Source organism: Anguilla anguilla, chromosome 7, assembly GCF_013347855.1.
Source record: "Anguilla anguilla isolate fAngAng1 chromosome 7, fAngAng1.pri, whole genome shotgun sequence".
Taxonomy (NCBI): Eukaryota; Metazoa; Chordata; class Actinopteri; order Anguilliformes; family Anguillidae; genus Anguilla; species Anguilla anguilla.
In genome coordinates, this window is record NC_049207.1 from 35,202,836 (window position 1) to 35,322,352 (window position 119,517).

Sequence of the window (119,517 nt, forward strand, 5' to 3'; positions counted from 1 at the left end):
TTTTATAGATGTTATGTGTGTACCCTTTCACAGTCAAACAAAACAGTAACATCTTTTTTAAAACTTTTGGCAACGTACAATAAGTGCATACCGAAGGTCATTGCAAGAACTACAGAACACTGGTCTGATAAGGTACAATTCTCAAAGTATCAGTGATAGTTCACACAAGAGCCAAAAAAAAGAAGAAAAGATTTAAAACATTTTGGATAACACAGGAGTACTCCTAAAATTAATGTAATACATACGTTTTATGGAATGCATAAAACATTCTGAAAGTATAAAAATCTGCAATTTCCAAATGTGGCCAAAGGCAACATTTGGTCCCAAACCTTCACATTTGTGGTTTACTGAACACCACACCAGTGTCACTACCCACATCTGAAGCACCTCAAGCACGGCGTTGCCCCACATATAATCCTGGCAGTTTAGAGCTTTTTCAAGTTCCTGAGTCATTCCTAGGAGCATATTAAGGCCAACCAGAAAAAAAAAATATATATATATATATATCATTATGGCACATGGAAATCACTCTTTACAAATTAACATAAATTTGATACATTTACCACCCCCCCGCAAACACTGCCACACCTTCCCGACAGAGTACACTCCAGGGACCCCGTAAGCAGGGTGAACAAAAGGAGGGCGGCAAAGCCAATGTGTGACGGCCCACCCAGCAGGCCTGACATATGGAGGGGCCAGGCGACAGGAAGCAGCAATCTCTCTAAGCTCCAGAACACGGGCCTCAAACAGAGAGATAAATCCCATTAGTCAGGGCTCCAGAGGGGCAGAACTGAGTGGAGAGGGGGAACAGCGTGAGACACTGGGAACTTCTTCCTCAGCCCCCCTCCTGCCTCCCTGCCATAATTCCTCCATGCTTCTACGGGCACCGATTATTATGCAAATAATCAAGTGCACATCCTGCAATTAAAACCCTTAACGATAATCGGGCGGATTTAGAACTGGTCTGAGAGGACCCAATGTGGATGGGGATCACAGCTGGCACAGTGCAGTTTCGCCACATAACTGCTACAGATGGCACCTGCCAGCCCTCTGCAGCACACACACACACTAATCATAGCTCATCAAAAAGAGTGAGATGCCCATATTTTTAAGGATCTGTACACAACGGACCAGAGGTTGCAATAGTCACAGTCCATCAAACTGCTACCTTATTGTCATATGCTGTATATGTGGTTCCTAATGGCCTGGTTTGGCCTGGCCTGGATTCCTTTGATCTATCTCACTTCAGCCTTAGTCTTTTGCGCCTCCTGTGGGTTTTGTCCAACCTAGCTATCTCATGTCATATTTTGATGTTATTATGTAAGATTGCTCCCCAAATGCAATCTTATACAGTTGCATGTACTGCACAAGGGTGCATATGGATTATTGCCTATGTTCAGTTATGTAAATGTATAGTGAACTCACTGGTTTTGAGAAATTCTGAGTTAGGATTCAACAAGCAGGAAAGAAAACCCTAAGTTCTGGAGTAGACCCATGTGCTTGAAATGAATTGGTGAGACATTGAAGGAGGACTGAAAAAGTAAGGTAGAATGAGTGGAAAGGTCCAAGGCAGTTATCTGGGGAAAACACAGTTACCAGTCGATCCTCCACAAACTTCCTCTACAGTATACCTAACCTGCAGAGATTTCTCCTACATTACATAGTGTCACCACACAGTCCTGTGCAAAGTGAGAACTCAAGCCATGCTATGCAGATGCATATTTGCAGTTGTAGCTGCATATTATGTGGACTAGCTGATTTGAGGAAGATGCATGCGCATGTATACAGATCTATTTAAATGATGAATCGACACAGTGTTGACCTTAAAAATATGTCGATGTTCTGTTGAATGCAGGTAAAGGCTGGAGATCCTGAGATTGACATGGGGGCTCAGCAGAAACAATCCAATACTCCACGTGACACATCTATGCAAATCCATGTAATGCTCAGAGAGAAAAAGCAACAAGATCTATTTCTGTGCATCTCAAACCAGCCTACTGTGAAAAAGCAGGAAAATTCTGATAACTTTATCACAAAATACATTCTCATTGTACATGATAGCTAGATATTTTTTTATAGATGTTAAGTGTATACCCTTTCACAGTCAAACAAAACAGTAACATCTTTTTTTTTTTTTTTTACTTTCGGCAGCGTTCAATATGTGCGTACCGAAGGTCATTGGAACAACTACAGAACACTGGTCTGATAAGGTACAGTTCTCAAAGTATCAGTCATAGTTCACACAAGAGCCAAAAAAAAAAGATTCAAAACATTTTGGGTAACACCAGATCTATTTCTGTGTGTCTCATACCAGCCTACTGTGAAAAAGCAGGAAGATTCTGCTCGTCAGCATGAATTGTTTTACACAAAAAATAAGACGCTGAATTCAACATGATTACCATGCATCTTCTCTGAATCTACAAAACAGGAATAGGTGATTAGTGATTGTGTGGGTGTTCACTAGATCTCTTGATGCTTTGCAGGGGAATTACGCCCATGCTAATGCTTGCAGCCTGCTGGAGGTTCAGGATGGGTATATCAACAATCCCAGGACAGCAAGACATCTTCAAGTTTCATCCAGTCCAGACACACACACAGATTTTTCACTGGTCAATCCATGTTTGGTGCCATGGATACATTGCATTGGATATTGTTTGACAATAATCTATGTTTAAATGTATCTGTCCGTATCAAATAAACATTAAAATGAAATAAAAATAAAAAACAATATGGGGTCAGTATGAGGTACAGAATGACAGTGGGGACACAGTAGGACAAGAGGAGTCATGTGACCGAAGGCCTGGCTCATGGACCACTACTCACCAGAGGAAGGCACAACACTTAGCTGCAGTGTTCCTTCTGCATTATGGGTGACAAAATGATGACCAGAAGCATAACTGGCCAATTCAAATTTAGGAGCAAAGGACTGGCATGATGTTAGTATGACATTTAATGGAATTATGTAAAAATCGGTTTTAATTAATTTTTGATTCTGTGTTAAACCCATCACAGTAACAGATTTGTAAATATATTTGATTAAGAGAAAATAAAAAGAATTCTGATGCATTCCAAAAACAAAAAATCCTCCAAGCAAAGGACAATAAAGAGAAACTTTTGTGGGGGATTTTTGGTCAGCCCCTCTTTTGCCCTTTTTTCAAACAATGGAAGTGCAAAGTGGGTTGTACTCGTCTGTGATGACTCAGAGGGCAGATCAGACGACAAGCCTTGAAATGTCACACAGATGCTCATTCATTCAGAGCCTGGCAAGTGAGGCTACTCACACATCAATTCCACTTACCCACCAACACCCAGCCAAAATTACCTTTATAGTACAAGATGGCATTATGTCATGGGGCAACCTGTTATTACAGAATCCAACCCAATTAGTAAGAATAGGAAAGATACAGCATGCATTTTAGGACCAAAATCATTGGATTAATCATACATACAGTATGTCACTTTTTTTTTTTTTTTTGTTTACATACATTTGGTTGTATTTGTAATTTCATCACTAAAGTTGTTCTATTAAATGCCATTACAAGGGGAAAAAATGTAATAATACATGTGGGATTAAATTCAACATGAATATAAGATATATAGAGACAAGAAATGGAGGAATGACTTTCTAAAAAGGTACCTCTCTAAGATCAGGCACGTTTTTTGAAAGTGTACAGTGGGAACACAGATGTGGAAATTAAATTTACCATTCAAATTGTTTTTCAATGTGGGTGTTTCAAATTGGGCAATATTTGGTAACTAGTACTATGAAAGAGATGGGGAGCTGGGGTCCGACTGAGCCTCAGGGCAGTGGACTTTGGAACAGAACCTGAATAATTAATTCACATACTTAAAAACCCATTTACTTGAGGTAATTTAATCCTACTGACCTACCAATGAGCAATGACAGATGATGGTGAATAGAGCTCTGGAATCTGGTGAAAGGTGGAGAAATCTGACTCACCACAGTAGGAGAAAAATGGCTATTGATGGACATGGAGGCATTCACATGGTTCTTCATAGCCGCACAGTCATGAGGGTAGGGTGGTCCCCCCCCACCTCATTACGCACCCAGTTTTTCAATTTGAGTATTGAGGGCATGTTTCAACTACTTGCTGGAAGACATGACAATGTTGTGCATAACAAAACAATGATTTGGGTATAATGTTTTACTCACACGATAAGCCTGGCGTTCCACTGGGTACAGATGACTCTTTCAGGCTGGACATCCGTTTCCTCACCCCACCCAGGAAAAGGGAAACTTCTGCCAAATCCGATTGGGAAGAAGGAAAACGTGGTGCCACGAGGACACAACTAACTGAACAACACAACTTTCCTGTTTGTTTCCTAACAGTGTTTGATTAGCAGGGATGCCATTCTCAGCCAAGGCGCACAACAGCAATTAAACCAATGCACATAGCATGTTATTCAGACAACTATATTCCTGGGAGAGGTGAAATAGTCCTACAGTTTACATACAATAGATCCACTGTTAATTTAAAGGGCACTCTGCATTTTGATAAATCTTAATGGAACTAACAATCTGTGTATTTATAAGACTGCTGTATTAGCTGTCAAACAAAAATAAAATTATTTTCACTGCATAGATTGATGAAGCTTATCTCTCAACTCACCACATATCTGGGCTTTTCTGCTTGCCCTGTTGCCACCGTGACCCTGACTTGGACTAAGCAGTTAGAAAATGGACAGATGGTTTAACTGAACACATTCCTGTTTATATTTGAACAGCACAATCTTACAATATCTAATGATTTCCTCTAGGGTTTTGTATTTTTTTCAGACCTTACAGGATTATTAAAAATAAGACATCCCAAGATCAACGTCTCCAGTGGTAATTTAGAACGCTGTGTCCATCGTATGGAGTTTAGCAACATTATGCAGTCTACCATAATTGACACTAAGAAAACAACCACCCACAAGTTCACCCATTTTCTTCAACAAAACTTTTTTGGGTGAAAACAGCATAGAAGTGTTTTCCCATCTAATTTTTCCACCAGGGTGATGCAGATCAAGTTGCACTGTAATTTACTCATGGGATTTATTCTGAATGAATTACCTACCCTATTCTTGAATTTTGAAAAATGCTGAACAGTATTTCACCCCCGATTACACCCTATCCCTGTCATGAAATTAAACTCAAACCAGCTGCCTTTGCGTCCATCAAATTCAGGTTGAGAACTCAGTCCTCAAGAAGCCTTGATTTAAAAATAAAAAAGCATTGTTACCTTGTTTATCTTGTGGGACAAGCTAATAATACTGTTAATCTGTCATACAATCTGCATTTGCTTAACACAACACATGAATAAATCTAAACAATTTTTATATAATAAAATTAAAATGGCCACCGCAGTTATCCAAAATATAGATCCCAACTACCCTTCCATCCCTTCTCTGCCCATTCAAATTCTCTTCCTGTACTATTTTCTGTTGACCTCTCCCACACGCTGGATTTAAGAGAGATTGTATTCTTATGGCCTCTTCAATATTGTATTTTTTGTGAAAATACACGCAGGATTTTCAAACCTACAGTCCGCAATTCTAACATTCATGTCATCCCCATTACTGAATAACTGACTTGAATTCAAATGTTCTGCATAGTTCAGTACTGTAGACACGTCTACATTGTCATTTGTGAATGCAATCACACACTGCCTTATAACTGGACTAATTGCTACCCCTACTGTATGTTGTTAAAAAGGGCATGTTCCTAGGAATAAAACCACTTTTAAAGTAAACTCCTTTTTAGGGCCTTCTGTTCTATGTTCTTCTATGCACTTTCCAAAAAACATATTTTTGTAGGTTGTAAAACCGCAAATATACCTTAGCTGTTGAAGGTTAAATTGGTTAAATAAAGGCTCAAAGTAGTGAAAACCCATTCGGGACATCCTAGGAACCATGTTGAGAAGCCAGAGTTGCAGATTGCAAACAAGGTATAATTTGTCCCTGAAAACCTACATCACGAAAGAACTAGCAAGTCTTCACTATATTTCCAATGTGCATGCAAAGTAACCAATGACCTTCACATCCTCACTGACAGTGACGGCCCTATGACTGCTGCATTCTCACAGACTGGGACCATCACGACATTCATCTCTTCAAGTGACCATCTTATGAAAGACTACGAACTACTGATGACCAAAAAGACCCTAATCATAAACTGAAAACCTCTAAATAAAGTTTGTTACAAAGCTTTGTTTTTCAAACAATGTTTTTGGAAATTTGTTAGATGCTGTTTGATGCCACATTTAAAACACTAACCCCTCTGGTTAAAAGCCTGTAGTTTGATCAACATGTTGGGAAACTAGTTGTCTTAGTTCTTCACCATCTTGTGCTTGGGTCTTTGAACACAGCATACAAACTGAAAAGGTTGACACATTTCTTAAACAAGTCACCATAATAAAACCAGAACACCACAAATGCAAAGCAGAAGATCCACTTTATTGATACTGACAACTCATTGGCCCTCAGGGCAGTGTGATTTCCTGCCCAGGGTACTGACCGCACGCATGTCCAGTTACACAGCTTGGGCTGTGGAGCCTGTCCACAAGGGCTGTTGCAAATGACCATGCCCATGGGTTCATAGACCCAGAATTAATTTCATCCTTTAAATTTGAGTGCAAAAAAGGGAAAATGAAAATGAAGAGGCAGGCAATGAGCCCAGTCACACTCCTAAAGAAATGTGGAAAACAGGGTCACAGCCATAAGTTTTAAATTGCTTGTGAAACGGACAAGAAAGGAGGTCCGATAGGTATAGTAACAGAACAGCCTCAAAGGCACTTTAGAAAAGACAGTCCTCTACCAGTTGGGAAACGTAGGCAGGGGTGGTAGCAGGGCAGTTTGCCAAGGGGTGGGAATGGGAGGGGAAAACTAGCAGCATTGAGGGGGAAATATACTGCAACCCCTACCCCAAGTGCTCATCAGGCAATCCCTCAAATACCACCAGGTGCTGCCCAGTCAATACAGCTGACACAAAAATAAAAAACACAGGAAGAGGTACAAACAAAGGTAATGTATTAAATCTCCTGGAGACTGCAATCGAGAGGCTTTACCTACAGCCGTTTTTTGCGGTTTTTTTCAATTGTGGATCACAAAGGTTACTGCACCTTGATCTTAAATCATTGCCCATGTGATATTTTAAAGCTTCCCTTCAATGACCAGGCAGGTTTGCGTGCGGTCAGGAACACCCATTGGTCTTTTGACACACAATGACATTGCCTCAGACAGTGAAAAGTCACCATTTTGGTTGGTTGTCAACTCCAATCTTCTTCTTTATACAGAATACTGACTCAACAAGTAGCAATTCTACTCAGACTGGCACCAAGTAAGATCGACAAATGCCCTTTAAAATAGATCTTGCGTTAACAAGCCAGTCATTTTGTTCCATAACTAAGCTGTAATATACAACGTAAATTGTCTGTTTTTCACTCTTTTCCATTTTCTTCACCTTTAAAATTTTTTTTTGTAGCCCAAAATATTCTGTCCTCAAAATTCTGCATTCAATTAAGATCAGAATGTACAGGCAAATAACAGTCTCTTCTGTACTAAAACCTCCTAAACAGGCCAACACGTCTCCACCAATGGCTGGGGGGGAAGGTCTGAAGTTCGGTTTTGTGGAAAAGGGAATGGGGTAGGGTTGCATTTTCCATGTAGATCAACACAACGTGAGAGTCACCTGTCCCTAGTTGCAATAATAGGGACGCAGTATATGTGTGCAGTATCTGGAAGGCCAGGGTTCTGTCAGTTGTTCTCAATCTGCTCCAGGTCCAAGTCGGCGCAGTCGAGTGGGAAGAGGGTGTCCTCTGCGCTTTCACAGTCGCTGGCATCTGCGTCCTCGTCGCTCTCGCTGACGGCTGCAGCACTACTGAGGGTTCGCAGGTGGGGGTGGGGCGGTCCAGGCCGCAGTCCCAGCCGCAACAGTACTGGCGCCCGCCCTGCAGGCTCCGCCCCCGCATCTGACAGGAGATCCTCTGAGTCGCAAGGCGATGACACTATGGTCTGGCCTTGGGGGTCTTCGTCATCCTCATAGTCCAGGGAGCAGAGGCTTTTGGAGTTTTTTAACGTCTGTAGGGAGAGAGAGGGGGGCGATGAAGAGAGCTGGAATTAGAAATGGACTTCCTAAGAATACCACAATGATGGATGCAACACAGGCTGCTTTAATCTCATGTTCATCATGAACTGAAATCAAACCATTGTTTCTCAGGAAATAATTGTGCTTCTCTTCCTTAAAATTACAAAAAGGGGGCCATTTTGTTTGAGAACAGAATGACCTGATGGAAAGAATTTTAGTCACATGCTTGAAAACCTGGTCTTACAGAAGCCTGGGGGATGCAAGACTCATTAAGAACTTAGTAACTTTGAACATACTATGGGTTTTTTTCCATAGTACTAAATGATTTAATCTGCATGGGTTGTAAGAAATGGACAACAAATAGAAAGTAGACATTTCTTGCCATAATAGTACTCTATGCTTTGGTGTACAATAATTCTGTTGCTAGTGTAAAAACGTCTTCACACCTTCTCTGGTGGTACAAAAATGGAAAAATCAATCACAAAATCCCTTAGACCACAGCTAGCAATTAGGTCACAGATCTCCCTTTACAAAGCTGCCAACTTTACCAATTATAAGGCGAAACGAGTTAAGAACAATATCAGAATAAGAAAAGTGCCCCACATTTTCACAAACGTGCTCTGGATGCAGTCGTCCCCCCCCCCGCCTGCCTGCGTGGTCTCCTCTTTGACTGGCCAGAGTGCGAGGGGTTCAGACCACAGAGAGGGAGGGGAGGAGAAAAAAAAAAATCACTTCATTAAATGCCATTCCCGGCCTAATTTTCCCATTGTGTTTGTGCGAGTGCAGCCGAAAGAGAAGCGGGGCGACAGATGCTCTAGCGGGCCGCCTCCCTTGCCAAGCGTCTTTACAGAGCGGGGAGAAAAGCTCTGGGCTCTTTTATTCGGAGAGAGTGCGCCCCTGGCCTGCTCTCCGGGCCTGGGGGTTGGGGGGGTGGGGGGGGGGGCAGACGGACAAAGGGCCGACTTGTCTGCGGCTCTGCTCCCGGTGGTTGATTATCATCTCCTGCCCCGGCCCCTCCGCTATCGCATTCCCGTCGTCCCAGGCCGTCTGGAATCTACACTTTAAATGGCCGTGCTCCCAGTGCACAATGGATAAAAAGGGGCCCTTTGACTGTTCATGCGTCGGTGAGAAGAAAGGCAACCGAGGGACCCACTCCCCCGTGCCCCTTTCCCAGTCTCACTCACCATAGGATGGCGTAAGCTTCGTACTCGCCCCTTTTTAGGCAGCGGGGGTCTACATTTCCATAAACCCCTGTCAAACTTTTAAAAAAACCTCCACTTCATTCAACAGGTTTCTTGTGTTAAAAGAAAACTGACATCTTTCTTTGCAGATGTTAGGAGGAGTTGATGTACACCGAGTAGCTGAAGAGCTTCTTTCAGCTGCTTAGCCTGCTTTGCCATGCCAGCTTTCTCTTTTAGAAAACTGCTGAGGGGGTCTAACAATTGAATAAGCTTGTCTGGAGCAAGCTCCCAATTTGGCTCAGGGTACTCCGTTGAAAAAAAGGAGGAGAGCACAGTTTTTGGGCTGATCCTGGAACAGTGATGAGTGCTCTCTCAGAAACAGACTCAAGGCTTATGGTTTACACACTGCACCATGGACAGCCATTACAATGGCCTGTATCTGGGAATACTTGTTTATATCTTGGTGAATGTAAAATGTTTTAGATGTGAAGTCGCAAGCACAGCCTTCAGCTGTTATTCAGTTTCATTAAGAATCAAAATGTTAAATCAGGTTACCCATGTAAACCATCCCAGGGTGCTTTACAACACGATTACAGTATCTGGAATCAGAATATGAACGACTAGGCTATGTCTTAGAATATAATTAATTATATCATAACTAGATTTTTATTATAGCTGCACCTCTGGTATGACTCAGGATTATGAGTAATAGGGATGAGCGTGGTTAAACAAACTTTTATACGTTATACATGATATTAATATACAAAGGATATTAAAGAGAGCACTAACATATTAATCGTTTTCAAAAAATTATAATTAGATTATGTTTTAGGGGCAAGATCGTGGAGTTTATAAGGATCCTCTCAAGCCCATATATGAAACCCCCATGCGGCTGGGGGTTACTGATCCCATCTCTGTATGCAACACTCAGCAAGGAGGGTGGACAGCCCCTGCTCCTTTAAAAAATAATAAATAAACAGAAAGTTCAGAATCATGTTCACATTGCTAAAAAGACGTTCTCACAGCAAAGACACAGCAAACTAGCTACAACAAGGTTTGACTACTTCTATCTAGTTCTGAGCCTTCTGTGTGAGTGTTCTTAAATGTACACCAGCTTCAAAGGACCAGCTAATGAATGGAAATGTCTACATGCTACGGTTCCTAAAGGCCAAAAATACATCCAGACATCTCAGCTCAGCTGACATGAAGAGCAGATAAAATAGACTAGACAATATTTTTATTTTGGTTTTTCTTGTTCAGTTTCCTTCTTATGTTTAGGTTTAGGTAGGCTGACAGTTTGGTGCCCGACAGTGCACATTTATTTATTTCTGAATGCATATCAGAGTGCTATTGCCATGTTTGGCATTGATGATTTCAGATTTGTGCTAAAGGCTTAATAATGCACATTATTTTGGCTATTGGCTTTCCGAATATTCAGTGGTATATCTACTGTATGAACTATAAGTTTATATACAGTATCTATATATAAACTTACTACAAGCTGTAGTAGTTAGCAGTGCCTATGACTGACTATAACCAGCAGTGGAGAGGGCATAGTCAGTTCCAGGCACTGGTTACAACTACAGTAAGTTCATATATATATATATATATATATATATATATATATATATATATATATATATATATATATATATATAAACTTACAGTTAAAGAAAGAAATCCTATCGCTAAGCCATCAAATGGCTACTCCATACCTTGACACTGCAGTAGCCTTAACCAGGGACACACAAAGGGGAACCAAGGCCTCAGTGAAGTGGCAATCGCTTGGCTTCAAGCAGGGATACTCAAATCTGGCCAGTAGTACTGCTGGTTTTCATTCTTGCTCTCTCATCAGGACTGACTTAAACCTGAGACACCAGCAGAGTTAAATCTCTGGCCAATCACTGACATTAATAGATCAATTAACTATCAGGTAGAAAAGAAAACCAGCAGTACTACTGGCCTGGAAGTCCAGATTTGCATATCCCTATCTTAGTCAGAGAAACTACGAGTACAGCACAGCGGGTACCTTATTACTATACTATATTGAGCCATGCCACAGTAATGTGCTCACTGAACTTCGCCCCGCGCAGTACTCACTAACACACAGAGAGCACTCTCTAAACAACATTGACACAGAGCAACTCTAAATCACATTGATACAGAGCTCTCAATAAACCACAGACACAGAGCTCTCACTAAACTACACTGACACAGAGCTCTCACTAAACCACACTGACACAGAGCTCTCACTAAACCACACTGACACAGAGGTCTCAATAAACCACACTGACACAGAGCTCTCACTAAACCACACTGACACAGAGCTCTCACTAAACCACACTGACACAGAACTCTCACTAAACTACGCTGACACAGAGCTCTAAATAAACCACACTAGTAGTAGTAGTATTTTTTATTCAGTCATTACACACAATACAATAAATATAAACAGTCTAGACAGTATAAACAAGTCAACAATCTATGTATTAGGCTAGGTAGTGACTGAAAAGGCACCGGCAGAAGCATAATGCTTATATAGCTATGCCTATCCTACATTCTTATCAATTTAAGCTACCCTCCAAAAATAAAACATAATAATAAAATAAAAATCATTCACAATTGTAACCCTCACAAATAGCATTATAAACCATTCTTCTGAAAACCAAAAGCGAGTTACACATTCTTACATTTATATTAGCATTATTCCATAATTTAACCCCAACAATAGAAATAGGCTACATCTCCTTTTAATCCCTTTTTTAGCTTTTTGTACAGTAAACTTACAAACATCTCTCAAATCATATTTGCACTCCTGTATTGAAGAAAACCTTTGTATACAATCTGGGAGGGACTTTGTTTTAGCTCTAAACATAATTTGCATTATTTTATAATACACCAAATCATTAAATTTCATAACATGGGATTTTATAAACATTGGATTAGTGTGATCATAGTAACCAGCCTTATTAATAATACGTATGGCTCGTTTTTGTAGTAAGACTATTGAATTTATAGTCGTTTTAAAGGTCGACCCCCACAATTCCACACAGTAAGATATATAAGAAAGTATAAGTGAGCGATAAATTGTATACAAGGCCTTATAATTTAATATATCCCTAGATTTATACAGGATTGCTATTGACTTTGAAATCTTTCCTTTAATATAGTCAATATGTTGTTTCCATGTTAATTTATGATCAATCACAACCCCTAAGAATTTTGTCTCAAAAACTCTTTCAATTTCAACATCACAGATTTTTAATTCACAATCCTCATCAATTTCCTTTTGATTACCAAAAACCATAAATTTAGTTTTCTTAATATTGAGAGACAATTTATTAACATCAAACCAAGTTTTGAGAATTTCCAGCTCCCTTTCAATAGCATACAAAAGTTCCTTTAAATTTTTCCCAGAGCAAAATAGATTTGTATCGTCTGCAAAAATGACAAATTTTTACATTTCAGTAACATTGCAAACATCATTAATGTTTGCAACGCTGACACAGAGCACTCACTAAACCACACTGACACAGGGCTCTCACGAAACCACACTGACACAGGGCTCTCAATAAACCACACTGACACAGGGCTCTCAATAAACCATACTGACAGAGCTCTCAAAAACCACACTGACACAGCTCTCACTAAACCACACTGACACAGAGCTCTCACTAAACCACACTGACACAGAGCTCTCACTAAACCATACTGACAGAGCTCTCAAAACCCACATTGACACAGAGCTCTCACTAAACCACACTGACACAGATCTCTCACTAAACCACAGATACATAGCTCTCACTAAACCACACTGACACAGATCTCTCACTAAACCACACTGACACAGAGCTCTCACTAAACCATACTGACAGAGCTCTCAAAACCCACACTGACACAGAGCTCTCACTAAACCACACTGACACAGATCTCTCACTAAACCACAGATACATAGCTCTCACTAAACCACACTGACACAGATCTCTCACTAAACCACACTGACACAGAGCTCTCACTAAACCACACTGACACAGAGCTCTCAATACACCACACTGACACAGAGCTCTCAATACACCACACAGACACAGAGCTCTCAATACACCACACAGACACAGAGCACTCTAAACCACAGACAGTAATCAGTTAAAAGTAATATTTCGATTAAGCTTCTACAGGGTCCGGAATAACGCGATTTCTCTAATACCTGGGTTTACATGGATTTGTTCAATAAAAGGTCTGCGGAACTGAATTATTAACACTCACTACAAATTCGATTAAACTTGAAGAGTTTCTTCATCTATCCAAAAATGACTTTTATTCACAATTACACCGCTGCTCCTCACGCCACTCAGCACGCTGCTGCTCATCAGGTTTGTTTGAGTTTTGTTGGTGATCTGTAGAAGCAACAACCGGATCACTGACCTTTCGCATGCATAGTATAAGAAAGCCAAAAGAAATCAGACTAAGATTACATGCACCAAAGAAACATCTGATGATTTAGGCTATATGCTCAAGATTAAAATCAAACAGCGGGGACCAGTGTAAAATATAGGCTAATGCATGCAGTGTAAAGAGTGAAACTACTGCCACAGTGATGATAGAGGTCTGTTCCATAAAGAAAAGGGAAGTAAAACCTGCTGCCTGTAATTCTCTCATATGTGGCCATGTGACACACAAAAATATGTTTTTAAAGTACACCCAAGAGAAAACTTATTTTAGTGCCATAAATACATCTTTCAGCAATTGATGTGAAGGAAAATTGTGGAATGGAAATTAAATGGATATGTTTGACCTTTTCACATAGGCCAACTGTGAGGAAAGTGAGCATGTCAAACCTGAACACATTTTTGGCATTTCTTTTGAACCAATAATATATAAAAAGCAACACAGTGACAGTTGGGAGTTAGCCAATATGCCAAATGGATTAGGGCATATTAATGTCAGCTAAAATCAAATGCATAGGATTGTTTAATCCCAGTATTTCTGTGAATTTCACTGGCAAAAACATTTAATCCACACTGTTTAGTACTGAACAACTAGTAGCTAATTCTGTAATTACAGCTGTAACGACTTTGTGTCTAATATTGTTTTTTTTTAAATTGTAGTTACAGAAGCCGGCCAGTGTGTGGGGTGCCCCTTTTTCTAATTGAGAGCACCTGGGGGGAAACCCTATAATAAGGAAGCCCCAGTGCTTTCTGCCCTGTTCTCTCTCTCTTTCTCACTCAATTCTAGGTAAGCCTGCACCAAGTCAGGCGGTTGGAGGGCCCGCAGGTTTTTTCCTTCACCCTCCTTTTTTCACTGGTTTTGCGTTGTACATTCACATCCCACTGTTGCACACACACATCCACACACATTTAATATAAATACCCTACATTTCACTCATACGTGCATCATTGTCTTCTTCTTAATAAATCATTCCTTTGATTAAAAATATACCTCGTTGTGTTGTCTCCCTTTTTGTCATGACTATAGCTTGAGTCGTAACACAGCTTTCCAGTCTTTTATTCTGCAGAAGCAGAACGTTGCAAGCAAACGTTGGCCACACGAGAACAGTCAAGCGAATATCAAGACTGGCCAGGGACCCCCAGCAGTACCTTCAAGGACCACCAGGGGTTTTTGCCCCTGTTGAAATCACAGAGGATAAAGGACTCAGGCTAACCTTACTACAAATCGCCTGAACTAGGTCGGGCTCAAATACAGTACAGACATACAAATTTCCCCTAATAAGTGCCGTACAAAATAGTGGACTTTGGCTGTGGAGCCTGATGTTTAACTTGAGTTTACCTTGTTTGCAATCTACATGAGCTATGACCTTCTGGCCAGTGCAAAGTGTTGCTAATGAATGATATCAGCAATCAGCAATAGATTAAAGCCAGACTTATATAGGAGATGGCACAACTGCGCACAAGTCAACGGTCAGTGTTTTAACAGGACACTGCCCTCCTGGAATATAGGGACCAATGCCTCCGATTCTGTGAGGTTGCACAATATCATCAGAGGAAAATGGTAGCAAAGAATATATAGCCAGTACTTCATTAGAAGGTCAGTAAGATCCTTTGAAATCGACATAGTGAGAATTTCGGTTTCATTTCCAAAAAGTTACATAACTGTCAAAGTCAGCTGAAATCATTTGACATCATGAAGAGATGTTCCCCATTACTGATGGTTGGGTAACTAGTGAATGTACCACCCTGTACTTCTTTCCTGTCCCACCCAGCCACAGGTTGTGCAGCCCTCGGCCAACTGCAGCGGTAAGGAGTCCCATGGTTACACACCAACACATGCTTCCGCACACACTCTGCCACTCTACCACCCTTCGTCACTTCCCGTTAATGACCAGACAATCACGAGAAGCTTGTTGATTAGAAACTGATGCGATGGAACAAGGCCAGCTTATCAGATGCTAGATGTGGATGTGTGCCTTGCTGCGCTGAGGGGAAATGACTCATTGTGGAGCTTCAGGGCGTTTACCTGACAGTCTGTCCCCTATCAACTGGCAGGGGAAGCACAGTGAGCAACGCTCTCACCTGCAACCACATCCTTACAAGTCTGAAACAGTCCCTCAAACAGTCATTTAACACTTGCCTGATGCAGCTGTCTAAAGTGCCAAGTCCTGGCTTTTCCTGGCTGGAAAAAAAAGGTTTTAAGAGGCTGGTGTCAGTCACTGAAAAGTGTAGTATGGTCCACATGTTAAACCAAGCACTACTAAATGACTACTAGGTCTGGTGTACTTTCTTGTGGAGGTCTCAATTTGTTTTCAACAGTTAGAGGAGTTCTAGGTTTATAAGTATCCCATTTATGTTCCAGAAATGCAACCTGAATGAAATGAAATGATAGGGAAAAATAAACTCTGCATTTCTATGGACTACTATTACCATAACAACTTTTTTTCTTAAATATAATTCATTCTCAACAGAAAACAGTCACTGTGAAGTGAAAATCTTGTAAATGGCACAATACCCAATTGTTTGATTACCATGTCAATTGTCAACTGGTTAAGAAACAGTCCTCCTTTACCATAGCCCTCAAAAACACAGGACCCCCAAATATTGTGCACAGCCTGGAAAAATGACCTGCCCAAGTGCTACACAAAGAATAAAAGCAGTTTTTAAAAGTTTCAGAACAAGTAAGAGTATGTCAGGTTCCAGCCACAGATACATTTTTGGAAGCTTCTGCAGTTTGTGGCATACTGTAGGGCCATTTGATCATTGCCTTCAACAAAGAGGCCCTTCTCTGCAGGCTATGTGGTGTCCAAGGACAAGCCACGGGCAAACTTTCAACAAAGGCAGTCATTTTCAAAACTTTCCACAAGAGAAAAAACACAAAATGACGTTTCCTGCCATCCCACAACCGGAGTGGCCACCCACATATGGTCACTGGCACACTTGTTTGCACACGCGCACATGCACTAAAGTGCACAGACAAATCTGAGGATTCTGTTTGATGCAGCTTCACTGTGATCTGAGATAATTAGAGAGGAAATAAAGGAGAATTCTGAGCAATGCCTGTCCATCCCCACTCACTGGCACGAAGCACAGCCAAGCACAGGTTTAGAGAACCACAGCTGCAGAGAGCTCAGGTAGAGGTAGAGTCATAACCAAAAGTGTATATTGCTCACCTGAGCAGAACCTTAATGCTGCACTACCTGGACAAGCTACTGATATTCTGACCGCAGAGCCCTCCATGGGTAACCCAGACAGCAACCTCTGCACCGAGAAAAAGACAACCGAGATACAGTAAATCTAGCTGAAGGTTGAGGAAAACTGAACTAGTGCTGGTGCTTTAAAAACACAGCATGCTTTAAAAAGCATGCTTCAAAAACACACTTTAAAATGTTACAAAGCTTTCTCTGGTAAAATTGCTCTGAACAGTGAATTTTTAGTGTGTGGAGCACAGCTTTAGTGCAGTCACTTACAAAATAAAATGCATGTACTTCGCATATAAACTGGTGACTTTTTTTGTTAAAACACAATGAGGTCCAGTTCACATATGACAACTTATAATTTAGCATATACATCCATGAGCGGATTGCAGATGGGCAGCAACATGAGGTATTTAATCCACTGGCATCACACCCATGGCGTGAATGACCCGAGCCAGACAGGCTCTTCACATCCTGACAGCAGCGTTGCTGCCATTATGTATCTGTAGCTCGTCATTCCTCAATGGCTGTGCGTTGTTGCCAGGAGAAAAGGGGAATTGTGGGTGGGGGTGCTACAACCACTCAATGGGGTCATGATTTTCACCCCACCTCTCCCGCCCCTCCTTTTCCGTTCCGGGTGTCCAACAGCCAGCGGGGTTTATGATTTGGGAGGGCAGGACAAGGGGCCATCTTCACTGACCCTTCCTTTCTCAAGACCCCCCTCTCCCCTCACCCGCCCCACCACCACCACCACCACTGTCTACAGCTAGGAATGAGGAGAGGGAGACGGACTGTCAGATCATCCTATTGTTAACCGCGGGGCTCAGCGCCCGACCTCCCGCTGAGCTGGACACAGAGGCCACCTTCTCTACTTAGACTGGGGGCAGGGGGGCACAGAGTTCACAACCACTAAGTATATACCACAAACAAATGAATCTGAAGGGCTGGTGTGCACGTACCCTGTGCATTTCTGAACAATTGCTCCACAGTACCCAATATACAAAACATTTGCAGGCCTCGAGTCAGTGATCAGAAGGTCAGAAACTTTGTCAATGCCAAGGCCTGTTAAAATGTTTGCAAATAGGCTACATTATATGGGAATCCCATCCATATTCATTCACTGTCACTATAGATTAGTTACTGTAAGATATTCATTAAATGCAATTAATGTAAGATATTAATTTATTTATTTACATCTTAGGATCACACAATTCTTATATAGGTGTTTTACTACTGTACCATGGGGAGGCCACCAGAGCTACTAAATGGAGATTTTCAGAGTATCTTGCAAACATCAAACTAGATCAACTTTGCTTGCCATTGTCACCAAATTATAAATGTCAATGACTATTAAGGAATTGTAAGAAAAAAGCGGTAATGAGTGTTCTGCAGCTCTCCATCTGTGATGCATTAAGACTGGATGCAACAAAAGATAAATAGCATTCCAATTCCAGTGCAACTGATGGAGTAGCATGTTGTGATAAAAAGACACATTTTGTAATAAATGTGTTTAAGCATGATAAAACTTAGTTAAGGCTGAACATGGCTTGCAGCATAGCTTGTAAGTTAAACCTCAAATATATTCAAAGTTGGTCCAAAAAGACTATTACTTTCCAATGTGAAACAATACCCTCTCCCTGTAAGGGAAATAAGAAATAAAAAGGCACAGTGCAACAGCAACACTACACTGCTATCCTTATCTCACTCTACTGGTAAATAATCATTACTGTCATTACCCTGGTGGGGAGCTGCAAAGTGCAGAATCTGCAACTGTTCACAGGTCAGTTTCTCCAGTCACAACAATGAATCAACAGACACAGATTCAAAGTAAACATACAAATACATGTTTAAACTTCCCACTGTGGATTTATTTTCCTCAGGATGGTTTTCTTTTTACTTCCCACTAGGGAGTTTTTTTTCGACCTCACTTGGAGGGCTTTTTGTGTATTCAGGCTTTGGGTATTTGTCTTTTTCCTGTTTTCCAGTAAAGCATCTTTATGACACTGACTATAAAAAGCACTACACAAATAAAACAGAAGTGACTTGAACTGAAATGTAAATCAGATTGGAGGAATCTCATCTTAAGTGAAGGAGATTCATGTCACGTCATAGCCAAACAGTTAAAAACTCACCATCATGGCCAAATTTTTCAAAACACACCATTATAGCCACAAGATTAAAAACTCATAAAACAGTTCAAATGTTCACAGACCATACCATAAAAATACCAGTCTCATGCGGGCCCTCCCTCTTCATGAGAGGAATCCTCAAGCATTCTGGGAAGAGCCACTTCAGCTGAACATGAGAGGAAGCACTGCATGAAGTCAATTAGGAGGTAGGGACAGTAGAAACTGGGACGGGCTTGTTTAGCACTACAAACAAACCACACAAGACAATAGGAACGCATTCCCCCAGGGTCAGACACCCTCACCAACACAGGGAGTGGAACAAAACCCTCCTCTCACTCTGAACTTCACACATATCCACACACCCAACACCCCTGCCTCAAAGACTTCAATTCAATATATTCAACACGTTCAGTTGTAGAAACACAGGAGTTTCACACTTGTGACAGTCTTTACATACTGTCTATGGAAGGTTGACTGCCTTGGTAATCCTTTCCTCCCAGGAATCCACCATTGTAGGTCTTCTGCCAGTCACAAGATGTTTTGTGATGTCAACAAGGCCTGTCAGTCTGAATGGTTCTTTTCTGGTGAGTTGCCAAAAAGGGGGGGGGGGGGGGGGGGGGGTTGGGTTCCACGGTATAGTGGACTTGAGCTTTTTTGAAATAAGTCTTAATTCCCCTGCGTTTCCTCTCCAATGTTGAATTAAGCATTACGACACAAGACGTGCCGTAATGTGAATACAGTCACAGCTACAGGGGTTTTGTCAGGCATAAAGAAAAGCGAAGCTCTACTATAGTTCCAGCTCTACTATATAAATGAAGAATAATTAGGCAGCCTGGTTTCAGCTCTACTATGTAAATGAAGCAAAATGAGCTAGCCTGGTTCCAGCTCTACTAAGCAAATTAGCATAATTAGGGAGCCTGGTTCCAGCTCTACTATGGAAATGAAGTAAAATGAGCTAGCCTGGTTCCAGCTCTACTATGTAAATGAAGCATAATTAGGCAGCCTGGTTCCAGCTCTACTATGGAAATTAAGCTAAATGAGCTAGCCTGGTTCCAGCTCTACTATGGAAATGAAGCATAATTAGGGAGCCTGGTTCCAGCTCCACTATGGAAATGAAGCAAAATAAGCTAGCCTGGTTCTAGGTATACTATGCTACATGACTCACTCAGAGGAGGAATTGCCATAGCATGTAGAGGATACTGAAGGACTATGCCTTCTCTGGCTTGTCTTACAGCCCTGTTTGACCAAGTGTAAAAACACCCTCAAAGCACTAATCTGACCTTTTTGGAGACTAACAAGGAGATAAAGTGTGCAATCAGTTTCAAATCAGTTTGTTCTGAGATTTCAGTGCAGACACACCTACAGCTGAACCAAGGAGAAACTTGGGCAACTGAGAAACCAGAGCACAGTTGATGGGTGGAAATGCATCCAAATCTTCCAAAGTCATACTGAAGCATACGACAGCTGTTCCTGCTCACTGGGCAGTTTATCACCATTCCAACAAAGCTCGACCCAGTTCCTAAATATCTGTAACCACCCTCCGTTAACACCATGCAGACCACTAAGTACAAACCCCTTCACACTGACCACCTCCAAAACAAACTAGAGAGCAGAGTTGTCAAAGTCAGCACAAGCCCGTCAGGACCCAAACCTGACGCAGATCGGTTTTGGGCAGAGAATTTACTAGTAGCAATTTACGCATTGCTACTTTTTGAGTCAATCACTGGTTAAACACTCAACTTTTTGAGTCTTTGAATACTTTTTCTGTTTGTTAAAATGTATCTATTTACAACAACTCCCGTTTGCAGTAATTAACTACATGGTGAATACAGCTTTAAAAATGTACTGTAATTATTTATTTGGCAAAACTAGTTTACTCTGGCTTTACTATGAGGCTGCTCAGTTTTAAATAAGCAGAAAACAGACAAATAATGACATCATTAATATAGGTCATGTAGATGTTTTAATATAAGCCTAAAGGATTTTGTTTAATTTAGGGCATACTCCAGAGTTTTTCACCACAGAAGCGTGTTTCTAGTCAACCTCATGGTGTTCCTGCTCTCCTGTCTCTCTCCTCGTTACGCAGTGTGCGTGTGTGGGCTGAGCCACCATCCAAGTTGCACAGCCGTTTTTGGTCAGGCTCAGGCTTAGTAAAATGAGTGTGATCTCGGGCCGGGTCAAGCTCAGGCTTAAACTCACTCAGGTCAGGTCAGGCTTGAATTTTCAGGTTGTAAACTGTACAAGAGAGTATGAGCACAAACAAGCATCTCCCACAATGCAATCAGAGTGAAGGGCAGAGCTGGGTCTCTCCCACAATGCAGTGCAGGCAGCGCAGTCATGTCCACAATGCATTGCAGGCAGAGTGCAGTCTCTCCCACAATGCAGTGCAAGCAGACTGCAGTCTCTCCCACAATGCAGTGCAGGTAGAGAGCAGTGTCTCCCACAGCACAAGATGAGCATAAGGTCTCTCCCACAATGTACTATCTGAATCTATACTACCCAATCTACACTAAATTTCAGTCGTATTCTGCTTATTCTCAGTGACACAAATGAAATATTTACAAGTTGAGTGGATGGAGTAGGGGCATCCATCTGTATAAGGTATTCTCTACGCAAATGAATTTGTACAGCATAGCTGTGCCTGGCTCATGAAACTCAGATCCAACAGTCAACCTAGGCATTGCAGATCAAATATGAATCAAGATTCTGCAATTTCATGGCCAATTCATCAGCTCAGATGTCATCATAAACATATTTTAGTGGACTCTTTAGGTGGAATATCACAGTTTAGGAGCGCATGACACAAAGGCCAATGAAGGTGTGACCAAAATTTAAGACTGACATAAATAAAAGGTTTCTTTAAACTTATAATATTACAGGGGAGGATCGCCATAAATGTGACGCTTGATAAATGTAACACTGTCAATAACTGGCTACTGTAGCCATTTCAGGTTTGTACATGTGCAGTTCACATCTCTACCACCTCCCAAAGGAACGGAGCAATGTGATAACCTTTGCAGGAAATAATTCCGAAAAACAGTTTTTGAGCAAACCAAGTAATGACTGTTCCAAAAGTAATTTCCGGGTATAAGGCTTCATTTTTACTTACAATAAATCAAATCATACATCATTAGTGGGCTTGCTTCCGGTCACTGACTCTCGGACGTTTAGTAGGATGCATGCGCAGGTGGTCACTGACTTACTCATGGACGTTTAGTAGGACGCACTTCCAACGGCACAAGATTTTTAAGCACAGCTTTATTGCCTAACGTTACTTTAGCTAACCCTAACATGTTCGCGTTTCACCCACTTTAGTTAACCTAGTTAGCGCGTACGGATGCTATCCTGCACACATGAGTAGGAGCTACGGACACACAGCTACAACCGGCGTATGGATGCTATCCTGCACGCATGAGTAGGAGCTAATGACACACAGCTACAACCACCGATACAGATGTATGGACACACAGACACTACAACCACCGATACAGATGTATGGACACACAGAGGACAACAAATAACGTTACAGAGGTGAGGACATGCCATAGCTAGATAGCTATATAGTTAGTCAAATTTTACTCATGACACTTTGACTTATGACTATTCCCTGGAACATAATCGCTACTTGCTGATCCTCAGCTGTACGTGTAGCGCTACAGTGCGCCGTGGGTCTGGACGGTTTCGTGCTTCTTTTGAGCTATGTAAAAATGGTTTATAAAACGTACGGTTTATTTTAAGTTCTAAATGGTATAGCGCCTGGCTGATAAGGGCACAAGGTTGGTAAATCTTCTTCTAAATATACTGTATATATATTTTTAATATGTTAACACTTGTAGAATGAATAGTTCGTTTTGTAAACTTGGTGAACTAACATGTGTTACCTGCTATGTTAATTGCCATAGTCTATTATCTGTAATTAAATCAGCATTTTTTGCGCCTCGTTAAGAAGCTGTTTTCAGGCATTTCGTATTGTTTATTTTGGTTTTAAACTATTTAGATGTGTTTGATGTGCAGAACATGTGTTATCCATGGGTCCCCAAATATGATTTAGAATGAGCTATCACAGCAATCTGACTGACAGTAGGGAGGGAAAAACGGAGCTTGAGAATGTCACCAGCAGTGTATGCGCGTGAGCTCAACAGTAGTTTGTTGCCTTTTTTTAGTTCATTACAGGGGTGATAGAAATAAACGGTGCTGTGCTGTTAGCCTTTACTGATCGCCGTTCAAAGGTTAATGTGAAGTAGCTAGCACAATCGGACAGCACTAACCCATAAAAATGTACTTTGAATGATACTTGCTCAATTGAACGGTAAATCTGAAAAACATTCGATTATAGTCAGTGGCACCAAAATTTTCTTTCACACCCTCAATAAACGGCTAAAGTCCCAGTAGAAGATTGAATTAAACCTTTTAAAGTTATATATTTTCTGAAACGTTATGGATTCCGCTTGGCCACAGTGAGTGAAACTAGGCGATTTGAGCGTATAGTTTCTATGTAGGCTAAATTACGTCAGAAGGATTCAGCCTTGTTGTTTGCTACCTAAACTTCACTGCACACTTGTAACAGGGTGTCCGGTCAGATTTCTTTACGGGGCATGGAAAGGGGAGTGGTTATCCTCGTGTGACGCACTACGAGGAGAACATTCTCAACCGGCTGAAAATCGGACGATAAATTTAAAAAGCATATTTCTCCAAAAATAAAGAACGGACATATTTAATACTTTACTCATCGTGCTTCTTCAATGCCTCTTGTGCAAATAGCACATAAATCCGAGAAAGTGTGAAAACCACTCCTTTAAGAAGTTAGTGCTCTTGTTTGTGGTTAAGCGCATTTTGGGTTAACATACATTGGTGGTTGTCCGCTGCATTAAAGACATGCCGTGTACTATATTCTGTCGAGAGACCAGTGTTACAGGACCGAGCAACGCTAACTGTGCCTTTCAGAATATACACACAAATATAAATGAAATTAAAGCCGCAAGCGGCGTTGGGAGGGGTCCAAGCATTGGCACCATCGCGCCCCCTATGGAGCGATTTTAAAATGGCTTTGTCCTCATGATCATATGCCTTCACCCAACATATCTACTGAATATCATGATGATCGTATAAAATATTGATGACTTATGGCCAATTTTGTGCTAAGAGACGCTGTCGGATGACTTAGTTACATCGCCATGGATATGTCCTGGCCGCTTCCCGTAAAGGCCTTTACTATGTCGTAACACTTAGATGGCATGTCGTAACACTTAGATGGTCCGGCGTGTATGCACAGCTGCAGTGTTTCTGCGCCGCAAGTAAAAAAGGCGTCACACTAGTGTTGTCACGATACCAAAATTTTGACTTTGATACTGATACCAGGTTTAGTATTACGATACTCAATACTGAAATGATACTTGAAACTTAAACGATGCTAATTCGATACTCGGTACCTAACGATACTGAAATTACCTTAATAGATCAGAAACGTAATGTCCACAAGGGTTGACCTCATTTTCTAATTCATGGTTTATGAACAACCTGGTTCATTAACAACCTTTAAGTTGAAGCCTCTTCAACATATTAATATGTATAGGCCTATAGTGTTACAACACTGAACAATAGAAAAATATGTTAAATATATTTCAAAAATTAAACAGTTGTAAACTAAATAATCTTTAAAACAGGTCTTTCACCTTTAAATAGATTTAAAAACAGCATATTTTAATAACAATACAGCATCTATCTATAATAAAATATTTCCAAATTGGAACACCTATTGCTACTGAAGTGAACTGAGTCAAAGCTTGCGCTGTATCAAGGAGCTGAGTGCACAAGCGCAAGTCACCTCACTTGGCAACCTTAGTTGCTACTGCCTTCTAGCGAAGATTCTGACAAATTACACTTTTCATCCTCTCAATCAGTAATGCGGGAGACAATTTTCCCTGGCTTTTACATTTGACTCAAAACTACCGAACGTCGGAATATTCTAATACCGAAACACTTCTTTTTTTTTTTTTTAAGTACCGAGAAAGTGCTGAAGTTTTGGTATACCGTGCAACACTACGTCAGACACATATTCCAATCCATTGCTCAGCTTAGCAGAGAATGCACATTTCAGAGCGCCACAGAGAGAGATAGAATAATAACACATAAATACGCATTTCAAATAATAAATACGACATTGAGAAAAAACGAAAAAAGAGGAAATATCAACTCGCGATCTGCGTGCTCCGCGCAAAGTAGCCTACCGTTTTATTTAGGCTATTTAGACATTGGCAGATAAGAAAATTGTCGGTTACGCTGACCTATAAAACGCTATTCCAACAGCAAAATCAGACATGTTATACATCGTTAGAAAGCTTATACTCTCACCAAATGAATAAACGAATTGTCAATCAAGCCATATTGTACTAAAAAGGGCGACAACGCCGTAAGCAACAGGTGTGGTATTAAGCACAGCTATTTTTGAAGGTAGCCGACATTTCACAAACGGATTGTTTGACAAGACAATATATGACCACTCATTCGCAAAAGGGACATCTACGCATAAAACCAATGGTAAGATTGTACATTTATTCAATGTTAAGTCCCAGATATTGACTGTAGAATGACATGGTATAACTTTTTTTTTTTAAATGTCTCGTTTATTTCATTATTCAGTGAGCAGCGTTTTCACTGCTGTATTGGCATATATTAGGGCTAATGTCGGGTTTATCTTGTTGCTATGGAATATTACATTACATTACAGGCATTTGGCAGACGCTCTTATCCAGAGCGCCGTACAACAAAGTGTATAATCATAATCAGGAACAAGTGTGTCGAGAACCCTAGAGAGAAGTACCGTTCCAAGTGCAGGGAACAACTGCATAGTTCAACTTGGACCCTGTAGGTTAAACTGATTAACACTAACACAAACAAGAACAGCAACAACGCAGTCTATGCAAAAATACAAGTAATAGTTAAGACGAGTGCATTAACTAAGTCACCTACGAAACAACTACCTGCCATTGTCCCAATGGCAAAGTTGTAGAGCACATTCAGATGCAACGGCTGATGAGGTTTTGTGTTGATCTGACGTACGGTGTGGGAGTTATGACCTTTTAAACATGACCCTTTGTTATAGCGCCACCATCTGGCCGACATAGGTGATTTTTAGTGCCTGAGTAGTGGGGGGCCATAGGAACCCACCTACCAAATTGGGTTGGTCTACATCTTATGGTTGCTGAGCCTCAGACATTTTAGCGGAGAAAGTTTCCACGCCCAAACGAAAAAGTTAAAATGGCGGGCAAACAATATGGCGGACATAGGTGGTGCCAATGGCAAAGTTGTAGAGCACCTTCAGATGCATCGGCCGATGAAGTTTTGTGTTGATCTAACGTATGGTGTGGGAGTTATGGCCTTTTACGCAATACCCTTTGTAATAGCGTCACCATCTGGCAGACATACGTGATTTGTTGTGCCTGAGTAGTGGGGGGCCATAGGAACCCACCTGCCAAATTTGGTTGCTGTAGGACTTATGGTTGCTGAGCCTCAGATACTTTTAGCGGAGAAAAATAATAAGAATAATCCTAACAAAAACAATAGGGTTCCACCAGCTTCGCTGCTTGGACCCCTAATGAAACCGCAAAAAGCTAATAATACATTAGAAGAATAGTTGAGACTATTGTGATGTATGGATGCACATTATATGAATACATGTTCATGGAAGTACATTTTAATTCGGTAAATGTTTGAAGCTATACATTTAATATGCACTTTTGTTGGCTTAAACTCAGTAGCAAAATAAAGGGATACTTAAGAGACTCTGGGATTAGTACAGCCATGTGCATAAAGGTTGCTTTCTGTCATTTAAAGTAAATATTCATGCATTTTGTATTTGTTTTTCCTTTAGCTTTTACGGTGTGTTTATGATTAACAACATTAAAGGACTTCAAAAACCATCATTCAGCCGGGGACGCTACATCCTCATTGAAATGCATTGAGGACAGTTCCAGTTGGAATTTGACACAATTCCTTCAGGAATTGTAACCTTTCTAGTCTAAAAAGTTATCTGTCCTTGAAAAGTTGGTTTTCGGAGTGTATGCTAGAAGGCAATTGGATGGTAGATGATCAAAAAAAACATTAAGTCCCCATCTGCATAAATGTAACAGCTGTTACAGTTATGCCGCCTCTGAGTTGCTATAACAAACAACATGCATTTTTGCTGTTAAATGTTTACAGAATGCGATATAAATAGAAGAGGGCTTCAGATTTGGAGACTAGAGACACTAGATGTTGAAAACCATCTACATGTAGTGTCCTATTGGGGAGACCTTATGCATTTTAAAATGTGTTTAAAATTCATTTTAAAAAAGCTTTTTTTTTTTTAGTTTATTTTATTAAAAAATAGCCATTTGAAGACTAAATAAAAATAGATTTTTTTTTCCAATGCACCTAGCCTATGGTAAGCCCTCAGCTGAACTGCCTTTTATGGTGGATTCTGCATTTAAAAAGGCCCATACAAAATTGGCAAACCACAGTAAAAAAATATTATTTTTGTTAAATAGCAGTACTAGACCTGCCATATGATCACAGGTGTAAGAAGGACAATATGACCACACAATAACCACAACCAAAGTGGTTGTAACGTTACAACCAAGCGGCTTTTAAGCAAGAGCCCACTAAGCAGGCTCCTTTGCAACACCCTTTTCCCCCTCCTCTACAGGGCTCTACACTGACATTTTTTCCAAGAAGCACACAAAGTACTAGTTGAAAAATTTAGGAGCACACCAACACATCCCAGTTAGCACACATCAATTTTCAGGAGCAAATGCTCCAAAAATGGGAGCACTGTAGAGTCCTGACTTACCCGAGTCATTTTGAGGAAGTCGAGGGAGGGCCGGCTCCATCGTACGTCCTCCTCGCGGCGGCGCTTGAGGCCGCTCTTGCGCTCCTGCAGGACACAGGGCTGGGAGCGGCAGCGGAGGAGACCCTGCCTCCGGCACAGCTCCGGTGTGGAGGAGGGCGTACTGCTGGCAGAAGGCAGGAGGGCGCCCATGCACCCACCCACGTCCGCGATGTGCTCCTGGGAGAGCGACAGGCGTCGGGTGTGGTCCCGTGGCCCGGCAGAGTGCCAGGGCGTGGCCGTGGAGGAGGTCGAGGAGGTCCCACTGCTGCCCTCCCCGCCATCTGCGAACCCGCTGCTGGCAGAGGAGGGGCGCGGCACCGGGGAAACAGCCACAGCCAAGGCGCTGCCATGGAGGGCCAGAGTGCGGCCACATCCAGACGAGCAAGAGGAGGAGGAGCAAGAGGAGGAGGGTGGTTGGGGCAGGCCAGCGTTCCCGTGGCTATGGCAACGCTGCAGGGAGGCTGCACCCCCACTGTTGCACCGGCGCTTGGAGATGGGAGTCCAGATCTTGGAGCCACTGCCAGGTCTCCATGGTGACCGGCAGCGAGCAAGCTCGTCTGGCTCCGACAGCGAGCGGCAATGGCGCTTTGTGGGCGGGGCCAGTGGCGGACCACCGTTCTCGTTCAGGTTCAGTTCACTGATCCAGCCGGGCAGGGCCGACGGGCCACCAACAGCGTAGCTACCAGGGGCCACAGAAGCACTGGTCTGGGGGCCTGTAGCTTCTTCACCCATGCTCCCCCCATAGGGACACATGGGGAAGGCCACTGTTGCATTCTGGGTAACTGCTTCTCTCTGGAAGGCACAGCCCCCACTGATGACTCTCCACGGGCTCTTTTCTGTAAGAACAAGAAAAAAACATCAGATCAGGTCATAAAATCAGGAGTTCAATGACAACACAGCTTCAAATTCTGCTTAAAAAAAGAAGCAATTTGCTGTTAAAATTAAGATGTGTTCTAGGAATTGAAAATCAAATAATGCTAAAAAAGTTTAAAAAAAGGTTGTTGTTAGAATCCGTTAGCATAACAGTCAGCAGGCAGGGAGAAATTCTTAGGCGGCCACTTACAATGAATAGAATTTTCCCTTTATAAATGCTCTAAGTGGGTAAATAAAATAAACATGTAATCACTTTGTATTTTATATTCTTAAAAATTTCCACAGACCATACAACACTAGGACAGTCGAGACCCACACACAAGGGCCCAAAAAAAGATCTGTGAAAGAACTTCCATAGATCTGCACAACCTTACAACCTGACCACAATACAAAACAATATTTACTTAGTTGCCATAGTGACAAAATTTCTAATATGAATACGGCCATCATTGCGAGAGCCACATCCCTGTTATCAACACCAAAACATTTCTGAGTTGTTCTCTGACAAACTACACTCAATTACCAGGGACTTCAAGCAAACAATCCACTTAAGCATTTACACATGGCAATGTGGCACCTTCCCGCAGGGTAGTGCGGAGGTGTGGGCGTGTCACTACATGGCTCATTTGTGTGACGTCATGTCGTGAACTTTAACCCCCCCTCCATTTCCTGTCCCCTAACTCAAACAAATGGACACAAACCGAAGGAAGCTTCTTGCTATCGTTTTTTTTGCAGCATAGACTGCAAGCCAGATGCAGACGTCGAAGCTGGGTACACAAAATAAACCAAGCAAGGACAACTGGGAGAGTATCATCGTTTGGTCCATGAACATATTAGAATGCAACCGGCAGTGCTTTCGGCATATGACACACCTAACTGGAAAAAACCCATAATATGTATAATACCCTTCAACCGTACTATAAGATTATGCAGGTGGATTGGTAAAAAATATATATACTGCCCACCCCTTATAGATCCATACAAGTAGTAATTAATAAACAATTTCCTTACAACTGTTACTTAAGGTTTGGTTGCCCTAAGAGCAAAGACACCAGTCTGTCTGAATGTTGTTCTTATATCCCTGTGGCACGGCAGAAGGTGCATATACTTACCATGGAGCTCGTAAGGGAACAGGCTGACTGTTTGACTCAGCTTCTCAGAGTGCTAAAAGGAACCAGAGGGAAGACTCAGTGTCACACAGGAAGTTGTCAAACAAGGACAAACACACCCTTTCTCCTGGGACAGGTATGACAACTGGACTGAGACAGCCATGCCTGCTCTACTGACAACAGGTCCACAGTCCCAAATCAATTATTTTGTTACTTATTTATTTAAAAACAATACACCCTCTTCGAGGGTTAGGGATCAAGAGTACCATAAAAAGCACAGTGTAATTCTACTCCATTATGGAAAGCACACCAGGAATACTGCAGAAATCCTGCAGAAGAACATAACGATACAGTGCCTGAAGTGATTTTCTCCAGGACAACAGCCAAGTTTATTTTGATCTTAGAGCTGATCTTGGATCCTTTTCCCATCTATCTCAGGGAACGTCAGTGTTATGACAGACCCGAGTGCTTGAACTGGGAAGAGATAGTAGCTTCCATTTCCATTTTTGAAATGTGTAATTAACACCAATACACAGTGAAGCAATTAAAAAAGGAAGGGGTCCAGGGTGGACCTTGACAAAATTATATTTTTTGTTTATCACTGACTGCACAATTACATGCTGAACTGTTTTAGCTGTGGGGAACCAAAATGCAAAATAAAGTTTTCCATTTTTAGAGCCCCCAAATGGCCACCCAACACCAAAACAGATGCAGAGGCAGGCGCTGAGAGATGCAAAGTTTTAAAAAATCTTTTTTTGAACTCTTTTTTAAAAAATGAGCGGCTTTCACCCCCTGCCATGCTTTAGGAACAGTCATGAGTAATGCGTTCCACTGTCCTTGGGCAAAATTTGCAGAAGGCACAAAAAAAAAGTGAGCAAGCTTGCACTATTGGGCCGGTGTCCCACGAACGTCTCTCTGCACTTTGAGTGGTTTAGCCTTTCAGCATTTCCTGCCAGTAATCCAGTACGATAAAGGCCTGCACCCAGAACACAAATCCCACAATGGTGTGGAATTAACGCCCAGGCCTGCCATCACTTACAGGGCACAGTGTGACCTGAGCATCGTCGCCCCATCCGAATCGATCAACACAACCAAGCCAAGCTGCCCTACCAGCTGCCCTGAGTGGCCTTTAGATTCGGACTAAAGTGGAAAGATGACTGCAAAGGCCTCCGCTAGATTCAACTTTTTTCCTTAATAACATTCTTTCCTTTATAGTTGTACTCCAGATGTGCAGAATACAAAATATGGCTATAGGTCTGTTCACACAAGCCAATCTGGGATCTGATTTACTCCCCCAACCTACATCATTCTTGCAATGTCCAATACACAGGGTCAGATGAGGCAAAACTGGTCAAGGGCAAGTACATGCAAATCTGTCTGTCATCTAATACTTGCATTGCTGAGCAAGAATGTCTACATTTTCTACACTGATGTAACAGGAAACTAAAATTTGATGTATTACTGATAGTGATGGGATGGAATAAAAGTTTTGAAAAAGTTTTAAGCTCTTGCGAAACACCAGTAGCCTACAGAACACAGTCTACATTAATTATTTGACTGTGGACCATCCATAGGAATGGAGATGGACATAATAATGAATATTTTGCATTAGCCTAATTTATTTGACTGAATATATTGGTTCTTCAGTATGTTATGGAACAATCATACTGTGGACTCATGCTGGCAGGACAGGGTGTCATCGTTGTAATTAAGGCAAAGGTAGATTTCTCATCTGCAATGGAAAGTGCTACCAGTGCAAATGGCTGGACAAACTATATTTTACACTTCACCACCATTCCATAGATCACATCTCAAGAACAGAACTGGAAGGATCACAATGGATAACAAAAGTTCTATCATTAAATCAATCCTATCAAAATCTAAAGATGGATTTTACACAAAGGTGGCCAGCTAGCTCATTTTTTAAACACTCTTGTCACATAGTAAGACCCAAAAGTATCTCACACTAGTGACATCACTGTGGATGCTGGATGCACTATTCAGTACGACATAATTTTACTGTTCTGGTAAGGCAACATACCACAGAGTACAAGAAAGCAGAAATGTCTCAGACTCATACGCAGCAGTTTACAACTTTGCTGACAAAACAAACTGGATGGGTTGGGAGAAAGAGAAAAGGAAGGGGTAAGGGAATGGAGAAGGGAATTTCACTCCTTCTGATCTTTTAATTAAAAATTCATATTTCAGAGCACTTGACAGAAAGCAGAAGAAAACCGAAAACTCTGAAAAAGCCTTGGGTAAATAAATGTAAATCAGCTGTGGGAAAAAGATTGGGAGCCAGCCTTTTCCAGCCCCTCGTAACATTGCGTGTCGATTATATCGGCCACATGGGATATCATAACTGACCGCGAAACTCGCACACTCTTACAGCCACCTTCGAATGGGTGCCAGCCTTTTCCAGCCCCTCGTAACATTGTGTGTCGATTATATCGGCCACATGGGATATCATAACTGACCGCGAAACTCGTAACAGTTTGTTAGTATTTGGTGGCATTGCCTTTTACTTGCTTAACTTAAATCAGAAGCTTGCGGTAGCCTTCCACAAGCTTCTCACAATACTTTGCAGGAATTTTTGCCCATTCCTCCTCACAGAACTGGTTTAACTCAGTCAAGTTTGTGGGCCTCCTTGCTCGGACATGCTTTTTCAGTTCAGTCTACAAATTATCTATGGGATTCAGGTCAGGCTTTGTGATGGCCACTCCAATACTTTCACTTTGTTGTCTTTAAGCCATTTTGTTACAACTTTGGAGGTATGCTTAGGATCATTGTCCTGTTGGAAGACCCAGTTGCGACCAAGTTTTAACTTTCAAGCTGATGTCTTGAGGTATTGCTTCAGTATTTCTAGATAATCCTCCTTCCTCATGATGCCATCTATTTTCTGAAGTGTATCAGTCCCTATTCCAGCAAAAAAAAAAAACCCACAACATGACGTTGCCACCCCCATGCTTCACAGTTGGGATGGTGTTCTTCAGATTAAAAGCCTCACCCTTTTACCTCCATACATAGTGCTGATCATTATGGCCGAACAGTTTAATTTTTGTTTCATCTGACCAGAGAACACTCCTTCAAAAGGCCTGGTGATCACCTGCAAACTTTATTCTGGCTTTTTCATGTCGGTCTTGGAGCAGGGGCTTCTTTCTTGCGCAACAGCCTTTCTCGCCATGGCGATATAGGATTGTTTTAATGGATGTAGATACTTTGGTACCTGATGCCTCCAACTCCTTCACCAGTTCCTTTGTTGTCGTCTTGGGGTTCAGTTGAACCTTTCGGACCAAAGTTTGTTCAGCCCTTGAAGTTAATTTGTGTCTCCTTCCTGAATGATGCAGAGTCTGTGTGGTCCCAATATTTTTATATTTGCATACAATTGTTTGTACAGATGCTCGTGGTGCCTTCAGTTGTTTCCTAAAGAGGAATCGGAATTGTGGAGGTCCACAATTTCTTTTCAGAGGTCTTGGCTGAGTTGCTTGAATTTTCCCATGGTATCAAGGGCACAAAGGCAGTGGCTCTAAATGTAGGCCGCAGGTGCTAATTAACTCAATTAACTCCTAATTCTGACAACTGGCCAATCAGAAGCTTCTAAAAAGTCATTATATCAATTTCTGGAATCTTCCAGGCTGTTTAAAGCAGTGGTTCTCAAACTCGGTCCTGGGGGACCCCTGTGTATGCTAGTTTTCATTCCAACCTCAACAGCAATCCCAGAATTTTAACAAGCTGTTAATTTTTCTTAATTAGGTGCTTTTCATGTTTTAGAGCTGGGGTCCCCAGTCTTATCCAGAAAGGGCCAGTGTGGGTGCACACACCTGATCCTGATACTACTAACCAAGGTGTTTAGCAATGACTCTAGTGATTGATTAGTAGAATCAGGTGTGTGCACCCACACTGGCCCTTTCTGGAACCCCAGCTCTAAAACATGAAAAGCACATAATTAAGAAAAATGAACAGCTTGTTAAAATTCTGGGATTGCTGTTGAGGTTGGAATGAAAACCAGCATACACAGGGGTCCCCCAGGACCGAGTTTGAGAACCACTGGTTTAAAGAGACAGTCAACTTGGTGTATGTAAATGTTTGACCCACTGGAATTCTGATATAGTGAATTAAAGCTGAAATAAATCTGTCTCTAATCTATTGTTTCAAAATGACCTCTGATGTGAACAAAGTAGATGCCCTAACTGACTTGCCAAAAGAAATGTATGGTTACATACATTTGTGCGGAAATGTGCGGAGTGAAAAACTGAGTTTGAATATCTTTAGCCTAGGTGTACGTAAACTTTTGGCCTCAACTGTACCCTATTTAAAGCTTTATAAATTCAGATGTGAGCATTACATAAACTTGAAAAATGGCTTAAATGAACCAGGACATTTGTACCATTTACAACATAGATTAATTTATATTCATCATTTCGGAAGAAATGAAGTGCCACAAATGCAATTGTCTAGCAAAAAAATCTAAAATTAATTTCATTTTTTAAAAGTTTGCAATGAAATACCGAGAGATCCCATATATAAAACAGGTTAAACCATACATGTCCTCGATCAAAAACTCCTTCACCACAATTGCGTAAAATGTAAGGGTAGATATGCAGAACTACTAAAGATCTATGAAGCAAAAAGTAAGCAGTGTACCCAGTGTCTCCAAATCTATCCAAAATGTCTAAATTATGCATTGCTGTAAATCACAACATAATCATGTATTTCCCGACAAATCAACTGTTTTGACTTAAGAAACTCACTTTTGCATAATTTTCATGTGGGAATTATAAGCACTTTGTCAGTACAGTGGTCTAAAATATCTAGCGGTCCAGAGAAATATAAAAAAATATCTCCAAAAATTATTAAAATGCTTTTTGTCCATTATAAAGCATTAAATATGCCCCTTATGAAGGTTTAAGTTGAAACATTGGCAACATATTTAAAAATAATGCAAAAACATTATCACACAATGTGGTACAGTATCTAAATGTGTAATCATTAACTCTCATATGTTTTTTTGTTCATACAAACCGTAAGTAATGTTTTCTTGTATGGGGATGGGACGACATTAACATAATATTCAACCGTCCACCACATTTTGGCATGTTCCAGTTCATACCACATCCAGTGCATGAAACACAAACCCTGCTGAAGCTACCGATGAATGCTTACGTTACAGTGTGAAATATCCTCATTAAAAAATACCACTAATCTATTTAAAAGTCGCTAGGGTTGGGTCGGTTTCTGGTTTTGCCGGTCCAGTCCGGTGTACAAGCTTAAACCAGTTTGATTTTATGCGAACCGACTGAAGCGGCATTTGTCATTATGAGATGTTCTGGCAAATTAAAAAGTAGCCTACATCAGCAACCTGTGCCGACGGCGCTAAATCCAACTTGTATTACATTAGTAATAAGCAATATGACAACGTGATTCACATATTATGTTTGTTTATAAACAGAGCAACTAGTGTCTGAGTGCAAAAAAAAAAACAAAAAAAAAAGACAGGCCTTGCGCAATTTAGTGGCCGCCAACAAGGAGATCAAATTTCAGTAGACCTCAACATTTATTTTGCCTATTTGTATAGCCATTTCCGTGGATAAAATCGCATTTATTAGGGGTCCAAGCAGCGAAGCTGGTGGAACCCTATTGTATCTGTTAGGATTATTAGGGGTCCAAGCAGCGAAGCTGGTGGAACCCTATTGTATCTGTTCGGATTATTATTATTATTATTATTATTATTATTATTATTATATTTTTCTCCGCTAAAAGTGTCTGAGGCTCAGCAACCATAAGTCCTAGAGCAACCAAATTTGGTAGGTGGGTTCCTATGGCCCCCCACTACTCAGGCACAACAAATCACCTATGTCGGCCAGATGGTGGCGCTATAACATAGGGCCATGTTTAAAAGGTCATAACTCCCACACCGTAAGTCAGATCAACACAAAACTTCATCGACCGATGCATCTGAATGTGCTCTACAACTTTGCTTTTGGGAGCATCTATGTCCGCCATATTGTTCGCCCGCCATTTGGACTTTTTTATGAGTTGGGGTGCGGAAGAGCTGGAGCTCCAAATCTAAGCGTTACGACATCTAGTAAACTTCTTTACGGCAAGCGACATCCATGGCGACACAAGTAATCCGACACCGTAGGGTCTAGTTTTTATCAGTGAGGGGAGGGTCTGAACGTCGGGGAAGCAATGGAAGACAGTGCCACCCAGAGTGCATGCTAGGCTACCAAAAGTTTGTTAGTAAAAGCTTTTTGAGAGGATGAATAATCACTTTTCTTGAGCCTGGATCCATTTGAAGACAGTATCGGGTGAGTTCGTTTAGTCTTTGAATCTGTCATTATGCTAAGAAACAGCTAAACCATTTTATTGATAGGTTCTGAGTTTCTGTGCAAAGGCGCGAAAACACGCTGGTATAATGAAACAGTGACAGTAATACATATACAGTCCGCTTCGTTCCGTTGCTACCATAACATAACAGACTCTTGTGTCTACAGCTGCAGTTTCTCGCTGCAATTACTAATATTGAATATAAACAAAAGACGCAATTTATGCTGTACTCTGCCAATGTCTAAATAAATAATACGGTACTCTAAGCGTAGGAAGCAGTTAGCATGGATGGCGAGTTGATATTTCTTTTTTTGCTACTAAAAGTTTGTTAGTAAAAGCTTTTTGATGAATACTTTTCTTTGGCATGGATCCATTTGAAGACAGTATCGGGTGAGATCGTTTAGTCTTCAAATCCGTCATTATGCTGAGAGAAATCGTATTCTCAATTTAATCTCGAAATTGACTGTAAGCTTAGGGTTGTAACTAGGTAGTTGTTTCGTAGGTGACTTAGTTAATGCACTCGTCTTAACTATTGCTTGTATTTTTGCATAGACTGCGTTGTTGCTGTTCTTGTTTGTGTTAGTGTTAATCAGCTTAACCTACAGGGTCCAAGTTGAACTATGCGGTTGTTCCCTGCACTTGGAACGGTACTTCTCTCTAGGGTTTTCGACACACTTGTTCCTGATTATGATTATACACTTTGTTGTACGTCGCTCTGGATAAGAGCGTCTGCCAAATGCCTGTAATGTAATGTAATATTCCGTAGCAACAAGATAAACCCGACATTAGCCCTAAAATATACCAATACAGCAGTGAAAACGCTGCTCACTGAATAACGAAATAAACGAGACAACGTTTTTTAAAATTATACCATGTCATTATACAGTCAATATCTGGAACTAAGCATTTAATAAATATATAATCTTACCATCGGTTTTACGCGTAGAGATGTCCCTTTTGCGAATGAGTGGTCATATATTGTCTTGGACAATCCGCCTGTGAAATATACGCGCATGTGTGACGCCTGCGTCGGCTACCTTCAAAAATAGCTGCGCGTAATACCACACCTGTTGCTTACGGCGTTGTCACCCTTTTTAGTAAAATTTGGCTTGATTGACAATTAATTTATTCAGTAGGTGAGAGTATAAGCTTTCTAACGATGTATAACATGTCTGATTTTGCCTTTGGAATAGCGTTTTATAGGTCAGCGTAACCGAAAATTCTCATCTGCCAATGTCTAAATAAATAAAACGGTAGGCTGCTGTGCGCGCAGCACGCAGGTCGCGAGTTGATATTTCGTCTTTTGTTTCGTTTTTTCTCAATGTTGTATTTATTATTTGAAATGTGTATTTATGTGTTATTATTCTATCTGTCTCTGAGGCGCTCTGAAATGTGCATTCTCTGCTAAGCTGAGCCATGGATTGGTATAGGTTTGTGTCTGATGTAGTGTTGCACGGTATACCGAAACTTCAGAACTTTTTCGGTACTTAAAAAAAAAAAATTAAAAAAAAATAAAAAAGAAACTGTTCGGTATTAGAATTTTCCGATGTTCGGTAGTTTTGCGTCAAATGTAAAAGCCAGGGAAAAGTGTCTCCCGCATTACCGATTGAGAAGATGAAAAGTGTAATTTGTCAGAATCTTCGCTAGATGGCAGTAGCAACTAAGGTTGGCAAGTGAGGTGACGTGCACTTGTGTATTTTCTGTCATTGATACAGCGCAAGCTTAGACTCAGTTCACTTCAGTAGCAAGAGCTGTTCTAATTTGTACATATTTTATTATAGGAAGACGCTGTATTGTTATTGAAATATGCTGTTTTTAGATCTATTTAAAAGTGAAAGACCTGTTTAAAGATAATTTACTTTACAATTGTTTCATTTTTGAAATATTTTTAATATAGTTTTCTATGGTTTAGTGTTGTAACTCTATAGACCTATGCTTATTAATATGTTGAAGAGGCTTGTAGCAGCCAATAATGTAATAACTGCCAATAACGTAATAATTTTTCCGTTCTTAATGTAATAAAAGCCGATAATGTAATACATTTTCTGAACCAATAACGTAATAACTTATTACATTATATGCAAAAAGTTATTACATTATTGGCTGGTTATTTCATTATTAGCTGGGTTTTTAAATAAATCATAAAAAATGTAATAACAGGAGCCGATAATGTAATAATATACTTATATCGCTTTAAGTTTTATTTATTGGCTATAAAGTGTCACACTTCTATGACACTTACCCTTGCTTCCTCTTTCAAATAGCTGCTCAAAAACCTAACCACACGTGCGCGCGCACACGCACACACACACACCTACTCTCTCTCTAGGAATTATGACTATTTATTTGTTTGTGGTGCTTGGTTAGATTTATCTCCAGCCCTGCCTTCTACTCCTTAACCATTTGAGTACCAAATGAAGTGCGAGCACATATGTTTGCAAACACAGACAATTACTCTTATGTCATATAATATGAAATCTATACCTCTTTGAAGATGCTTTGTCCACGAATACAAAGACCACCATTTCTTTTCATGAAAAATGTCATCTCTAAATAAATGTATTTAAATAACGTTTTCAAGCAAACTGTTTCAACCACACTATTATAGCTATTCAGCACTCTCTCTCTCTCTATGTATACATACCAAACCTGACTCCTGAAAGGTTACATGAAAATGTATTACCAAATCAGAATCCTTGCCCTATTGACATCCCTGGCTATTTGAATACAGTCTTGACAAGCTCAACAAAGAGTCTAAAACCGAAGCAAATGATATCTATAGTTCATTCTTTTTTATTTTTGCCATTTTCTCCACTTTTAAGCGTTATACCAATTCTCTGTGTGTATCACGGTCCTGGTCGATGCGTTTTCCTCTGTTGGTCTGGGGAGGGTGTAGACTACCACATGCCTCTGATACATGTAGAGTCGCCAACTGCTTCTTTTCACCTGACAGTGAGGCAGAGGTGGGAGTAAGTCACACTTGTGCAAGTCACAAGCAAGTCTCAAGTCTTAACCTTCAAGTCTCAAGCAAGTCCCATGTCACTGTGTTTAGACTCAAGCAAGACAAGTCGAGTCACCATGAAAGAAGTGCTTAAAACAAGAGAGAAAGGGACACAATGGCAAGCCATGTTATAAGAAAACTGCACCTGTTCGTGAGTTAGTTAGTTTCTACAACTAGGGATGGGCATGGTTCGGATTTTATCAATATCAATACCACTATTGATACTGCTTATCAATACCAATACTTATCGATACTCTTATCGATACTTCCTAATTTGGTGTGCAAAAGACATGTTTTTAAAAGAATTATCAGTACTACTTTTATATTACTTTGTTAAATATTCTTTGCCCAAAGTAGTTCTGTTGATAAAATGACACATTGTTTTCTGAGACAAAACATGATGCTGGGACCAATGGTATAGATACTGTAAATGTAATGTATATCAAGAGAATGTTTAGTTCTTTAAAAAAAGGGACGGTAAACCATCCTTTATTATTATGATAAAACTGAAAGATGTGTTACCAAAGTTATCTTTGTAGGTCATGTTATATACTATATTTTACAGTTTAGAATTTTGCATTAAGAGGTTGAAAGTTGAGCACAAGGGATAATAGTGCCAGTTTGGTTGAAGAAGTCATTTAAATACACTTGATTAAAGATTATATTTTTCATGGAAAGAAGTGGTGGTCTTTTTTATTTGAGAACACAGCATCTTCAAAGAGGTATAGATTTCATATTATACAACATAAGAGTAATTGTCTCTGTTTGCAAACATGCGTGCTCCCACTTAATTTGGTACTCAAATGGCAAAGGAGTATAAGGCAGGGCTGGAGATAAGTCCAACCATCAAGTTACACAAACAATTAATTCCTAGAGAGAGAGAGAGAGTAGGTGTGTGTGTGTGTGTGTGTTTTCTCAGAGTTAGGACTAAGATTCAGGGGTCAGGATTGGACTGGTTTTTGAGCAGCTATTTGAAAGAAGCAACAGTAAGGGTAGGCCCAAGTGTTATGGAAGTCTGACACTTGATAATAAATAAAACTTATACATAGTGATACAAGTATATTATTACATCATCGGCTCCTATTATTACATTTTTAATGATTTTTATTAACCCAGCTAATAATGTAATAACCAGTCAATAATCTAATAACTTATTACATTATGTGCAAAAAGTTATTACGTTATTGGTTCAGAAATTGTATTACATTATTGGTCAGTTATTACATTATCGGCTTTTATTACATTAAGAACGGAAAAATTATTACGTTATTGGCAGTTATTACATTATTGGCTGCTACAAGGCTTCAACTTAAAGGTTGTTAATAAACCAGGTTTTTAATAAACCGTGAATTCGAAAATGAGGTCAACCCTTGTGGAGATTTTGTTTCTGATCACGTAAGGTAATTTCAGTATTGTTAGGTACCGAGTATTGAATCAGTATCGTTTCAGTTTCAATTATCGTGATACTAAACCTGGTATCGGTATCAAAGTCAAAATTTTGGTATTGTGACAACACTAGTGTGACACCTGTTTTAGTTGCGGCATGGAAGCGCTGCAGCTGTACATACACGCAGGGCCATATATGTGTTATGACATCCCATCTAAGTGTTACGACATATTAAAGGCCTTTACGGGAAGCGGCCAGGATACATCCGTGGCGACGCCGAAGTCATCCAACAGCGTCTCTTAGCACAAAATTGGCCATAAGTCATCAATATTTTATACAATCATCATGATATTCAGTAGATATGTTGGGTGAAGGCATATGAACATGAGGAAAAAGCCAATTTATAATCGCTCCATAGGGGGCGCGATGGTGCAAATGCTTGGACCCCTCCCAACGCCGCTTGCGGCTTTAATTATTATTATTTTCTGTTAAAAACATTTAATTTATATCCAGGGAGATATATCATCTACCTTGCAAGAAGTTGGCTGAGTAGTCATTTACTAATACGATCGCATTTCAGGCTAGAAAATAAACCGTTAGGCTAAACCAGAGAAATTGCTGAGTTGTCTTAGAATCTTTGTCGCAACAGAATGTATCAAGGCTGGCAGTCGGCATAGCAACGGAGGCTGTAGAAACGTTAACTGCATCACAATGGGTATAACAGCTGTTTTAGAATGTCATTGCGTCACCCAGATCATTTTTGCAGCCCGGATCAAAATTGGCGTGACAGTTCCACTCGGGAGCAGCTGAGTCACGTGCAACACCGGTATTACCGGTCTGGCCCGGTATTTCGCTTAATATCAAACCGGTTTGAAATTTTTTACATCGGCCCAACCCTAAAAGTCACCAAATTTAAAACATAACATATATAACCTAAATATTTTGAACAGAAATATTTACATAGCAATGATGAAATGATATCTGTGTTCAGTAGATAGAGACAGAGACATAGGCTAATCAATGCTTCGTTCTCCTCTTCCGACTTAACTCCAGAAAACTATGTCAGCTCGATCTATCAGCAAACATATGGCTTAGCTATGATCAGAAGCCCTCAATAATAATAATATTTTACAAAATAAGACGAAACTGATCGATAACGTTTTGCCGGGTGCAGTGTCTTTTACTGCTACCACAGAATGAATGCGTAAGGCAGCAATGATGATTCACAACTTTCGGTCATGCAGGTTTTTATAAAACGCTATTCCAAATGTAAAATTAGACATTTTATACATCGTTAGAAAGCTTATACTGTCACCATTTGGATAGATTAATTGTCAATCAGACTGGACTACAATGGGCAACAACACCGTAAACAGCATGTGTGGCATTATGCATCACACATGCGCGTATTTTTCACAAACGGATTGTCCAAGACAATATGACCACTCAGTCTCAAAAGGGACATCTCTACACGTAAAACCAATGGTAAGGTTTCATATTTATTCCATATTTAGTCCCAGACATTGACAGTAGATTTGATCAGTGCTAGTTTTCAGTCAAATATATAGTACCAATAAATGAGCACTTTGTTGGAATCAATATAACTGATACTAGTCACACTTGATATAAGTGTCACTTGATTTGCTGTTCACAGATCAATGCAATTGCACTACAGTAATTCCAATCGATGCAAGGAGATAACAGGAATTGTTAATAGTACATCTGCACCACTTCCTTAATGAGGTAATCAGCCTAGCAGCACTTGCTCGCTCCCTGCATCTAGGTAGCATGAATCTATTCCTCTGTAGCAGTAAGTAACAACATACTATCTTGGCTTAGTTCAGTTTACCAGTCTACATTGATCAACTGTGCAAAAAGAATCAATTAAAGGCCCTGCACAGGCATGGATCTATCACTCTGTCCCTTGAGAAGGAGCAATGGGGAAGATCTCCAGGCCAACATTAAGGAAATACCAGTTTCTCTGCAGTAACTGCCATCTATGAGAGGCTCAGAGGAGCAGTCATGTCGCCTAATCCTGTGCATACCAATTCCATACTGTCTGTACAGGGTAACCAGCAGCTGGTCTATGTAGCCTACAATATATTAACCTTACCTAGCAAAAGTAGCCAATCCCTGCCCAGGCAGAGTCACTGGGTACCCAGCCTGGGAATTCCCTTCTTAAAGTCTTCCATGTACCATTTTTCTTCAACTAAACTCAGCAGAACCTCAGAAATGCAAACCAGCCAAGAATGGGGGTAATTCAGAGCTCTGAGAGTGAAGTTATAATACACCAATTTTAATTACAATCATTTATTGGAATACTCAAGCCTTATTTTTAACAGTCTCTCAATTTGTACCTATAAATCCAAGTTAATAATGAATAATCAAACAGGCCATAGACAGCATCTCACATCTTTTTTTAATTATGTGTTGGTTCTCCAAAAGATTCAGCATGACAGTTTAGTTGAATGCTTATTTTTAAAAGCTGTTAAATGTGTTTTTTTGCACACAAGAAGGTACCATTGTTTTTGATGCCACTCTCATATAAACTTGTTCTTAAGTTGCTGATTTTCGGTGGACCCATAACATGCAGTAAGAGGGGAAAGGCATTTCTCAGAAGAGTGAATCTCTTCCAGCCAATGTCCAGTTTCAGCATCAGTGAAAATGGCAAAGCAGAGCTCGAAAATACATAATTGCTAAAGCTACAACTAGTTTCATGCCAAATACATTTGAATGTTCAGTCCAAAACTCTGAGGTTCATGTGTGTGAAGTTCTACTGTAGTTTCAATGGGGAAACTAGAGTCTTCCATGATGGCACATTACACAGGAGCCTTCCATGATGGCACATTACACTTTGTCCCCATAACACAGGAAAATAAAGAGCCCGGTAAACATTTTCAACAGCATCCTGCCTGTCTTGTATCAATGAAACAGAAAGCACACACTATGCGTGCACAGCATCAGCTTAAAAAGAGCTTGCCATTTTCACAGCGATCACAGCCCGGCCTGAAGAAGCACACACAGGACCAGCTATCGTCAAAGGTCTATGAAGTTATCGCAAGCCCTAACCAGACCTGGGACGAATATGTATTTGTTTTGGAATCAAATATTTTTCTGTGCTCTACTGAACTTGCCTTGTGTAATTGAGCCAGCCAGTATGACCAGAAGGCGGGGTTTGCACTTTTTGAGAGTATTCCATTGGTTCCAATACACCAGACAAGATCAGTAAAGCGTATAAAAGTATTTGAATTCAAAACAAATACATATTTGACCCAGGTCTGGCCCTAACTATGCCTCCCTCCCCATATTACATTGAATACTGGAGTGTGATGGAGCCATCATATTTGGACACAATACCCTCAAAAGTATATCTGTATTCCCACTTATTACATAGGAGTAAAAATGTAAGCAAAGTAAAAATACCAGTTCTTTCAAAATGGTACATGAAAGGCTAACACTGCAAATATAACTGTTTACTGAGCATGTCAAGAGTATTAGGATAGTGATGAGTAACCTCATCTTGTAAGTAGACTGCCTTTCCTACCTTCTCAACAGGCTCAAAACACTCAAAACATCGACAAAAACATTTGCAATCACATAATCAGGGCAACACAAATCAAAATGACTACAGGTTCATGTTAAATATATATATTATGAAAAATATATGCATTCATATACACATATACTTTTTTATTTATTTATAGGGCACTGGTTGAAACAGACCATGAGGCTATATCTAGACAGACATATTGAACATTTCTACATACCCATTATGGTAAAAAAAAAAGTGTATTCATTTGCTTGTCAGTCTCTATAGAGGCTCCAGGAAAGAATTCAGCATCAATGAATCATTGCAGAAATGTTAAGAGAATGTTGTGAGAATGTTGAAATAGCACTCACCAAGTTGATGCTGTAAGCCTTGCATGGCAGGTCACTGAGGCTCTGGTCCTGCAGCTTCTTGGTGAGCAGAGTCACCATGGTTGCAGTCCCCTTCTCTCCGTTTACACTGACAAGCATCGGGGCTCCCAAGTGCTCACACTACATTGCAAGAGCTGTGCTGTTGGTAGTGGGGACGAGGGAGAAGGGAAGGGTGGGGCGGGGCGGGGCGGGGCTGGGGGGTGGGGAAAAAGAAGCAGGCTTTGTCTCACTTCAAGGCCGCCATTGGAGACACGCATCAAAGTCTGCTTGCCAAGCGACTGGCTTTGCCTCCGACTGGAGGTCTGTCAGTCAAGCATCCTCCTGACGCCCTTAAGAGAAGGAAGGGGACAGGCATTAGGAACTTCCTTAGGTTATGGAGGGTGTCAATTCCACAGATTCCAGAGAGGCTTCCTAAACCCCAATTTCGGTACAGCTTCAAATGTGCTATAAATCACTGAATAACTTCAACCAAGTAAAGACAACAGCACATACTGTAGCAAAACATTGCAACAAGTTCAAGTCTCACTGTATGCCATCTCATATAATAATTCTGTACAGCTCACAGTGACCCTGTATACCACCATGCAGAACACACACTGCTGTGCAAAGGTCAGCCACTTTTGCATTTTCATAACCCAATGTAATGGGAAATCAAACTTTGTATTAAACAGCCTACATGCAGTATGTCATTATGAAAAACATCAGCCAAAACAATTACACTATATAGCTTATAGGCCTAGTTAATGCATCTTCTATTTCCCTTAACTACTGAAATCCTTCCATGAAGACAAAATATAAGCCCATAGAATGGTGTCCCAGACTTAATCTAAAGCCTTCCAAACGTAAGTTGATAGAGAACAAGGTAAGGAAATGGATATCACAGTCAGAAAAAAGCCTGCCCTGCAAAGCAGATTGCTCTTAAGATTTTTTATTTTTAAAGATAGTTAATCTGCCTTTATCAAATCAGTGAAAAACGCATACTGTGTAGAAACTGGGCACGCACAATAGAGAATTGCTGTGCCAATCTCAATAAACAATGTTTGACTTGCCGTGCTGACCAAAGTGTAAGCTAAACTGTTTGGCATTAGAGCACAAATGACATTTCTAGCTAGCTGGTTCATAAACTGAAATTTAGAGCTAGCCAGTTTGGTCAACGTTTAATGTAATATTAGTGAGAAAAGAAAAATGCATGTTAGATCTAACATATAAAAGATATAACATAGCATTAATGATGATTAAACTCTGTTTAACCATGTCCATGTCCAATTGATTAACATATCTACAATCGCATGCTTGGTTATAATTCAGAGAAAATGGGTCAACAGAGAATTTATCATTGCCTGTTCAGAAAATGTAGATTTCTGAAAACAAGTGTGACCTCTGCATGACACTGGCTCATAAGCAAAGTGCATCCACAAAAGTTGGGCAGGCTTTTTACATCAGTGTCAGCCAGGTCACACTCAGTGCTGTAAGCTCATGAGCCTGACAAGTAAGGCTTGTTCTTCAGCCTTTATCTTCAGCCCACTGAAATTTGCATATACAGTGGTCTGCACAATTTTGGACACCCCTGGTCAAATTGCATGCTTTATTGAATCTATGAGTTAAAATGAAGCTAACACAACCCCTGCAGGGTATAAACTTAAACAGGAGATACAGTACCTCAAATTTTAATGCAGAATTACTATTTATTTGCAGAATTTAACAGTTAAGGTCTGAAAGCGTGATTGACTCATCATGCCTTAAATTAAACAAAGTGAAGACAATTCCTGAGCTTAAGAAATATTCTGAACTCTCAGAGGGTTGTGCCTTCAGTAACCATGGGCTCCTCTAAGCAGCCATCTGCACACATGAGAATAAAGCTTAAAAGCAGGGAAAGGTATAAGAATATCAAAACACTCCCAGCTTGGACTTTCCACTATCTCCAATAGAACGGTTCGTAAATTGCTTTGTGTACTTGACCAAATTCCACATATCAATTCATAGGTCCTGCAGAAAGGTTTAGCTGACACTATGGAGTAGTGGAGCACTAGCCCACAGTGCAGCATTGCCAATAAAATAATTATGTGCACTGAAGAGTTGTCAGAAGGAAACCTTTCCAGAGATCTCTTCCCAAAAGTGAACATATGAAGCACGATCACAGCAGACAGATAAGCCAGAGACTTTTTGGGACAGTGCTGTGGACTGTTGAAAGAAACATACACTGGGGGGAAAAAACAGGAAGCATTTAAAGAAAAGAATCATATCACAAAACAGTTGTTAAAGGAGAATTGTGGTTGCAATATATTTTAGCATGTCCATAGCTTAAAGGCATAATTCACTTTCTGGGCTTAAAAATACACTTGAGCTTAAGTGTATGTTTTTGATTGACCCAGAATATTTTGTGTACACTGAATATTATTTACCATATTTACAAAAAGTTTGATGACTTGCTAGTTTCACAATGGCCAGAATATGGCAATCACAGGTTTGTGGTTTGAATTAAAGAGAGGGGGAAAACTTTATGCCTACAGAGGTAGCATGTGGGTATCAATTATTTTTTTGTAAATTCAGTTACATCTTATTTTCGGTTGGAACCATTTACTATGATGCATACAGTCTTGAGACCACTGAGCTCAATGAAAGTGGCACAGCTTCCAGCATCAACAATACTACATGTGGAAAGCAAATTACTGTACGATAGTGAAGACCAAAGTAACTGCAAACTTACAAGACAGAAAGTGATTTGTTCTTCAGCAATTCTAACTTGTGGGAGAAAAAAATTACTTTCACCAACTTTTAGACATTCCAGAACAGAAAATGTGGCAAGTTGCCCAGAAATGGGTTGACAGCCAATTTACCAACCTTTTTCTCAGCTTGTTGCAACTCCTCATCCGTAAATGTGAGCCAAAATAAACAAGATTTGCAGGGTAGCTGAAACTGTCCTCTTTTTAATAGTCAAATATATCCATAGCATCAGTCCAGTTTGCAAGTACCTTGGCTAAATTAGCCATTCAACAAAACAGACAGTATGGTAGGCCTACCCTCACCCAGGCCAGCTACATCTAAACCACACCTTTCTGATCCTAGGACTGAAGAGCTTGCACTGCTTTTGAACTAAGAAGGAAAGTACCACCAGCATGATATAAAAATATTTTTTATGTTTATAAATCTGACAGAACCTATATGATTTATCTGCTCATATGTATAGCCTCCATAGGCATAACGTCATTGTTCAAGTAGCTTGGGAGTTACATGGGGTGCATTTTTTGCTTTAAATCACAAACCCAATTGCCTCATACCAGCCATTGTAAAGCCAGCAGGCTGACGGAAACTTATGTAAATGCCTAAAATACTGTCAATATGAAATTAAGTGTTGCCATGAAATGCAAGGGGGAAAAACTACTTGGAAATGTGCTATTTGGAAAAGTACCATTATGAAATAAAAGTAGCCTTTTGAAAAAAGCCATTCTGAAATTTTAAAAATGTTATTGTGAAATAAAAATGTAATATGCATTATATCACAATATTGCTGTGAAAACAATTATGATTAAAAATGATTTTATAATAACCTAAATCATTATATGGTATTAATAAATTATTTAATTATTTCACAATGTATCAACTTTATATATGCAGGTATACTGCTGCGTTTATTCATGATCATTTCATAAAGGCATGTTTATTTAATTTAGACGAAAATGGAATTCCATTAAAGTACAGGTTTGTTTGTTTCCTTGTTATTTAGAGCCATGTCGGCATCTAAGGCCATTTCATGGCAAGAACGTGGTAATACTATTTGAATATATAGAAAGTAGAAATCGATCAATAGAAAACCAGAAAATTAAATAAAACCTATATAAGATGTTTCAAATGTACTTGTGATAACAGCTCTAAAATTCTTTCAGGGGACACCTTGTTAAAAACATCTTTCCTGGAACTTCCTGAATAAAAAATAAAACCGTTGTCTTGTGGTATTAAAGGCAGGGCAGTTCAGTAAAATGTGCTTGATAGTCAAGGGAATGCTGCAGGAGTCGCATGATGGTGGTTCTTCACCCTTTAATAAAAAGGCATGGGTGAGTCTTGAGTGACCTATCCGACACCTTGTAAAAACAATTTGGTCCCATCGGCTTTTAAAAGAAAACACAAGTCTTTTTCCAATGGTCTGGGTTAATTTCATGCAGTTTGTTACCTTCGCACTGGTCCCATTCCGCCTGCCACTTGTTTATGATGTAAGCATGTAAGCAAGGTCTGAGGTCTGATGGTGGTAGCAAACATTCCCTGACTCTTGTAGTTTGGGCCTCCTTTGCAGCAATGTCAGCCTGTTCATTTCCATAGACACCAGAATGACCTGGTACCCAACAAAAAATGATGCTGTAGTTCTGTTTATGTAGAAAATTGATTTTAGCTAAAATCTGAACTACTATGGGGTGGTCTGTTTTCAAAGATTCCAGTGGTTGGAGGCATGATTTAGAGTCTGTAAAAATTAAAAAGTCCCGTTCATTAAAGTACAGGAGAATGCCAATCTCTGCTGTACATCACTATCAACACAGAACTGGAGCATTACAGTGTTAAGGAATTAAAGGTGGAAGGAGTGCTAATTATGTGAATACTTGCCCTTACTGCAGCATTCAGTAAATCTGTTGGATGTGAAATTACTCAGATGCAAATCACCACTTTAAGATTATTTATTATAATGTTATGCAATACATTAGAATGATTGGCCAAAGACAAAATAACCATACTAAACAAATGTCATGTGGTATTAAAGCTAACATGCAAATGTGAAAGCTTCAATCACAGTATTTAGTCAACCAAATGAATGTAAGCAGCATCCAAACTATAAAAATACTTCATACATTGTAAAATAACCTAAGCAAGTGCAAAATGAACAACACTCAGTGATTTCACATGCCAAAGTTAAAACAGTGTTTGTGACCCTCACACATACATTCGTAGGTAAAAAATGTTTTCACCAACGGCGTCCATGAATACTGTGCCATAGTATTAAAATACAATTTCTAAAAGACGAGTTTTAATTCTTAAATAAATTGCAAACAATTTTCTGAGAAGAATGTTTACATGGTGTCCACAAGTGAGTCTGTGAGAAAAATGCCTTATTCCTGAAATTGCCTGGAAGCACCTTTATAGCTAATTCGTAGAAATAACAAGACACTTCAACTGACCACTGAACTCCTTTGTAAAAGGCGCATACTGGATAACATGCTGAATTCTTAGAACTCGCCGAATAAACATCTGAAATAGAACATGCTTTAGGCTAATTATTCTTGTCTACTCACTGTTGAATTGAGAGGATAAAATACAGTTATTAGGGAGGACTCATTTCAGAATTGGCTGCTACACAGCCTGTCAGCTCAATAATCAGGCCCTAAGGTGGTCAGAGAAGAAATTCAAGTAAGCTGCATGGAGCTGCCTGGAGGAAAAACATGTTTTTGGTTGGCTCCTTGTCCATAACTTCAATCCATGTTCCTCATGTGAAACACAGACTGGGATAATTTCCTAAGAACACATGAAAACCATGCAGTGTCTCAAGCCAGAGCTGAATATTTTATATGATGTACTATGCCAGTTAATTAAACATTTTTATGAACATCTTAAAACTGACGTTACATTTCATTATTTGCTCATGAACTCTTGTGGAAACACTTGCCAAGCCAACCTGCAGGCCCCTAAAATTTAAAAAGACAACCAGCTTGGTACTATTTTTCATTGGAATGTAATATGAAAAATATTACTGCATAATTATCTGCAGTTAGTACCTGCACTGCATAAAGTTTCATAAAACATGGAAATACTAACATAGGGACCTGATTTTCATCCCAAACCAAAGTAACTTTTTTGTCAATTAATGGAAACATGAAAAAACAGTTGTGTGTCTAATTAGTCTATTCTGTAAACTAGGCTATTTTGTGTCAAATTATAATTAAAAAATGTTGTTGTTTAAATATGAAAAAAATGCAGGTCAATTTTAAATTGATGTAGTGACACTGTGGCCAGACTGCAGTCAACTGCTTTGATTGATTAGCTGAAAAACAAATCATATTCACTCCTAATTTACAAACTTGTATCACTTATTTACTGACGCCAATTTTTTTGTAATAGCACAGTCATTCAACATCTTAGTAACACTTCTGTTCTTAAGAACCTGTAAGACTGATGAATGATTAATAAACATATAGGCTAGACTACAAATAAAAATATATAATCAAATCAAGAAGAATACTTTTTGTTTGAACAAGCAAATTTTATAATTTCTAAAACGATTTAGCCCCAGTACATTGGAAAAAATATATACATACACACAACGGATATGATTTTCAATTATTTCACAGATCGAGTGATCGACTAATGTGCTTGATTCCAAATGGATTCCTAGCAAGTGGAAGAATCTATTTTTAGAATGCATACTGACTGGACTGCACCACTCATGGTACAGAAAAAGGATGCAAACATTACGTACGTCAGTACCCAAGTTCTTCCATCATAATAAATTCTTAGTGCTTAGCCTATTGTGTCAAACACAGCCAGTGAGAGACATGATCCGAAGAATTTTATTCTCAACTCACAAATGCTGTGTGCCTACAAAACCATGTGCATTATTTTTTTCCCATTTACATCCAGCTGAAGCAGTGCCTGCAAAAGTTCACTCACTGTCAAAAGAATGCATTGGTCTGACTTAATACATCAAGTGAAAATTTGTAAGAGCAAGCAAGCCAACAGTTGCAATATCATAACTTGCAACAGCTTGATGTCCATGAATGACTGTTTGAGAGTAGCTAGTTCAGTTATAGTTCGACTACATTACAGTTTTTGAATATAATTCAGTAGGTGGCTACCTAGTGGTAACAAACATGCTGTGAGACCATTTTGACTTAAAACCAAACTTAATTTTAATATCAGGAAACCCAGTTGAGGTATTAGAAAGACACGTTTGTTGCTAGGTGGTATAGAATGTGGCATATTTGCTGGAGCACTGAAGTCATGTGTCCATTGCAATGGAATCACATATTTTTTAATTCATGTTTTCCTCACAATTGACGGAGGTAAATTCATCATGGGCACTTTCCCTCTGTGTAGGGCATTCAAATTGCATAATGCTCAGCCCCTGGGACATTGTCCCGCTTATACAATGGCTTACCAACAAAAACCATAACTGTAATCAAAACATGCATTTCAAAATGTGTTTGTTTTATTCTGTTCACATTATCCTTTATTTAATGTGTATCTTCCTTATTGTTGTGTCAACCAATTTAACACTTTACAATTTTACATTGGTCGACACGCCTCTGATGGACCAGCCACGGGGCACTAACACAAGTCAACGGGCACACTAACAGAAGGTTTGTCACACCACAGTGATCAGGCACACCTGTGTGAATGATCACGTGTGCCAACCAGCTGTGTGCTACCTCAAAAAGCCTGTTGACCGCCATCAATGGTATCTGAAATCCAACTTCAACATTAGTCTATTTCAACATTCTAATTCAGCTGTTTAAGCCACTGACTCTCCATAAAAGGTAGACTAAGCGTTTTTCCTCTCTCAATTTTCAGAAGTGTTTGGTGTTCAACAGATTTGTGGTAACAATGTTATTGTGTCGGGGCTAAATAGAATACATTGTATATTTAAAAAGATGTTTGAAGGAATTTTAGTGGTCAATGATAACGGCTGGTAGCTAATGTTATATAGTTATGTAGCGACCAATGAGCTTATGCCAGATGGTAGGCTAAGGCTATTCCTCCTAGGTTGGCGCTTTATTATTTATCTTAACTAGCTTATTATTAATTGTTCCACTTCAATGGACTGAACTTAGTCATTGCTTCTTTTTCCTATGTTCTTTAGACTGCCGCCTGTTGGGATCGGATCAACAACAGATGCGTAAAATTATGATGATTCACCTGCTGTGATTAGTCTATCATGACAATGTAGGCAAAAGAAAAAATATTTTCACATAAGTAATGATTTGCATCCATTTCTATTTTTAGAAATACATTTACAATCTGTAAATGAAAGAAAATGAGGAATTCCAACAGAGGCCAGCTGGCTATAATCAATAATTAATCAATCATCACTTTTAAAACGCTCTAATAGCATCAGTAGGGCCACTGATAAACTGATGAGAAAAAAAACCAGTGAACCACTGGTTGTTCCTGCCACTGGTCCACTTTGCCCCCAGTGAGACCACATGTGACCCACTTATTCAGCTATCTAGTGCTATTACTTTGCTATCAAGCTAATTCGATATAACATAACCAAACACTAGAAGAGTGCACTCAGTAGAGTGCAGATCTCCACCAGGTGTGTTAGCTTTGCTGATGCAACAATAGAGGCTACACAATCAATGCAACCAGACAAATACAATATTACAAGTTTTTACCTTGTGCCACTGAAAATCACAAAAACGCCGATTCAGTGGAGACATGTTAGCTAATGTCATTCATATCAGCCACGATGAGTTAGACTGAGCTAACGCTGATGTTATAGTCTGGCACTTTTGTTTCAAATCTGGACTGGAACAATTCCAAAAGACCAGTGATGTAAAAAATCAATTTCAACGTGAAAATGCCAACAAAATTGCCACAGATCCAAACATTAACGTACCCCGTTAGTTGGCGGATTATTTTGTTGGCATTTTCACGTTGCAACTGACATTTTACATCGCTGGTCTTTCATTCCAAACGGAAGCAGTTGTTGATCACTTGCGCCCCCAAACGGCAGGTTAGGAGGAGTGAGGAGTTAGCATTCAATGTATTTCAATGGACAATGATGGAAATTAATTAAAATAAAATACTTGTCGTTGACCGATTTGCAACATATTCAAGAATTCAGGTCCTTGGCCTGCTGTCACCATGCACAACAAGTATTAGGCTGATCGGCCCAGTAGTATGCGAGATTAGCTGCGGACAGATACACAAACACACGCACGACCAAACGCATAATCCCCTCCAGGCTCTCGCCTGGCAGAGATAATAACATAACATAATTACGAACAAGCCATTCAGTCCAACAATGCTCGCCATTTTCTTGACTAAATTAGTGCCCCTCTGATTACCTACAGACTAGTATCACCGTGTCAAGTCTTGAAAATCCCCCGAGTTTCTGCCTGTACTACATGACCTAGCAGGCTATTCCCGACATTGACTGCTAAAAATTCTTCCTAATGTCTGTACGGAATTTACCTTTTGCTCATTTCCATTTATGTCCCCTCGTTCTACTAACAGAACTCAACCTGAAGAATCTCTTGTAGTTTACTTTGTTAATCCCTTTTATGAATTTAAAAGCCTCAATCAAATCACCCGAGTCTCCTTTTTCTACGCTTCAAGAGATTAAGCATCTTGAGTCTTTCCTCATATCTTTTCCTCATTCTATATGAAAATAAATACCTCAGTTAGCTAATATACAGGAGTAAATCTAAATATAAATGCACACTTTCCTAAATATAAGTTACGTCTGTATCAATATTTTCATGAATGCTTTACTAGCTGATTAGCAAGTCGATGTAGAAATATTAGCTAGAAATATTAATATTAACGAACATTCATTGGCAGTTTGCAGACAAGAGCCAAATGGCAGACTGACTAACACTAATGTTAATTCACATTATTATTTTTGCACAGGCATGTCTCAAATGTTTTAAAGGAAATTGCCTATTTATTTAGTTATAAAGCAGAAGCACATAGGCCTTAGTCTGCCAATTTGATTTACAAAGCAAACAATATCAATATCATTTTTTATTGAACCCACTGCACTGTCTAATGTTTAGCACCTGTTTGTAGCACTGCAAAGTAAAATAAACTTCATTACTATATTTAAAATTGTATAGCATAGCCTTGCACCACCATGCAACTTTGAACATGAACGTGGCTTTCATCTTGGTTTATTATAATGACTTGGAAAATACCAGATTACTTGGTCTAACAAGTTTAGTTTGTTTATACAATGATGTTAAACATCAATTCCATGAGTCTCTTCTCACAGCAGACAGATCACAGGCAATAAACCTCAACTAGCAAAGTTAAAGTTGCATCCGAAGTTCATACTACATAGCCTACATTTTAATACAGATGAACAATATAAATGTCTAACCACTACGCTTTTATTAGACCCCCTCTTTCCATTGTGCCCTATGCTCCTCTCTCTGGACTAGCAGTGCACAAATTACCACCAACATATCAGGAACTCAGGTGCTTCCTCCAGACACAAAAACCCCCAAGCAGACTTTACAGGGGAGGTAGCCTATCCTGCTGACTTGCACCAATGACCTTGCTCCACAGGCCTGATTGCCAAGGCCACAACTTCACAGCTTGTGTAGGAACTTAAAAAAATAAAAATAAATTCAGTGAAATGCTCCCGGAGGTCAACCTCATTTAAAACACTGAACAGAAATGCTCCTAAACATGAGAACAATTACTGTAGCTACGTTCATGAAAAAAAATTACAGGGGACAATGTAGGCTATCATAAATGCCTTCCAAAAAGATTGTCTGCTCCAAAAATAAAAAATAAAAAACACCCTAACAGTCAATGCACCCCATGCACTTGCTGTAAACATGCTACAGTTGGCAGATTTCAAATTTGTGCACACACAAATCAGCAGTACTATGACATTGCACTCCACCATGGGTGTGTGATCCCATTTAAACACCAAAGCTTTGAAAGCTGCTTGCACTGAACAGTTCCTCAGGACAGCAAAACTGTGAGCCTCCTTTGCTGCCAAATGGCTGCAGCTTGTGGAATCCATACCATGCCAGCAGGCAGGAATTATGGGGGGAACAGACAATAAGGGCAGAAAAGGTTTCAAGTGCAAGCTATTCTACGGGGAGCAATCCATCAGGTGTTAGGTGGTGTCAAACAGCTGTCACAATCTCTAAGCACATAGGAATGTAGTCTGGAAAAATAATGGCTGCTGCAAAGGCAGGGGGAGTCCTCAGGAGAAAACACTCCACTCCACATCAGACCCAGGACCGTTATTCCCACACCAGCATGGTATTCACACAAAGTAATGAAATGGGGGCAAATTTTCACTAGCCCATCTGAAATGCCACAGAGGTGAACTATAAGCATGAAACACCTGAACTAGAGAGAATTTGACAAGCAGTAATCGATACCACATGCAGTGGGGGAATAACCCATTCTGCCAAACTACAAACATTAGCACATCAGTTACCACCCTGACACCATATTTAGAAAAGAACCAGCAGTATATAAAAAACCAGGACAGGCATAACGTTTTGGTCATGTTTTAGGTAAGTATGGTCGTCTTCACCTCCTCTAGATCTCAAATGGCAAAATCTCAGCCCTCATTAGAAGGGGCCATGGGGACTTAGGCCTGATTCACACCAGATCAGCTTGCCACAGGGTTGTGCGGCAAAAACGGCAGTCTTCCCATTCATTTGAATGGGGGTAGTGCATTCAGGCTGCGGCAGTGGGGGGCCGCATGGGGTGCCGAAAAAAAAACGCAGCGGCCTGCGGCAAGAAAGTTGAACCAGAATCAACTTTTGCCGGAATGCAAGCCGACGTCACGCTGCAGTGGCCAATCACGCAAGTTGTTTAAATTACCATGTAGCAGTCCGCTGTTTACCGAGCAACTGTCAGATGAATTACTGACGCAATTCATTTCCTAACATTATAACATTATAATCGTCATCGTGATTTGACAGTACTGGGTAATGGGACAAGTACCAAAACAATAATTACAAGCTAAATATCAATTCCGAACGTCGGAATTAAGCTGTATAAAAGATTCGCTATTTGGCAGTTCTTGCATGTTAGCTTATTGTACCTAGCACTATGGAGTTCATGGACCAAACGATGATACTCTCCCAGTTGTGTCCTCGCTTGGTTTATTTTGTGTACCCAGCTTCGACGTCTGCGTCTGGCTGGCAGTCTACGCTGCAAAACAACGATAGCAAGAAGCTTCCTTCGGTTTGCGTTTGTGTCCATTTTTTTTTAGCGGACAGGAGTGGGTGTAACTTAAAGTTCACAACATGACGTCACACAAATGGGCCATGTGGTGACACACCCACACCGCCGCACAACCCTGCGGCAAAGTGCCTCATTGCCTGATCTGGTGTGAATCCAGCCTTATTGTGCGTTACCTAGTAGCCTGTGGCCCAATGGAGACAGTCTGCCCTCCTGTCCAGAGCCTGCACACAGTGCCTCCATGTGGGTCAATGCATGGGCCCAGCTAGCTGGCACAGGGAATGTGCAACAGGAATGCACATGTCATAGAACAACTGACAATGTTTTGATAACTGTAACTTCACAAAATGAGAAAAAAGAAAACACAGAATGAAATTTCATTGAACAGTAATTCACACAAAAGGATCTCTGCAGATCTTATAATCAGATCACTACCTTTTCGTATCCTACTATACCACACACTAGATAACAAACACTCCTCTGCACTTCAAAGGAAAATACAGCCTAATATATTATTTAGCTTTTTACTGTATTTCACTTGGTATTTAAGATTACATAATTCATTGTCAGGGGCCTTGCAATCAGAAAGGCTCATTGGATATATTCAATATTTTGAGAGATTCAGCTTGGAAAGGCAAGTTGCATAACAGTTAGGTTAACTTCCCTCTCACCATACACATTCCTGCCATTCAATATACCACCGATTGTGAATCCTTATTAATAACTACAGGCTTAAGTAAACATTGCGGGATGATGGCACTCCCATAAGAAACTTCATAATACATTTCACAGTTCTACCATTTCATGATTCTATCATTTGCAAAGCTTTAAGAAACTTTATTTTAATATTTTTAATCATTCTTCACCTATGCACTGGTGCTGATGTAAAGCCCATATTAAATTTAATAAACGAAATGTGCGATATAAATGAAGTTAACTAATTGTTCATGAATTTTTTAAAAATTCTGCCTACTGCAATGTTTTGAAGGGCAGGTGGTTATTTTTAATTTTTTTTAAGCAACATGCTCTTGACTTGCACAGTGTGAGGCATCTTTCCACTGCGCGTACAAACACGGGCTGAGCACAAGCATGATTGGAATGGAAAACAGAAATGACAAGCAGACGAGACTGAACCTGCGGCCCGTTAACTGTAGCTACACACTACAATGCAACTGATGACAGCACATCTTATCGCACCGAGTAAAACGGACCCAAAAAAACCTATGCCACCCCTTAGTCTGCCTTAATACCTATTATTACGTTAAAGCGCTCTGAGTGAAAGCAAATGTCGATGGGGTACCACTACCATACCCCTTCAATCTCCTACTACACCCTCTCGGTTTCACAGAACCCAAGCTTTATCTATCGTGACAGCCGTATCTGTGCCATATTTTCGCCTTCCCAATTTGTACTGACATAATGATACATTTCCAAGTATGCCCGCGTTTGGCACTGCAATCTTTAGAAAGCTGGCTACATTAATTTACAGTAATCTGAACAAAACATACACGTCCCGTGCTGGCAAGCTATCGCAATAATGCGCGTAAGCACTGCTCAGCGTTGCTAGCAAAGATGGTTTAACGAAATAGATTTATTGCCGTTTAGAATCATTATTGTATAGTGTAATAAAATACCATCATTAAGTGTTAACGACCTAGATTTTTATATTTCTAGATCGGTGACCGTCTGGCTTACCTGGTTATCATAAATGTACGCTGTTTACAACGCTCTCTCTCCAGCCGACGCACCCCCTCCCCCTCCCCCCACCCCCATATGCGCATTATAACAACACCTTATCCTTGCAGCAAAGCATAAACAAGCCCGACGTCTGAGCTAATCGGTTGGCTAGTAGGCCTGATACGATTTTATGCCCGTAATATAACGTTAGAGTCATAATTCAACGTCTGTGTGGTATAAACTGGAAAGCTATGGTTAAATCATTCGCATACCTGAATGCAGCTAGCCAACAAGTCATCACATCTTTACTCACCGCCAAAACCCTTCATGTGAACAATCATTTCCAATTACAGCCAGTAAGTAGACTTACGCTTCCAGATGTCAATCGGTTTTCCAAACAAGAAAACAGGAGCAAATTAACTATGGTAAATACAGGACCAGTCAGGGAATAACCCCCTTGCCACACTGACTGGCTGTATGTCGGATCATGTCGATAAAAGACCGTGTATGACTGGCTATAAAATACCAAAAGCAGCACCTGGGAAATGTAGTCGTCATTTGCACTACCTACCCACAGGTTGTAAACTGCTGGTTAAGCACGCTATTTCTATCAGAGCCCCTTCCAGAAAGTGAAGCTTGCAAGTCAGTTAAACAGCCTAGCTAGTTTTCCACCTGGCAGTACTGGTACAAAGGTGTACTAGCCTACAACACACGAGCCTGCTGGTCATATCTGTACACCATTGAGCGCTTGTCGACCGCATTCATATAAAAACAGGCCTAGATACATCCATACTTAGCTGAAATCAAATCCACGACAAACGGTGACCTCGTTGGCTAGCAAACAAGCTATCAGTGGCTTATTCATAGGCCACACAAATGCCTGCCAACTTATTAATCAAGTGCTAGCTAGCTACAGGCAGCAAGTAAACGGGATTTGTTTCAAACCCTATGGCCTTAACGTTATTGACCAGCCATAGCAGCTAGCACTCAAAGACGAAAACAGCTAGCACTAGTTAACTAGGTATGATATCTATGAGAGTTTGGTTACAATTTAGACATTAACAGTCAAAAGAAGGCTCATGAAAGCATATGCTCATCTCTGGTCTAAATTAAGCATGCACCATTCAAGTTGGCTAGTGAACTAATTGTGGTTGACGTTAGTTGCTTACTCCAACGCCCGAGACCAAAGCATTTTACGGTACCTGAAATGGTATCAAGACCGCCATAACATAGAAACTTCTTGCACTTCGCCTTCTGGGAAATGTTGGAGGATTATCAAAATGAACCAACCAGGCGATTCAATTCGACCAGCACTGCCAGATCCGAGTGACCATTTGTGAATTTCTCCGTTGAGTTATGCAAAAGTTTATAATACTTCTGACGATACCAATTGTGTAGAATATATGGGTAACTCAGTTTTTATGATAATAATAATAATAATTAATTTCTGCAAGAAAATAAAGAAACAGCTATAAAAAGTACTCCAAATATTAAAACTATGTTAAACAAAGTAATATACAAATCTTCATTACAAATAAGTGGAATATGTAGTTGCACATGATAATCATCATCCCCTGTTATGACAAATTTTGTAGATCCCTCTTCGGGTGAGCCAATCACCGCTCTTACGGTGAGCTGCTGGAAATAAACACAGTAACCTCGTGGGAACTTCTGAAATGAATGGAGGTTAGGGGGAAGAAGGGCGGCTGCAGCAATGGATTGGCGCAAAGACATCGTGTTGTAGCAAAGGGTTTATGTTTCAATTTATTTAATCCCTCGCGACAGTATACACTATATTGCTTTGAACTTCATAATTCATTTTTAATGTTTATATAAAATGTCTACATGGGATGGGTTTTAGATTGCTATGCTAAATTAGCATTGCTGATATGTCAGGTGGACATTAGAATGTGAAAAATGGCTGTTATAGATATCAAACATTCGAATCAAGTATTATGTGCAGTGTGGTCCCAGGGAGGATTTAGGATTATTACTGATCATGTGTTTTAGCATGTGCTGGAAGAGCTACCAGTCGTCCGCTACTAATTTTAGAGGTTCAGTAAAAATGCAAAAAATAATGGCATGAATGAATATGACACCATTACAATGTTACATTTATTGTGATTACCTGAAATTGTGCCAGAGCATGTGATAAGTTTATTTAGGACTGCCTCCTAACCCAAAAATATGACCTGGAATTATTTTCAAAGAACAAAACAAAGAAATTGCAGTAATAAATTAGATAGCAACTGTTTTAATGAGATGCTGCCACAGACAGGATGAAACAAAATTATCTACACCAGTTGAGGTACACCTAGAGGAGCAGGCGTAAGTTGATGTAATAAAGGCCCTATTATCATCAAGCTTCACAGTCTGTGGTTTGTAAGAGTTTAGATAATCTGTTGAACAATTAAATTACCACATTCTTCATGCTAACACATGAATACTGCTTTTATTATTATTATTATTATTATTATTATTATTATTATTATTATTATTATTACACCATTTAAAAATAACTATTTTAATTACTGTATAAATATGTGTACAGGTAACTGACAACAATAAGGAAAGACCACATATCATATTACTCTTGATGAACTGCTCATAATGAAATTACAAGCTCACACTGATATTTGTAGTCAGTTGTTTCAGAATTGCTCATCTGTTTTTCCTTGCATCTCAAACATAAACATCACAATCAATGAGAATGTGGTCATTATTCCTTTCCCTCAGCCAACAACACTTTAGCCACAGTTCCTCATGAAACAGCCCCTGTTACACCTCCCAACTGCCTGTCCTTCTCCCTGTAGTTTCCATTGGCAATCAAAATATAGGGGATTCAGCCAGGCTGGACACCTACTAAGCCTTCAGAAACTGTGGATTGCAACTCCTACTCGTACAGACTCAATTTTTACAGGCCAGGTAGGAGCAACTCATGAGAGACCAAAACAGATTTTCCAGAAAACCTTGCAGAATGTGATGCAACAGTACACCTGTCTAGCAGAGAAGGACAAAATACCAAACTGAGGCACATATGACAAGTGCAGCGTTAGGGAGATGGTGTTCAGTTGCAAATCACTCTGGACTGAAGTAATCCCAGCCTCATCGGTCATCAGAAGAACTGAATCGCACACATGCTGTTTTAACCATTGCCACTTGCATCATCTGCATAGTTAGGTGATAAGGAATCTGCATCAGTCAGCTGGTGGTACTGCAATGAGAAAAGAAGCAGTTAGCTGGCACTAGGTTGTATCACTGTACAGCCCTCCCAAATTGATACAGGATGTTACAAAAATGGGCCCAGAGTTAAGACTGGAAATTCCTAAATAGGTGAAAAAATAGATTAAAACACTTAATATTTTTAATGTCTCCTTACTTTGATCTCCCAAGAATTAACCACAGCAAGTCCACTCCTGACTATGCTCATTTGCAGCAAATTATAAGAGGGATCAAGACTAAGTACCTCAACTCTATACCCTATCCATCCTGATCTATATACCTTTTTTGATCAGATTACTCCGGTGATATGTATTTAATTTACCTCACAACAATGGACTTGGAAATACCCTTTTGATATGAGCACCAAGAAATATGGAAAAATAATAACCTTACATACAATGCAAAACAAAATTGCAAAACATGAAAGGCAAAATTCTCTGATAGGTTTGAGTATAATAAGATACAACAATTTCTTGATGATATAACACAAATAAATAACCATCACCATAAGTTGTGCACTTCCACTTTCATATATGAATAAACTCAACCTCACAAACACATGTTCTGTCCAGATATGGCTTATATGCATAAATATTTCATGTACCTTTATCAAAACTTGGTATGTGGCTATATAGAAGGATCTCAGCTTGGGTTCTCTCAAGCCTAATGGCCTCATTAATAAATGATTATGGACAAAAAGAGTTTTAAATATGCAGGACCCTGCTGCTATTATTGGAAGCAGTCATATTCTGCCTGTTGACACATATTTGCAGCCAGTTTATCAAGACTCATAAGGCACCATGACCACATTTTCAAAACTTCGTTTAGGCAAAAGCCCCCAAATTACTGAAAGTGTTCATTGTGTTTTTATTGTTCATAACCAGTGTGCCCAAACTGGTATGCAGTCTCACAATTAGTTGTACATAGTAGTTAATTCTCTACAGGAGAATTAACAGGAGATGATCGTAGCTCCAGTTTGTAAGAACTGCCATTAATATTTTTCCAGTCTTGCGGTGTGGTTTAAAGTTACATGGAAAAACTGGAAGACAGGATCCATGTCCAGGTCAAACGTGTTAAAAATACAATGCACAAAATATTCTTTTGTTGATATTATGGGCACCATTTATACTGGGGAGTACAGAAAGCTCAGAATTATTAACAATTTCTGCTGCATTACCATTTCACTCCTTGTATTTGTACATTTAAAACTACACCTGCAGTATGGTTTATGTGGCCAGCCAGCCACCCTCTATTTTCCCATACTGTTCATTTCAGATGTGTTATGTTAACTTTCATCAGTGAATAAGTTGCATTTCAGCATAAGCCTTAACCATTACACAACATTGTAAATTTATATTTATACATAGCCCACCCCACTACATTTCAGGGCACCATGTTGTTTGGGACATATTAATGTTATGTAAATGAAAGTAGTCATGTTGAGCTCTTTGTCACCTATACTTTGCCTGCAATGACTGCTTGAAGTCCATGACCCATAAACATCACCAGGTGCTGAGTATCTTTTGTTGTGATGCTCTGTCAGGCCTGTACTGTAGTTATCTTCAGCTCCTACATGTTTTGGGGACAAGGTGCCTTAGGTTTTCTCTTCAGTGTATGAAACGCACGTTCAGTTGGTTTCGGATTAGGTGACTGACTTGGCAAGTAAAGAATTTTCCAGCTTTTTTTTTGCTTTGAAAAAACGGCTTTGAGAACAACCTGCTTGATCCCCACCAGTCTGGCTTCAGGCCTGGCCACTCGACTGAGACTGCACTCCTCTCGGTCAGTGAGTCACTCCATGCCGCACGAGCAGCCTCCCTCTTCTCTGTCCTGATTCTTCTAGACCTCTCCGCTGCATTTGACACTGTGGACCACTCTACCCTCCTGTCCTCCCTGGCAGCAACAGGGATCCGCGGCACAGTCCTTGACTGGATTGAGTCCTACCTCTCTGACCGCTCCTTCCAGGTTGCCTGGGCGGGTAAGGTATCACCACCCCGTCCCCTCGCCACCGGAGTTCCCCAGGGCTCAGTCCTTGGTCCCCTTCTCTTCTCCATGTACACCAGATCCCTTGGCCCTGTAATATCTGCCCATGGCTTGTCCTATCATTCCTATGCCGACGACACGCAACTCTTTCTCTCCTTCTCCCCATCGGACACACAGGTCCCTGCCCGCATCTCCGCTTGCCTGAGGGACATACAGAGCTGGATGGACAATCACCACCTGAAGCTCAACCCGGGAAAGACGGAGCTAATCTTTATTCCTGCTCTATCCTCTCCCCTCCTCGACTTTTCCATTTCCTTAGGGGACACCGTAGTGACATCATCACCCTGCGCCAAGAATCTTGGAGTGATGATGGACAACAGGCTGTCCCTCTCCAACAACATTGCAGCAGTAACCCGGGCATGCAGATTTTTCCTATACAACATCCGCAGAATCCGCCCCTTTCTCACCACCTACTCAACCCAGCTCCTGGTCCAAGCAATGGTTCTATCCCACCTGGACTACTGCAACTCTCTTCTGGCTGGACTACCGGCATCTGCCACCAGACCCCTGCAGCTCATTCAGAATGTTGCGGCTCGTCTGGTCTTCAACCTCCCCAGACACTCCCACGTAACTCCCCTGCTCACTACCCTCCACTGGCTGCCTGTTATAGCTCGCATCAAATTCAAAACATTGGTCCTAGCATACCAGGCAGTCAAGGGATCAGCCCCAGCATACCTTCACAAGATATTCAAACCCTACATGCCAGCCAGATCCCTCCGTTCTGCTACCTCAGGACGCCTAGCACCTCCCCCTCTTCGCACCTGCACTTCCAGAACACGTCTCCTGTCTGTTCTGGCCCCACGATGGTGGAATGACCTCCCTGTGGAGGTCAGAACAGCTGAGACTGTGACCCATTTCAAACGACGACTGAAGACCCACCTCTTCAGGCTGCACCTCTCCCCATCCCTCCCTTCCCCCCTGTAAATGACTAAAACTTAGGGTTGTAACTAGGCAGCTGTTTCATAGGTGACTTAGTTGATGCGCCTGTCTTAACGACTACTTGTATTTTTATTTTTCCATAGATTGCGTTGTTGCCGTTCTCGTTGTTAGTGTTAATCAGTTTAACCATCAGGGTCCAAGTTGAACTATGCGGTTGTTCCCTGTACTTGGACCGGTACTTCTCTCTAGGGGTTTCGTCATACTTGTTCCTGGTTATGGTTATACACTTTGTTGTACGTCGCTCTGGATAAGAGCGTCTGCCAAATGCCTGTAATGTAATGTAATGTAATGTAATGTATGTTTTTTAGTATGTTTGGGATCATTGTCTTGTTATAGGATGAAGCACCATCCAATGAATTTGGAGGCATTTTATTAAATCTGAGCAGAGGTTTCTGTACACTTCAGAATTCATTCTGCAGCTGTTATCAGCAGTTACATAATCAACTAATACAAAAGAGCCAGTACCTGTGTTGGCCATACATACCCAAACCATAACACTGCCACCACCACATTTCACAGATGAGGTGGTACGCTTTTGATCTTGGGCAGTTCCTTTTGGCCTCCACGCTTTGCTCACCACTGATACAGTTGAGGCTAAAGGTTTACATACACCTAGGCTAAAGATATTCAAGCTCAATTTTTTCAGAACTATGCACATGTTCATGTTACCATACATTTCTTTTGTCACATCAATTAGGTCACCTACTTTGTTCACATCAGAGGTAATTTTAAAACAATCAGAGACAGAATTATTTTAGCTTTAATTCACTATATCAGAATTTCAGTGGGTCAAAAGTTTACATACGCCAAGTTGACTGTCTCTAAACGACCTGGAAGATTCCAGAAATTGATGTAATTACTATTTAGAAGCTTCAGATTGGCCAATTGTTATAATTAGGAGTTAATTGGGAGTTAATTGGCACCTGTGGCTGTATTTAAGGGCCTACCTTTAGAGCCACTGCCTAGATCCCAACTGTGAAGCATGGGGGTGGCAGCATCATGTTGTGGGGGTGTTTTGCTGGAAAAGGGACTGGTGACAGGCCCACAAACCCGACTAAGTCACACCAGTTCTGTCAGGAGGAATGGGCAAAAATTCTGGCAAAGTATTGTGAGAAGCTTGTGGAAGGTTACCCCAAGCGTTTGATTCCAATTAAGAAATGAAAAGGCAATGCCACCAAATACTAACAAAGTGTATGTAAACTTTTGACCCACTGAAAATTTGATATAGTAAAAAAAAGCTTAAATAAATCTGTCTCTTAACTATTATCTTGAAATTACCTCTAATGGAAATAAAGTAGATATCCTAATTGACTTAACACAGGAAATGTATGGTAGCATGAAATGTGTGGAGTTGTGAAAAATTGAATTTGAATGTCTTTAGCCTAGGTGTATGCAAACCTTTGGCCTCAACTGTACAAGTGAATCTTGACATTTTTCCTGTCAGGCTCTTTTAGGTATTTCTTGGCAAACTGCAACCTGGCCATCCTGTTTTTGTGTCAAACCAGAGATTTATATCTTGCACTATAGCCTCTGTAGTTTTGTTTATGAGGTTTTCTGTGGATAGTAGTCAGACACATCCTTGTTAACAATGTTACTGATGTGTCTCACAGGTGTTTGGGGAGGGTTTTCTTAATTGTGGGGAGAATTCTTCAGCCCTCTACTGTGGAGGTTTTCCTTGGTCTACCAGACCCTTTGCAATTATTGAGTGCACCAGTGCCCTTTCTTCCTAATGATGTTCTGAGGAGTTGATTTTGATAAGCCTAAGATTTGGCCTATGTCTCTGACAGTTTTTTCTTATTTCTCAGTCTCATACTGGCTTCCTTGACTTGATTCATTGGCAGAAATCTGGTCATGCTCACAAACACCAATTAGACTTCAAAGGCAATCAAAAGCTTAGAATCAAGACTAGATAATGAAAGTTCTCTTATTCATGTACTAAGGAAGCAACTGAACACACCTGACTAATCAGAAACACATGTGAAGCCATTTGTCCCAAACATTATGGTGCCCTGAAATAGAGGGGTATGATAACAAGAGCTGTAATTTCTACATGGTGAAATTAAAATGTATAAAAATACCCTTAAACAAAAGATGAGAATCTACACTTTAACCACGTATGAATTGTTAGATTATAATTCTAAAATTGTGGAGTACAGAGCCAAATCAAGAAAAAAATGTATTTCTCCCAAACATTATGAAGGGTGCTGTATATAATAATATAATATATAATGCATAACTATATATATATATATGCATACAGTATATATATATATATATATATATATATATAGTTATAATGTATATTAATATGTAATATATTAATCCCCACTGAGTTACAAGTGGATCAGATGATTAATATGATTAGGATGATTATTATCTTTGAATAGTGACTGTAGCCCTTTGCCTTCTAAAGTTACAGCACCAAGGCAGGAGTCCTCCATTTATTCTATTAATACAATTAATATAAATAAACTATAAATTTTATATAAAGCATGCTAGAATTTTTTACTGACCTTATGTAATGGGAAATATTAGCACTCCATTATTAGTATTTTTTGCAGGTTTCCACTGATCATTTTCCATGTGTATTTGATTAAACTTTTTGAATACACAGGATTCTTGATATATGAAGAAAAAAAAACAATGAGAGTAAATGCACAAATGGTTACCCCTTGTACATAGGACACCTTATAGAATATCTACTACTCAAAACTGGCAAGCAGGCCAATAACAAGTGAAACAAACTGTAAATACAAAGTTGTCTGTGAACCATTACAAAGAAAAAGAGCTATGTAACATCTTTGTGGAAGAATCAATTATTCAATATATTAAATATGACAATGGGACCTGCAAAACAACTGATTGTCAAAACATCTCCACATCCAGAAGCAAGAAAAAAATGCAGTTTATAATGAAACATTGTTTATTTTACTGTCCAGCAGAAAAGGATAGCATTTTGAAACGAAAATGTAACTTCTTTGAGCATTCTACAGCACAAAATCGCTTATAAAATTACATTATTGTAAATCTTGTGCAAACACATTTAAACACATTTACAAAACAATCTTGACAATTCTTGTACAAAAATAATTTTGAAATGTTCTGTTACAGTAAAGGTTCATTTTTAAATTGAGCACCAGTATAAGAATAAATACTGTTCAGAAATTGTGATTTTGTATTAGCCCATAGCATCCTTCAGAAAACACCATTAAAATAAATCTTTCAGTTCACATGCTAGCTGAGTTGAACCATGTAATTAAAAAATACGTTTATATGTTTAAAATGATATCAATATTTGTCTCATATTGCTATACTACTTTGTAAAATTAGCTGAGGATAATACAAGTGCATCTATGTACTTCACATTTTACAAAACAATCAATTTAAAGTGTGGAGCTGTGACGTGTCCATGGAGATTGTATTGACCAATCAAGATTGCCCTCCATAGGAAAGACCATGATTGGCTCAAATCAGTGAATCACTGATCACTGAGAGCTCCACCCATTTTTCAGATCATAAAGCCTCCCTGTCCCATTCTGAGATACGTAAAAGTAACCTGGGAGAGGATATGGCTTGGTTAGCAATTCAAGTCAATGGCTCCACACTACAACATAAAACAGGTCAATGTCACCTTTTATAAAATCTATAAAATCAATGAAAATGTAAGGATAAAATCTCACCTTTCATCTATTTAAATTACATCACAAGAAAATGTTTTATTATTTTAACTGTGTTGAATCATACCAGAAATGTTTACAGTATATTTTCACTGGTATAATGCCCATTAATATGAGGTACTTAAGTTAAATTAAGGCTCAGCTTTTGGATAAACTTCTAGAGCTCACTTGTAATCGCTCACGGGGCTTTCAGTAATTTCATGATAAATAAATTATTTCATATATTTAAGTATCGTGCCCGAAACAAAAATTGTAGCCAAATGCACCCTGCAGCCAGAGGATGAAAACGGTTTCTGCTGGTGAGTTGTACCCCTGTCACAGATCCAGAGTCAGTGCTCATTAAGAGCATGCTGATCCAGAGTCAGGGCTCTGACTTGTTCAGGCAACGTAGACCTGGAAGTTTCCAGCGCGTGCCATTGTGGATGCGAAGTGCCAGCCATTCTTGCTGTGAGATGGCCAGGTAGGACTCCGGTGGCGATGTAGCCAGCAGTCGGGGGGCCAGGGATTCCTCAGCCTCAGTCAGAGCCTGATTCCGCGCTGCCTGGATATCCATGCTCTCCAGACTGTTCAGACTGCCAGACCCCGGGTCCACGAGCGAGCTGCTGTTTGGACCTGGGAGAATACATGGCATCTGTCCATTATCACTGTAACAAAATTCAGCCCCACTGAAAAAATACATTTTATGTATGTTAGTATTATAAATGTTTTAATTTGGCTCCTGGGCCTGCGTTTTGCCACCTGCTACGTATTAGGCATGGGCATGAGTATTTGAGGACTCAAATGTTTGAAAGGACTGCTCGAGGACTATACAGTTACTTGAGGAAAAAAATCACTTCAAAATAAAATGACATGAATTAACATGTTTCATAATATATTTTTACATGGTAGCTTTAGCAGTTTGTTGTTTTATGGGTAATGATGTATCAGGAATCCCTGCTCTGCAGCCTGTAGCTATTTAAGCAGCTGGTGTGACTTTTAAGTGGTGGAGTTTTCAGCATTGTTGGCCTCATGAAGGATACAAACCCGATGAACACTGGTGTTTGTTCTCAATGGTTGTTTGCAATCTTGAGAGTTCAGTTGCTTTGAAAATTCATCAAATTTGAGTTTGGCAATACGATGAAAATGCTATAGGCCTAGCCTATAGGTTACAAATCACACTGTAGGCTACATTAAGGTTGCCAGTTCACATCCAAACCTGCCGAAAATGCACAGAAAGCATAAAAAATTCCGGAAATGGCAAAAAAAAAACTGGCAAAATCACTGAACTGCAAAAATGGAAATAATCCCAGAACTTAGCTATACCCTCCTCAGCACTCACAGCAACGGCGGAAGTGGTCCCAGCCACGGGACGGAATGTAAGGTTTGGCGACAGGTTGCTGCAGCAGACACACAATGGCACTGTCCATCTGGTGAAAGACCTGCAAAGAGAGCAGCCGCTGGTGGATTTCTTCTGACAGTCGATACTCCTCTGACCGGATTAGGTCCCGAATCAGGTCAAAGTCCTGCTTCAGCTGCAGTGCCCCCTGGAGGCTGAGAGTCATAGACAAAAGGTAACAGAAAATATAAATGTACTGAGTTCAGAACAAAGACCAAATACATATTTTGCACAAAGTAATTTAGTTTTATGAACTGAATTTGTGTATTTCCCTGACCTTCAGCTAAATGTGAGCTGTAGGTGGTTTTGTTTGCTTCTTAAGCTGAATATTTAATTAGCATTTTTCACAGGCTTGAACAAAATCAAAATATGCTAACTTTTAAAATGATCAGAAAAAAACAGATGGGTCTTTACAATCAAGCCAATTATTAAATAATTAGTCATAGTTTTGACTGAAATCCTCTTCTCCAGAAACAACCTGAAGATCTCCAAGCAAACATATAATTCTCACCATGGGCATTCTGGGAAAGTGATATGAGACTGATATGGGTGTTAATGCTTTGGTGCACCTGAATTTGATCTTCTGTTTGAGAATGTGCTCCATCCAGGCTTCCATGAAAGCAGTCATGGCCTCAGTCAGGGCTGGGATCCGTGCCTCATCTGGCAGAGGCTGCACTCCCTCTAGCACCTGCCCAATCACACTCTGGGCTGCAGACGCCGCATAGTCACTGGGGCTGCTTGGCAACTCTGTGCTCATGCAGGGAGACAGGGACAGGCACACATTAAGTGTGGGAATACACACACATTTACACATGTGTTTACAGGAAACATACAAACACATACGCACAGACATGTATGAATAGGGCTAAATATGCATGCCGACACACACACATTGGCAGAAAAATGCTTTTAAATGCATCGACACAAAACACACATTCACAGGTGGGAATACACAAGGACACATATGGGGGCACACACAGACACAAGACACTTACACGTACACATTACAAAGCAAAGATACATTTACGCATAGAGGCACAGAGTAAACTCTCCCCTATCAATGTTCTCTCTACCTACCAACTTCCTCTCCCTCTCAGTTTCTCTATGTCTGTCTCACTCTCTCTCTCACACACACACATACATACAGTGAGCTCCATAATGTTTGGGATTAAGACTTGTTTTGTGATTTGGCTCTGTACTCTTCAATTTCAGATTTCCAATCAAACAATTCACGTGTAGTTAAAGAGCACATTATCAGCTTTTATTTAATCATGCTTATACACTTTGAGTTCACAATGTAGAAATTACAGCACTTTCTATACATAGCCCCCCATTTCAGGGCACCATAATACTTAATGTTATATAAATGGAAGTCATGTTTAGTACTTCATTGCATATCCTTTGCAGGCAATGACTGGTTGATGTCTGTGACCCATATACATCACCAGGTGCTGAATTTCTTCTCTGATGATGCTCTGCCAGGCCTGTACTGCAGCCATCTTCGACTCCTGCTTGTTTTGGGGGCTGTCTGCTTTAAGTTTTCTCTACAGCCTATGAAATGCATGTTTACTCAGATCGAGTGAATGGTGTGTGACCAGACAATAAATTTTCAGCTTTTGACTTTGAAAAACCCCCTTGTTGCTTTCGTGGTATGTTTGGGATCACTGTCTTGCTATAGGATAAAGTGCCATCTAATGAGTTTGGAGGCATTTGCTTGAAGCAGATAAGATGCTTCTGTACACTTCAGAATTAATTCTGCAGCTGCTATCAAGTTACATCATCAGTGAAGACAAGTGAGCCAGTGCCTGTGGCAGCGAAACATGCCCAAACCATAACACCACCATGTTTCACAGATGAGGGGGGAGGGGTACTCTAGATCTTGGGTAGTTCCTTTGGGTCTCCACAATTTGCTCTTGTTGACAAAAGTGAATCTTGGTCTCATCTGTCCACAAGAATTTTTCCAGAACTCTGCAGGATCTTTTAGGTACTTCTTAGTAAACTGCAACCTGGCCATCCCCTTTCCAAGGCTAACTAGCCTTTTGTATCTTGCAGCCTCTATAATTCTCATTGCAAAGTCTTCTGTGGACAGTTGTCACTGAGACATCCACGCTTGCCTCCTGAAGGGCATTTTTGATCGGTTGGACAGGTATTAGGGGGTTTTTCTTCATTATGCTGAGAATTCTTTGGTCATCAACTGTAGAAGTCTTCCTTGGCTTATCAGGCCCCTTGCAATTACTGATTTCTACAGTGCTCTCTTTCCTCTTAATGATGTTCTAACCAGTTGATTTTGGTAAACCAAGTGGTTGGTCTGTCTCTGACTGTTTTTTTTTTCATTTTTTCGCAGTCTCGTAATCGCTTTCTTAACTTTAATCGGCAGAACTCTGGTTCTCATGGGGGCTATGTATAACAAGTGAAGTGATGGACTTCCTACAGTTGAGGCCAAAAGATTACATACACCTAAGCTAAAGATATTCAAATTCAGTTTTTCATAACTTTTCACTCGCACATTTCATGTTACCACACATTTCTTTGGCAAGTCAATTAGGGCATCTACTTCGTTCACATCAGAGGTAATTTTAAAAGAATCGATTAGAGACATATTTATTTCAGCTATAATTCACTATATCAGAGGTCCAGTGGGTCAAAAGTTTACATTCACCAAGTTGACTGTCTCTTTAAACAGTCTAGAAGATCCCAGAAATTGATGTAATGACTTTTTAGAAGTTTCTGATTGGCCAACTGTTATAAATAGGAGTTAACTAGGAGTTCATTGGCACCTGTGGCTGTATTTAAGGGCCTACCTTTAGAGCCGCTGCCTTTTTGCCCTTGATACCATGGGAAAATTCAAGCAACTCAGCCAAGACCTCAGAAAAAAAATTGTGGACCTCCACAAGTCCAGTTCCTCCTTAGAAGCAATTTCCAAACAACTTAAGGTACCACGAGAATCTGTACAAACAATTGTATGCAAATATAAAAATCTTGGGACCACCCAGACACTGCATCGTTCAGGAAAGAGGCACAAATGAACTCCCAGGGCTGAACAAACTTTGGTCCAAAAGGTTCAACTAAACCCCAAGACAACAACAAAGGAACTGGTGAAGGAGTTTTAGGCATCAGGTACCAAAGTATCTACATACACCATTAAGAGAATCCTACATCGCCATAGCCTGAAAGGCTGTCGCAAAAGGAAAAAGCCCAACTCCAAAACCGGCAAAATTAGCCAGAATGAAGTCTGCAGGTGATCACCAGGACAAAGACCTAGCCTTTTGGAGGAGGGTTCTCTGGTCATATGAAACAAAAATTGAACTGTTTGGCCATAACGATCAGCACTATGTACCATCCCATCTGTGAAGCATGGGGGTGGCAGCATCATGTTTGCTGGAAAAGGGACTGGTGCACTTCAGAAAATAGATGGCATCATGAGGAAGGAGGATTATCTAGAAATAATGAAGCAACACCTCAAGACATCAGCTAGCAAGTTAAAACTTGGTCGCACCTGGGTCTTCCAGCAGGACAATGATCCTAAGCATACGTCTAAAGTTGTAACAAAATGGCTCAAAGACAACAAAGTGAAAGTACTGGAGTGGCCAACACAAAGCCCTGACCTGAATCCCATAGAAAATTTGTGGACTGAAAAAGCATGTCCAAGCAAGGAGGCCCACAAACCTGACTGAGTTACAACAGTTACGTCAGGAGGAATGGGCAAAAAGTCCAGCAAAGTATTGTGAGATGCATGTGGAAGGCTACCCCGAGGGTTTGATTCAAGTTAAGCAATTAAAAGACAATGGCATCAAATACTAACAATGTGTATCTAAACTTTTTACACACTGAAAATCTGATATAGTACAAAAAAGCTGAAATAAATCTGTCTCTTAGCTATTATTTAGAAATGACCTCTTATGGAAATAAAGTAAATACCATAATTGACTTAACACAGGAAATGTATGGTAACATGAACTGTGCGGAGTTGTGAAAAATTGAGTTTGAATGTCTTTAGCCTAAGTGTATATTGAATTTTGGCCTCAAGTGTACATGGTGAAACTAAATTGTGTCACAAAAAAAATAATAAATAAATAAAAATCTTTTAACTTGTTAGCGTAAACACCTATGACGTTGGCGTCTGGAGATATCTTAACTCAGACATTCTGTGCACCTGCAACAAAATTATGAGTTGAAAACATAAACTCTGTGTTCCAGCTTTATTAGTAGACGATTCAGGACAAGTATGCTGAATACCGACTTTCGCAGCTTCACCACTGTCGTGCTGGCCGTCCATTTACCAAGCAACCCCTCCCTGCAATCGCATCTGTAACTACACCCCCCATGCATGATACACTGGACAATTGTTTATATATGGGTATACATATAAACATTCTTTTACTACTAAAAATTCTTATCATGACATAGCAACAAGACAAAGCCAACAACAGCCGAAGGTATGCCAGGGAAGCTGTGAAAAACGCTGCTCACTGAATACTGAAATAAACAAGAGGAATTTTTCCAAAATTATACCATGTCATTCTACTGTCAATATCTGCTGACTAAATATTGAATAAATATACAACCTTACCATTGGTTTTATGTGTAGAGATGTCCCTGTCGAGATTGAGTGGTCATATATTGTCTTGGACAATCTGTTTGTGAAATATACACTCATTTGTGATGCCTGGGGACCTTCCAAAATAGCTGTGTGTAGTACCATGCATACTGTTTATGGTGGTCACCCTTTGTAGTACAATCTGGCTTGATCAAAAATGTATCTATCCAATAAGAAACAGTATAAGCTTTCTAATGATGTATAATATGTCTAATTTTACTTTTGGATTATTGTTTCATAGCTCAGCATAACTGAAAGTTTTGTCTCATTATAGCTGCATTACACATTCAATTTGAGGTAGTAGCAAAAGACACTGCACCTGGCGAAATTTTATCAATGACTTTCGTCGTTTCTTGGAAAATATTATTATTGAGAACTTCTGAGCATGGCTAAGGCATATGTTTGCTAATAGACCTAGCTGATGTACTGTTTTCTGGAGCAAGTCAGAAGAGGAGAACGACACCATTGATTCTCTGTCTCTATCTACTGAACACATATATAGCTTACACTTACACATTCACTCTGTGGTAGCAGACGCTGAACCTGACGAAAACGTTGTCAACAATATTTCGTAATTTCTTGGAATGAACTTTTCAAATGGTCATTTTCAGATATAGTATAGGCCTACATTTCGTAAAAATAATTAAACTACTAACTAACGCTTACATTACAGTGTGAAATATCCACATTATATAATACCACTAACCTATTTAAAGACACTCAATTTCAAAAATAACGTAGGCTATATAACCGAAATATTTTGAGCAGTAGACTAATACTTACATAGCAATGATGAAATTTTACCTGTGTTCAGTAGATGGAGACAGAGACAGTAAATCAATGATAGTGTTCTATTCGCTTGTTTTATTTTTTGCTCCAAAAAACGATGTCAGCAAACATATGGCTTAACTATGCCCAGAAGTCCTCAAGAATAATAGTATAATTATGAAATATCGTTGACGACGTTTTCGTCAGGTTCAGCGTCTGCTACCACAGAGTGAATGTGCAAGTGATGATGATGAGGAAATCTAAGATGATGAGGAAACTTTTGGTTTCATTGACCTATAAAATGCTATTCCAAAAGCAAAATTAGACATGTTATACATCATTAGAAAGCTTATACTCTCACCTACTGAATAAATGAAGTGTCAATCAAGCCAGACTGTACTAAAAAGGAATCAACGCCGTAAACAACACGTGTGGTATTACGCACAGCTATTTTGCAAGGTACCCAGGGGTCACAAATGCACGTATATTTCACAAACAGATTGTCCAAGACAATATATGACCACTCAGTCTCAAAAGGGACATCTCTACTTGTAAAACCAATGGTAAGGTTGTATATTTATTCAATATTTATTCCCAGATATTGACTGTAGAATGACATGGTACCCATTCTTCTTATTGTAAAACTTGACTGCGCTCCATTTGTTACGTCACTTCCGGGTTTGGCGTTTTTTTTTTTTTTTTTGCAGAAGTAAAATTCTCTCACAAAAACGACTCCAGAAGTCTATGTGTAGTGTATATATAAGTATATTTTTTATGAAAATCTAGTTCCTACATCATTTTCCTACACTTTGATTCACTGGGGTCTCCAACCTGCAATATACTCCTTAATAACGACGTTCTTGGAGACTCAATGGGGAAAAATCTCCCAACATGGCAACCCTGGTCTCTACTGGAGCGTTGATTGGATACTTGAAAATGCCTTGAACGATTGGCTCTCCATACCGGATGCGTAAAAACAGTGCCAAAAGTTTGTCTGTAACTTTCTTCTTGTAAATTGGGCGTTGCATGTAGAGGGAGTGTCGCACGTAAAAAACTGTTTTGCATTTGTACTTTTTCTGTTCACAAATGTTAATAAACCACTTCAGATCACAAAACACGTGTAGATTTTAATTTACAGACGTGACTCTCCACCCTCACGAAAATCTATATCCAAACACAGTGTTTTTTTACAGGTTCAACTTGCAGAGTACAAACACGAACCATAAGTTGCAAGCACAAGTCACTGCTTACAAGTACAAAATACTTTGTTTCAGTTTCAACTCGCAATGTACAAACACAAACCATAAGTTGCAAGCACAAGTCATTGCTTACAAATACAAAATACTTTTGGCATTAATTTGAGCCCATAGTTTTAAAATAAGTTAGTGGTATTTTATAATAAGAATATTTCACACTGTAATGTAAGCGTTTGTTGGTAGCCAAGTAGTGTTTGTGTTTCATGCACCGGATGTGACCTGAACTAGAACATTGCCAAAACGTGGTGGACAGCTGAATATTGTTTTAATGCTATCCCATCCCCATACAAGAAAACATCACATACTGTAGAGTACAGAAAAACATACAAGAGTTAATGATTACACATTTAGGTACTGTACCACATTGTGATAATGTTTTTTCATTATTTTTTTTATCTGATATCAATGTTTCAACTTAAATCTTCATAATGGGCACATGTATATGTTTTATAATGGACAAAAAGCATTTTGTTCATTTTTGGAGATTTTGGATATGTTTCTGGACCCCTAGATATTTTAGGCCACTGTACGGATGGAAAGCTTGTAATTCCCACTTGAATATGATGCAACAGTGAGTTTCTTGAGTCAAAACAGTTGATTTGCAGTGAAATACATGATTATGTTGTGATTTACAGCAATGCATAATTTAAACATTTTGGATAGATTTGGAGACACTGGGTACACTGCTTACTTTTTGGTTCATAGATCTTTAGTAGTTCTACATACCCACCCTTAGATTTTACACACTTGTGGTCAAGGAGTTTTTGATCCAGGACATGTTTAATTTAACCTGTTTTATAAATGGGATATCTCAGAAATTCATTGCAAACAAAAAAAGAGCAAATTCATTTTTGATTTTTTGCCTAGACAACTGCACTTGTGGCACTTTATTTCTTCCAAAATTATGAATATAAACTAATCCATACCCTATATTCTTAGTATTGGTAAATGTAAATGTCCTGCTTCATTTAAGCCATTTTTCAAGTCTCTGTGATGCTCACATCTGGAGTTATAAAGCTTTAAATAAGGTATATAATAAGCCTAAATGGGCAAAGATTGGCACATTTGGCATTTGCGCAAAGGGGTTAATAAAGGCTGAGAATCTGCACTTTAACCACATGTGAGTTGTTTGATTATTAATTTTAAATTGTGGCATACAGAGCCAAGGAAAAAAAGTCTTTGTCCCAAACATTATGGAGCTAACTGCAAACCAAAAGTATCTGGACACGTCCGGGTCGATGGGTGTTTTTTATGGTTTCGGTTAGGGCCCTCAGAGAAGGTTAATCTTAATGCTACGGCATATAATCACATTCTAGATGATTCTGTGCTTCCCCAACAGTTCGGGGAAGGCCCTTCCCTGTTTCAGCATGACAATGCCCTCAGGACACAGGGAAGTCCATACAGAAATGGTTTTGCCTAAAACGGTGTGGAAGAACTTGACTGTCCTGCACAGGGCCCTGGTCTCAACCCCATCCAACGACTTTCGGATGAATTGGAAAGCCAACTGAGACCAGGCCTAATAGCCCAATCAGTGTCCGACATCACTAATGGTCTTCTGGCTGAATGGATACAAATCCCTGCAGCAGTGCTCCAACCACTAGTATAAAGCCTTCCCAGAAGAATGGAGGTTGCTATAGCAGCAAAGGGTGGACCCATAATACTGGAGATGTTGACTGTTAGGTGTCCACATACTTTTGGGCATGTAGTGTTCATACATATAGGTATGCATTTTTGCATGAACAGGGTTATGTACATGCACACAAATTAGTATACAAAGAAAAGCTGGCAAAGGGGTATAAACTGTGAAATTCAATAGCCCAGGGTTATGTTGCAAGAAGCTCTGATTCCTTACGAAAATGCTAAAATACTGACTTTCAAATGCTTGGTGTATCAAATAAAACAACTAATTTTTTTCCAGTTTTTTTCAGACAGAAAACCATTCATTTGTGCATTTTAAGGATGTCTGGTATTTCTTCTGCATTAAACTGTTACAGTGCTTGAGAGCTGCGCTCTATGTCTGCATTTCCATCCAGAAGAATAATAGAGACAGCACAAAAGAAAAGCCAGGTAATCTGCCTCTGGGTGAAGGGCCACAAGCTAAAAGAATAAGTTAGCTAATGTGAAATCGCGTGGGTGTGTATAACATCTTTCAGTCAGCAGATGTGAGAAACTAGCGCAGCCCACACTGTCGCTACTTGCAGAGATGGCATGATGATTCAACCCTGTGTTGTGGCAAAAACAGGGTGTTCCCCTGAAAAAGAATTTGCAAGTGGTGCTTTATCAAATGAATCTACAAGAAAGCGAGTCATACTGCAAAGGAACCAGGCCAACCGTCACAGTTCACCTGCCTTTCCACTGCCATAAGGAGCAGTCTCTGTGACTGGCAGGAGGGGCCTAACATAAGGAACTGTCTCTGTGACTGACAAGAGTGGCCAAACATAAGGAGCAGTCTCTGTGACTGGCTGCCAGTATCTAGCAAAAGGAGCAGTCTCTGTAATTGACAGGAGGGGCCTAACATAAGGAGCAGTCACTGTGACTGACAGGAGCAACCTAACATAAGGAGCAGTGTCTGTGACTGACAAGAGCGCCCTAACATAAGGAGCAGTTTCTGTGCCTGACAAGAGGGGCCTAACATAAGGAGCAGTCTCTGTGACTGACAGGAGCGGCCTAACATAAGGAGCAGTGTCGGTGACTGACAAGAGCACCCTAACGTAAGGAGCAGTCTCTGTGACTGACAGGAGGGGCCCAACATAAGGAGCAGTCTGTGACTGACAGGGCAGGCCTAACATAAGGAGCAGTCTCTGTGACAGACAGCCAGAGCCTAACATAAGGAGCAGTCTCTATTGGCAGCCAGGGCCTAACATAAACAGTATCTGTGACTGGCAGGTAAGGAGCAGTCTCTGTAATTGAGCGGCATGCAGTCACAAGAGCACGTCCCTTCACCAAATCCCAAACACCTAATGAGTATGCAGGAATGTGGCTGGTGTATTTTAGGCAGTGCCAGTGGCAGGCAGGATCCTGTGAACAGACCCTGACATGTATAAGGGGCTGGTTGATTAGGAAGTAATAAAGCAAACACCAGTCCAGACACTAAACATTGGGGTATCTGTGGTCGCTAGGCTGGACAATCTGTATATAAATCACACAACTACAACATGAGCTTCTATTTAGAGCAGAGTGACTTCAGCTCTGTCTCGCTGTCATAGGCAATGTGGGTTTTTCTGAGGGTGTGGCACCTCATCAGACACAACTCATTTTACACCGTTCAGTGCTGTCTCCCTATTTCACTCTCCACAGTGCTGTCTCCCTATTTTACCCTCTACAGTGCACTCTCCCAATTTTACTCCACTGTGCACTCTCCCTATTTCACACTATACAGTCCTATCTCCCTATTTTACATTGCACAGCACTGTCTCCCTGTTCTACTCTCTACAGTGCTGTCTCCCTATTTTACTCTCTACAGTGCTGTCTCCCTAATTTACTCTCTTCAGAGCTGTCTCCCTATTTTACTCTCTACATTGTTGTCTCCCTATTTTACTCAATAGTGAGGTCTCCCTAATTTACACTGTACAGTGTGATTTCCCCATTTTACACTGTACAGCGTTGTCTCCCCATTTTACACTGTACAGTGCAGATTCCCTATTTTACACTGTACAGTGCAGATTCCCTATTTTACACTGTACAGCGTTGTCTCCCCATTTTACACTGTACAGTGCAGATTCCCTATTTTACACTGTACAGTGCAGTCTCCCTATTTTACACTGTACAGTGTGTTCTTCCTGTTTTACACTGCACAGTGCAGTCTCCCTATTTTACTCTCTACAGTGCTGTCTCCTTATTTTCCTCTATAGTGCAGTCTCCCTAATTTACACTGTACAGTGTGAACCCCCAATTTTACACTGTACAGTGTTGTCTCCCTATTATACACTGTACAGTGTGATTTGCCTATTTTACACTGTACAGTGCAGTCTCCCTATTTTACTCTCTACAGTGCTGTCTCCTTATTTTGCACTTTACAGTGCTGTCTCCCTGTTTCATGCTCTCCAGTGTTGCCTACCTGCTTTACAGGTAATTCTCCAGTGCTTCCCTGAAGGCATGGTCTGTTCAAAGATTTCCACAGCCATCTTCTTACAATCCTTGGAAAAGATCCTCAGGACTAGCTGTGAGAAGACCTGCAAAATCGCAAACACAGACACAGCAACATTGCAGGCAGTCTCTTTCATGGATCAGTGTAGCACAGTGGGTAAGGAACTGGGCTTGTAACCGAAAGGTCGCAGGTTCGATTCCCGGGTAGGACACTTCCGTTGTACCCTTGAGCAAGGTACTTAACCGAAATTGCTTCAGTATATATCCAGCTGTATAAATGGATACAATGTAAAAATGCTATGTAAAAGTTGTGTAAGTCGCTCTGGATAAGAGCGTCTGCTAAACGCCTGTAATGTAATGTAATGTAATCAGTATTATCACAGATTCTCCCACGTCTCCCACAGATCAGCATTATTACACACATAATCATTCATAGATCAGGAACATCATAGTCAGAATCATGTAGATCAGCAAAAATGCAGATAGCCCACAAAGTCAGCTGTATCACAAAGGGTGCTTTAAGACTCAAATTAGGCTTAACATCAATTAACCAGGTAAATACTCTACTTGTGATTTACCTGTGGGCAACAGAGTGACAGGTTAAAAAAAGCTGTGGCCTGTTCACAAAAGACAACATACTGAATTCTTCGGTGGGTGTTTCTGTTGTGCCCTCAGGAGTTAAACCACTGTATAAATGTATAATGTGTAACATGTAATGTACATCACTCTGTAAACTAGTGGCACAGTCTCAATCAATGGAAAGAGACTCTTTCAATGAAAACTGTGTGTTTATTTGGGCGTGTGCATTGGGTCTCTCACCTGTAGGTCTGTAACTCCGCGGGTGAGCTGGGATGCATGCCACTCAATAGGGGAAAGCACAGTGCCCCTGTCATGGAAAAGTGCCTCCACACGCAGTACAAGACTCTCCATTGCTGCTTTCAGAACCTGGACCACCAACACACACTTAGAATAATCCACACTACCAAGACATAATTAGAATCACTGACACGACTAACAGATAGTTAGCATCATCTACACTCCCCACGCACAGTTTGAATCATCTCCACTCCCAACACAGTTAGAATATTCTACACTACCAATACATACACTACCGGTCAAAAGTTTTAGAACACCTTAATTTTTCCAGTTTTTATAGAAATTTTACGCAGTTGTCTCAATGTACAGTACTCTGAAATTAAAGCATAGAACAAATAAACAATTGTAGATAAATACAAAAAATCATGGAATCATTCTGTTTAGCACAATTTAATCAAAATCTTTTGACTCATCAAAGTAGCCACCTTTTACAGATATAACAGCTGAACACACTTGTGGCATTCATTCTACAATGGAAATCAAATATTGTTTGGAAAGTTCTTCCCAACACTGTTTCAGAAGTTCCCACAAATGTGTTGCACTGTAGGTTGCTTTGCTTTCATCCTTCTGTCCAGTTCATCCCAAACCAGCTCGATGGGGTTTAAGTCTGGAGACTGTGCTGGCCATTCCATGATTTGAAGCCTACAATCTTGTTCTTTTCTTCTAAAGTAGTTCTGACATAGCCTGGAGGTATGTTTTGGGTCATTATCTTGCTGTAGGATGAACCCCTGACCAACTAGGCATAGACCAGAAGGTATTGCATGGTGCTGCAAAATGCTGTGGTAGCCCTTTTAGTTCAGGGTGTCAGTCACTCTGTGCAAGTCGCCAACTCTGGATTCAGAAAAAGAGCCCCAGACCATCACTCTTCCTCCATGTTCGACAGTTGGTGTCACACACTGAGGAACCATCATTTCACCTACTCGACGGCATACAAAAACCCTGCGTGATGAACCGAAGATTTCAAATTTTGATTAATCGGTCCATAAGACCTTATTCCAGTCTTCAGTAGTCCGCTGCCGGTGCTTCATGGCCCAGGCAAGCCTGTTTTTCTTATTTTGCCATTTTAGCAATGGCTTTCATACTGCCACTTGACCTATCAATCCGGCAGCTCGAAGTCTTCTCTTCACAGTTAAAACTGAGACTTGCTTACTTCAACCACTGTTAAGCTGTGCTTGAAGCTGTTGTCCTGTGAGCCATATATCACGCAAGCTGTTGACTCTCAGAAAGTTGTCTTCTGATTCTGTTGTGGCTATGGGTCTGCCAGACCTCTTCCTGTCAGAGTTTCCTCCAGTTTCCAAGTGCCTTTTGATGGTGCAGGAAAGCATACTCATTGACACCTTGGCTTTCTTTGCAACTTCTCTAAAGGAAAGACCTACACTTTTAAGGGTTATATAATGGTCCGTCTGTCTTCCTTTGTTAATCGTCTTTTTCTCGCCATTATTTCTCGCCCTGAAAAAGGCCTTTTAAATAAGGCCTCTGAAATTTACATTATTTTTCAGTTTTTGGTAACCTAAACCTTTTTTTTAACCTCTGGCAGTTTACCGCTTACCTTTGTACCATTTCAGGTCATTCGCTAGACTTGAACTGCTTAAATGTCAATAAAACTGGAAAAAATGGCTGTGTTCGAAAACTTTAGACCGGTAGTGTAGTTAGAAGGATCTACACTACCAACACAGTAAGAATCATCAACAGTACCAAAACAAATTTGAACCATCTACACTACCGACACATATAATCATCTTCAGTACCAACATACAGTTACTGTAGCATCATCTACACTTGCAATGCACAGTTAGCATCATCTATACACCCAGCCCAAAGTTAGCATCAGCTACTGCACCAACATACGGTTAGCATCATCTATACCACCAACAGTTAGTGTCGTCCACATTACCAACACCTAGTTAGCATGATGTACACTACCAACACACATTTAGTATGGTAATTGGTAAATGGACTGCATTTATATAGCGCTTTTATCCAAAGCGCTTTACAATTGATGCCTCTCATTCACCAGAGCATTTAGGGGTTAGGTGTCTTGCTCAGGGACACTTCGACATGCCCAGAGCGGGGATTGAACTGGCAACCCTCTGACTGCGAGACAACCACTCTTACCTACTGAGCTATATCATATATGCTCCCAGCAGTCATCTACTCTACAACATACAACTTGTCTCAGCAAATTAACAATCAGACTACACTAATGTACCAAAATGCAATATGTGAGGCCTCTGCCATTTTTAAATTCCAAATTCAATACTTTTTGATTGCAATCTAGGGATATTTAAACCTTTAGACTAGAATTTACAAAATTCTCATATGATATTTGCTCATTTTGCTTTTATATTATTTGTATATTGCAATGTAATTATAAACAAAGCACACTTTTTCTTAAGGTAGGGGCTCAGATTTTTTTCTAAGGCCCTGGGGACAGAACACGGAGAAAAGAAGGTGAGATAAACACTGCTGTTGGTCAATAATGAAATGTTCTTAACACTGCCCCATTTTTGTTAATTGGATAATAATAATGAACCTACTGATTCTGAAGGAACATTTTAACCACAGTACGAAAATTGCACTAGGGTTTTCCCCTGGCTACCCGCTAAACAGGCATAGGCAAATATTCAGATTTGGCGAGTTAATGCTGACTGTGAACAATTACTCCATCTGCACCGACTACCCAGGTCAGGATATGTTTTGGACCATCCATTAGAACAGACTCAAAGTGGCTGTGAACTTCCTAACAGGTTAGAACAGGTTAAAACATATTTACGCTGTAACTGGAACAATATTAAGCCCACAATGAAACAAAAGGTATTAAACATTATATTATAGGCAAGTAAAAATAGAAAGACTACATGAAGATGACATTTCTGTGGAAGCTCAGTTTGAGATCTGATAGTGGAAATTAACTTTTTAATTTTCACAGTTGCAAATTCCTCCCTTGTGCCCAGAATTGGTGATGTGGGTCTTACCTTAAGGTCTCCTAGAGTGACCAGCAGAAACTTGTTAAGGGACCAGGAGCAGAGGAACTGATAGGCTTTGCTCATAACCCAGAAGGTGGAGCTGTGGACAGTGACTACGGCCTGACTCAGCAGCAAAACCTGGAGGAAGCGTAGGGTCCTTGGATCCAAGAGCTCAGTGCTGCCCCCAACTGAAATATAAGAGACATGCAGTCATTCCCTGTACTTCCTCATCGTGGAACCTTGTCAGACAAATCTCAAGATATATCTAGGATTACGGCCACAGCCATAGAAGCACCATTGATGTTCCAGCTCAGATGATGGACCGACCCACAGAGGGCAGTTCACTGAATTTTTCAGTTTTTTGCAGTTTGAATAGCTGCCTTCACTTCAGATCCACATTTACTGCAGTTAATGTGGTTGGTCATCCAATATTGGTAATGTCCCAAAAGTGGGTGGGGTTATTTCTACAAACTGCACAGATTTTGCAGGCTTATTGTGGAGAGGTATACACCTAGCAGGTACAGCTGTCTTTTCTAAACTGTAAAGCACCCTACCCATGCAGTCACATAACTCCGGGATACTTCTACGCATGACACATTTAGCAAAATGTATAAAATTTCATTTTAAAGCAACAACGGATGGACAACACAAGCAAATATGTGTACGAAAGATACATATTGTGATTAATTCATTTTTAATTAATTAATTAATTAACAAGGATTAATTAATAATATGTTTATTTTCTGAATCCAGCAGTGCCAACGGTCAATGCCCTTGTTAAGATGTTCACTCTGAATACTGAACACAAGCGCTGTTGCGTGCTAGAACCTCTTACTTAACCTACATGTAAAATATATTTTATGTGATTTAATATAATAATTATGTTTACAATGAGAATTATCAATTAAATTGCCAAATTCATTGATAGGTCAGTCTACAGTGCACTAGTGGAAACAACCAACAAGTCAAAACAAGCTCTATATATGGTTTCAATATTAAATAATTGAATTGAATATGAAGCAATCAATTAGATTAATGAATTGAAATCATGCATTCTTTATTGAAGGCAGGTACACTACTTCTAAATTACAAAACAGAAGACATTATACAAAACATTAAACCATTGATTATGAAATATCAGAAAAGAGAGAGAGAAAGATAGATAAGCCAGACCTTGCCAAAGTATCACCCACTTCCAGTTTAAGCACCCCAGTATGAAAGGAAACCAGCTAAAAACACACAAACAAGGAACCACCACCAAAATGAAAAGAGAAAAACTCTTCTTCAAGGCTCCGAAACCAACCTCAACACAAGACAACTTTTTTCCTGTGGCTATCTTAAATACCTTACCCAGCATGGCTTGAGGATGTTTGTCCTGATTGGGTGCCGAGTTAGGGTGTAGGAGAGAATGGAAGGGGGGTCAGACTAATTTATGATAAAGACTGGCCTACCTAAAGATTGCATTCAAACTTAAAGAGGAAATGGGAAAGTGAGATGTTATGCATATAGCCATGCAGGGTCTCTGACCCCCGATATGGTGTCCTGTCTCTTCTGAGACAAACTCTGTCAGAGGTGAGACCCAAAGATCATCTGCCTAGATTAGGGTATCGGGGGATTTTGACTTGCCCCTATCACATTTGCTTTGATGCTTGTGAAGGGGAGGGCAGGCCATATTCTTAGAAACAATACAATATTGTATCAAATTTACGCTTTTTCCCTCTCAAAGGCCATAATCTAAGCACTACATATCTGACAATATTTATTGTATTCTTTTCACTGAGCTGGACCAGGACACAATGGGATGTTTTGGCCTTTCTGATGGGAGTGGTTTCAAGTGCATTACTGCAAGGATCTTTTACTTTCCCCATCTTTTTAACCCATTTTAATCCCAGGAAAGCTGTTTTCAATCATGTTTATTTCTTCGCTGTAGTGACATACCTCAATGCAGTCGTACCCCCCCCCCCCCCCGCCCCAAGTCTGCAGAAGGGGTTAAATCACTCATCCACTAAGTATCCAAGCTGGTGAAGCTAGCTCCAAAGCTAAAACAAAGGCATGTGAGCACACTAATACAGGTTTTATGTAGGATGCAGGGTGGTCTGGCATCTGGGGGAGGGGACACATCCTTTATGAGTTGTTAAAGTGGTGCATTATTGCTCTTTCAGAACCCGACGGGAGGCTACTTTTGGCATCAGCCATTTTGTAGTGTGTCCCATCTGAGAAACAAAATTGTAGCACACTATATAGTGAACTACTTCCGCCCCACAATGCACTGTGCTACTATCCGGAAGCCCAACATCCCACAATACACTGCGGTAGGGCTTTACGGTTTATTTCAGCAAAGATGGCGGTTGGAAAATGCGAGCGGTAGCTGCTTGTATAAATGCAAGCTGTCCATAGTTATGTCAAATCATGAATTAAATGTGCATATTCAATACAAAAAAGTTACCAATTTTCGTTAGAGGGCCAAGTGTAACGTTAACGGTTTTTCTCGGAGAGCTGCTTGCTAGCTAAGAAGCTAGCTAATCTCGGTAGCAGTGCAACTCAAGCAAAACGTCATTTTCGGTCCCTGATAAAAGATTTTTGAACAGTACATTGCTATACATTTGGTCGATGCCAATATTAATGAATATCTAACCGAGAATTTCATATATATATGTACAAATTACGTTAAAAAAATATTTTATCAGGGACCAAAAAACAACATCGCTTTCTCGCCACATCAATAACGAACGCAATTTCTGTTATTGTGCGACAGATATTCAAAAGATAGTAGCGGCGCAGGGTGATGACAACAGCATCCCAAAGCAAATGCTTGTTCTGCCGCTCACTCCCTATGTAGTGTGCTACATATCTTCCACTATATAGGGAATAGTGAATGAGTGAACAAGTGAGTCATTAGGGACGTAGCCAGGGTTCCTCATAAGGTTTATTGCTGTATGTGGTCCAAGGAGTTTCTCCTTGCCAATATAACCTTGGACTTGCTTTGTGGGGGCTTACACTGAGGTATAAAGTGAAGTGTACAGTCACAAATAATTTGTAAAATGCGCTATACAAATAAAACCGATCAATCGATCAACCAAAATTCATTCATATTATAATCTGAATAAACAGACAACAAACAGGGAGCAGACAACAAGATTATGGTCTATTTTCCTTCATATGGGTGTTACAGTCAGAGAATGTAGAACAGGATGTATGCACGTGCATGCAGGCAGGATTAATTCATAACAACAGAAAGCGCATCCATGGGTTCAGTTAGCCAGTGAAATTAAGAGCCAATTGAGTGTCAGGAGATTATTGGAAAGGTCATGAGGAGAGTCACATGAGCTAAATAGGGGAGAAAAACAAGAGAAGGAATGGGTGGACCTTCAGTGGGTTATACACAGTACCAGTTTGGACACACCTGACTGAATGTATATTTCTCATGATCTTAAAGACATTTTGATCTAAAGGCTTATGCTGAAAGTGCAGTGGGTAGCACTGTCGCCTTACAGCAAGAAGGTTGTGGGTTTGAATCTCAGCTTGGGGCCTTTCTGTGTGGAGTTTGCATGTTCTCCCCACGTCCGCGTGGATTTCCTCCGGGTACTCCGGTATCCTCCCACAGTCCAAAGACATGCAGGAAGGCTAATTAGAGAGTCTAAATTGCCCATAGGTATGAGTGTGTGAATGAATGGTGTGTGCCCTGCGATAGATTGGTGGCCTGTCCAGGGTGTATTCACCCAATGCACGCTGGGATAGGCTCCAGCACCCCCCGTGACCCTGCTCAGGATGTGGGTATAGATAATGGATGGATGGATAGAAGTTGATGCCTATATATGAATATCTTTACAAAACTAAAACTGAAAAAAATGTGTTTATGTTTCCCCCAACATGTAGTTTTCATTTAGAACTTCAGTGAAATTTAGAGGTGGAGAATGTTTAAAAGTTAATTTGTGGTTATGTCTTTTCTCATTAATGCCTACTGCCTACCAGTTGTGTTATGACAATGTAGGGTGGGTGTTAAATAGCCCTATTAGGTAGAAGGCCATCATTTCTGGTTGTAGTAGTCCATAATATGGCAAGAACAGCTCAACTTAGTAAAGAGAAATGACAAGTCCATCATTACTTTAAGAAATTAAGGTCAGTAAATTCAGAAAATTTCAAGAACTTTAAAAGTTTCTTCAAGTGCAGTAGCAAAAACCATGAAGCGCTATGATGAAACAGACACTCATGAGGATCGCCACAGGAAGGGCAGAGCAAGAGTTACCTCTGCTGCACAGGATAAGTTTATTAGAGTCACCAGCCTCAGAAATCGGCAGTTAACAGCACCTCAGATAAGAGGCCAAAAAAATGCTTTACTGAGTTCAAGCAGGAGACACATCTCAACATCAACTGTTCTGAGGAGACTGTGTGAATCAGGCTTTCATGGTAGAATTGCTGCAAAGAAACCACTACTGAGGGAGACAAATAAGAAGAGACTTTATTGGTCCAAGGAACACAGGCAGTGGACATCAGACCAGGGACAATCTGTCCTTTGGTCTGATGAGTCCAAATTTGAGATTTTTGGATCCAACCGCCATGTCTTCGTGAGATGCAGAGAAGGTGAACGATGATGTCTGGATATGTAGTTCCCACCCTGAAGCATGGGGGAGGAGGTGTGATGGTGTTGGGGTGCTTTGCTGGTGACACCGTTGCCGATTTATTTATAATTGAAGGCATACTTAACCAGCATGGCTACCACAGCTTAGTTGGGCCGTCATTTGTTTTTCAACGGACAATGACCCAAAACACACCTCCAGGCTGTGTAAGAGCTATTTGACAAAGAAGGAGAGTGATGAAGTGCTGCATCAGATGACCTGGCGTCCACAGTCACCTGACCTAAACCCAACAGAGACGGTTTGGGTTGAGTTGGACCGGAGAGTGAAGGAAAAACAGCCAACAAGTGCTCAGCTTATATGGGAAATGCTTCAAGACCATTGGAAAAGCATCCCAGGTGGCTACCTCATGAAGTTGGGAGAATGTCAAGAGTGTGCCAAACTGTTATCAAGGAAAAGGGTGGCTACTTTGAAGAGTGTAAAATATAAGATAGCTTTCTTTTACCTTTTTTTGGTCACTGCATAATTCCATTTGTATTATTTCATAGTTTTGACGACTTGACTATTATTCTAAAATGTGGGAAGTAGTAAAAATAAAGAAAAAATAAAGAATTCTGTCTGTTGAAATGCGGTCAGAAGGTACAGAAATGAATGTTTTGAAAGTCTGTGGTCATTGCGGTTATTTCTGTAGGAAACCCTGAAAAGTGCCAGTGAATTCATTTCAACTGTGCGTTTACATGCACGGTTGAAATTAATCTATATTAATAGCTCGATTTGACAAAAGATAAGATTGAATTGGATTATGGTCGTTGTCCCAAAATACATGACTCGGAAAGAATCAAATTATTTACCGAGGTGTGTTTGACGAAGGCTTCTTATAAATCCTGCTTCCTCTAATTTTGTCGCAACTTTTTTGAATAGTTCGCCATTCCGCATTTTTATTCCATCCATGTATTGTAGGATATTTAACTCCTTTAGTTGCGATAGCATGAAGTTGGTCTCCTCTTCCATCCAGAAATGTGAAATGTGTTTTTTTCGCCATGATACTAGGGAGGGCAAAACGGAGCTTTAGAATGTCGCCAGCAGTGTATGCGCGTGACAATGCATTTCTCACAGAAAAGGTCATTTGTCGCCTTTTTTTAGTTCATTACAGTGGTGATAGAAGTGACAATAATTAAGTGGTACTGTGCTGTTAGCCTTTATTGATCCCTGTACAAAGTTAAGGTGAAGTAGCTAGCACAATCGGAAAGTGCTAACCCATTAAAATGTACTTTGAATGGTAGCCTACTTGCTCAATCGAACAGTAAATGTGAAAAAACATTTGATTATAGTCAGCAGCATTGAAATTTTCCGTCACACCCTCAATAAACAGCAAAAGTCCCAGTAGAAGATTGAATTAAATCTTTAAAGTTATATATTTTCTGAAACGTTATCAATTCTGTTTGGCCACAGTAGTTGCTATGTAAATTACGGAACATGCGCAGAACGCCTAGGCCAATTGTAGTCCGATTAAAGTGTATACCTGCCGTAGTAAATCGACCCCGAACCACATTATCTAGGTATGTTAGTCCGACTATGAAAAATTCAACTTTGTACGATTTCAGTCGGACTACATTGTTTACATGATTTTTAAAAGTCCAGTTTTAGCCGGACTAATACAATAAATCAACTTTTTCAAACATCATGTAAACCCACTGAGTGCTGTATAGATATGGGGCATGCTGTCAAGTTACACCTTGGCAGGATGGCATACCTGCCATCCCAATAAATAACTTTCTGACCCTAAGTTTTTCCACCATAAATTGTCGGTTGTCTCTTGCCATGACAGTCAGTTGTCATGAACTATAACAGAAATACATCACCTTCATGCTTAAAAATTTTAACTGAGAGAAACCGTGAGAGATAACATTAGATAACATAACATAACGTACGATGAGAACAGGCCATTCAGCCCAACACTGATCGTCTATTCCTACCACTAAACTGTACTTAATGCTTAGTTTACCTAAAAGCTAGATAGGATCTAACACTGTATCAAGCCAGGCCTTGAAGACCCCCAGTATTAACAGTCTACAGTGAAGGTAACAGTCTACAGTGAAAGATAACATTGGACAACACTCTACCCATCCAGAAAATAAGGCTCTACCGTGATGTAAATAGGGATTCCAATAATTGAAGCACTGAAATTTGTAAAATTGGTGTATTTTGACATTGCACTCAGTTACAGATATTCATCCTGTGCATCTTGTATCTCTGAAGTTCAAATAAAACTACTTCCTGAAAGCTGAACTCAGCATAATGTCTTGTATTCCTTCCTGGGGATTTACTGAAAAGGATCTAACTTACAGGTAATGGGAGGTGAACCATAGGTTCACATGATCACACAGATGACTGAATAATCTGGTAGAGTAAACACTAAGGACAGAGTTGGCCAGGATTATGTGGGCTGCTGCATTTCTTGAGTAACACATAACCTCTGAGCGCTAACGGGAAATCCTCGAAGGAAAACCGTAAACATGACAGGCCTGTTGATTTGCGTGGAGCAACACGCCTGTCCTCAGTGCTTTAATTACCCCCATCACCTGGGCTCATCCTGCAACAAACACCATGGAACAGAAAACAACTCCTTCAGATAATCTATGTAACTAGAAATACTGCCTCGCAGTTGTATGCCTCCGCCAACCAGTAGTGAGTGCTCTGTTTGACCGTTATCACTTCGTTATTTTATCCTATTAGACATTTGTATGAAACTTTGTCATAATTAGCATTGAGTTATGGCCAAAAATGTGTTTTGTGAGGTAACAGTGACCTTGACCTTTGACCACCAAAATCTAATCAGTTCATCCTTGAGTCCAAGCGGACGTTTGTGCCAAATTTGAAGAAATTCCCTCAAGGCGTTCCTGAGATATCGCATTCACGAGAGAATGGGACGGACGTGAGGTCACAGTGACCTTGACCTTGACCACCAAAATCTAATCAGTTCATCCTTGAGTCCAAGTGGACCTGTGTGCCAAATGTGAAGAAATTTCCTCAAGGCAAAAACGTGTTTTGTATTCCCTCAAGGCAAAAACTTGCTTTGTGAGATCACAGTGACCTTGACCTTTGACCTTTGACCACCAAAATCTAATCAGTTCATCCTTGAGTCCAAGTGGATGTTTGGGCCAAATTTGAAGAAATTCCCTCAAGGCGTTCCTGAGATATCGCGTTCACAATAATCGAGACGGACGGACGGACAGACGGACAACCCGAAAACATAATGCCTTCGGCCACGGCTGTGCCGTCGCAGAGGCATAAAAATCTAACACTGCAGGTAAGCTATGTGGAATGTATGGAATGTATGGAAGGGGGTTTGCCCACAATAGAGCAGACAGGAATCTGTCAAAAGAAAAAAATACATGGTGTGTCTTGCCATTTCATTTCATCTTTCTGGATTCAATAATCTCACTGAAAATACTTTCAAGAGCAAGCAAACTGGCATACATTATGTATAATTACATACATTGTACAGTATGAAGTAATCATATTTTCTTAAATGCAGAAAATAGCTTTTGGTCCAGAACAGTCACCTGAACATGCTTTAAGGTTTTATATTTAGATTATGAGATAGTAAACATTTTGCAGGTAGTATAAAATCAAGTTTGTTTTAATTTCACCAGAAAGGAAAAATGTAGCATCAGATAGAACAATAATTTAGAAATGAGGAAAAAATGGGGGCTAAAAAGGCTGAATTCTCTGCCAATGGCTTGAGTTTAGGCTTCTTTTGGATTCCTACAAAAATTCTTTAGAAGGATCAACTTAGAAATATATTTGTTTGCAGAGATTAAGAAGAGGAGCAAAACAATTGAGACTATTTTAGAACAGAGAAGTAGGATAGAGAGAGGACATTAGAGATGAAAATGAGGGAGAGAAGCAGAAGAAAGAAAAGTAAAGAGAGAGGAATTGGGTGATGTTACAGAGATATGGAAAAGGGGGGAGAGGATGTAGAGCTAAGACGAGGAGGTTACCTGAGTGCTCCAGGCAGTTCAGGGTGGTGTGGAGTGGGGGAAGGAGCTGCAGGAGAAGCTCTGCGGTGGGGGTCCTGACTGCAGAGTCTCCCCCCACAGAATCAGGAAGACATTTATCCTTCATTCCCGTCCCCAGAGACACACATAGAACTGTAACACACACAGGTGTACACAAGCTCATCAATATTGGTGCACACACATACACACAAACATACACATACACACATAACACGAGAGAGACAAAAAAATATGCATACTAACAAAGCCATTCAAAACACCCACTGTTGGGCAGTAGTGAAGTAAAGGTATGTTATCAATTATGGATATGATATCTTGTTTGTGTCATACCAAACAGAAAAGTCTTTCCTATGCTAATTTTGAAAGGAGGAGAAACATTTTAATTTATTCATAAAATTCCTCATGGCGGAAAATACAATATGGTGGTCATACGTTCCTAGAGGCAAATTTGTTCTTTGTGAGGAGGAATCTACTGATATTCTTTCCACGCCTCTAGGTCAAACAGTGCAGCAGTTATAATCAGATAATAATGACAAATTCAACTGACTATTACAGCGGTACCAAGTGGCTAATTTCCACCAAATTTGGAATTGAGTTATTGGGTGCCACCCTCTAGCAATGTACGTATATCCAAGTTTCATAAGAATCAGCGTAGTGGTTAAGGAATAACTAAGAAAAGTAATAGATGAGTAAATGTAATACAAAATGACAGCCAATTCAAGAGGGCACTGACCCAATTAGCACATTCCTAAGTTCCCAATGAGAGCTTTTGTCATTGTAGTAAGTTCGAAATCTCTGAAAAAAACCATGATTTATAATGAATTTCTGATTGGTTGAATTGGGCTAAAACTTTATGTACATACTATGCCATGTTTCAACTTTATGTCAAATGATTCTGGAATTTTTTGTGAAAAGCCATTGGCTTTTCATTTGGTCATATTTAGTCGTAAGTGCTAGAAAAGTAATACCTGAATAAAAGTGAGGTGTGAAAATTTCATTCAAATTGGTCAATTTGCACTATATCACCACCAGGTATTCAATCTATCTCATAATTTGAAGGATCAAAAAGTTAAGTCATCCAAACAAGCCTACCAAGTTTGGTGGTTCTGGGCAATTCCACCTCATGGTTAATCTAGGTGAAATGGGAGGTAAAAAAAAAACATAAACTATGACTATGCCAATGTCATATTAAGTTAATAAAGACTCTCAATTATGATTACAAAAGATTTTATTAAGAAATGCAAGGAAACCTAAATGAAAACTTTCTAAATGTAATATTTAAAATGGTGTATTCCATTATGAAATCCCATATTTACATAACTGTGTAATTGGACTTCCTTTCACAATTGATTGAGACACATGTAATTGCATTAGCGAACAAGCGCGAATCCGCAACAGCTGCGGCCGCACACGTGCATGCATCCATGTGTGCATGCATCCACGCACACACCCTCACACAAACACGTGACCTCTTCTTTGGCTCATGACCAACCTTTCCACAAAATCTTGTGCAAATCTGTGAATCCATTCGGGATTATGCGCCTTTTTGTGATAGGCCACGCCCATCCCCACGCCCCCTCTTGGTCAATCGGCCTTGAAAATTACTCAGCTCTACCTTGGTCATGACCAACGTCCATGCCAAATTTCAGCCTCCTGGGGCAAAAAACTGTGGCTGCTACGGGGTGGGACACTTTTTGTGGACCAACCGACCAACCGACCGAAAGACAGAGCTATAGAGCTGCGGTCGCAGCTAATAAACATAAATAATTTATGCACATGTACAGTTGAGGCCAAAAGTTTACATAAACATAGGCTAAATATATTCAAACTCAGTTTTTCACAACACATTTCATATTACCATACATTTATTTTGCCAAGTCAATTAGGGCATCTACTTTGTTCACATCAGAGGTAATTTTAAAAGAAGACAGAATTATTTCAGCTTTAATTCACTATATCATAATTTCAGTGGGTCTAAAGTTTACATACACCAAGTTGACTGTCTCTTTAAACAGTCTGGAAGATTCCAGAAACTGATGTAATGACTTCTTAGAAGCTTCTGTTTGGTCAATTGTCATAATCAGGAGTTAATTGGGAGTTAATTGGCACCTGTGGCTGTATTTAAGGGCCCACCTTTAGAGCCACTGCCTTTTTGCCCTTGATACCATGGGAAAATCCAAACAACTCCTTGTGTGTAGATTGATGAGAATAAAAATGAATTTAAACAATTTTAGAATAAGGCTATAACGTAACAAAATGTGAAAAAAGTGAAGGGGTCTGAATACTTTCCGAAGGCACTGTAATGTATTTCACTACAAATCAATTATTTTGACTCAAGAAACTCACTTTTGGATCATTTTCAAGTGGGAATTACAAGCTTTCCATCAGTACAGTGCTCTAAAATATCTAGGGGTCCAGAAACATGTCCAAAATCTCTCCAAAAATAAATAAAATGCTTTTTGGCCATTATAATGGATATAAAAGTGGCCCTCATGAAGGTTTAAATTGAAACATTGACATCAGATTAAAAAATAATGCAAAAACAATATCACACAATGTGGTACAATACCTACATGTGTAATCATTAACTCTCGTATGTTTTTCAGTACTCTACAGTATGTAATGTTTTCTTGTATGGGGTTGGGACGACATTAATACAATATTCTACCGTTCAACACATTTTAGCAATGTTCAAGCTTACATCACATTCGATGCATGAAACACAAATCCTACTGAACTACCAACAAATGTTTACGTTAGTGTGAAGTATGCTCATTATAAAATACCACTAACCTATTTAACGTCACTCAGTTTCAAGAATAACATATATAACTGAAATATTTTGAGCAGTAATACTTACATATCGATGAAGAAATCTTATCTGTGTTCAGTGTATAGAGACAGAAACCAGAAAATCAATGATGTCGTTCTCCCCTTCTGTCCAGAAAACAGTATCAGCTGAGTATACCAGCAAACATATGCCTTAGTCATGCTCAGAAGTTCTCAAGAACAATATTTTCCATGAAATGACGAAATGCTTCTATAAAGTTTTGCCGAATGCAGTGTATTTTACTGCTGCCACAGAATGAACGCGTAATGTGGAGATAATTATTCACAACTTTCGGTTACGCAGGGCTATAAATGATTATTATATTAAAATTAATATTATACATATTATACATCGTTAGAAAGCTTATTCTGTCACCTATTGGTTAGATTAATTGTCAATCAACCCAGATTGTACAACAAAGGGTAACAACACCATAAACAACATTTTGGAAGGTACCCAGGCGTCACAAATGAGCATATATTTCACAAACGGATTGTCCAAGACAATATACGATCACTCAGTCCTGAAAGGGACATCTCTACGCGTAAAACGAAGTGCCAACTTCGAAACGAATGTTGTATATTTACTCCATATTTAGTCGCAGATATTGACAGTAGAATGACATTTTAAAATTCCTCTTTTTTAAAATTCCTCTTGTTTATTTCAATGTTCAGTAAGCAGCGTTTTTCACAGCTGTACTGGCATACCTTCGGCTATTGTTGGCTTTATCTTGTTACTACGACGGAATACACATTTTTAGTGGTAAAAGAATGTTTATGTGTATGCCCAGATAGACACTATTGTCCAGTGTGTCATGCATGGGGGTGTAGTTACAGAAGAGGGGGTGCTTGGTAAATGGATGACCAGCGTGACAATGGTGGCACTACGAAACTCCGTTATTTGGCATAGTTGTCCTGAATCGTCTACCAATAAAGCTAGAACACAGAGTTTGTGTTTTCAACTCATTATTTGGTTGAAGGAGCACAGAATGTCTGAGTTGAGCAATCTCAGGACTCCGGCGTCATGGGCGCTAGGTGTTCACGCCAATAAGTTAAATGTTTATGACCATTTGTTCGCTATAGTGCACACTATGGATGGAATTACACTAAATTTTGTGGGCTTAAGCCTAATGGCCAATAAACACAATTTCTCAAGTATTGTATTGATTAGGCAGTTCCTTCAGAAGTTAGAGCTCCTTTTATCAGCCAGAGCGACAAAATTCATTGGCTTAGTGCGGCCTCATTTTTTTAGGTAGAAACATTTCTTATGCTGTGAATTCAGATCTTCATGAGTAGAAGCTGTACATTATGTTTTGTCCAAATTGCTCAAACAGTTCAGGTGGAGATACATTTTTAAGGTTTTTCATTAAATTAAAAATGACGGAAATCCAATATGGTATATGTGTTTGGTCCAAGAAGCTTTTTTGTTCATCTTGAGGAGGGGCATCTATAAGTACTAGTCACGTGTCTCGGTTTCATAGTTATGAGCTGTTCAAATTACACATTTTCACCTTGCTCTATAGCACCACCATTTGGACAGAAGGAATTTTCTTATAGATTGCTGCTAGACAATCCTGCAAAGTTTCATGATGATCAATGTGGGGCGACATAGCTCAGGAGGTAAGAGCGGTTGTCTGGCAGTCGGAGGGTTGCTGGTTCGATCCCCGCACTGGGCGTGTCGAAGTGTCCCTGAGCAAGACATCTAACCCCTAACTGCTCTGGTGGATGAGAGGCATCAATTGTAAAGCGCTTTGGATAAAAGCGCTATATAAATGCAGTCCATTTACCATTACCATTCAATGATAGCTAAGTGAGTATAAAGACTGCTGATTTTTGATGATATTTGATTCGCTGATGGTGGCCATAGTTTGAGCAATCAACTTAGGCTATCCTTATAGATTTCCTTAGAGATTTGTTGGCTTATTGTGGTCACGAGCCTTCGCTGCTTGGACCCCAAATAATAGAAAACAGAACAACAACAATAGGGTTCCAGCAGCTTAGCTGATTGGTCCCCTAATAATAATAAAAGGACTTCTAACAAAAACAATACGGTTCCGCTTGGACCAATAATAATAATAATAATAATAATAATAATAATAATAATAATCCTAACAAAACAAATAGGGTTCCAGCAGCTTGAACTGCAGGCTTGTCAGAATTAAAAAGAAATCACCTCAATTTTTATATATTGTTCCTTTTAAATGTATTTATTATAAATGTATTAATATACTATTTCAGATCCGGGTTGGTAACCTAAAGGTTGCAGCTTAGATTCCCAGGTAGGACACTGCTGTTGTACCCTTGAGCAAGATGCTATACCTGAATTGCTTCAGTAAATCCATCTAGCTGTATAAATGGATTTACTATGTAAAAGTGAGAAAGCTTAATAAGAGCGTCTGCTAAATGGCAATAACGTAATGTAAATCTTTTGAGGAAACCACCTCGTTCAATGGTGAGAATTGATGAGTACGTAGAAGAACAGAATTGCTCTGCAGAGGAAATACTCTGGAGCCTCCATGTGGGTGAGTGTCCTCTGGTGCACTCTAGAGGCCAAAGTCCCTCTGCATGTTGAGATCATGCTTACCTTCATCCCAGTGACTCAGTGCTGTTTTGCAGGCAATCTGGGTGCAGAGATTGTTTAGCAAACCTTCACATTCCTCAGGAAGTGAAACTAGGACAGACACACACACACAAAGAATCAGTAAAACTTCTCAAATTTAATATTATTTTTAGTATTACATTTACTTGAGTCCAGATACCTTGGAAGGTCTAAAATGCCTTAACACCTTTAACACCAAAACCTTCTCTTAGTAATACAAGGAACTTATAAACATCATCAGGTGAGATGTAATGGTCTAGGTAATGAGCATGTGAAAATATTCCAAACGGATATTTCTAGAACAATGATGTGGAAAAACCTTCTGCTTATTTTATCACATTTAATACTTATATGCTACTGTAATCAGACGTTGACACATAACACATAAGCAATTATAGGATTGTGTATTGCTTAATACCAGCATGGGTAAGAACCATGCTGTGGATAAAATAAATCAGGTATGCATTATATATCCCCACCCCGAGAATGGAGGATAGGGTCATTCCTACCTTTTCTGCAGGCACTGTGCAGCTCTGTGACCAGCAGAAAAACTGCTTGATCCGTACACTGGTTTAGACTTCCCAGAATGCAGTCAGGAGGGGGGTAGTAAAGAAGGGCAAGAAGGGCTCTGCCAAACTCCTTCCACAGAGCACGTCTGTACTGGACCACCACAGCTGCACAAGCATCAGACTTGCCCGTGTCTCTCCACTGAACAAACTTGCACCTCTTGGTCGCCTGCTCGTCTTGAGCCCCGCTACCCGATGTGGGGTGTGCAGGGAAGCCATCCACCATTTGGGGACGGTCCGCAATGGGCTGGGTGGGTATGTGGGGCACCAGCAGGTTGGTGGTTGACAGCAGGGCCTGGATAATTCTCGCTGCAAACTCGGCATCCTGTTTGACGAAAACAGTCAGTGGACAAGGGCACATGGGGAGAACTGTGGTCTTTGTTGGTGAAATAAGAGGATCCAGCAGGCAAGGCCAATCAAACTGTTCCCACTTCCACCTCAGAGGAGAGGCGCAGAGCACAGGGAGGGGCCTGCTCCATGCAGCGGCCCATTGGTGGAGAGCCTCGGCGGCCGCCCACCCCCTGTGCTCTGCCAGGATGCGAAGCAGTGCGGCTGCCGTGAGCAGAGCAGGGCAGGCTATCGCCCTCTGGGCCATGGCCCCACGCTGGACGCCCTGTTCAGCCAAAATGTGGTTGAAGGCCTCCAACCCAGCCAGTGTGTCCTCCAGGGCTTCTGTAGACACCCCATCTGGGCCAGCCCATGCCAGGGCAGCCAGGGCTGCCTGGAGGTACTCTTCTGTCAGAGCCAGCGCCTGCAGCCCCAGCAGCGTCAAGCTTTGTTGCGCCTCAGCCGGAGTCCTAGAGCTCCAGAAGGAGGCGGACCTCAGCCAGCGCTCTGCCTGGGCCTTGGCACGGAGGCGACCCCAGTGACCCAAGTGGACCCGCAGTTCCTCGCACAGAGCTCCGACGCCATAGCACCACACAGGACATGGGCCTCGCCCCCTGGCACCTGGCGACGCCCGCTCCCGTTCCAGCAGGCCGGCCAGGTTTGCGACGAATGTGGTGGCGGCTTGGTACCGATGGGCAAACTCGTGGAGGAAGAGGAGCCGGGCACGGTCTTCCAGCAGGTCCTGCAGCAGGGAGTAGTGCTGGCCGAAGGTAACTGCAGCCGGGTGGTGGTGAAACTCACAGTTGTCTGGGGATGGGATCCTGATGCATCCATACTGCATTCCGATGGATGCACGCTGCACCTGCCACTGCTGGCTCAGTCCGAGCACACACTGCTCTAGCTGCTGCAAGCGGCGTGAGGAGCGGGACGTCAGGTTCTGGCATACCATGAAGGTGTCCTCTTTGTCTGGGTCAGAACCACCATCAAAGGACTTCTGTTTGAGCAGCCAGCGCAGCCCTGGGTTCAGCCTAGTCCGCAACAAAGCCTCCGCCTTCTGCAGGGACCAGGAGAATGAACTTGGCATGCAGGGAACTGGAGAGCAGAGGGAGAGGGGCTGTGTTCAAAACCGCATACTAACTTACTACATACTACTATGTTAGTATGTACTATGTACACCATACTAAGACATCTAGTATAACAGCTAGTATGTACATGTTTTGGTTACTTACTAATCATGCCATGGACCTGTGGTCATCAGTAGCCTATTTAAAACATTAAATGCAACTAGAAACCACCTCATTAGATGTACAAGAATTCCCTAAAAATTTGTGAAATTATTAATTAATGTATTTTTTATCCTTAGCCACAATGAGTGAAAATATTGATACTGTGGCCGAGCAAAACAGTTCAATACATTTACTCTATAGCCTTTCGGGGACTATCTAGCGCCGGTAGCAACGCTATAATATGACCCACTGAATAATTTTCCATCTAATGTAATTGCTCTCAGTATATGTCAAAATATTTGACTTTTGGTCACTACTGTCTTCGTTTATGTTTTTTATTAATTAAAAGAGTTTCACATGCAAATTCCAACATACCCATTCTTTAGATTTGTCACAAAAGTGCAGTTTGACTTTTTTGTTTGCAGGTACAATAGTAGAGTAAAGACAAGGGAGAAATGTGGTTGTGTAGTGTAAACAAATCTAACAATACAATTCCACAACGTTGCACAAGACATAACACCACCTAAGAAACATGAACATGTGTTTCTCTCATACACCCAAAAAAGAGCATTCCCCCAAACATAACAGCCTCTCACAGAGTGAAAAAGCCAAATATTTCCAATCCATGAAAAGCTACTTTTAACTTTCCAGTTAATATTTAGTTCTGAAGGAGTAGAACGAGTAGCCTACGTTACATGGGTATGGGGCATAATAGACATACACATGTGTAATAGCCTACTATAGTAGGAGTGGATCAAAAGCAGGAATATGTTTATAGCATTCCAGCCATAGATGAAGCGACCGACCCAAAAAAAAGGCCAGGGAGCAGCTAGGCAGCCTCAGGAGGATCTCTACAATATAAAACAGGGTTTTTATACCTGTGATCCCAGCATACAATATAGCACTCTGTCACAAATAACCTAATCACATACATAGGCGAGGTTGTACCCTATAGCTTGTAAACCCTGCTAGACATGAAAAGGTTTTAAACCAGGTTAACAGGTTAATATGTGGTCGTGAGCTATGTACATTAGCTCCGAAGTTAGCCAACAACATCATTAGCTAGACTGTTTTTAATTAGCTAGAATTTTCAGTGGTAGCTTGCTAGTTTCTAAGCTATGCCCAATTCCCACCCCTAACAGGGAACGACCTGTTGTCTCCCAATAACATTCACGGAGCAACCCCACTGCAGGGTAGCCTATCAGTCTGACCTCAGACCAAATCTGGAGCAAATCTAGAGCAAATCCACGGCTTTGTGGCACCTAACTTAGCAGAAGACCAGATGCTTCCAGAGCCTCACGTGCGTTTTATTATTTGGCCAAGTATCACTAGTGCTGCCCACTACATCTTCTACATGAATAAAGTTAGCGGTAATTTGACTTCCAATATTTTGAAATTTATGCGAGATACTGTTCGCTGAAGGTGAACTATGGAACATATTTAAGTAGTTTTGGGGTTGCATGAAGGTTTCCCCCCTCACTTCCATTATAACTTGCAGCTCACAAGCAGGAGCTACGGTCCAGTATGATGAAGGTACATGATACAGTGTATCGTGAAGGTACAGTGAAGGCTGAACTATCGATCAGTAACATCATGGGTGAGTCGGAAATCGGGCTAGAAATAAAAAAATCTAAACTATCCTTTTAAAAGCTAGATGGTGCTGCTGTTGTAGTTGTTTCATCAGAAATCATTCCTTGCAATCATACCATATGATTGGTTGCACAGGTGATGGACATGCAGTTACGATGTATTATGGGGCTTCTGCTGACCGTTGAGTAAGCTCAATTGCATACTCATGAGATTTTTGCATATGTCTGTGTGCTTTTTGTGTACTCAAACTGAATATACAATGCAGTGGGAACACACTATATACTTATTTTATTTGTCAATAAGTATGATAAGGTCAGGTAATACAAAGTGTCTAACATTGCCGTAGTACACATCCGGGAACTTTTGCACACACAAAATGAACATACTATGCAATGTGAACACACTAAATTCTCATTTTACGTGTCACAGTTAGTATAATAAGTACAGATAGCATGTGATTTTGAACACAGCAAGAGAGAGGCAGGGAGAGGCAGGCAAGGAGGGAGGGAGGGAGGAAGAGGGAGAGAGAGAGACAGAGAGAAAGGGGGCAAGGGATGGAAGGAAAAAGAGAAAGGGAGGAAAGAGAGAGAAGAAAGGTAAGGGAAAAGAGGAATAAAGTGACATACATCCTGTACAAATCCCATTTAAAAAAGATGCCAGAGGGAAGGAACCCTTACCATCAGATCGGTCCTGAGACAACGCGTCAAGCGAAGGACTTATTCTTTTCTGAAATAAAATATATTACAAAGAGAAACATTAGAACAGCAGTTCCATGCAAATTTCTGTGTTAGAAGCAGAAATGCACAGGCAAAAGTACTTCAGGCATTCCTTAAATAATGTTGTCTTTATCCTAGAATCAGTCACTCAGAGTTTGGATAAACAGCAATAAAAATCAACCAAAACTCATTTTTGGGTTGTGTTTTTTAATGTCATCCATTCAGTATCATTTGAATTTGTATTGTGTAAGCGCCTAAAGTTATTCCTGAAGACACAGTAATGGTATTTATTCTACAGGGTGTCCAATGTTCTGAAAACCTAAATGTAAGTTAGATTAAAGCTGTATACTGTAATACACATCTATAATTTTTTTTTCATTTACATGTGACGAGTGATATGTATGGGGTCGTGGTAGGGACACTGACCTGGTCTTCCTCAGACGCATGCAATTCAGCCAAATCATGCACTGGCCACACCTCCATCCTGGCTGCAGAGACACAAAGGAAAGAAGGGGTAGTGTTTGGAGTGCAGGTTCATCAATTCCACTGTGTGTGGAGCTAGCATAGCCTGCAAATCACTGACTCCTTATGGACCAGCAAACAGCTCTTTCTGTCCATGGCTATACATAAGGATTTGCTCAAATCAGCGAATTCCTTATCTTGGCACCAGACTTCGGCTGTCGAACACAAAGGTTTTATATTTGAATGCTATTTGAATTACAAATATATATATATAAATTAAGATTCAAATGTGAAAGAAAAAAATTCAGCCTGTCTTCACAGCTGAGTTGCTTTCAACTTGCGTTAAACAAAAAATAAATATTGCATTTTAATTGCACCTCCTCTGTTGAAAACTCATTGCATACGGGTCATAGCTGTTATTTGACGGACATAGCACTCCGGTGCGATTTTAACGCATTTTTCCTCAGCTGGGAAAATAGTGTGCCTTGATTTTTACTTGAATTTTAACGCATTATAAAAGCGTACTTTATGTAGATCATAAGTAATCTCAAATGTTTATGATAATGTTTTCATTATTGATATATGTTTTCAACTTGACTGCGTTCATTTTTATGTTCAAGTAAAATTGCACTAGCTATGTCTCTCATTGTATTGATTTGCTGTGTTGTGGACGTAACACACAATAACACAGCTTGAAAGTTGTAATTGACATGTAATTCAACATTTTAAGTGACTCACAATTACAACTGGTTTATTTGCAAAGCACATCCCCAGACGTTGGGTGGACTTATCTCAAATGAGATTTGTCTGCACAGATTCAATTCAAAATACTCCTTCACAATACAAAATAAACAAAAGTCCATGCACATACCTATGCACCTTGCATGCAGAATAAAAACAGGCTGGGTCCAGAGAGTGATCACGATACTGTACGAAACAAAAACACGGCATCTTTTCTTTACATACGAATGCACAACACTAAAACACAGGACTTTGGCATTTTAAGCCATTCCACTGGCTCAGTGATTCACAAATCTGTCACGTAATGAGGCCTGTATCGCAAAGCAGGACAACTGGAGTTAGCTGGATAACTGTGCTGAGTAAAACCCAGAAAACTTATTTTTACTTAATTCCATGAGTAATACTAATAAGTAATGAGTAATACAGTAATCCTGCTTTGTGATACACCTCCCTGGTGTAACCAAATAGCTAGCTCATCATAAAGAAACAAAGGTTTTAACACGTGCTCACAGTTGGCTGTATTTTACTACTGCTTACAAATAAAGTCTAAAACCAAACAGAAGATTATCAATTTAGACACTTTATGCCACCACAATCATTTTCTTTGTATACACATGGCTACACATTAAATCGACAGCCAGTTACACAATAATACACCAATCACATCTGTTTCCTTAAGTGACAACCACCGTAGCGCCATGCATTTAACTATACTATATAGGAGAGCATGTTTTCAGCTAACCTAAACTTGTGAAGCCCTGGAAGTAAGCCTGTACTTGCGCATGTTGAGGGCAAAACATTGGAGCTCCCATTAAAGTGAATGGGCAATATCAGACAATATCAGACAGAATATCAGGCAAAATAAAACTTCCCCAATGGTATTTTGAAACTCAATTAACGATTGTTAGGTTTCATATGAAAAGCAGATTGGGAAAATATGTAAAATGTAATAAAATGTACATTTTAATAAATATTTTCCCAAGACTTCTGGACCAAAACCACCATTGAAATTTATGATCACAAAAAAATTTACCACTGAGGCTTTCTTTGACCTTGGTTTATACACTGAACTCAACGGGAAGCAAGCTCTTTTGCCCTCAACATGCGCAGGAGAGGTTGTTTCCCGTTACTTCCTTGGCTTCAGTGCCTGGCCCCTCCAACCCTCTCCAGTTCCTATGTATGCTCTACGATTACCACACCCATACTGTCAGACATGTAATTCACCATTTGGCCGTACTCAGCCATAGGAAGCTTCAAAGCACTCGGCCAGCATTACCTGGAGACAAGACAGAGCAGGAACTGGGGGGTGGCCATTGGAGGTGTGAATACACCTTTTATCCCCAAACCACTTTAGCGCAAACCACACTCCACAGTTGCAACATCGGTCAACAAGATTTAGCGCGAACCAGGCCCCGTAGTTGCATTGGTTAACACAATGAGAGGTTAAATTTTGCTCGTGTAGCAGCACATAATTTGGTCTTTTCAATTTACAGCACAATGTACAGTTTAACGCATGCTGATTTGCTATTTGACGTTTGAGTAAACTACCATGAAATGTACGCTCCATTCTTGATTGTGCTTAGAGTTTGGTATTTTCAATTTACTGCACTATCTGTAGTTTAACGCGTGCTGGCTGGCTAGAATTCCTTGGATCTCTGCCGCGATTTAATTTGACTGTCAGTTATACTTGAAGACGTCTCAGCAGCCATGAAATTCCAACATTGCACAACGTGGGAAATTTAGGGGGGAAAGGGAAAAGCCGTAAAATGCCCCTATTTTTGTATTGTCAGTGGTATGGTAGGCCACTTGTCTTATTTTTATTACTTACATGTAAATAAAAGACCTTATTTAAATGTAAAGACGAACAATGATTTAGTACACTAAGGTTATAATAGGGAGGTTTTGTGTGTCAAAAATATAGTATCAGGCAAATAATTTTAATTCTTATTTATATATATATATACACTACCGGTCAAAAGTTTTAGAACACATTTTTCCTGTTTTTATTGAAATTTACGCAGTTGTCTCAATGGACTCAGAAATTAAAGCATAGAACAAATAAACAATTGGAGATTTTTTAAAAATTAACACAATTTATTCAAATTTTTTGACTCATCAAAGTAGCCACCTTTTGCAGATATAACAGCTGAACACAGTTTTGGCATATGTTCTACAATGGAAATCAAATATTGTTCAGAAGAATCTTCCCAACACTGTTGCAGAAGTTTCCACAAATGTGTTGCACTTGTAGGTTGCTTTGCTTTCACCCTTATGTCCAGTTCAACCCAAACCAGCTCGATGGGGTTTAAGTCCAGAGACTGTGCTGGCTATTAATTTTTTTTTTTGTAATTCTTTATTTAGAGGATAATTGAGAGCATTTCACCAGTTACAAAGAAATAGTCTTGCAATTACAGTGAGCATTAGAGGTCTGTAACACTAACAAATGTACAGCATGACCTGAAACCCTTCCCTTCTCATTATCCTTGTTTAAAGTCTGGAGACTGTGCTGGTCATTCCATGATTTGAAGCCTACCGTCTTGTTCTTTTCTTCTAAGATAGTTCTGACATAGCCTGGAGGTATGTTCTGGGTCATTATCTTGACAGAGACAGAGTTTGTAAGTAATTTAAAAAAGTTGGGACACCTGTAAGAATTGTTTGAATCAACTTTCATGGCTTAATTTACTTCCATTGCTACAGGAAAGCTGTAAGTTGTTAAGCAATTACTTGTTCACTGAAAAAGGCCTTTTTTATAACTCTGAAATTTACATTATTTTTCAGTTTTTGGTAACCTAAACTTTTTTTTTTAATCCTCTGGCAGTTTACCACTTACCTTTGTACCATTTCAGGTCATTCACTGGACTTGAACTTCTTGAATTTCAATAAAACTGGAAAAATGGGGGTGTTCTAAAACTTTTAACCGGTAGTGTGTATATACTGTATATATATGCATGTTTTTCATTTATGTTATTTTGTTCTTCACCCCCCTCATACACCCCTTTTTGTTAAAGCGAAATGAATATTAGAACCAGCTATCATGCTTATAGCTGACCAGGTATTAACTGTATTTGTTTTTTCGTTTTTTTTTTCATTCACTAATTTATTTATGTACATAAATAAATAAATATAGATGGGGTGCGGTAGTGCTCTCGTCGTGTTGACCAATGGAATTGATTCTGAATGTTCATTGCAACTACAGGGCATGGTTTGCACTACAATGGTTTTGGGGGAAAAAATGACACGGTGTGAATGTGTGTGTCTGTGTGGATCTTTTAGCCAACTGAGGTGAGACAAAAGAATTCTCCAATGAAGTGACGAATGACAGGGAGACAAGTTCAACTAACTTGTCCACTTCTTTGAGAAGTCTGATAGACAGCAAGACTAGTTCAGCTAACTTGTCCATTTGAACAGTCTGATAGCAGAGCACCGATTGGGTTTCATTGAACGCAGCAAACGCCGTATTAAATCAGGGTGCAGATTCATCTCATGTTGATTAAATCTTGTAGTCGCTTTTCAGCATCAAAAATTTCTTAAAACACACACAATTTAAAGTCATTTCAAGACCATCTACTATAAAATTGTCCATACATATGTAATCTTTAGTATAACTAAAATGTTAAGAATCAGTGACTGACAAAGCATGTTATATATACAACACTCATTATTACAGCACACTACCAACCAGTACGGGGTGATGCAGCAGCATCAGCACCCCTACTTCCTATGATGTTTATTGATATGGTGTAAATAAATCTTTTTTTAACTGATGGAGACTGCTGTTTTTTCCCTACTTTCCAATATTTGCACCTTTGGAACTATGTCTCACCTTGGACTGGATGTGTGGTTTTCAGAATGACAGATCTCAAAATTTGTGGCCGAGTGTCAAACCACAGTGTTTAAGGTTCATTACATTTAGTAATTTAAGCTTACCTTCCAGGCAGTCAGACCGTCCTTCGATGTCCAGGAAGGAGGCATCCTTCTTGCTCCCAAGTGCGTTGCGTGGGGGCAGGGACCCATTGGAGCTCTCAGTCATCTGGGCCATGGTCAGAACCAGGCCTAAGTCTAGCGCCAGCTCACTGCAAGCCCCTCATTCGTGTCAACTAATCACAAAATCCAGGATAGACTATTTCAAGACAAGATTTTGATTACTAGACAATGTTTCCAAATTGCATTTACAGTGGCATATTGAGAATGACAAAAGATATTTTTACATACTGGCATATTTACATACTGTAAGATTCTGACAACAGCTTTACAATGGTTGACATTGACAGGTGCAGTCATAGGTAAATCAAGCACATTTTATATAACTCCAGAACAACTTGTACTCTGAAGGCATGCCTCCAGAGGTTTTGTTTATGTATTTTATCTTATTATTATTATTATAATATTTTCAAAAAATTACATTGAAGGTAATCTTATTTCTGGTTGGAACTATTTCCTATGATGCATACAGTCAGACCACTCAGCTCAATGAAAGGAGTGGCATAGCTGCCTGTATCAACAATACTAAATGTACATGGACACTACAATACAAATTATTGCATAATAAGGAACACCTCAAAGCAACAACAAATCAAAAAACTTCGTTTGTGCCAGTGAAATTCCAACTTGCGGGGGAAAGAATGACAAAATTGTCTTTAATTCACTTTCACCAACTACCTTCAGACCACCCAGATATATTGAACATGTGACTAGTTGTCCTCAAATGGTTTGCCAGTCAATTTACCAGCTTTGACCCTTTGGCCTGTCTTTAAAACCTGTGCAATTGTATTGTGTTACAAATATAAATAAATTTACAAAATCAATTACGCCTGCTTATATTCAATTTCAAATGCATTTATTAATTTCAAGCACAGTGCGTATAAAATGAATTATTATTATTTTTATGTTAAGAAAATTGTGTTCACAAATGAAAAAAAAAACATTTATTTTACATTGTAAAATAGATTATACTATTGCATTTATACAGTACATTAATGTGGCAATCATATGTCTGGATAGGTTGGTATGTTTAAATATTTATTAAATAGGCCTAAATATTTGTCATTGTTATCTGTATGTATTTATTCATTCCCTCACCCTGTCTCTAGTGTAAATGATTGTATGTTTATTATTAAAAATGTCTGTTTGTAAATGTGAATGTTATAGGCTGCTAGAAAAATTCCCCATGGAGATGATGAAGTATTCTATCTATCTATTCATCTATCTTCAGTATCTATTTTACAATTGATATTTATTTTAAGTTGCAAATATGCAAGAACTACATTTTGCTAAATTAACATGACAACCAAGTATGAACATATCCTTTCTGAAATGTAAGTTTTCATTGGCTGTTTAAAACATTCATTCTTCCATTTTTTGTCATTATGCGCTGGCTAGCTAGCTACACTTCAGTAACATTAGCATCCTTTTTCATTTTAACTGAACTGAGCTGAAGTTAGCAAGCTTGCTAGCCATGTAGCTGGTTTAATGAAGCTGTGTAGCTAAGTAGCCAGCCAACTGTATGAATGAATGAAACAAATGTGGCTATGTACCTGTCTAGACCATGTTTTGGAAACAAATTCTGTCTGAGGTCTTATGGCCTACAATGTAGTCATGTAGCTTGGTAGTCATGAAACAATATTATGTGGGTTTGCATGTGAAATGAGAGAGAATGCATTTAAATGAAATATAAATGAGCTTCCCACAAAGATCATACATGAAGTAAAAGCAACCTTTTTAATGTTCAGGCAATTATTAGTTAGCAAGCAAGCTAGCTTCCACACAAAACTAACCACAAAGTTTAAACACAGTCCCTTTGCCTGTGTATGCATGTCTCCTGCAATTGGCATCTTCAATCTTATTGTTTTGATGAGATGTTGTTATAGGCAGATGGAGCTAAATGTCCAATGGGGAGTATTACTGATTGTGGGACTGGAGCATCTATGATGATGTAATTTGCAGGCAAAATAACTCAAGTTCGGGGCTTTATTGCATGGACATGCAATAAAGGTTGCGTGAGGTTGCTTGTGACTCCTGTCTGTTTACATGAGGTCGGAAGGTACAGAGATTAATGCTTTTAAGGGCTGAGAGTGTTGAGATTGTTACTGTAGGAAACCCTGAAAAGTGCCAAATTCTCGTGCTGTATAGGTATGGGGCATGCCACCCCACAAAGCCGTAACTTGGCGGAATGGTATACCTGCCATTCCAATCTGAAGTCTGTATATTTGCATGAGGTCAGAATGTTTATAAGTTCTGGGAGTCTGAGATTATTGTGATTATTTCTGTAGGAAACCCTGAAAAGTGCCAAACTCTCGGTGCTGTAGGTATGGTGCATGCCACCCCGCCAAGCAAAAACTTGGCGCGATGGCACACCCGTCATCACAGTATCAGGGGTTCACAACTTTAGTCCTGGAGAGAGAGTCTGCGTACTGGTTTTTGTTCCAACCATTTACAGTTGAGGCCAAAAGTTTACATACACCTAGGCTAAAGATATTCAAACTCAGTTTTTCCAACTCTGTATATTTCATGTTATCATACATTTCTTTTGGCAAGTCAATTAGGGCATCTACTTAGTTCACATCAGAGGTAATTTTAAAACAATCAATTAGAGACAGATTAATTTCAGCTTTAATTCACTATATCAGAATACCAGAGGGTCAAGAGTTTACATAAACCAAGTTGACTGTCTCTTTAAACAGACTGGAAGATTCTAGAAATTGACATTATGACTTCTTAGAAGCTTCTGACTGGCCAATTGGTATAATTAGGACCTGTGGCTGTATTTAAGGGCCTACCTTTAGAGCCACTGCTTTTTGCCCTTGATACCATGGGAAAATCCAAACAAATCAGCCAAGACCTCAGAAAACAATTTTGGACCTCCACAAGTCCGGTTCCTCCTTAGGAGCAACTTTCAAACAACTGAAGGTACCACCAGCATCTGTACAAACAATTGCATGCAAATATAAAAATTGGAACCACACAGACACTGCATAATTCAGGAGGCATGAAGGGCTGAAAGAACTTTGGTCCGAAAGGTTCAACTGAACCCCAAGACAACATCAAAGGAAGGAGTTGGAGGCATCAGGTACCAAAGTATCTACGTCCACCATTAAAAGAATCCTACATCACCATGGCCTGAAAGGCTGTCGCACAAGGAAGAAGACCAGCGTAAATAGTCGAGCCCGACCGATATATCGGTTTGGCCAATATATCGGCCATTATTTGACTTTTTTGAGGACATCGGGATCGGGATTGTCACTCGTGCCTCATCCAATATTCTCCACTGCAAGACTTGTCTGCACAGATTCGATTGCAGCAATAAAGGTATGTATATTTAGTGAGTTTTTTAATTAAATGCGTTTATACGACCACTATGTTTATCAATCCTCATTATCAAGCGAGCGAGCTAGCTAACATATTTGGTTCACTTTAGCAAGCTAGCTGGCTAGCAAGCCTTTATGAAGTGGCAGTGAGCACATAAGCAACGTAGGATCTACATTTCCAGAGGACATCGCTGTATTCTCAAATAAATAACCAGCCAAAATAAAATGGTGATTGAATGCATCACACATTTGTTTTTCTATCTAAGATAATGATATTAGCTACTATATGATGCTGTGTCAATAGCCAACGCGTTATTGCAAGCGAGTGTGTCATCTAGTCACGCGTCATCGTAGCAAGCTAACCAGACAGTAAAAACGCAGATAAAACACTTCTAACATGGATAATTATAAGCCATGTTATCTAACTTTGTCGTGATAACATGAGAGAAGGATTGCTGTTGGAGAAGTGAATCAACCAACAGTTAGCGCGGGTAACCTGCACGAAAGCGCATTGTAGTTTTTTTCACGTAGCCTATTTCATCCAGTCAATTTAATTTCATCTAACGTTACACTTGATTCACTCTTTAGCTCCGCTAGATAATGTCTTACTCTTTGAGATCATGTAGTAGAAATAAAATAAGAAAATATAATTCATTTAACTTACTGAGAATATATAATAAGAAATAATGAGGCTGTGTCAATAGCTAATGCGTTATTACGAGCGAGTGTGTCATTTAGTCACGCGTCAGAGCGCATTGTAGTTATTTTCACCACCGAATTCTTATGGACAGGGAAGCTCTCTAGATAAAGTCTTACTCTTTGAGATCATGTAGTAGGAATAAAATAAGAAAATATAATTAATGTACTGAGAATAGATACTAAGAAATAATAACAAATTAATAACAATAATAATAATAATATTCATAAAAATATATGTTTGAAACTGGAAAACTGATTTTTTTAAATTAATTTTTTATAGATGGCTGGAAAAGAAAGGAGTAAAAGCAAGGTGTGGAGTTATTTTGATTGCACACACTTAAAGATGGTGTTAATATATATATTTAATTTAATATCATCTTTTACTTTTTTTATCTAAAAAGTTATTTGTGTGTTTATTTTTATTTTTATTTGTTTGCTTATAAGTTAAATGTTCTTAAATATAGAAACTTTAATAAAATATAAGTTTTTCAAACTGATTTGAAAATGTTGCACTTTTTGACAAAATATCGGTCAAAACATCGGTAATCGGTGGGCTAGGACTCTCCAAAATCGGGATCGGCATCGGACCCAAAAATCTGGCATCGGTCGGGCTCTAGTAAAAAGCCAGAATGAAGTTTGTCGGTTATCGTCAGGACAAAGACCTAGCCTTTTGGAGGAGTGTTCTCTGGTAAGATGAAACAGAAATTGAACTGTTTGGCCATAATGAGCAGCGCTATGTATGGAGGAAAAAGAGTGACGCTTTTAATCCGAAGAACACCATCCCAACAGTGAAGCTTGGGGGTGGCAGCTTCATGTCGCGGGGGTGTTTTGCTGGAAAAGGGACTGGTGCACTTAAGAAAATATATGGCATCATGAGGAAGGAGGATTATTTAGAAATGCTGAAGTAACACCGTAAGACATCAGCTAGAAAGTTAAAAATTGGTTGCAACTAGGTCTTTCAGCAGGACAATGATCCTAAGCATACCTCGAAAAGTTTTAACACAATGACTTAAAGACAACAAAGTGAAAGTATTGGAGTGGCCATCACAAAGCCCTGACTTGAATCCCATAGAAAATTTGTGGACTGAACTGAAAAAGAGTGTCCGAGCAAGGAGGCCCACAAACCTGTCTGAGTTACAGCAGTTCTGTCAGGAGAAATGGGCAAAAATTCTAGCATTGTGAGAAGCTTGTGGGAGGCTACCTCAAGCGTCTGATTCAAGTTAAGCTATCAAAAGGCAATGCCACCAAATACTAACAAAGTGTATGTAAACTTTTGACCCACTGAAAATGTGATATAGTACATAAAAGCTGAAATAAATCTGTCTCTTAGCTATTATTTTGATAGTACCTCTTATGGAAATAAAGTAGATACCCTAATTGACCTAACACAGGAAATGTATGGTAACATGAAATGTGTAGAGTTGTGAAAAAATGAGTTTGAATGTCTTTAGCCTAGGTGTATGTAAACTTTTGGCCTTAACTGTACCTTAGTTGTAGCTTTCTGACAGCTCAGTAAACTACGCTGTTTCACTCCTGTACTTAAACCCAGTCTTTAGATACACTTGCAGTCTGTGACTGTAGCTGCTGCTTATACAAATGTCAGATCAAGATATGATTGAGCCAATCATAACTGAAAGCAGAAACGGATTAGCCCTTGTTGTGCACCCCAGCTATACATAAAATCAATAGATCGCTGTATGTATTAACGTTACTTCAGCCTTTAATAAATCGATTTGATTTTGTCCAGGGCTTTTCCGGAGCGCTTGCAAAGAGAGGAAATAAAAAAGTGACCAGAAGCGTCTACCAAGATGCTATTTGTTTACACTGGTACTATAAAAACCAGTGTATACACACCTCTGAAATACCATCATTGAAACCATAGGCTTACCCAAACCCATAAGTTTCTATCCCCAGTTCCGTTTTATTCGTAACAATTACGTTAACTTACATACCTGTCCGATCATTACGTGGTAAAGGTTAGATGTTCATAACGTGTGAAGTGCAGAATAAATCCAATATCCCCTCGGCAGAATGTTTGGAGACACTCCAAAGAGGTAGGTTCAGTGCACAACCAAAAGTGAACATAGCTTTGTTACGCATCCTTCGTCTGCCATCTCGGACACGAATCACCAGTAGCTATCTCCAAAACCAGAGAAACCACAATGTTCAGCTATCCTAGCCAAATAGTCTTTTTACAGAACGGCTAACGTTTTTAGCTAGTGCTGGTTCCTAGTGCTTTACATTTATACATTATCAATTACTTGTGTGCCGCCATTGTCTTCGGGAAGTGTAGCTGCACCCGCGCGAGCACCAGTATTTTTAGACAGGTTAACTATTTAACAAGGTTGCTGTAATATTATTAGCCTAAAGCTGAGCTGTAATCCTGCGGCATGTGCGGAGCAGTAACGTTAGCCATGATGTACCCTAATTAGCACTGCAGTCACGGGCGGACAATGAAGCTCCCCCCCACTGGTGTCGTTCACTTTAGCTAACTAGTTCATAAGCGCAGATAACATGAGTAGCACACGTCAATCAGGTATCATTATTATTATCTACCTTGACATATCTTGGTAAATAAAATTAACGTCAGATAAGTGAGGTCAGGCAATTGTAACTCTAGCTACGTCGGTAGCAAACGTAAGACCCATCATGACTAGCAGACAAGTAACGAGAACGAAAATTTACATATGAAACGAAAAATTACATATTTTGATCATTAAACGAATGTTACCTGGGATAAGCTAACGCTGTCAATATATTGGAGACTAGCTAGCTAACATACCCTACATTAACGCTAGATGCTAGACTATCTACCTATCCTGCATGTGGCTGTAGCTATCAAGCTATTTAGCGTCGTTATGTTAGCCACTTTCCACATTAACTAACTTAATGTTAGTAAACCTAAGTACACCTCAGCCAGTATGTCTAGTATAACCGTAATGTTAGTTAGTTAGCGGTAACTAAGCACGGGTTACAGAGCCACTCTCATTCAAGTTAAATAAATATATCGATACCACACCCAGGCTGCCTGATTGTTTACTCATGGCCTGCTTCTGTATTCAGGGTCGCGAGGGGCAACCAAGGTACGACAAGTACCGCCTTAAGGTACCGCCCCTTCCCGCAGGCTGCATCGAGGACCATAGACATATACATATGTATATATGTCTGTGTCGAGGACCTCCTCAGTTACAACGACAACGAGCGTGTGGTCGAGTAGGCACATCGAAATATACATAGGTCTGCAGCTGGCGTGCCTGCCTAGCTCATAAAGTGTATATCATAGAGTTCAGTGGCCTAACTCCGTGAAGCTGGCTTGGGTACTTCCGGTTAGAGTTTTTCAAAATAGAGGTTGGGTAAATACAATGATTTCTTAAGTGTAATTGTGTCGTTTTCCTACTTGTAACTAAAACGGTTGGATATAACTGGATATAATATATTCATATTTGTAAGATTATACAGTAATTTCTGTGAAAGTCACATTCTCAGCAAAAGCTGATTGTGTTTTAGTGTATCCCGGGCATGCATCGCCATGCACTGTCAGTTAACTACCGGCTCATTTGCATACCTGATTACTACAAAAGCTAAAAATGATTACTGAATAAAAGAGGGTATATATTTAATGTATAAACATATCTTTAAGATTATACAGTCATTTCTGTGTGAAATCATGTTTCCAGAAATTGTTGCAGGTGTTTTAGTATGTCTCAGGTATGCATTGCTATTCACTGTCAGTTCACTACTGGCTCATTTGCATACCTAATTACTGAAAAAACAAAAAAATGTTACAAAATGAAAGAGAGCATTTCTGTGTGAAAGCCAAGCGGAGAAACCAGACTTCGTTTTTGAAGCTCATTTCCTGGTCTTGTTGTTCCTGGTTGCTCACTAGCGCCACTACGATTGGCTCCAGTATAGGTGTTTTCATATCCGGTTTCCATGTAAGTCTACGGTAAAAATGCCGTCAAAATACAGAGTCAATAATTTTTTCTCATGAGAACAAATAGTCACAATATGTGTATTTTATTCGTCTTATGACTGTCCGTGGGTCGATTTCATGATTTATTGTCATTTGGGCACTGTTATAACATTTGTTGTGGACCAATGAGGTAGGCTACAGTTTTCCTGATTACTACTGAGGACTAAGCTACAGTAGGGGCTACAGTCACTGGGGTGGGAGGTGGCGCCTCTTGGCCTTGACATTGCGGCTCCGACCACGGTCCACCTGTGCGAACTCAGAAAATGCAGGCATCCCATTTCGTAGTGATTTCATTATGGCGTGTGCTATTTACAGCTGCACTAGACGACCATAAAATAATCATCCTCTGAAGTTTTTCGGTAGCCGAGTCATTTTTACTATTTCCTTTAGCCTACTTAACCAAATAATTAGTTGGCAGAAAGTGTAATTAGCTTGCTATATTTGGTAGTCCAGTAGCCTATGCTAAAACAGTTCGCAACTTTGGCTACCAAGCCATTTGACTAGCTAGCTAACCCTAACCGGCAAATATTCAATCTGTCAAACGTGTTTGACGGCTTGTCAGTCGTGTACATTCCGTAAATGTCTACCTGGGCCATGCTTCAGGCATGTGACAAAGCTACTATAATCCCGATTTTGGGATAAACAATGCAAAATTTTCAGTTTCACGAAGCGAATTAAGAGTCTTAAGGTTTATTTGCTGGATAACATGCAACACACGATGAAATCACACACAGAATTTAACTAAATTAACCATCTTTGTAAGACTGGCATTTAGAAAGGAACATGTTTTTAGCATTTAAGAGACCGACAAGAGCATTTAAGACAGTGGTTCTCAGTCCTGGGGGCTCCTTGCGTATATTGGCTTTTCTCCATTGGTTTTGATGATCTACAAGAAAAAAAAAATAGCCTAATAATAATTAGAAATTCAATGTACATTATTTTTGTCTTTATGCACCAGGTGGAAAACTTGCTGTACAAAGTGCGTTGTCATATTTACACGCCTGCACGATCAGTTATTAAAATAGGGCCTACTTGGTAGATTTGTTAATCACCGCTGACAGTGTTAATTTTTATTCGGTAAAAAGTGACTTGCGAACGATCGGTCAGCTAGCGTCACCCAGCAAGTGAACACCACAAATGGTGATGGAGTAGTAGCAGTGACTGGCTCATTAACTGACTGTGGCGAAAACCTACGATGATAACTTGCTCGGTTAACAGCAGGTCTACCAGACAGTTATGTGAAAATTAGCCTAGTCAAATCACCAGTAGCCTACACATCTCTGATTGATTGACCATCAGTGTAGTTGATGTTCCTCCCCTGTGGTTCATATTGCTAATGCGTGAGCTAACCACGGGTAGCCTACCTAGCTCACTGGCAAGCTGATATGCAAGCTAAGCATATTCGTTTTGCTGAGAAACATAAATTGAAGATAACTGAACATAATTGTATTATTAATGTCATACATATAACGTGATTACATGACACAGTAGCCTACAGTCACGGATGGAAATTAAACACCGTAAACATTTGATAATATATTTTAAAACATAACGGCAGCCAGTCAGCTAGCCTCAAGTTCGTTCTGCAGTCGTTTGTACAGGTTGATGGGCTTTTCCGCACCGGACTGTGAATTACATTGTAAAAATCACAGAACCGCTTAACTCTATGGTTTTGGCTCCAAATTGACAACATGGCCGCGCCCGCCATTGAGCTTCAAAACGTGTTTTAGAGACCCACGGAGAGTCAATGGGTGACGTCACAGTAGCTTTGTCCATATTTTTTACAATCTCTGGTGAAAGCATGTCCACAGAAATTCTTGTTGGTGTGCTATTGTAGCCTGTGGGCATGCATTCCCATCATTGGGATGGCAGGTATGCCATCTCGCCAAGTTACGCCTTGGTAGGGCGGCATGCCCCATACTGATACAGCACCGAGAGTTTGGCACTATTCGGGGTTTCCTACAGAAATAACCACAATGACCAGACTCTCAGCCCTTGAAATCATTCATTTCGGTACCTTCTGACCCCATTTCAACAGACAGGATTCACAAACAACTTCACACGGCTGCACAAGTCCCAAACTTACAGGATTTTGAGTTTTCTCCTTCTTGTTCTTGCCTGATTACATCATCACAATGCTCCAAAGCCCACAAACAATATGCATCCCCATTAGATATTTCCCTACACCAGCCAATCAAAACATTACATTCACACACAAAATAGACATATTTTTCACCAAAAATCTTTTTCAGTTCAGTCCACACATTTTCTATGGGATTCAGGTCAGGACTTTGTGATGGCCACTCCAATACTTTCACTTTGTTGTCTTTAAGCCATTTTGTTACAACTTTAGAGGTATGCTTAGGATCACTGGGCCTCATTCACCAATATCTTCCCAAGCTTTTTCTTAAATTTGTTCTTGAGAAAGGTCCTAAGAAAAGTCTACGCCAGATTCATGACGTGTTCTTAAACCACAGAATTGTTCGCAAATGTGTTCTTAAAATGATGAATCCCATTGTCCTCATAAATGGAAAGCGTGTGCCAGTTGTTCCTAATTAGGTAAACGCTCCGCCAATCCCCATAAAAGGGCATGAGACTGCAGGGCCGTGTGCACACAGAAATCGAAAAGAAAAGATGAGAGCAAAGTCAATAATGTCCAAACGAAAATCTAAGGACGGTGGAGCACCGGACTCCAAACGTAAGAAAAACTTCAGTAGTTCTGAAGTGGAGGTATTGCTGCAGGAAGTGAACAGCAAACAACCGGTCATATTTAGTAGCGTCAGTAGTGGATATAAAATAACATAAAAAAAGATGCATGGGATGCTATTACTCGTTCAGCGAGCGCTGTATCCAGAGAAGGGCGCACAACTGATGAAGTAAAAAAAAATGGTTTGATGTCAAATCTGAGGCAAAAAAAAAAAATGCTGGTGGGAGTGGGCGCAAGGAATTGCGTGTTATGCATTAAAACGACAAAGCGCTTCTCGTCACATTAATACCGCCAATTAAATCAACTGCCTGTCATTTTGGTGTCACCCCCCTCTGATGGTGTCACCTGGTGCAGTCCCACCTCTAGTGACGCCACTGGTGTGAACGTTCCCAGGAAGGAATATACCTTGCACCCAGACTTCCCTGGGACAGTCTGCTGCCGGTGACACCCCTTTGATCTGCGGCAGGTATGCCATCCCAGTTTGTTCAAAATCTGACGTGTGCATCCATGCCTGCTCCAACTAGAAAAAATCCCATCATAAACAGCAGCCTCATCAGCAGCTCTGCCAGGTTCCGTCAGTATGCCTATGACCAAAGAAAAGTGTTACTTCATTCACATTTAACCTTTATTTTACCATGCAGGTCAATTTAAGATTGGGAAAAAAAACTTATTGCAATGATGGCCTGACATGAGACAGAAAACCCTATGGTGGTTTCAGGGGGGCGGGAGTAAAAATAACAGTAAAGGGTAAAGACAAGTGGAAAACCATGAGTCCTACAGCTGCGACAGGTTATTTATAAAGTGGTCATACAATAGGGAGGTAATCTAACTGAAAGATTAAAACCTTTTTGCAGACAGGTCCACCAGTTCTTCAGAACGCGTCTGCACCACTCCGTTTCTAGTTTTGGTGTGTGCTGCATTGTAGCAGTGCTCACTGATGCTTGCTGGACTGAGGTATGGAGTCATCAACCATCTTCTCTAAGGATATCCAGAGTCTCCTAATAGCTTTCCAGAGTACCTCCCTGCTTCAAATTCTACATACAGTGAACTGCTTTAGGCCCTGTCCACACGTATACGGATTTTTTTTAAAACATCGTTTTTTCCCCTCCGTTTTGGCCTCCCGTCCACACGAAAACGGCGTTTTAGGTCACTGAAAATGAAGCTTTTTGAAAACGCCTTCCAAGGTGGAGATTACTAAAAACTCTGGTTTCTCTGTCTTCATGTGGACAAGAAAAACTGAGCTTTATGAAAACACTGACATCATGTCA

The 119,517-nt window shown here is 40.1% G+C and overlaps 2 protein-coding genes across 10 annotated transcripts; both read right to left on the reverse strand.

The window, feature by feature from the left end:
• Positions 1-6,435: 6,435 nt before the first annotated feature.
• Positions 6,436-59,443, reverse strand: LOC118232092 (protein FAM53A-like). Of its 6 annotated transcripts, XM_035426703.1 has the most exons (6): positions 59,315-59,443; positions 48,688-48,846; positions 44,502-44,848; positions 29,890-29,941; positions 27,866-28,740; positions 6,436-8,079 (listed from the first exon to the last, which is right to left on the reverse strand). In XM_035426703.1, exons 3-6 carry the CDS (start codon positions 44,616-44,618, stop codon positions 7,756-7,758), a joined length of 1,368 nt encoding a protein of 455 aa, XP_035282594.1. In that variant the 5' UTR covers positions 44,619-44,848; positions 48,688-48,846; positions 59,315-59,443; the 3' UTR covers positions 6,436-7,755. The 6 variants fall into 6 exon arrangements, with proteins under 6 accessions (XP_035282594.1, XP_035282591.1, XP_035282592.1 ...); XM_035426700.1 differs by lacking the exon at positions 48,688-48,846; XM_035426701.1 differs by lacking the exons at positions 48,688-48,846; positions 59,315-59,443 and adding an exon at positions 58,483-59,271.
• A 7,775-nt stretch (positions 59,444-67,218) lies between these two features.
• ccdc142 (coiled-coil domain containing 142) lies at positions 67,219-114,849 on the reverse strand. 4 transcript variants are annotated; one of them, XM_035425707.1, is made up of 13 exons: positions 114,589-114,849; positions 107,494-107,663; positions 102,790-102,851; positions 102,325-102,373; positions 98,448-99,923; positions 97,924-98,010; positions 92,493-92,642; positions 83,924-84,102; positions 80,892-81,017; positions 80,044-80,158; positions 69,935-70,112; positions 69,309-69,520; positions 67,219-68,602 (listed from the first exon to the last, which is right to left on the reverse strand). In XM_035425707.1, the coding sequence occupies exons 2-13, from the start codon at positions 107,603-107,605 to the stop codon at positions 68,352-68,354; spliced, it is 2,997 nt and encodes a 998-aa protein (XP_035281598.1). In that variant the 5' UTR covers positions 107,606-107,663; positions 114,589-114,849; the 3' UTR covers positions 67,219-68,351. The 4 variants fall into 4 exon arrangements, with proteins under 4 accessions (XP_035281598.1, XP_035281597.1, XP_035281596.1 ...); XM_035425706.1 differs by having other exon boundaries at positions 107,494-107,686; positions 113,522-114,849; XM_035425705.1 differs by having other exon boundaries at positions 113,522-114,848.
• Positions 114,850-119,517: the final 4,668 nt, after the last annotated feature.

Excerpts from the sequence above, each read along its gene's own strand:
- ccdc142 (XM_035425707.1), bottom strand. The coding sequence starts at position 107,605 with ATGGCCCAGATGACTGAGAGCTCCAATGGGTCCCTGCCCCCACGCAAC. Across the intron at positions 102,374-102,789 it reads ATGCGTCTGAGGAAGACCAG|AAAAGAATAAGTCCTTCGCT; the intron begins GTCAGTGTCCCT and ends ATTTTATTTCAG. Across the intron at positions 92,643-97,923 it reads ACTGAGTCACTGGGATGAAG|TTCTATGTGTGTCTCTGGGG; the intron begins GTAAGCATGATC and ends TGTGTGTTACAG.
- LOC118232092 (XM_035426700.1), bottom strand. The coding sequence starts at position 44,618 with ATGCTTGTCAGTGTAAACGGAGAGAAGGGGACTGCAACCATGGTGACT. Across the intron at positions 29,942-44,501 it reads AGGCTTACAGCATCAACTTG|CACTCTGAGAAGCTGAGTCA; the intron begins GTGAGTGCTATT and ends GGTTCCTTTTAG. Across the intron at positions 8,080-27,865 it reads ACTTCCTCAAAATGACTCGG|ACGTTAAAAAACTCCAAAAG; the intron begins GTAAGTCAGGAC and ends CTCTCCCTACAG.